Source organism: Capricornis sumatraensis, chromosome 22 (genome assembly GCF_032405125.1).
Source record: "Capricornis sumatraensis isolate serow.1 chromosome 22, serow.2, whole genome shotgun sequence".
Taxonomy (NCBI): Eukaryota; Metazoa; Chordata; class Mammalia; order Artiodactyla; family Bovidae; genus Capricornis; species Capricornis sumatraensis.
In genome coordinates, this window is record NC_091090.1 from 15,812,593 (window position 1) to 15,955,860 (window position 143,268).

The window sequence follows — 143,268 nt, forward strand, 5'->3', positions numbered from 1 at the left end:
GCAGAGCAGTTCTCCTGGGTTCCCTTACCCTACTGCTCTCCACCCGGTGCCCTTTCCCAATAAAATCTCTTGCTTTGTCAGCACATGTGTCTCCTCGGACAATTCATTTCCGAGTGTTAGACAAGAGCCCAGTTTTGGGCCCTGGAAGGGATCCCCCTTCCTACAACACTTTGGCCACCTGATGTGAAGAACTGACTCATTGGAAGAGACCCTGATGCTGGGAAAGATTGAAGGCAGGAAGAGAAGGGGACAACAGAGGATGAGGTGGTTGGATGGCATCACCGATTTGATGGACATGCATTTGCGCAAGCTCCAGGAGTTGGTAATGGACAGGGAAGCCTGACATGCTGCAGTCCGTGGGGTCACAGAGTTGACCACGACTGACTGAACAGGCTCTAGGGTGCCTGGGCTCAGTAGTCGTGGCACAGAATGCTGGCTCAGTAATTGTGGCACATGGGCTTAGCTGCTCCACAACATGTGGGATCTTCTTGGACTAGGACTCAAGCCTGTGTCCCCGATATTGGTAGATGGATTCTTAACCACTGGACCACCAGGGAAATCCCAGAGCTGGCATTCTAATGTGGGAGGCAATAAACATCTTTAGAAAATCAATATAATGGAAAGCAATAAGGGAGACAAATAAAGCAAGGGAGAGAGTCTGGGAACACCTTGTGGTATTGCACTTTGGGGAGTATGTGGGAATGAGGAAAGGCCTTGGCGAGAAGGTAACACATAAGCAAATATGTAAAGGAGGTGAGAGGGTGAGCCAGACAGATATACGGCAAAAGAAAGTTCTAGATAGGAAGAATGACACAGGCATAGGCCCTGGGGGTGGAAGGTAGTCTGGAAGGTTGGAGGGAAAGAGGTCAGATGCCTAAAGCAGAGGGAGAGAAGGGAGAACAGTGGAAAGGTCAGGGAGTTGAGCCTTGAGGGCTATTGGCTGTGGGCTTGGCTATGACACCCCAGGTGGTGCAGTGGTAAAAAAATTTGCCTGTCAATGCAGGAGACTTAAGATCCCTGGGTTAAGAAGATCCCCTGGAGAAGGAAAAGGCAACCCACTCCAGTATTCTTGCCTGGAGAATCCCAGGGACAGAGGAGCCTGGTGAGCTACATTCCATGGGGTAGCAGAGCTGGGCATGACTGAGCCCAGCACAGGAGCAGCAGAGACATACACTGGATATATCCCTAATGTAGACCAGACAAAGGTGGCCCTTGAAAAGAGTGGGGAAACTGAGGCTAGACTCATGGACATTCAGCCGGCTTTCTTTCCAATTTGCCCTATAGCAATCAGAAGGGTCAGCTGGGACAATATAGGGGGCTGGGACTGTGGTAGTGGCTTGCTGAGCCCTGAGATGGGTGGAAAACTGCAGGGTGGGTGTATGTGTAACCCTGAAGGGCGGGGCCTGACAGAGGAGGCTGGACAGGCTGGGGCTCCTTGGAATCTGGTAAAGGAGGAAAGAGGACCCTCTACTCTCCCACAAGCACTTCCTACGCACTCCGAGCATCCTGCTTCCTATTCAGGAAAGATTAGTGGAGGGCCTACTCTGTGGTGGGAACTGTGCTACCTTGTGGGGACACAGAGACACAGAAGCCAAGATCCTGTCCCCCTTGGTTTTATAAGGACTAAAGCCTCTGGCGAGATTTAACAACGTCATTTGTGGGACTTCTCTGGTGGTCCAGAGGTTAAGAATCTGCATGTCGGTGCAGGGTATATGGGTTTGATTCCTGGTCCAGGAAGATCCCACATGCTGCAGAGCCACTAAGCCTACGTGTCACAACTACTGAGTCTGCACTCTAGAGCCCCACGCTCTGCAACAAGAGAAGCCATCGCAATGAGAAGCGCGCCCATCACAGCTAGAGAGTAGCCCCTTCTCACCGCAACTAGAGAAAGCCCGAATGCAGCAGCAAACACCAGCACAGCCAAAAAGATTTTTTTATAAGCATCATTTGTTGCATTTCCTCGCATTCCTAGCACCATGCCTATTTGTTAAAAGAAAAGAAGGAAGACAGAATCCTGGTGGGAAGAAAGAAGAAATCACACAGCTCTTTGATGCAAGGAGTGGATTTCAGTGGTTTGTTATGTAACTCTCCCAGAGTTACAGCTCTCCCAGAAAGAGGAAAAACAGGAGCTTTGTCATGGAGAAGAGGCACTGATGGTATATCTCAGATGGAGAATCACTGCTTCTTGGATGGAGGCTGGCGTGGGGTTGTTGCAGGGAGGAAGCCAATTCTGACTCCATGTTGGAAACTGTTTCTTTGACTTGCTTTTCATCGCTTTTATTTCTATAATCACACTCCGTGGCTTGCCTGGAGGACCCTGCCCCTCTGCTTGACTATAAACGAAAGTGTCTTTGTTCAGCTCTTAGAGAGATGGTTTGTCCCTCCCCGCCTGTGAATAGAAGAGATTAGCACATCCCTTCCAAAGGCTGGCCATTCCCTTAGAGATGTTTTGCAAGTCTGAAGACCCTTTCGCTTTACTTTCCCACTGCCTTTTGACTTTGGTTCCTCATTGCTTCTTTCTCTCTGATCTATAAAAGAATCTGGCATCCAGACCCCAATAAGATGGTTATTTTAAGGCACTAGCTTGCCATCTTTTCGGAGCCTGCCAGCTCCCCGTTTAAAGTCTCTTCCTTGCCTCAACACCTGTCTCAGATTCATTGGTCTATTGTGCAGCCAGCAGAGCGAGCTTGGACTTGGTAAACAGGAGGACACCGGCAGAGTAGTTCAGGCTGGGAAGTGATCATGGGAGAAAGGTCATCGGGACAGGCAGGGCAGCTGGCTGCTTGGAAACAATCTGTCCTTTCTCCACTTGGAAACCTCCAGGCTGCTCATGTTTCTCCATGCGCTGCTGCTGAGGGCCCTTTGGGCCTCAAGAAAGGCCCATAGCTGTTTGGAGATAAAAGAGAGCCTGATCTGGAGTGTGAGGCCCCACCTGCCGGCCGTGTGCTCGCCCTCCGGGCGCCTGGGAAGGCGCCGCCTGGCACCGTTCCGGGGCTCAGGCCTTGCGTTGCTGGCTCCCATCTGGCGCCTCTCTGCCCAGACCCCTGCCTTGGCTCTGAGGGTGAGGGGTGGGGGGGCTGTCCTCCCCAAGAAACATGATCCCTCCCTCTGCTCCCGGCCGGCCCCCCTCTCCCAGGCGCTGGGGGCGTAGCTCAGCCTCCTGCTTGTTCCCTGTTAGGCCAGCCCCCACCCCGCTGCTGTTTCACACAAGGCTCTCCGTCATCGTTCCCAGAACGCCACCCTGGATCCCCCCTCCACCTCCAGGCCAGCCTCTGGTGACCTTGAGGGCTTCTGGAATAAAGAAGGGGCGGGGCCTGGGCCTTGCACAAGCCTGGCCCAGTCCCCGGGAACTGCCGGCTTTGAAACTAGATCGTTCGCACGCCAAAGAGCTGTTTACGGTCCCCACTGACACCTCCGGGCCACCCGCGTCAGGACTGACACGCCTGCTGACTTGCCTTTCAGGTCCCCGCGCCCTCAGACGGAGTCTCCCCCTGCGGAGGGCGGGTGGTTTGCCGCCCTGGGTCCCTCCAGGCGCCAGTCGGCTCTGGGAATAATCACATCCCGCCGACTGACAAGTTAGGAGCACTGGGAGCAGAAAGCGGCCGGGGCGCACAGAAGGGGAAATGTAGGGAGCGTCCTGGGGCAGTGAAGGGCAGAAGCAGGGCTGCCTGAGCCTGACACTCACGCTGACGGGCAGCTGGCGGCACCAAGCCCTCCCAGGAGACGGGAAGGTCAATACTGGAGGAACAGGATGGGAAATCCTGGCCGTTTGGAGGAGGGAACAGGAGAAACTGGTCTGCGAGGGAGGCGAGCTTTCCTCATTCCTCCTCCTCCAAAGCCAGGGGTTGGCGGGGAACGCCCACCCCTCCACTGGCACCAGCGGTTGGCCTCTGCCCATCACGTGACTACCCAGACAGCCCACCCCCTCACCCCGGTCTGGGCCCGGTCGGCGGGCTAGAAGACTGCAGCGGGGAAGGGGAGGCTGTGAGGGGAGGAGGGGCAAGGGCAGCGCCGCAGGAGCAGGCTTCAGCCAGCTGCCTGAATCTCCTCTGGAGCCACGTCAGCCCCCACTCCCAGGTCTGACAGTCACAGGCGACTAAGCTCTTGGCAGGTGCTGTGCTTGACTGAGGCTGCAGGCCAGGTTGGACGGCAGGGGAGTCCCAGGGATCACGGCAGCCTGTCCCCTCCCGGGCTTGGCTCACTGAGGATAAATGCTTCTCCGAAGAGTCCTCACTCGCCCCTGAAAAACCCCATCACAAACCCCTGGAGATCTCATGGGTATTTCTCTTGCTCTCTCTCTCACACACACACACACACACACACCATCCAGGTCCCAAATGTTGACATTTCCTCCCTAGCAGCCCCCAAGTGCCCTCTGATTCCCCAGGACTGCCCACGAGGAGCCCTCTGGGTGCCCCGGATCTGCACACAAAGCCGCCTCTGCATCCCAGCGCAGAGCTTTCTTGCCAGAAAGCCAGTTTGCCTGTCATGTGACTGCTCAGCCCTGCCGTTCCTGCTTGGGCACCCCTCCCTCCCTCTTTTCTGCTGTGTGGGCTACAGGGAACTAAGTTCTTCCATCTTTCTTACGGCTTGAAAGCAGAACTAAGAAGAGAAAAAAAACCATGAGGCTTATCCATGCCAAGGACCCCCAAAAGCCCTGAAATGGATGCCCCTGTACTCAGAGGGAGATGTGTTCATGACCATTGGATCAGAGTGTCCTGTGTATAAATAAAATTCTGTGTCCACTTCCCTTTAGCACCTTAGCTCAGCAAACAAAGCCTGCCAGAGCCAAGCTCCCGTGGACCCCTCCTCCCAGGTCCTGCCATTCCCCAGGCCCTAGACACCGCACTGTGCGGGACTCCCTGCTCTTTTTCCTTGTCTTGCCCTGGTCTCTCAAGTCCATATCTCTTCTGCTTTTAATGCCTTTCCCCACCTTGTCCACCTGGGGAGTATACTCATCTTTCAGGCTGCCTCTGCTGGGAGACTTCCTTGATGGCGCCCTCTGTGCTCTTCAGACTTCAGTGCCCCTGCTCTAAATGCTCACAGCTCCCTGTTCAAAGCATTTCCCACACTGTATTTCAGTAGTTAACAGGCCCAGCTTCCTCATCAAGCTATGAGTTAAGGGGCAGTTTAATCCATAACCTCTACCTCAGGGTTGACAGTGTTTAATCCATAACCTCAGCCTTAAGGCTGACACTCATAGCCTCTACCGTAGTAAATGCTCAAGATATACTTGCCAACTGAATGCATGAATTTAATGAATGGGGCAGAAGAGATCAAAGTGAACAGAGAGGAGCACCAGATCTCTAAGAAGGGAAGGGAATTCCAGCAGTGGATATTAAGGAAGATTTCCTGGAGGAAGCAAACAAGTTATTTACTGGGTGGAGACATTCCAGGCTGAAGGAACAGATTAATCAAGAGTAGGGGAGTGGGGAAGCCATGGAAGAGGTCTTCTGTCAGAAATAACATTCACTGAGCGCCTCCTCTGTACCAGGCCTTCCTCTTAAACCCTTACACCTGGTATTATCTTATTTAATAGTCACGAACAACCGCAGGAGATTGGTACTATAAATATCACCATTTCACAGATAAGGAAAGTGAAGTTTAACTACTGGCCCAAGGTGTTGAGGTTAGATTTGATGAGAGAAGCAGATCAACCAGAAGTGATCAACAGAATATGAAATTTGACTTTATACAAGGGGCCAGGTTCTTAAATCACTGATGCTGGGACTTTCCTGGTGGTCCAGTGGTTAAGACTCCATGTTCCCAATAGAGGTTACTCTGGTTTGATCCCTAGTCAGGGAACTAGATCCCATATGCCACAGCTAAGATCCGGCTCAGCCAAATAAATTTAAACAACAAAAAAAAGAATTGATGCTTCTGAGTCTAAAACCTTCATGAAAAGCAGTGGGGAAGGGAAGATGGATGTGAAGTTGGGGGGAACAAGAAGGAAGAACCAGTGAGAAAAGGCTGGGACTCTAGAGGATGAACAGGCAGCCACGCCAAGACAGCAACTTCAGGGACACAGGTGACCTCCAGGAGAAGCTGGCATCCTTTGTCCTGGGGCTAAACACACACGCGGCCCAGGACTAGACAAGCTGAAGGAGGTTCATAGAGAAGCCCCAGATCTCCATTAACACGCGTGAGCTGCAGCAGTGCTGGAGCCCTGCACCAACCACAGGAGTGAGCAAGGTTCTTGTGTCCCGTCCTGCCTCCATGGTCAGCTTACAGGAAAGGCAATCCTGGGACCATGGTTCAGCTTAGCTCAGCTGGCACAGCCCAGAGCTACCAGGTCAGGGTCCCGACCCAGATCTCATGTGTATAAGGAAGAAATGCCTGGAAAGTCAATCAGAGCCAAACCTGGAGGGTCTTGGCAGCACGCCGAAGAGTTTGGGATTTCTTCCGCGTAATCACCGTGCTGGTTTTCGAGATTGTGTGTCGAACTGGAAGCGAAGGTTGGATGAGCCCTTAGTGATGTCCTGAAGGTGTTGGGCATACTCAGGCTGGGGTGGGAGGCAAGATGAGATGCCCGTGGATCCCTGGGATAGATTCTAAATTGGGTGGTAGAGGCTGCGGGTAAATGAGAGGGCCAGAAGCTGAGCCTCGGGTGGTGCCCGCGGGCGAGAAGCAAGTCAGGTAGAAAGGCTGGCAGAATGGTACGGGCCGAGGTCAGGGAGGTGGGAGGACCAGGGAAGCAGGGTCCTGGAAAATCTGGGGGAGGCAGGGGTGTGCGGGTGTCTCGGATCCTCCTTCTTGGGCAGCTCGGATGGTGCCTGGGCCCTGTTTGGAGTTGGGCCAATTTAGTGTGACCTCCTGCCGGTGCCCTGGCCCACTCTGCGCCCCCTCCCCCCACCCCGGTGTGAAGGGCAGGTTCAGATGTTCAGTCCTTGCTCTGGAAGCCCAAGGCTCTGGCAGCTGAAGGGTGAGATAAGCCTCTGGGCTCAGGGTGTGACGTTTGTCCTTCCTGCATGCCTCCTGAGGCCCCACTGCGTGCAGGACACTGGGCTTTGCTGGGGATGGGGCCCTGCCTGTCGGGAGCCTGGAAACAGTCTGGTGGGAGGCAGAGAAGGAAACTGGGCCCTGCTGTGGAGGGGAGAGGAACGCCAAGGACGGAGGCCTCCCCAGACGTGGGAGGAATCCAGGAAGAAGTGGTATTTACATATGTTTCCCATCAAGCCCCTAAATCTAACCACGGGGACAGGAGATTCAGGGGCCAGCTCTGTAGTCAGCAGACCGTGGGAGCTGTAGGCTCAGCGACCCAGCCCAGTGGTGTGGGAAAACAGAAAGAACGAGGTGAACCTATGCATGAAAAGAGAGTTGATAGACACAACAGCCCATTGTAACATGTGGACCTTATTAAGATCCTGATTTTTTTTTTAAATGATGATCAGTTAGTCTGCTCAGGCTACCATAACAAAATACCACAGACTGAGAAGCTTAAAAACAACAGAATGTATTTCTCACAGTTCTGGAGAAACTGTTCTGTTTCTCGTGAGGATGGTTTTCCTAGCTTGAAGACGACCACTTAGTCTCAGGTGGCCTTCCCGTGGAGTGTGCAGGGGTGTGTGTGGGAGGGGAGGAGTGGGGTGGGGAGAGAGAGGGCTCCTCCCCTTCTTGAAAGGCCACCAGTCCCATCAGATTCCAGCCTCACTCTTAAGACTTCCTGTAAAATTCTGCGTGTGCTAAATCGCTTCAGTCACGTCTGACTCTGCGACCCTATGGACTGTAGCCTGCCAGGCTCCTCTGTCCTTGGGATTCTCCAGGCAAGAATGCTGGAGTGGGTTGCCATGCCCTCCTCTATGGGATCTTCCCAACCCAGGGATCGAACCCGGGTCCCCTGTGTCTCTTGCACTGGCAGGCGTATTCTTTACTGCTGAGCCACTGGGAAAGCCCTGTTTAACCTTAATTACTTGGTGAAGGCCCTATTTCCAATTTCAGCCACCCGGGAAGTTAGGGCTTCAATATGTGAATTTAGGCGGGACACAAGTCAGTTCACAGCAGGTGACATTTGTGAGGCATTGGCACTTTGCTGACTAGGCATTTGATTATATTGAGGAATTACTACAAATGGTCTCCTGGGATGGACTTCCCAGGTGGTGCTAGTGGTAAAGAACTCACCTGCCAACACAGGACACATGAGAGACCCGGGTTCAATCCCTGGGTCGGGAAGATCCCCTGGAGGAGGGCATGGCAACCCACTCCAGTATTCTTGCTCGGAGAATCCCATGGACAGAGGAGCCTGGTGGGCTAGAGTCCTTGGGTCACAAAGAGTCAGACATGACGGAAGCAACTCAGCACGCACATATCTCTTGGGATATGATAATGGTATTAGTGTTTCCTATGTATATATATGCATATACATATGCATGAAGTGAAGTGAAGTCGCTCAGTCATGTCTGACTCCTTGTGACCCAGTGGACTGTAGCCCGCCAGGCTCCTCCATCCATGGGATTCTCCAGGCAAGAACACTAGAGTGGGTTATGATTTCCCTCTCCAGGGATACGTGTGCATAACATGCATAAAATATATGTAAGTGCGTGTGCATGTAGAGTGTAATATTCCCAATGTCTATATTGTGTGTGAGTATATATATTTCCTTACTTTTTATCATAGAAGCACACAGAAATATTTGTGGGTGAAATCACCTGCTTGACTTCAGCCTGGTCTGGGAAGGGGCAGGGCGAATGTGGCTGTAGATGGAACAAGGCTGACCATGAGTTGATGGTTGCTGGGTCCGAGTTATGAGTTCATGGGCGGGGGGTGTTATATTATTCTGTCTCCTTTTGCATATGTTCCAAATTCTCCATAACAGAAAGTGAGGCGAGTTAGTGAGGTTTAGACATGAGGGGCGGAGAAGGCCATGGCACCCCACTCCAGTGCTCTTGCCTGGAAAATCCCATGGACGGAGGAGCCTGGTGGGCTGCAGTCCATGGGGTCTCGAAGAGTCGGACACGATTGAGCGACTTCACTTTTCACTTTCATGCGTTGGAGAAGGAAATGGCAACCCACTTCAGTGTTCTTGCCTGGAGAATCCCAGGGACGGGGGAGCCTGGTGGGCTGCCGTCTATGGGGTCGCACAGAGTCGGACACGACTGAAGCGACTTAGCAGCAGCAGCAGACATGAGGGGAGAAGGCATCTGCTAGAAGAAATTGCTCAGGCGAAACTCTGAGGGAGGGAAGCTCTTGGGCGTGGGAGGCCCCAGTGTTTCACAGGCGCTGGAGCGTGAAACTGCCAGGCGCTTTGGGTACCAGAATGACTGAGGCTCAGCCCCTACCCTCCAGGACAAAGACCAGTCTCAGTGGAGGGCCCTTGCTTAGGGCAAGTGAGACCAGAACCCAGTGGGAGAGCCCTGAAGGGCCTGTAAGACTTGAATAACGGGAAGAGAAGCAGAGATCATTGTTCTGGGAGGGCTGGGAGACCAAGTCGTAAAGGAGGGAGGCAGAGACAACCCAGTGGGCTGGGAGCAGGGAAGCTCGAGGATGGAGCAGCAGAAACTGGTCATCCAGGCTTCCAACCAAATCTGCTGGAATTGTAGGACGCTGACTTCTCTGCTTTAGAAATCTGACTTCTTTTTTTGTGTTTCTTACTGGGTGACTTTGGGCAAGTTACCTAACCTCTCTGATCCTCAGTTTTTTCTTCTGTAAAATGGAGGTCATAATAGGGCCCACCTCATAAGGTTGTTGTGGTGTTAAATGAGAAAATACTTGTACAGCGCTGAGAAAGAGTGTGTGTTTGTTATTATTAACATCAGAGTTTCGGGAAGGAAGTTGCCTTCCCCTGGGGCATGAAGGTGGAGACAGCAGTTATTAAAATGAGAGAAGCCCAGGGAGGGAGGAGGCAAGAACAGCACATTACTTCTCTCTGCCAGCCCCTAATAGGCTTGTGATTTATTTTTAATTAAAGAAGCTGTTTCCTTACAACAGTGAACAGGGTCAGACGCAGAGAAGTTGTGGAGAAAGGACCAAATAAAATCCCCCGGGAACCTTGTAAGAGAGAAAGTGTGGTTGGCCAGAGTGGTGAGCGTCTCAGGCCTAGAGCCCAGTTCTGGAAGCCACCTCTAGCCCCTCACTCCCCCCTTGGAGTGGCTTCTGGGACCAAGGGTCTACAGGAGTCCAAGGTCAGCGCCCATGGTGGGAGGGATGGGGCCCAAGCAGGCTCCTCCCCTGCGGGAGCCCTGGCCTTTCCCCTTCAGGGCTGTGGCTCTGGGACCACTTCCTCTTTCTTCTCTCTGAAGCAGGGAGCAGGTCTGCTGAGCCCTTGGGAGAGACGGGACTCCAAGAATGCCGGAGCCCACCTGTGACCCCAGGTGGGGGTGACTGAGTGTGCTGGCTGGAGACCCCCCGCCCTGCTTCAGGGGAGCTGAGGGCTGCCCTGGAAGCCTGCAGGATGGAGGGGGCGAGTGAGGAAACTCTGGCATCTGTATCCAGTCTGGTGACTGTGTTTGAGAATAGCAGGTATGGGGTAGTAGAGATGGGGAGGGTCATCAGGGCTGTCTGGCGTCTCCCTTGAGCTCCGCTGCCTGCCTTTGGGCCCTTGGGCCCTTGGGCAGCCCAGACCCTCTCAGTCTCCTGGCTGAGAAGCAGGCGTAAGGCCACCTTGAACCCTGACAGTGAGCAGTGTCCTTGTCCTGGACCCCACCTCCTGTCCGGACAGTGCCCACATCCTTTGATCACAGGATCCTCAGGGCCTGGAATAGTGTTTGGGGCACCAGGTCTGGGCAGGAAACAGAGTGTGTGCGTCGGTGTGTTGGGGAGAGTCCAGACGTGTGTAATTAGGTGTGTGAGTGTGAGTGGACCAGATGCCCTGTTTGGGCTGCAGAACTCCACCTACTATCCCTCCAGCAGAAATACTTATAGCTAATACTTATTAAGAGCTTACTCCCTGTGAGGAGGATAACCAAACAATATATCATTCAAACCAGGACACAACTGAAACTGAAAGAGGATGCCCTTAGATCTCTTTGGTAGGAGCGGGGGCGCCATAGGAGAGGTTGAGACCATCTCAGGCAAAGCAGACTGTGTGGTCAGCCTGTCTACGGGGCAGTGTTCTGAGTGTGTTTGCTACTTATTTCATTTAATCACCTATCAGCCTATTGGGGGTAGGTTCTATCTCTGTTCCTATATTACAGGTGAGAAAGGGGAGGCACAGAGAGGTTGGGGGGCAGTTTAAGTGTTTTAAGTTCATGGGCAAGGAGCAAAGCAGGGGCTTCCTTCTGAAAGGAACAGGCTGGAGGTCATTGCGTGTGTCTGTGTGTGACATTAACCCACTCTCCAGGCATTTCTTATGCCTGGGATTGTGTTAGAGGTTGTGACTGTTGTACGTAGGGTTTTCTGGAAATAGACTCTGGATAGAGATTTGCTTCAGGAGGTTTACTGGGGAGGGTTTGGGGTTGATGGGAGGCAGCACTGGGGCACAGGTAAAAATTGAACTGCTGTGCATTGGCCAGAGGACGTAGCCTGTTCCAGAGAGTTCTGGAGCTGGAGGTCCCTCTGGCTGTTCCAGTCAAAGGGCTAGGTCTTTGTACCTGCATATGAACTAGTGATTGGATGTGGACTTGACCTTAGATGAGGCTGCTCTCTTGCAGAGAGGGCAGTTCCCAGGGAGGGACCCAGTCAGTAGCCTCTCAGCCCCCATACCCCCAGCATCTAGGGGAAGAGTGCCTCCGTCCTGAGGGCTGTTGGTGGCACAGCACCACATCGCATGGGACCTGTACCAGACGCAGGAGCCTAAAGGAAGATCCCCGCCCAGAAGACTTTTGTCTTTGGTGCTAAGCTCATGGAAAGACCATGATGCCAGGTCACGACCAACAGATATCCTGAGAGGGGCCTAGACACTCTGCTGAGGGCACTCAGAGCAGACAAAATCTCCTGTGTGGGCTTCCTGGTGGAGGCAGCAGCATGCGGACCTAGAGGGGCCGTTCAGCTTCCTCAGCAGGTGCCCTGGCCCCGCCTCTCCCAGAGGCCTCGACCGGCATGTTCTGTTCAGCACCAAGGACAGCTCTAGGTGCCACCTTCCAGGACCACCATCCCCTGGGGTGTGCAGAGATAGCACCAACCCCACTCAACACACCAGGCATGCCCAGTGGAGACTCAGCACATGTGCTATGCCTCGGGAATATCCCTTGTAGGAGGAGGCAGCCCTTGACCACAGTGGGATCAGAGGAGGTCTTGTCAGCAGGATGAGAGTCACCCCTCACTCTCATGAGAGGGGCCAAAGCCAGCTGCCTTGCCTGGGCTTTCTTGTGAGGTCTTTCAGTGCCTTAACTGATCTGAAACTGAGGGAATGAAGAGGAAACAGAAACTGGTCTGGGCCCTGGGGGAGAAATGCAGAAGCTGAAACCAAACATAGAACAGAAAGCCTGAGATTCAGCTAACTGCATGAGCTACAGACCCAGGGACTGAGGAACCGGGCGTTGGGGTGCAAGAGCCAATGAGGAACCACGGGGGCCTGGGTCACAATCTTCTCTCTGCTACCAGCCAGTGTGTGATGTGGGGCAAGTCACATTGACTCTCTGCACCCATTTCTCCCTGACTCACATGGGGAAGGGCAGTTTAGGGCTCAGACTCAGGAGCCAGCCAGCCCGATCTGAATCCCGCCTCTGCCCCCCTCCTTCTGCAAGATCCTCTCTTTCTTTAGTTGCAGAATGAGGGTAATGAAAAACTTAGTCAGAGTCTTGAAGATTTTGTACCTGTCTGGTTCTCCGTTTCCCAGTCTGCCTTTCTTATAAGGCTGCCCACTGTCACCACAAGCCTTTCCACACCAAAGGGAATGGGGCACATCGTACGTCATTGAATATATTCCTTGCTGCTGGCCTCTGTTATTTGAAGAATTTAACTGGTCTGCAGATCCAGTACGTAGGATAAGAAAGCTACACTATGAAAGCTTGTCCCTGGAGGGAGAAGGAAACTGACCCTAGGCTGGCTTTTTATCACCAACTCGAAGGACACGAGTTTGAACAAACTCCAGGAGTTGGTGATGGACAGGGAAGCCAGACGTGCTGCAGTCCATGGGGTCGCAAAGAATTGGACATGACTGAGCGACTGAACTGAACTAAACTGAGAGGTGTGGAGGGCATAGTTCTCAGTGAAAGTTCAGTTCAATCGCTCAATCATGTCCGACTCTTTGCGACCCCATGAACCGCAGCACGCAAGGCTTCCCTGTCCATCACCAACTCCCGGACTTTACTCAAACTCATGTCCATTGAGTCGGTGATACCATTCAACCATCTCATCCTCTGTCGTCCCCTTCTCCTTCTGCCTTCAATCTTTCCCAGCATCGGGGTCTTTTCAAATGAGTCAGCTCTTTGCATCAGGTGGCCAAAGTATTGGAGTTTCAGCTTAAACATCAGTCCTTCCGATGAACATTCAGGACTGATTTCCTTTAGGATGGACTGGTTGGATCTCCTTGCAGTCCAAGGGACTCTCGAGTCTTCTCCAACACCACAGTTCAAAAGCATCAATTCTTCGGTGATCAGCTTTCTTTATAGTCCAACTCTCATATCCATACATGACTACTAGAAAAACCATAGCCTTGACTAGACGGACCTTTGTTGGCAAAGTAATGTCTCTGCTTTTTAATATGCTGTCTAGGTTGGTCATAACTTTTCTTCTAAGGAGTAAGCGTCTTTTAATTTCATGGCTGCAGTCACCATCTGCAGTGATTTTGGAGCCCACAAAAATAAAGTCTGACACTGTTTCCACTGTTTCTCAGTCTATTTTCCATGAAGTGATGGGACCAGATGCCATGATCTTCGTTTTCTGAATGTTGAGCTTTAAGTCAACTTTTTCACTCTCCTCTTTCACTTTCATCAAGAGACTCTTTAGTCCCTCTTCACTTTCTGCCATAAGGATGGTGTCATCTGCATAGCTGAGGTTACTGATATTTCTCCCAGCAATCTTGATTCCAGCTTGTGCTTCATCCAGCCCAGCGTTTCTCATGATGTACTCTGCATATAAGTTAAAAAAGCAGGGTGACAATATACAACCTTGACGTACTTTTTCCTCTTTGGAAACAGTCTGTTGTTCCATGTCCAGTTCTAACTCTTGCTTCCTGACCTCCATACAGATTTCTCAAGAGGCAGGTCAGGTGGTCTGGTATTCCCATCTCTTTCAGAATTTTCCACAGTTTATTGTGATCCACACAGTCAAAGGCTTTGACATAGTCAATAAAGCAGAAATAGATGGTTTTCTGGAACTCTCTTGCTTTTTCGATGATCCAGCAGATGTTGGCAATTTGATCTCTGGTTCCTCTGCCTTTTCTAAAACCAGCTTGAACATCTGGAAGTTCATGGTTCACATATTGTTGAAGCCTGGCTTGGAGAATTGTGAGCATTACTTTGCTAGCATGTGAGCTGAGTGCAATCGTGCGGTAGTTTGAGCATTCTTTGGCATTGCCTTTCTTTGGGATTGGAATGAAAACTGACCTTTTCCAGTCCCGTGGCCACTGCTGAGTTTTCCAAATTTGCTGGCATATTGAGTGCAGCACTTTCACAGCATCATCTTTTAGGATCCCACTGAAAAGTCCTGGCTTTATCAGCTCTACCCTCCCTTTAGAGTGTTCCATGGCTCCTACCTTCCCTCGATATATCAGTTACTAGGGTTTTAGGGGATTTCTTGCTATAGAGAGACTAAAACCTGGGGTGAGGCTCACAGGTGAGGGTGATCTGGGAGGGTACATGAAATCTTCTATGTGCAACTAAGTAAGTCAGACAGAGAAGGAGATATATTGTATGACACCCCTTACATGCAAAATCTAAAAAGAAATGATACAAATGAACTTATCTACAACACAGAAACAGATTCACAGAGAATGAATTTATCCTTGCCGGGGGGGGGGGGGGGGAAGGGCAGGGTGAAGAGAGAGTTAGGGAGTTTGGGATCAAAATGTACATACTGCTTTATTTAAGATAGATAACCAACAAAGACCTACTGTATAGCACAAGGAACTCTGCTCAATGTTATGTGGCAGCCTGGATGGGAGGGGAGTTTGGGGGAGAATGGATACATGTATATGTATGGCTGAGTCCCTTTGCTGTCTCCCTGAAATTATCACATTGTTAATCGGCTATACGCCAATACAAAACAAAAAGTTAAAAAAAAATCCTCTATGTGCAGAAGGAAGGGTTCCTCACTGCATTTTAAAAAGGGAAGTGTGTAGTTACACAGAAAACAAGACACAGTCTATGCTGACTCATTTTGAAGACTGGAGTTCCCTCCAAGAAAGGTGTCCAGAGGAGAAGTAGATGTCTCTGTCCATTCCTTCTGTGTGCCAGACACTCAGAGGCCAGTGAACATCTCCAATTTGCATTGTTGTCATTTTTCAGTGGCTAAGTCGTTTCTGACTCTTTGTGACCCCGTAGAGTGCAGCACACCAAGCTTCCCTGTCCTTCACTATCTCCCAGAGTTTGCTCAAACTCCTGTCCATTGAGTCAGTGATGCCATCCAACCATCTCATCATCTGTTGCTGCTGCTGCTGCTGCTAAGTCGCTTCAGTCGTGTCCGACTCTGTGCGACCCCATAGACGGCAGCCCACCAGGCTCCCCTGTCCCTGGGATTCTCCAGGCAAGAACACTGGAGTGGGTTGCCATTTCCTTCTTCAATGCAGGAAAGTGAAAAGCGAAAGTGAAGTTGCTCAGTCTGTCCGATTCTTAGCGACCCCATGGACTGGCTCCTCTGTCCGTGGGATTTTCCAGGCGAGACTACTGGAGTGGGCTGCCATGGCCTTCTCTGCGCATTTGCCTTGATTGCCCCGCATCCCTGCGAGGGAGGTGCAGTTCTTCTCCCTACCCTTGACTGTTCTCTTCTCCTCAGGATGACAGGAGCAGCGCCCAGAGCCCACGGCCTGGAAGCTGGTTATCAGCAGCCTGGGTGCAGGTCTCCTACATCTGCAGAGCCCTGCGAGAAGCCCACTGAGGAGGAGGCCCTGGAGTCCGGGCCCAGGACCGTCAGCAGGAGGTACCTGAGCTCCCTGAAGAACAAGCTGTCCAGCGGAGCCTGGAGGAAGTCTTACCAGCCCCTGACCTGCCCTGGCTCAGGGACACAGGTGCCGGAGGGCGGGGGGAGAAGTGGGGTACTGGGGGGCCATCCACTGATCTCCTCCCCATGCATTCTTTCCCGGCCGGAGCCAACTCCTCCCCTGGGCAGGGGTCTTCTGTGACCAGAGATCAGCTGAAAGCTAGATTCACGTCCCCCCACCGTTGATGGCCTTTGATTAAGTGCCTACTATGCAGCCTGCTGCTGACGTTATTTCTCATACCCCTCGCTGAAGGGGTATTTCTTTACTTTTGACCGTGCTGGGCTCTTGTTGCCATGCACAGGCTTTCTCTAGCTGCGGAGAAATTAGTGCTCTGCCGTGGTGCACAGGCTTCTCATCGCGGTGGCTTCTCTTGGTGTGGAGCACAGGCTCCAGGCACATGGGCTTCAGTAGTTGAGGCGCACAGGCTTAGTTGCTCCACGCGTGTGGAATCTTCCCGGATCAGGGATTGAACCTATGTCTCCTGCATTGGTGGGCGGATTCTTAACCGCCTGGGAAGTCCTGTAGGAGTCTTTAAGGCATGGAGTTGAAATTCAGACAGCTTAAGGAACTTGTCTGAGACTACTCAACTTGGGACCTGGTACCCCTCCCAGGTGTGGCCTCAGGTTACCTACTGAAGGAGACAGCTCTGCCGACTAGAAATAGAGGTCAGCGCTGATCCCTGCCCTGAGGCTGCCCTGAGGGAGGTCACCTCCCTTTGCTGGGTTTCAGTTTTCTTGTCTATGGGGTTGAAGGGTTTGGCTACAAGGATGCTCTGCCCCCTGGAGCCAGACCAGCAGGGTTCCCGCCCCAGCTCTTCGGCTCACTATGAGGCCTTGGGCAAGTCTCTGTAACCCTGCTGTGTGAACTCGTTTCCTCATTTAGAGAATGGAGATGTGATCTTAGTGGTGCATGCTATGTCTACTGGCTATCGTTCGCTATGTAACAAACTACCCCCAAAGGTAGTGGCCAAGCAGCTTACTGCTTCTGACAGTTTTGTGGGTTGATTGGAATGTTATTGGATAGTTTTTCTGTTGGTCTCACTTGGGATTGGTTTCGCTTAGCTCGGGCTGCCGTAACAAACCAGAGCAGCCTAGGTGACTTAAGGGCTTCCCCGGTAGCTCAGTTGGTAAAGAATCCACCTGTAATGCAAGAGACCCTGGTTTGATTCCTGGGTTGGGAAGATCCTCCGAAGAAGGGATAGGCTACCCACTCCAGTATTCTTGGGCTTCCTTGGTGGCTCAAATGGTAAAGAATGCATCTGCAATGTGGGAGACCCGGGTTCAATCCCTGGGTTGGGAAGATCCCCAGAGTAGGGCATGGCAACCTACTCCAGTATTCTTGCCTGGAGAGTTCCCATGGACAGAGGAGCCTGGCAGGCTATAGTGGTCACAGAGTCGGACACGACTTAGAAACTAGGCACAGCACAGTATAGGAGACTTAAAGAGCTTCCCAGGTGGTGCTGGCGGTAAAGAAACCACCTGCCAATGCAGGAGACGCAAGAGATGTGAGTTTGATCCCTAAGATCAGGAAGATCCCCTGGAGAAGGAAATGGCAACCCTTCTCCAATATTCTCGCCTGGAGAATCCCATGGACAGAGGAGCCTGGTGGGCTACAGTCCATGGGGTCACAAAGAGTCGGACATGACTGAAGCAACTTAGCACGCACAGGTGACTTAAACAACAGAAATACATTTTCCCACAGCTCTGAAGACGGGACATCAAGGTCAAGGTGCTGGCAGGGTTGGTTTCTGGCAAGGCTCCCTTCCTGGCTTGTGGATGGCCAGCTTCTCACTGCGTCCTCACGTGACCATTTCTCCTACACATGCTCTCCTGGTGTCCCTCCCTCTTATAAGGGCACCAGTCCTGACGGGTTAGGGCCCCACCCTCCACAGCAGTTAACTTAATTACTACATATAGTCACATGGGAGGTTAGGGCTTCAACATATTAACTTGGGGACACGGTTTAGTCCATAACAAGGCCTCCCACATGTCTGCAGGCAGATCTTGGCTGAGGCAAGAATGCCCTTGATAGCTCATCTCCCAAGCCTAGTACCTGGCCAGGGACAGCTGAAAGCTTGCGCATCTGGGATGCTGGCATGGCTGGGCCCCTGGCTTCCTGTCCGTGAGGTCCCAGGGCCTCTCCTCTCCCTGTGGCCTCTCCCTCAGGCCAGCTAGACCTCTGGATATGGTAGTTCCTGGCTCCCAAGGGAGCACAGGTGGGAGCTTCCAGGCCTCTTAAGGCTTAGGCACAGCCTCAGTCTGTCCCATTCTCTCAATCCCAGCACAAACCCAGATGCGCCTGCAGCATGGTGTCAGTCCTGGGAGCTACACTCACTGGGGCATCTTTGGATCCTGCTCGCATCAAAGGAGACCAAATCTCTCCTTCTCCTTCTCCAAACTTCCCTGCAGGAGCCTGAGGAGAAGAAGATTGTCCGGGAGCTGCTGGAGACCGAGCAGGCCTACGTGGCCCGCCTCCACCTGCTGGACCAGGCCAGTGGCCAGGGCGCCCCCCGCCCCACTCTTTGGCACCTGGGCGTCCTCACCCTACCCTGCTCTCCTTTCTGGCCCACCTCATAAGAGCTGAGAGTTAGGACCTCAGGTCTGATTCTAGGAAGCCTTAGTCCTTTAACTGATGACTGGAGTTTGGGCAGAAATCGGGATACAGCTCATTAGCACCACTCCTGATTCTTGGTACCTAGGCTGGTCTCCCAGGAGCAGAGACCACACCAGCTGGTCCTTCCAGGCCCCACACAGCATCCTCACCATTCTTAGCCCTTCACACTGTCTCTAGGAGCTCTAAGGCAAGAAGGTTAAATCACTGAAGTGGGATCTTGAGCCTGGCGAAGTCCAAGGTCTTGACAGATACAAGATGGGCCTGCTCCTGACATTCATCAGCTGCCAGCCTCTGGCCAAGTCCCTTAGTTTGCCCATCTGTAAAGTGGCCAGAATAATCCCTGTCTCTCTTCCCAGGGTTTTTCAAGGATGATGGGAGATTAAGGATGTGGAAGTGTTCTGGAAGCTGGGTGGGAAGGGACCCCGCAGTCCCCTGGACTGTGCTCGTCTCCCCCAGGCTGGTGTCAGGGGTGGGGGGCTCTTTCTCCGCCACACGCTCAGTGACCCAGCGGCGGCTGCAGGTCTTCTTCCAGGAGCTGCTGAAGGAGGCCCGCGGCAGCAAGGCCTTCCCTGAGGACGTGGTCAGGCTCATCTTCTCCAACATCTCCTCCATCTACCAGTTCCACTCACAGTTCTTCCTCCCAGAGCTGCAGCGGCGGCTGGACGACTGGTGAGGTCCAGCAGGAGCCCCTGAGGCCCCCCGACTGCAGCCCTGGCCAAGTCGGGGTGTGGCCTCCAGGACACTGGGTTTGGCCTGTTAGGTCTCTGCGCTTGCTACGTGGCCATGACTCGACTCCTCTGGGCTTGCTCTGTTTGCACGGTGAAGGGCTTGAATGCGTCATGTGCGTGTGTGTGTGTGTGTGTGTGTGTGTGTGTGTGTTCTGGAGAAGGGGATGGATCAGGTCCTCACTTGGCTGAGTGACTTACGAGGCAGTGGAAACCTCCAGCACTAACTGAAGATTTCCTACATGCCTTGCCTTGGGTTTCACACCTACTAACTTGCTTAGTCTTCAGATCAGCTCACTGTGTGATGATGGCCTTGTGGTTAGGCCAGAAACCCTCTCTGCTTTCAGAGATACCCACGGAAGTATTTAGTGGTGAAATTAGTATCTTGCCAAAGAAATGCCATGATGTCTGGCATGTCCTTTAAAATTTCTTGGCAAAAAAGAATCTTTCAGTTCAGTTCAGTTCAGTCCAGTCCAGTCGTTCAGTCATGTCTGACTATTTGCGACCCCATGGACTGCAGCACATCAGGCCTCCCTGTCCATCACCAACTCCCAGAGTTTACTCAAACTCATGTCCATTTAGTCCATGATGCCATCCAACCATCTCATCCTCTGTCATCCCCTTCTCCTCCCACCTTCAATCTTTCCCTACATCAGGGTCTTTTCAAATGAGTCAGCCCTTCGTATCAGGTGGCCAAAGTATGGGAGTTTCAGCTTCAGAATCTTAGTAATTATTAAATCCTGCGACGTGTCTATACTTAGGGTTAGATGCTCAGTCGTGTCTGACTCTTTGCAGCCCCATGGACTGTAGTCTACCAGACTCTTCTGTCCTTGGAATTCTCTAGGCAAGAATACTGGAGTGGGTAGCCAATCCCCTTCTCTAGGGGATCTTCCCGACCCAGGGATCGAACCCAGGTCTCTCAAACTGCAGGCAGATTCTTTACCATCTGAGCCACCAGGGAACCTGATGGATCTATAAGGGTTCATTATTCTATTCTTTTTACTTTATGATCGATCAAATTTCTTTTCAATAATTTTTTCCCCAAAAGACAACCCTGTAAGGTTGCCTACCATCATGCCCAATTTTTTCAGATGGGAAAGCTGAGCTATAGTGAGGCTAGGTGATTGGGCCAGGAACACACAGCTGGAGTAAGTGGTGTGGTTGGAAATCAGACTCAGGCAGGCCAGCTCCAGACTGCTGACGCTCTGCTGTAACAATTCCAGGGCTGAATGACCTTTTCTTACCTCTCTTAGCCTGGATTTCCTCCTCTCTAAGATGGGCCACTGACTGACTGTCCTTCCTCCCCCGCACAGGGTTGTAAGAATTAAATGAGACGAGAAGTGCAGCTTGTCTTGGGCAGTGCTGGGCATGTGGCCCTTGTTATTGTTACAGAATAAGCATCAGGTGGTTGTTGAACACCTGCTATGGGCCTGACCCTGTGCTGGCCCTTTAGGGGGCTTCTGTCCCTGGGAGAGGTCAGCATCTGCCCTCCAGGGGCTCCCAGTCTAAGGAGGTGTGAACCACACCTGTGCCAGCATGACGCCCGCCCCCCCCCCCATACCCATGCCCAGGAGTGCTGCAGAATGGCTGTGTTGCGGGGGGTGGTGGTTTGTTGGGAGCCTCGCCTCTCCTGGCCCCGTATGGAGTCAAGAGAAGAGGTCCCCAGGCCGAGGGCAGTACCTGGTGCCCCTCCGGCAGGACCACCACCCCCCGCATCGGTGATGTGATCCAAAAGCTGGCGCCCTTCCTAAAGATGTACAGTGAGTATGTCAAGAACTTCGAGCGAGCCATCGAGCTGCTGGCCACCTGGACAGACAAATCTCCACCCTTCCAGGAGGCTATCACCCGCATCCAGGTGAGGCTGGGGTGGGCGCGGGGCAGAGCCCTGCACGGCCGCCCCCAGCCTGCTGTGGCTCCGCTTCCCCAAGTGATTTGGGGCACCTTGCCGGCTCAGCGGCTTCCGCAGCACTGCCCGCTCCCCCAACCCTCAGGGGCAGCCTGACCCACCCCTTCCCCCTTTGACCCCTCCTCCTCTTCTCCCCACCTCCCTCCTCCTCTTCTCCCCACCTCCCTCCTCCTCTTCTCCCCACCTCCCTCCTCCTCTTCTCCCCACCTCCCTCCTCCTCTTCCCCCCACCTCCCTCCTCCTCTTCCCCCCACCTCCCTCCTCCTCTTCCCCCCACCTCCCTCCTCCTCTTCCCCCCACCTCCCTCCTCCTCTTCCCCCCACCTCCCTCCTCCTCTTCCCCCCACCTCCCTCCTCCTCTTCCCCCCACCTCCCTCCTCCTCTTCCCCCCACCTCCCTCCTCCTCTTCCCCCCACCTCCCTCCTCCTCTTCTCCCCACCTCCCTCCTCCTCTTCTCCCCCACCTCCCTCCTCCTCTTCCCCCCACCTCCTCCTCCTCTTCCCCCCACCTCCCTCCTCAAGAGCAGCGAGGCCTCAGCCAGCCTGACCCTGCAGCACCACATGCTGGAACCTGTGCAGAGAATCCCACGCTACGAGCTGCTGCTCAAGGAGTACGTCCAGAAGCTGCCAGGCCAGGCCCCAGACCTGGCTGATGCCCAGAGTGAGGACACCCCCGGTGAATCGGGGGGCGGGGGGCAAGGGGGCGGCACTGGGAAGGCTCAAGCCACTCCCCTAATTTATGGAGCACCAGCTGAAGATGGTTTTGATGACCGTCAACCATTAACATTGTTGTACTTCACAGACACCGTCTATCGTGTTAGTCGTTCTTTTTTCTAGACACTAAGGCCCAGAGAGATTAAGTGACTTGCTCAAAGTCACACAGCCAAAAAGAAGCAGAGCTAGGATTTGAAACCGTGACTTCACACCTGGATACGGCGGGCAGTGAAAGTCACAGAGGCCAACCACCTCGGCCCTTCTTTCAGGGACCTCTAGTCCCTCCCCCCCACGTGGGAAACGGCCCCCATCATCCAGACACTGGATGCGCCAGGCTACAGGGGAAGGGCTGCCCCTGGGGTTCTCCGGGCGGGCTCTGAGGCCAGTGGGTTAAGCCTCAGGGGCCTCCGGCCTCAGCCACCAGCCCCCTACTTTCAGGGGGTGACTCCGACCCTGCCCCCTTTTCAGAAGCCCTTGACATGATCTTCTCGGCCGCTCAGCACTCCAACGCAGCCATCACTGAAATGGTGAGCACCCCAGTCCTCCAAGAAGGAGCTGTGGGCATCCCCAGGGCCCTGTCACCTCCTCCTGCAGCTCTCAGCCCCCACCAGCCCACCCAGGTCTCTGTGTCTGCCCCTCCTCTGACCCTGCCCACGACACCCAGCCCCCTGCTGCCCTCCTCCCCACACCCCATCTCCACCCATGAGAGGCTAGCCTTCCAGAAGCAGGCAGGGTCTTGCCTGGCCTTGGCTGAGGGTGGCCCTCCCACCCCCAGGAGCGGCTGCAGGAACTGTGGGACGTGTACCAGCGCCTGGGCCTGGAGGACGATATAGTTGACCCCTCCAACACCCTGCTCCGCGAGGGCCCCGTCCTCAAGATCTCCTTCCGCCGCAGCGGCCCCATGGAGCGCTACCTTTTCTTGGTAAAGGGATGCTTGGGGGGCCCGCTCGCTCCACACTGGGGAGGGGAGTCCACAGGCATGGGCCCTCTGCCCCAGGTCCTGCCCGCCTGGCATCTACCTGGCTGGCACTGCAGGAGAGCAGGGACAAGCCTGCTTCTCTGTCCTTATGGCTCTGGCACCCTGGCCAGTTCAGTTTTAGTTCAGTTGCTCAGTCGTATCTGACTCTCTGTGACCCTATGGACTGCAGCACGTCAGGCCTCCCTGTCCATCACCAACTCCTGGACTTTACTCAAACTCATGTCCATTGAGTTGGTGATGCCATCCAAATATCTCATCCTCTGTCGTCCCCTTCTCCTCCTGCCCTCTATCTTTCCCAGCATCAGGGTCTTTGCAATGAGTCAGCTCTTCACTTCAGGTGGCCAAATATTGGAGTTTCAGCTTCAACATCAGTCCTTCCAGTGAATATTCAGGACTGATTTCCTTAGGATGAACTGGCTGGATCTCCTTGCAGTCCAAGGGACTCTCAAGAGTCTTCTCCAACACCACAGTTCAAAAGCATCAATTCTTCTGCGTTCAGCTTTTTTTATAGTCCAACTCTCACATCCACACATGAGTACTGGAAAAACCATAGCCTTGACTTGGGACCAATCACATGCTGCCCCCAAGCCTCAGGGATTTCCAGCTGAGGGGCTTCCCAGACATGTCCTAGGAAGCCACAGAGTCAGAATCTGAACTGAGTCTGTTTGGCTCCAAAACCTGTGATGTCAACCTGTACTCTAGAGAGGGCAGGCTATTGTTGCTGTTGAGTCGTTTAAGTCGTGTCCGACTGTTTTGTGACCCCATGGACTGTGTAGCCTGCCAGGCTCCTCTGTCTATGGAATTTTTCAGGCAAGAATGCAGTGGGTCTCCATGTCCTTCTCCAGGGGATCTTCCTGACCCAGTGATTGGACTTGCGTCTCCTGCATTGGCAGGCAGATTCTTTACCACTGTGCCAGCAGGGAAGCCCTAGAGGCTGCGCGTCAGGAGGGAATTAGGTTGGCTGCTAGGAAGAACAGCCCCGGTGTGCAGTGAGGAAGCCAAGGCGTCTCCTGGAGATCTGGAAACTGGTCCCACCTGGGGTGGGAGCTACAGTCTCTCACCCTTGACCCCCGTGAGAAAGGCCTCATAGGTCTCCAAAGTCTGCCCTGGTCCCCTGAAGTCCACAGGTCGGGCAGCCCCTCGGTGAGCACCCCAGCTGGAATGGGGCTAGACCGCTCCACCCTCATCACACTTGTATTGTCCTGTGAGCTGGCCCAGCACATGGCGAGAGGGGAGTGAGGGCCAGAGGGGCTCGGCCCACGCCCAGCGAAGCCTGCCCGCTTGCCTTGCCGCCCCCGCCGCTGTGCACACACGCCCGCTCATGTCTCCTGCAGTTCAACAACATGCTGCTGTACTGTGTGCCCAGGGTCATCCAGGTGGGCGCCCACTTCCAGGTCAGGACCCGCATCGATGTGGCCGGCTTGAAGGTAAGAGGGCTTCACCCCCAGGGTCGGACCAAGGGTGGGGAGCAGCAGGAAGGGCCGACCGGCAACTCAGTCCAGGAACCCAGGTGCGGCAGGTCTGGGGCAGTGTGAAGGCGGAAAAGACGAGGCTTAGATCTCTCCCATCCGGACTCCCAGCCTTCCTGTCCAGGGTCCTTCCCAGTGCCCAGCTTCACTTTGCTTTCTCTACCATCTACACCAGGGCTTTGAAAACTTTATGACTGCATGAATCCCCTGGGAGTCTTGTTAAAATAATGGATTCTGAGTCAGTAGGTCTGGTGTGGGGTCAGAGATTCTGCATTTCTGCCCAGCTCCTGGCGGATGCCAGTACTGCAACTTTGAGTAGGAAGGGTGTCCAGTGACAGCTCAGTTGCCGACTTGGATGTGTCCACATCCAGAGATGGCCACGAATGAGCAGGGACAGCAGCCTATAATAGTGCCTGAGTGGTCCCCATAGGTTAGGCCCTGCATCACTCCCATTGGACCCTCATAACAGCCCTGGGATGTAGGGGCTGTTATTATCCCCTGCATTTCTTTAGTTTTTAAAAAATCTTAAAATAATTTTATTACCTAAAAATGTAAATAATACACGTTCCAAGATCAAACTACGTAAAAAAATATATGCAACATGAATTGCACATATAGGCTCTCCGTCCCCTAGTTCCCTTTCCTAGAGGCAGCCTTTGCTCCTTGTGAGGCCTTCCAGAGTTAGTGTATTCATATGGCATCCTTACTTTTCTTTCACATAAACAGTGTTTTTCACATACACTATTCTGTGGTGGACTTTTTAAACTAGCTACTTATTCTGGAGATGATTAGAACTCAGTTTGTTTGGAGCTTCCTCATCCTTTTGCATAGATGCATAGTGTCCTGGTGTGTGGATGTACCATGATTCATTCAACCAGTCCAGTACTGATGGACGTTTAGACTGTTCTCAGTTGTCAGTGTCTGCAAATGAGACTGCAGTGAGTAACTGTGTACAGTCTGAGGATATCTGTAGTTAATCCCATTTTCAAAAATAAGGAAATAAAGTGATACATCCAGACAGTGAGATATTATTCAGTGGTAAGAAGGAGTGAGCTATAAAACCATGGAAAGACATGGAGGAAGGTTAAGTTCGTATTACTCAGTGAAAGAAGCCCATCTGAAAGGCTACATACATACATACGGGGCACGCCTACTGTCTGATTCTACATACATACATATGGTGCACGCCTACTGTCTGATTCTACATACATACGGTGCACACCTACTATCTGATTCTACATACATACATACGGTGCACGCCTACTGTCTGATTCTACATACACACATAAATATGGTGCACGCCTACTGTCTGATTCTACATACATACTACATACATGCACGCCTACTGTCTGATTCTACATACATACATACGGTGCATGCCTACTGTCTGATTCTACATACATACATACGTGCACGCCTACTGTCTGATTCCAATTCTGTGACATCCTGGAAGAGGCATTCTCTCTCTGGATGGAGACAGTGAGAGGGTCAGTGGTTACTAGGGGTTGGGGAAGGGAGGGATGAACACAGGATTTTAAGGGCGGTGAGACTGCTTTGTATGGTGCTATAATGGTTGCTGTTGGTTAGTTGCTAAGTCATGTCCAACTCGTTGAGACCCCATGGACTCCTCTGTCTATATAATGGTAGATATCAGTTATTATACATTTATCCAAACCCACAGAATGTGTACAACACCAAGAGTGAAGCGTGATGTGAACTATGAACCTTGGATAATAATGACAGTTTCCTTGATTCTAACACATGTACTGCTCTGGTGGGGAGGTGTTATTAATGGAGAGGCTGTGCATGTATGGGCACAGGGACATATGGGAAATCTCTGTACTTTCCTCTCAGGTTTGCTGTGAACCTAAACACTGATTTAAAAAAAAAAAAAGGCCCAGAAAGGTTAGGGCCTCCCTGATAGCTCAGTTGGTAAACAATCTGCCTGTAATGCAAGAGACCCCGGTTTGATTCCTGGGTCGGAAAGTTCCGCTGGAGATGGGATAGGCTACCCACTCCAGTATTCTTGGGGTTCCTTGTGGCTCAGCTGGTAAAGAGCTGGCTCAGTGGTAAAGGCTTACCCACTCCAGTATTTTGGCCTGGAGAATCCCATGGACTCTATAGTCCATTGGGTTACAAAGAGTTGGACATGACTGAGTGACTTTCACTTTCTCTTTCAGAAAGATTAAGTAACTTGCTTGGGGGGGTCACACAGCAAATCCTTGTTTGGATGATCAAGCCCAGATATAACAGAGTCCAGAGCCTCTGTATCTAACCAGCATACTATACTGTCTCCTATTAAGGCTTCAACCCAGAGGGATAAAGCATAGGGTGGAACTGCAGGCATAGTGGAGGAAATGGGAAGAAAACCCTCTTGGCCACCCCTCTCTGATGGCTCCTAAGTCCCGGTGGCCGGGGCTGGAAGAAACAGAGGTCAGATCTGGCCCATCTTAGTACCTTTCCATCTCCCCTTTCCCTCTCCTTACCCCACATGACATCTCCCAGGATTTGCCCCAGGAGGCAGCACAATTCTGACCCTGAAGACCTCCTGAGCTCTCAGAGCCCCTGCAGGAGTGCCTTGCCCCTGCTCCTGACTTGGATTGCCTGGCATTTGGGGCTGAAACAAGGGCTGGGGTGGGATGCAGCCTGAGGGTGATGAGAGCTGATGGCTGGACATGGGCAGCTTCTGGGGGCTCCCAGCCCACCCCCATGCCTCAGCAGACTGAGGTCTTTTGGGAACACAGCCCCCTACTCTGTCTCATCCAGCTTCTCTTACTGAATGTGGCCAGAATGTCCCAGAGGCCAGAGCGGGCATGCGCTTGTACGTCTGGGAGCCGTGGTGGGTGAGACTGAGAAATTGAGAAATTGAGACTAGAGAAATTGGAGACTGGCAGCCCTGTCTTAGGACTGGCAGAGACCCAGGCATAGAAAAAGAGAGGCAAAGATTGACAGAAAAGCCAAGAAATATAGAGACCAAAACAGAGTCGTTAAGAGGAAATCCATAAATATGTTCCCTAGAGTGTCTGACGCTCAGGATGTGTGCGCCGGGTTCCTGGCGTCTGCCAGTCTCGGCGAACACAATCACTGCAGGGCGTGTCTGGTGCGCTGGTGGTCACACAGCGCCCTCTCCTGGATGGCGCGGGCCTGGCGGGTGCAGAGCTGTCCACCCAGCCGGGTTTGTACAGGAATCATTTTCTGAGTCCGAGGTTTGGAGGCAGGGCTGGTCTTTGACCACTATGATAGCTCCCACTAGCCCATACCCCCCTGGCCTCTCTCCTTCCTGAGTGTCAGGGAGCCCTGGATCTCAGCAGCTGATTTCCACCCCCCAGGGTCTCAGTTCAGCTCAGTCACTCAGTCGTGTCCAACTCTTTGCGACCCCATGGACTGCAGCACGCCAGGCCTCCCTGTCCATCACCAACTCCCGGAGTTTACTCAGACCCATGTCCATTGAGTCGGTGATGCCATCCAACCATCTCATCCTCTGTCGTCCCCTTCTCCTCCTGGCCTGCCTGGGTCCTATCTTTGCGCCATTCTGCACAGGGCCAGCCTGGGAAGAAGGAAGGGGTGTGGGCTCTTGGGTACTCATGGACCCAAGACAACTGCATCTCCATGGACAGCTGTGCAGGTTGGGCACTGCACGAGCACCCCCCAGCTGAAACGAGCGCTCTGCGGACAGTTCTCATTGTCCGGCAGATGGCAGTCAAGTCTCGGGTTCAACAAACCAGACTCTTGACTATTACATCAGTTTGCCAACAGATGTCAGTAAAGTGTTTTGAGGAAGAGGTGTCTTTTTCTAATTAGCACAAAGGCGCTGCATGGGCTGGCAGGGACCTGACTGCCAAGTCTGGTGGTTGAGCCTGGGCACAGCCCAGCTCGGGGAACTGTCCTTCAGAAACCTACATCCTGCACCCCTGCAGAGGTGGTCCCTCAGGTCAGGGATCTCCCCAGTTCCCCTTTACTATGAAAAGCGTCATGTTTCTTCCCAGCTCTGGCCTCCAAGCCTTAGATTTCTCCCTTCTTGTCCCTCTCCCTCCCCCAGTCAGTCATGGAGTCTTGCCAGATTCCTGATATAGACCCTTTGAGCCTCCGCATTGTCAAGGGTATCAAGAGCAGGTCTCATCCAGCCCCTTCTAGAGGCAACGGACAGGTTCTGTGGGCCCAGTGAGTAGACCAGGCCTCACATGAGCAAGTCATGCTCTTGCAGGAGTGGTGGGCGGCCTGAAAGTGTGCCAAGGCCTGCTCACCTTGTGGCAGGGAGCTGCAGAGGGGCCAAGTGTCAGGTGGGTTCACGTTCCTCCATGCTAGGCCCCTGGGCTCCAGGTCTGTGTCTTCAACTTCCTTTCATGACCCTGTCTTCACACAGCCTGGGAGACATCTGTGTTTACCGGGCTCTGGGGTAGAGTAGAAAGAGACGTGCTTCTACCTTACCCGTGAGGACCGAAACCCTGAGTCTGAATCTTCATTCTGCTCTTTAGATGCTCTGTGACCCCAAGCAGGTCTCTTGTCCTCTCTAATCTCCATTTCCTCATCTCCCAAATGAGGGTGATAATATCTGCCTCTCAAGATTGCTGTAAAGATTTTCGTTCACATGTTTATTATGGACACTTTTAAGGGGAGAAAATGGTACCTCATATATTCATCACCTGGTTATGATGACTGTCAACTCAAAACTGGTTTCTTCAGCAACCCCCCTTCTAGTCCCCTTTTCCAATGGATTATTTAAGAGCAAATCTCAGACACATAATCATTTCACCTATAAATACTTCAGTATGTCTTTGTAAGAGACAGGAATTCTTTTTTTTTTAAAGATATTTTATTTTATTTTTTGGCCATTCCATGCTGCATGTGGGATATTAGTTCCCCAGCCGAGGATCAAACCCTTTCCTGCAGTGGAAACTCAGACTGTACAGCCAGTGAAGGCCCAAGGACTCTTTTCTCTTTTTTTTGCCCTAAAAGATGCCAACAGTACCATGATTACATCTAACAAATTAATGATACTTATTTAATAACAGAGAGATCCCTTGGTTCTCCTTGGCTGGGTCGTAATTGCCTTCTCACAGCTGATCTGTGTGAATCATTTCTGATATGCTTCTTACATGCCCTTTTATCTATCATACTTCCCTCTCCTACTTTTCTCTCATTTATTAATTGAAAATCAGATCGTTTCTCTGGCAGAGTCGCTCTCAGTCTGGATTCTGCTGACCACACCCCAGTGGTGTCATTCACTGTGTCCCATGGGCCCCCATATTCCCCAGAAACTGGTAGATGACCACGGGTTCAGCTGTGCCAGAGGACTGCGGCCGGTGCCAGGCAGTGCCCTCAGGGACACGTGGTGCCGTTAAGTGTTAGAACTGATCAGTGGGTTCAGCAGTTGTGCCCATTAAATGAGAACACGTGTGGGTGCTCAGCGAGGCGCTCTGTGACCGGCAGCCTTCACAGCGGCCTCGGAATCTGCGGAGTTCTGGGATGAGGGTGGTGGGGGACAGGAGGTGGGGATCTGTCCGATCTGTCAAGCTGTTGATCAATTCCTTCATTCGCGATATGGGGCAGAGGGTCTCATCCTAGGCCCTATGTCTGCTATTGGAAAAGCCATGTCCCCAAACCCAGCGTGTGAGCCAGTTTCCATCTTGGTGACCCTTTTGTCGGGAGTCCCCGCCTCACCCTGGGCAGGCTTATCTGCTGAAGTTCCAGGAGCCCCAGGTCCCGTCTGCTCTGTTGATCGAGGCCAGCTCGGGGCGCCTTTGCTGGGCTAGACGGAACGGGGAGCCACTGAACAAGCTCCCCATCCTTGTCTCTCTGTTTGAATTGCCCCTGGGGCACGATCCTCCTCCCTCCCCACCACAGTGCCTGGGGGGACGGGCGGGAGCCTGAGCCATCTCTCCCTCCCGTTGGAGCAGGTGCGGGAGCTGACTGACGCAGAGTTCCCCCACTCCTTCCTGGTGTCCGGGAAGCAGCGAACCCTGGAGCTGCGAGCCCGGTAGGCAGGGGCGGGTCGGTGGGGAGGGGAGAGACGGGAAAGCTGGGAGGGGCCGCTCCCCTCAACACCTGTGTTCTCTTTCTGAGCAGGTCCCAGGAGGAAATGATCTCCTGGTTGCAGGTATCAGAACAAAAGCTCCAGGGCCCCGAGGGTTGTGACTGTGGGGGAGGGAGGGGTGCTGAGTGTGTGCGTGTGTGTGCGTGTGTGTGCATGTGTGTGTGGACGTGTGAGCACACATGCACCCACCTGCTCTTCCTCAGCTCTGTAGTAGTTGTGGGTGTCAGATGGCTTCAGATCTTGCCACTGAATGGCCTGGGACAAGTCAGTTATCATCTCTGAGCCTCAGTTTTCACATCTGTTCTATGTTCAGTTGCTCAGTTGTGTCTGACTCTGTGCAACCCCATGGGCTGCTGCACACCAGGCCTCCCTGTCCCTCACTATCTCCTGTAGTTTGCCCAAGCTCATGTCCATTGAATTGGTGATGCCATCCCACCATCTCACCTTCTGTCGCCCTATTCTCCTTCTGCCTTCAATCTTTCCCAGCATCAGGGTTTTTTCCAATGAGTTGGCTCTTCGCATCAGGTGGCCAAATAGTTTCTCCTCCCTTTAATCAGACACTGTACGCTTGAAATGTTGTGCCAACACCCAATAGGCTTTTAGCAGTGCTTGTTGAATGTGTGGATGGATTCACAGATGAGCAAACCCCTTCTGCCTCCCCCTCAACCACCTCCTTTTGCCCTGCACCCCCTACCCCTACCCCGCACCAGGCCTGCCAAGACGCCATTGACCAAATTGAGAAACGGAATGAAACCTTCAAGGCTGCAGTCCAGAGCCCTGAGGGAGACCCCCAGCAGCAGGAGGTAAATTCAGGCTCTGCATTTCTACCCCCCGACCCCGCTTGGAACTGCCAGCTTCACATAGGAATGACTCCCTCTCTTGGCTCTACCTAGGTAGCTTGGAGGGTGGGGGCATGTCACCCATCACGAATAATTCGGATGGATCAGGGGAAGCCCCACACCCCAGCATCACCCTACTCATAGAAACTCAGTGCCAAAGACTCCCTCATTAGCAAGAAAGTCCTTTGGGAGCCTCTTTGTGCAGCTGCTCCCAGAAAGGATTTCAGGGCCATAACTCTGGCTGTGGGGGGTGGGGGGTGTGTGTGTGTGGGTGGGTGTGTGTGCAGGTTGGGGTTTTGAAACTGCCTGAAAAACACTAGACCTAGGGCAAGTGGAAGGCAGGTGGGGTGGCAGTTACAGAGAGTGTCTGTGACTATTTCAGCTCTGAGCTCTGAACCGTGGCCTGCTGGGTGTCTTTGCTGAGTCCCTTGACCTCTCTGGGCCTCAGTTTCCTCACTTGTAATGCAGGACCTGGAGAGATTGACCTCCCCCAAGTGTGGTCTTTATCCGTTCGGTCCCCTTCGTGTGGGAGCCACTGGGAAGCACAGCCCGCAGACTCTCTGCCACAAGTCGGTGGGCAGAGGGCCCAGGGCCCCGGGGAGTGGGCAGGGGGGTCCTGAGGTGCCCACCCCGCTGCCCCACAGCTGCAGTCCATGGAGCTGGGCCTCCGGGCGCCCCAGTGGGTGCGGGACAAGATGGTGACCATGTGCATGCGCTGCCAGGAGCCCTTCAACGCCCTGACGCGTCGCCGCCACCACTGCCGGGCCTGTGGCTACGTGAGTACCCCCCGGCCCCCATCTGTCAGCCCGGGCCCTGCCCACCCTGCCCGCTTCAGCCAGTGCAGAAGCGCTGGGCGCTAACCCGGCCAGACATGTGCGTTACCTCGTTCGGACCTCACGTGTCCACATGTGAAGCAGGTCTCCCCCAACCCCTAATCCCCTTTCCCCAACCTGAGGCCCGGGCCGGTTAAAGCCACCAGCTCAAGACATTCCCCAGAGCCGACCCTATTCATTCCCCTGCTTCCTTACCACCGTTTCCCAAGACCCCAGGGCCCAGGACCAGGGAACAGCCTCTAGTGTCAGACCCTTCAGCCCCTTGCAGGCCTTGAACCCACCTCCTCATCAGCCCCAGGCCTGCTACACACACCCTCCCCCGCCCCCGCCCCGCTCTGTCCGCTCTTCTTGACCGACCTCAGCTAACTGTCCCCTCCTCTTCTTGGTGGATCCTCAGCACTCACTGCAGCACCTACTCATTCTGGGGCTAACTCTGCCTGCCACGTTCAGGCCTGTTTCCTCACCTGTACAATGGGAATCAATAACACCTGGGCGGTAGTGAGACCTCAGCAAAGGAAGGTTCACGCCTTCCCTCTCCTTGGCCTCCTTTCCTTCCCCTTCCTCCGTCATGGGGGCAGCACCACTGAGAGGCGCAGCCGCCAGCTGATGGAGGAAGGAGCCAGGCCACTCCTTCGTCTTATCGGCTCAGGCCCAGTTATCAGAGGCAGATCTTGCTTTGCTTTTTAAGCACCTGCTGCACTTGAGCTGTTCTCTGTTGACATTACAACCCTCTCCATTCACTCCGCAAACACAGGCAGCCCTTTAATGACCTCAGTCTTTAATGACCTTGCGGGGGGTGGGGGGGGAAACAGGAGGAGACCAGCTGGGCAGGTTGGGGCCAGTCAGGGAGGTGTCCCCAAAATGTGTTAAACTGCAATGAGAACAAAAGTGAATTTCCAGGACTGGGACACACCTGTGTTCAGATGTGCGTTCCATCCCAGAGCCAAACAGACAGGATCTGGGGATGAACTTCCCTTCTCCGTGAGTCACATCAGGAAATGAGAGTCGAGTCCACTCGCACTTGTAACTTTGTAAGTCGTTTCTAAAAAACTATTTACAACAGTTAAGAAATACAGAGAGGCCCAAAGAACAGTACAGCGACACCTGTGTACCTGCCTTCCGGGTATGAGGAAGAAATAAAGTATTCTGAGAACTGAATAGATGATCCTTGATCGAAGCCTGGATGGGAAAAGACAGAACCAGATACAGACGTCATTGCTGGGACCATTGAGCGATATTTGCTTATGAACCATTTGTAGTTAATAAGACTGTATTGATGTTAAATTTCCTGAGTGTGATCATGATGTTGTGGGTAGGGAGAAGAATGTCCTTGTTCTTAGGAGCTACAAGCTACATATTTAAGAGTGACAAGACACACAATGACTGTAACTTAAATGGTTCAGAAGGAAATATAGATCGAGGGAGAGAGACAGAAAGGGAGAGAGTGAAGTGAAGTGAAAAGTGAAGTTGCTCAGTCGTGTCCAACTCTTCGCGACCCCCTGGACTGCAGCCTACCAGGCTCCTCCGTCCATGGGATTTTCAAGGCAAGAGTACTGGAGTGGGGTGCCATTGCCTTCTCCAAAAGAGAGAGAGGGAGACATCAAACGTGGCAATACATGTTCACAATCCCTGAATTTGGTGGTGGGGGTATCACTGTATTATTCTTTCAACTTGTCTTCAGGTTTGAAAGTTTTGAAAATAAGAAGTTGGTAGAGGAGAGAGAAGAAAATAAAAAGTTTCTAATAATGTTTTAAAAAATTAAATCTCAAAAAAAAAAAATCAAGTTAAATATTCCCAAGGCTGAAGCCCTGTGTGTAAGGGCTTTGTGAGACACCCTTGGCCCAATTCTGGGGTTTCTTGTGCCCGTGCAAACCTTTGTACTCTGTGAGTCATCCTTTCGGTGGTTGGGTGCCCAGTTTCTGCCTCCCCGCCTGCCAGACGGGAATCCTGGTGAGGGTGGGGCAAGCCCAGGCCCTCTCCTACCGGTTCCTCCCAGGCCACGTGCTGTGCTGAGCACACAGGCCGGCTCCCTGATGAGTTACCCTTTCTCCTAGGCTCGCTCTCTTGCCCCCATTTCCAGTCCCACTTCCTGGACTCCCTGTGACACCCTAGTCTTCCTGGAAGTTGCATCCTGCCATGCCTGTGTTTCTCCCCAAGTTTTCTCATGCCCCTTTCACCCGGTCACCCCAGCCTGCTCTGCTGCAGGCTTCTTGCAGCCATGGTGGGCTGGGGGACAGCCCCCCTCCACAGACTACACGCGGCAGATCTTCCTGGCGAAAACTGCCAGCCCACCATTTTTGTATCAGAACATGCTTGACTCTAAGATTGAGTGGATTGCAAAACCTGGATGACTTAACGCTCAACCATAGGACTGTAAAGGCACGTTCTGAGTGAGGAGGGCTGGCTGCTACCTGTGAGCAGTGTGGCCCTTGCCAAGTCACTGCTCCCTCATTGCAAAGTGAGGGTAAAAGTCCCAAGGCTGGTTCCTTGCTGGGGCCACAGGAAGGCAGGTGAGATGGCGGAAGGGAAAGAGAGAGAGTATTCAGAGAAGTGATGAGATGCAAGGGGTGAGTGCCAGTCAAGCCCCCGGGATCAGGAGCTGCCCCCACAAAGGGGACCATGCAGGGAGAGAGGCTGAGCTCCTTCAGAGGGGCCCACATCTCAAGCCCCCCAGCTGGGGGCCCTGGAGCCTGACACCAACCCTCCCAGGCGGCAGACAGGACAGGGGAGGCCCCACTCTGTCTCCACCTCTCTCCTGAAGCCTGTTCTTTCTTTGGTCCCTGGTGGCTCTCGCGTCCCCAGCTCCTGGGCCAAGGCAGGAACCGCGTCCAAGCCCCTCCCTGCCCGTCCTCCCAGGTGGTGTGTGCCAGGTGCTCGGACTACAGGGCGGAGCTTAAGTACGATGCCAACAGGCCCAACCGGGTCTGCCTCGACTGTTACACCTTCCTCACCGGACACGTGCTCCCTGAGGAAAAGGAGGACAAGAGACGGGGCATCCTGGAGGTGAGGGTGGCTGCCTCTGCTCGGCAGACGTGTGCAGGGCCTCCCAAGTGCAGGCGCTGTCCTTGGCACTGAAGAACTAGCCCGCTGTGGTCATGCCCGCCCACCTTCTCTCTGAGCATGGACACCCCCGCTAACATCCCCTACCCCTGCCGAATAAAACAGAGCTGGGCCTGTCACCCAGTGGAAGCAGCTTCTGGCTCCAGGCTGCTACCTGAGCTCCCTGCCCCTCCCCTGCCTCCCCATCCAGTGGTTCCCACAACCCCCCGGAGCACTCCTGTTCACATCCCCATGCCCCAGCCGTCCCAGGAGGTGAAGAGAGCTGGTGCTGCTGATTCCATTTTGCAGATGCAGAGATTGAGGCTCAGGGTCCCACTGCAGGGAAGAGGCAGACTGAGACTCCATTCTAGTTGGAAGGGACTTCAGGGACCGGCTGGTTCTATCCCAGGGAGAGCCAGACCCAGAGAAGTGACTCACCCAAGGTCACACGGCGACTTAGGAGCCAGCTCTCTGATCTGTGCTATGGGTAGTCACTGCTGCCTTTGGGGCTGCCCAGGCTGCTCCCTCCTCTGGGGCACTAGCTGTATTCAGCTTGGTGCTCCACATACAGTGGTACCCAGCCCAGCCACTGGTTACCACCACCGCTTTCTGCACGCCCCCCTCTCATTAAAGCCAGGCTGACATCCCACTGTCCTTGGGAGGTGGGAGAAGACCCCAGCCTATTCCACCTGAATTCAGCTCCCAAGTTCAAGTTGATCCTTTCCGCCATATCTGTCCGCTTTCCGACCCTCCCCCATTCTTTTAGGCCCAGACCCTGCCCACACCTTCCCTGACTGCTGGTCCGCACAGCCTGCTCCTGGAAGAGGGAATGGTCTCTGCCCCTTTGCAGGCTCCCTTTCTGCTCCCTGGGGGCTACTTGCAGGGGATATGCCCTCCCAGCCCCTGCCCCAAGCTCAGGCTGGCCAGCCGTGTGACTACAAGTCCCTGATGGGACCTCTCAGAGCCTCGGGGACAAATAGCCTCTCCTTTTGTGGGGTTGCCAGTAAGGTTTAGAAAGAGTGCTTTCTGATGGCCAACACTGGGTAGTGGGAGCTGTGCTCCCTGACGGTCCCTCTCTCTGGTTTCAGAAAGGAGCCGTGGCGGGGTCCGAGCAGAGCCTGATATGCAGCTTTCTGCAGCTTCTGGGGGACAAATGGGGCAAGAGTGGGTCCCGGGGCTGGTGTGTCATCCCCCGGGACGACCCCCTCGTGCTCTACGTTTATGCTGCCCCTCAGGTAACGCCACTCCCTGCCCCTCCTCGTGGTATGTGTGTCTGTCAGCAGGGGGGGTGAGGGTGAGTCCTGCTGGCCCCATAAGTCAGATGGGGAAACCGAGGCTCGGTGAGGCCCTGGTTCCCTCGAGTCACAGGGTTAGCAGCTTTTAGAGCTGGGCCCAGACTCCAAGCCATGACAGTTTTGCCTCAGGGGGATGACCAGTCTTCTTCTTTGAGGCCCCTCCTGCCAGCCCACCCCACTGCGTGGGTGTTTGGCGGGGCAAGAGGCGGGCGTGTGGCTGGAACCCTGAGGCAGCAACCACAGCTCCCCCTCCCTCCCTTCCACCCCAGGACATGCGGGCCCACACCTCCATCCCCCTGCTGGGCTACCAGGTGACCGCTGGGCCCCAGGCGGACCCCCGGGTCTTCCAGCTGCAGCAGTCAGGCCAGCTCTACACCTTCAAAGCCGAAAGCGAGGAGCTGAAGGGCCGCTGGGTGAAGGCCATGGAGCGGGCGGCCAGCGGCTGGAGCCCTGGGGGGCCCAGTGACAAGGACCTGTCTGACTGAGCCACGTGCCAGCCCCTCTCATCCGCAGAGCCCGATGCCTGCCCGCGGGCTGAGGCTGCGGCTGACCCGCTACCCCCAGCTGAGCTTTCAAAGAATCATCTTCAGTATTCTGCGTTCAGCCCGTGTGTCTGGATTTGAGATTCAGAAAACATGGGTCCGTTCCTCTGGGGAGGGGGTGAAGAAGTATATCTCGGCTTACCCAGGGCAGAGGGGGTTCCTGGGATGGGGGACTTTCAGCTCTAAAGCTAGGAAAGTCCCAGGTAACCCATGACTGTTGGTCACCAAGGTGATTCTCAATCCGGGCTGTGCATGAACTGACAGAAAAATAAAGATAAAAATAAGTTAAAAATTAAAAAAATACCAGTGCTGGTATCCTTCACGAAAGATTTCTGATTTGACTGGTCTGGGATGGGGAGGCACATGAATGTTTTAGGAGTTCCCCCAAGAGTCCGATGTGCAGCCTGGGTTACCTGGATAAAGGAGAAAGCAAGCGAACTGCCAAGTGCCCATCATGAGAGTAATAATGCTAATGAATATCAAACATCTACTGAGGCAGGTACCGTTCTCGTTTTATGTGGATTATCTCGCTTTACTCTCAGGATTTATAATCCCCATTTTCCAGATGAGGACACTGACTCTTAGAGAGGGTTAGTCATTGCTCAAGGTCTCCCCAGCTGCTGGATGTAGGAACCAGGTTTTAACACAGTGCATTAAGTTGGAAGCTCCATCCATCAGGTAGCAGAGCAGTTGGCTGAGCAGAGAAGGGGGGGAAAGAGTGAAGAAAATAGGGGGAGACAGCAATAGGAGCTGGAGGGGAAGTCGGGAGCATCTCCCACCCTCCAGAGGGTGGGGTAGGCTGCTTTTTCATAAGAGACCACCGGGGGGTGGCAGTGACCAGCAGCCCGCATCCAGGCCCCCCCACCCCCCCCCCCCCCCACCCCGGTCCCTGACACGCGTAGCAGACAAGTCACACAGCTTTGCCCAGCAGTCTGCTCCTGCCTCCCTCTGCAATCTGATGCCCCCTCCCTTCTGTAGGGTATTTTCAAATTTTCTTGGTTGAGTCACACGGCACGTGGGATCTTAGTTCCCCAACCAAGACTCAAACTCACAGCCCCTGTTGTGGAAGCATGGAATCTTAACTCCTGGACTACCAGGGAAGTCCCTTTAGGGTATTTTTTAAAGCCCAAGAAAACCTACTTGGCACCGTCTCTCTGGGGACCAGCCTGGCCTGGCTGTAAGTTTATTCCTTCATTCAACAAGTATTTGTTGAGCATCTTTTTGGGCCAAATGCAGTTCCTATACCAGGGTACAGCAATGAAGGAGACAAAATTTCTGCCTTCATGGAGTTTATGTTCTTATTCAACAAAGTAAGTACATATTAATAAAATGTAGAACATATTAGATGTAACGAGTGACAAACCATCCAGACTTGCCTAGTTTTGAAACTGAAAACCTTAAGTCTCAGGAAAGCCCTCAGTTCCAGGCAAACCAGGATGGTTGGTCATTCTGGTAGGACAACAAAAGGAGTAGGAAAAAGAGCGGGGGGACTGGGGGGTGTGGGTGTCCGTTTTTAAAGGAAAATCAAGGAAGGCTTCACTGAGAAGTCAGTGTCTGAAAAACAAGCTCAAGGGAAGGAGAAAGGGAGAGCAGCCCACAGGTAGCAGGTGTGGGGGGAGCGTTCCAGGCAGAGGGAGCAGCCAGTGCAAAGGTCCTGCGGTGGGAGCCTGCCTGGTGCGTGCAAAGAACAGCGAGGAGGTCAGTGTGGCCCGAGCGGAGTGGGCAGGAAGGAGATCAGGGCAGAAGACGCCAGGCCATCACTAAACTGAGTGTGGGGTCAGGGCTGAATGAGATGAGGAGTCTTGAGGGGAATCTGATTTGTTTGAACGGACTCTGTCCTGCTGCTTGCTGATATAGACTGAAAGGGATGAAGGCAGAAGCAGGTGAGAGGCAGTCACAGCTGTATCAGTGAGAGGGGAGGTGGCTTATATTAGGGCTGGAGCAGTAAAAGTGGTGAGAAGGGATCGAATTCTGGGTTTATTTTGAAGGTAGAGTGGAAACCCCCCTACACAGTGACTACGGCGGGAGAGAGAGGGAACCAGAGGTGACTCTACGGCCTCTGACCTGGCCACTAACTGAGATGAGGAGGCCTCGGGAGGGGCAGGTTGGGACGTGCACGAGTTAGAGCTGAGGTGACTGCTCACAGCCTCGGCCAGCAGTCAGGTATCTGAGCCCAGGCACTGGGTCTGAGAGCAGTCATCCACAGATGGGATTTAAAGAGTGTGTGAAACAGAAGGAAGGGGTGTTAGCACCCTGACGTCCTGACTGCACACACATTCTAACCTTCACCTGCAGTGACAATTCTGAGAATTTACCCCAAAGAGGCAGATCAGTGAGAAAACACTCATCCAAGTCATGTATGGTGGTCCCCCAAACTGGAAACTATGTAAATATCCATCCAGAGGAGACTCAGCAAAAAAACTTATGCCCATGGAGAGGGAACTAGCAAAGTGCTGTGTCCACACAGTGGAGAACCGTGCGGCTCTTCAGTGAAGCTTCCGTCTTAACAAGCTCACCTGGGAAGATGCCCGTGAGGTATAAATGGACGATAGCTACAGAAGGATCTAACATTTTAAAACACTCACTGTATGTCAGGCAATGAGTTAAGGCCTTGGTGGAGATTATTGCACTTAATTCTTTTTTTTTTAAATTATTTATTTTTTATCTGGATTTTTAAAATAAATTTATTTCTAGCTGTCCCTGGGTCTTCACTGCACGCACTTTCTCTAGTTGCAGAGGGTGGTCTCTGCTCTTGGGTTGTGATGTGCAGGCTTCTCACCGCGGTGGCTTCTCTAGGTGTGGGCTCAGAGCACAGGCTCTAGGTGTGGGCTCAGTTCTTGTAGCGTGCAGGCTTTGTGGCCACGCGGCATGTGGGATCTTCCCGGACCAGGGATCAAACCTGTGTCCCCTGCATTGTCAGGCGGATTCCTGTCCATTGTGCCACCAGGGAAGTCCTGCAGCTTCTATTGTGAAGGTAGTTTCATGAGTATATAAAAGGCCTTTGAACATATTTGCTGTAAAAATGTCAAAGGTAATAGTAGTTCATTAAGTGGAAGGAAAGTTAAGGTGTCAATCGCTCAGTCGTGTCTGACTCTTTGTGACCGCACGGATTGTAGCCCACTAGGTTCCTCTATCCATGGGATTTCCCGGGCAAGGATACTGGAGTGGGTTGCCATTTCCTTCTCCAATTAAAAAGTTATTATTATTACTTCTTGGCTCGGCTGGGTCTTCCTTGCTGTGTGCGTCCTCTCTCCAGTTTTGGCGAGTGAGGACTATTCTTCATCTCGGTGCTCGGGATTCTCTTTGCACGAGGTGGCTTCTCTTGTTGCCGACCACTGGCTCTAGGACACATGGGCTCAGCAGCTGAGGCAAGGCTCAATAGTTGCGGTGCGTGGCTTTAGTTGTTCCTCAGATGTGGGATCTTCCTGGATCAGGGATCAAACCAATGTCCATGCAATGGCAGGCAGATTCTTCTCCAGTGTACCACTATGGAAGTCCCACTTAATTCTTAGTAACATTAGAAGTAGATACTATATCCAAATCCTCATTTTACAGATGAGGAAACTGAAGCGTCAGTGGTTGAGCAGAACTTGCTTGTGGTCACATAACAGTGGGTGGAAGCGGCAACTTTCCAAATCACTGGCGGTGGAATGTTCCGGTCCTGCTTGGGTGAAGATATTTCACATCTGCCCCGACTGAAGGGTACACAACGCACTTTACAAGTGATTGTTCTGCTGTCTTCTTTAGCTGCATCTGTGGTGTTTGAATTTTTTTTTTCAACATGAGATATTATTCCATAATCACAAGAACGAAAGTGACTTTCCTGTGTTAAGGGGAAAATAAACGGAGGCCCAAAAGAAGACTCACCCACCCTGCCCTCCTCTCTGGGAGGGTACCTGATCTGCCACCGCTTGGGGTTACTTGGCAGAAATGCCAGAACCCAGAGGCTGTGTGCCCTGCTGTATGCTCCAGTGGCCCCCACAGCCACTAGGAAGTGCAAGCTGGAAGTACCTGGCAGGAATGGAGTCACTTATGATTCCATGAATGAGTGTGAAGATGTGAAAATGTGCAGTGACCAGGCAGTAGAAGAGAGCTGGGACTGGCAGAACTCAGAGTCCCACCACAGCTCATCTCCTGAGAGCTCAGAGAGGCCCTTATGACGCAGGGGGAGCCCCTGACCTTCCCGGGCTGACCTCACTCTGGCTTCCCTCACCCGTTGACCCTGTTTGTCCCAGGCTCACGGGCTGTGTCAGGTAGGGATGACTCTAAGGGATTCGGATTTTCACCTTGAAGCTCCCTGCTTCTAAAAGGATGGAGGCTTGCCTAGCAGCCTGGTGGCTCAAAGTACCCATGTGCCCTGATCGTGGAAGAGGATCTAGGGTGGAAGGGGAGGGAAGGCTGGCAGAGGCCAGGACAGGGGCATCTCTGGGGGGCCTCGGGGGCCCCAAGTCAATGGAAGACGTTGTCTCTCCCCGCCTTCCCTCCTGGGGAATCCTCCTTCCTCCGGCACCCGGGGCTGACTCCAGGACTCTGGGAACGGCATCCACTCATTCATTCACTCATTGCTTCTCACATTCATTATTGCTCAACTTACTGAGTGTTTACACTACAGTGAGCCCTTGGCACACGTCATTTCATTCATTCAGGAACAGCCTTTTGGCATCAGTTCAGCTGTCCACATTTTACAGATGAGGACGGTGAAACCAGTCAAGGCTCAATAACTTGTCCACGGTCACCCAGCCTGTAAGTAATGAACTCAGACTCAAAGTCTCCTCCTAGCCAACACTGGGGGGCAGTATGCCCCCTGGTTAGTGGGTCCAGGCCTCCACACAGCTCTGCCACTTATTGGCTTTGTTGTCTTGGGTGAGACTTCATTACTCTGGGCTGGGTAAAGCGGGGGTGACCATAATCCTACCTCCCTGGGGAGCTCGGGGGAGTCAGCTGAATGACTATGTGTCCAACACTCAGAGCAGTGGTGGCCACAAGTGCTTATCACAGATTTCACCGTGTCACACTGCGCTGTCTGCTTCTACATGCTGCAATGCACATATTTATGGAGAATCTGGGAATACAAAGTTGAATAATTTGTAATCCCTGCTCTTAGGGAGCTCAGTGTCCAGGTCATTTAAATTACCTGGGAAGCTTTTGAAAAACTCCCAGTGCCCAGCCTGCACCCCGAGGCTGTTAAATGAGAATCCCCTGATTCAGACTGGGCTGTGACATCAGCCTTTTAAAGTTCATCAGTGGTTCTGAAGAAGAGTCCCTTCAGAAAGGGCAGGACCAGTTCTTGAGCTCGGGAGCCCTGACTCTGGTCCCCAAGGGTTTCCAGCAATGGTGAATCTGAGTGGGGTGTGTGGGAAGTGGCCTTACTATGGCACTATGTGAGTTAGGATATATTGAGCTGTAATTTGCGTACAGTAAAACCCACCCTGTATAAAATAGTTCCAAGAGTTTTGGCAAAAGGTACAGTCATGAAATCATTATCGCAATCAAGACTTATTAATAGGACAGGGACTTCCCTGACAGTTCAGTAGTTAAGATGCCACGATTCCAACGCAGGGAGTGTGGGTTCAATCCCTGGTGGGGGAACTAAGATCGCTCTTGCCACACGACATGGCCTTTAAAACAATGACATAGAACAACCCTGTCTCCCTGAGAAGGTTCCCTGTGCTGCGCCTTTGTAGCCATCCCCTGCCCTCACCCCCTGGCCCCTGGCAACCACTGCTCCGTCCCCTGACCTATGGCTTTGTCTTTTCCAGAAAGTCATCTGGATGGAGTCACACAGTATGGAGACTTTTGAGTCTGGCTTCTTTTACTCGGCCTCATGCATCTGAGACTCACCCACATTGTTCATGGACCAGGACTTTGTTCCCTTCCACTGCTGAGTAGAATCCCCCGTGTGGATATACACGGGTTTGTTTACCTTTACCAGCTGAAGGAAGTTGGGTTATTTTCAGTTTGGGGCAATTATGAATAGTGTTGCTATGAACTATAAACATTCGTGTTCTTTTTTTGTGACCATACATTTTCATTTCTCTAGGGTAAATACCTAGAATTGGATCACGGGGTCATATGGTAAGCGTATGATTAACTCTCAGAAACTGCCAAGCTGGGACTCCCCTTGTGGTCCAGCGATTAAGAATCCACCTGCCAATGCAGGGGACCCAGGTTCGAGCCCTGCTCTGGGAAGATTCCACACGCTGCAGGGCAGCTGAGCAGCAACTACTGAAGCCTGGGTGCCTGGGGCCTGTGCGCTGCAACAGGGGATGCCACGGCAATGAGGAGCCCTGCACTGCAATGAAGAAGAGCCTCCGAACGCCGCAGCGAGAGAAAGCCCACACACAGCAGCAAAGACCCAGCGCGGCCAAAAATCTAACCAATTTTAAAATATAGTTTTAAAAAGGAGTATAGAAAAGAAGAAAAAAGAAGCTGCCAAGCTGCCTTCCTGTACCATTTTGCACTCCCATCATCAACAGCAAGACCTCCATTGCTCACATCTTCACCAGTTCTTGGCACAGTCAGGGTTTTTGTTTTTGCTTGTTTATAATTTTAATCATTCTGGTGAGTGTGTAGTATTTACAACTCTTTTTTTTTTAAGTTTACGAATGTATCAAAAACACCATGTTGTACATCCTTAATCTATGCAATTTGTTGTCAATTATACCTCAATAAAGCTGGTGGAAGTTTATAAATGTAATGAAATAAGGGCCTGTAATAATTAATAATTTTTAAACATAATAATTTTAAGTGTCTATTATGTGCCAGACAGTATCCGAATTCTTCCAAAGTCCTAGGGGCAGCTGGTATGTTGGGAAGGGCACCATGACAGTATAAAAGGCTCAGATCCCAGCTCTGTGGTGGGTTTGCTGTGGGACTTTGGGCACATCACTCTCTGAGCTTCCAAATTATTTATGTAAATAGGTTGAGCAATGCCCCTTCCTTGCAGGTTTGGTGTGAAAACCAAAGATGATGCAGGGAAAGCTCCTGGTCCACAGAAGGAGTTCAATAGCTGGAAGTTGTGATTAACTATGCTCTTTGTGTAGGCGCCCCAGGTGGCAGAGCGGCAAAGAATCCACCTGTCCGTGTTTGATCCCTGGGCCGGGAAGATCCCCTAGAGGAAGAAATGGCAACCCACTCCAGTATTCCTGCTGGGAAAATCCCATGAACAGAGGAGCCTAGCGGGCTACAGTTCATGGGGTGGAAAAGAGTCAGACACAGCTGAGTAAACATGCCCGCTCAGCAGCCACATTCCTGGGAGAACGTGTTCCATTGGCAAGTCTAGCTACTTCTGCCTTCAGCGTTAGCGTTAGTCGCTCAGTCGTGTCCAGCTCTTTTCGACCCCGTGGACTGTAGCCCACCAGGCTCCTCTGTCCATGGGATTTTCCCAGCAAGAATACTGGAATGCGTTGCTGTTTCCTCCCCCAGGGGTTCTTCCCGACCCAGGGATCGAACCTGCGTCTGTTGCGTCTCCAGCATTGGCAGGCGGGCTCTTCACCACTAGCGCCACCTGCGAAGCGCCTTGGTGGTCGTGCTCCAAACATCAGACATAGGAATTCTCTCCCACCTGAAGCTCCAATCCAGGGGCCTGGTCCCAACCCTCCAGAGGTGGCGTCACGGTTAGAATCCCTGTTCTGCCTCCCTCCTACAGTCCACCAGGCCCTTTGTGATCTGGGCCCTGGCCACCTCTCAGAGCTCATTTATGCATCTCTGTATCCCAGAGCTTAGTATCTAGTAAGGGCCCAAGAAATACCTTCTGGCCTGGATTCACTAGCGCTCTCAGGTCACCAGCATGGTTTATTTAGCCATTTAGAGGTGAGATTCCTCTTCCACCGAGGTGAGTGGAGGTCGGAGAGGTGCCATGGGTGGGTGCGAGGTCGTGTGGCACGTCCACCGACTCTCCTAGGGCCCAGGACAAGGTCTCCTAACCCTGACCGTGGCCTCCCACCTTTGCCTTTTCTTCCTGGCTGCCTGTCCCTCCCCCATGACTGGACCCCAAGGCCCCACTTCTTCATGCAATCAGCCAGGGTGGGAGTGTTCCCACCATGGAAATGGGCAAATCAGTCCCTTCTTACTCCTCACCTCTCAACAAAGATCTGGTTGCTACTCTTTGCCAGCACACCGCTGTCCACAGGGTCTGGCATCCTGAAGTAGCTGAACGAAGCCACCTTGCTCACCTGCCCAAGCCTCAAGGTGGCCCAGATGCCATCTCTTCTCTCCTCTGGCCTCACGCTCTGTCCTGGGCCAGTTGCTAGCTGGCCTCAGCGTCTGCAAACAATGAGCTTCTGCAAGTCGAAGGCCAAGGTAGAGGTGAGGGCACCTAGCTGCTGGTGCTCCTGGCCTGACCCCGGCCTCCACCTGGTCTCGCCCTTCCTGTTCTTACTGCCTGAGTCAATGACACGCTGGAGCCATTTGTCACTGTCATGCTGGAGCCAGTTCTGCCTCTGATTTTTTTCTCCTCACCCTCTTCTCTCCGTGATTCTCTTATTTCTCATTGTTGGCGCTTTAATTGTGTCTCTCTTTATCTCTGGGAACAAAAACAAGGGATCGATTTTAATGAACACTTATTATATGCTTTCAGGGTGCCAGTGCATTTAATCTGCAAACCTGCTCCATTGTACAGACGGGAATAGGGAGGTGCAGATTCAGCATTTCACCCCAAATCACACTGCCCGTAAGTGGGGGAAGCCGGAACTGACTCCGGATGCTCTGTGACCTTTCTGGGAAGCGGCAGTGATCACATTGGACTTAGAATTGTAAAACACGGGTTTGAGTTCTAACTCTGTTGCCTCCATGTGACTTCGCTCTCTGGGCCTTGGCTTCCTTCCTCCTTCATAAAACAGGGTGACAAACATGTGCCCTGTCCATTCATAGAGCTGTTTCGGGGTCAAATGAAATAATGGGTGTCAAAGGACTTTGAAAATGTCAGCGTGCTGAGCGTGTGAGTGGATTATTCATATGTGGTTTTGTTTTCCAGTTTTTATTTTCTCTCTTGCCTCTCAGAAGCGGTCTTTGTCTGCCTTGGTTGTGACAGTGCGTATAGGGCCCAGACACAGAGGCGCTCGGTTAATAACCTTTTCCTCTGTTCTCTGCTGGGATCCTGTCCCTCAGGCCTTTCGGGGAGACTCATCACCTTTCCCTCTCTCACAATCATCAAGCCCAGACTCAGAGGGTAGGGAGTGTACCACGGCAGGATTCCAATGCTCAGATCAAGACCACCACCAGGGTAAGTCCACAAACACATCTCAGACATTATCACGGAAGCCAACTGGAATTTACGCTTCACTTTATAGAAACTGGCTGAAGTAAATTTTCAGAAACATATTTTTGTGGAGCAAGGCAAGGTCTGACTTTATCTTTTGGCAGCCTGCCTGGTTTGGCTTTATTTTTCTTCTTAAAAAATTATTTTGGGGACTTCCCTGGTGGTCCAGTGGTTAAGACTCTGTGCCTCCATTGCTGGGGGCATGGGTTCGACCTTTGGTTGGAGAACTAAGATCCCACGTGCCATGTCATGTGCCCTGCCAAAAAAACACAAAGTAAAAAATTATTTGTAATGTATATATTTTTTTCACTGATAGACATCACTTTCTTGAAAGTATAGCATAATAAAGTACATTTGATTTTAAGTGTACAGATTGACAGCTTTTCGTGTGTGTTCATCCACATAGCCACCACTCACATCTAGAACCAGAATATTTCCAGCACCCTGGAGAACTCCCTTGTGTCCCCTCCCAGGTGATATCTGCTCCCACAGTTTTGGTTTAATTTTTGTACAAAATTCAAAAGGAACAAGGATAAATCTAAAAATCTTCCTCCCACCCTGCTCTCACACACCCATTTTTTTTCTCCTAAGAGTCAATATTACTGAGAAACCAGTTTCTATAAGAAACTATAGATATTTCCAAAGAAAGCAGATACACACACATTATATTATGTTTTATGTTTTGTTGTATAGATTCTCCCCCTTTTTACAATAAACATATCTTTTTTCACTAAAGTTGCAATTGTTGTACACCTTGTTTCTTTGAAACACTAAAATCATTTTAATAACCAGCAAATTAATATCTTTACCAAAATGCTTCCCCTTACAAAAAATCTAAACTATGATTACTAAATAATTCTATTCTCAGTCTTACAGCCCTCTGAGGGTCCTTAGGCAACAAGTCCAGCTACTACATCAAAAAGTATGATTCAGTTAGGAAAATGTGATTCATGTTAACTTCCTGGTCCAACCAATAAACCATTTTGTGAGATCCTATCTTATTGGTATTATCTTTTCCTTTTATAGCTCTTATTAAATAACATTATGGGTTTATATTCTCAGTAACTCCTGAGTTCTAAAGGACAGGAAAAAAAAAAAAAAAGACTAAAATTTGGAGCAGAAATCCTGGAATTTCTCAATGGTCCGAATTACTGGAGTTTATTGGGCTGGGGCGAATGAAAGGGTGAATGAAAGACGCGTACTGTACTTTCAGATGTATTAAGCAGTTTTCTTGGGAAATTGGTCAAGAAGAATCCACTGGAGGTGTATGAACTTTCCCAGCGGGGAGGCAGACCAGACCCTGCCAGAGGACAGCTGACGGGGTGGGGCTGTGAGTTCCAGGAAGCAGAGTGGAGGCCAGGCTGAGCGGGAAGGCTGGCAGGTAACCTGAATCAAAGTCCACACACGCATCAGCAAGGCCAGAGGGCATAAACAGGGCCCCAGACCAGAGACACAGCGTATGTTCAGGCAGATCTTAGGAGCTGGACTGGCTGAGAAGGGAGTGAAGAGCAAGCTGGGAGGCAGCAGGCTGTTGCCAAGAGTGAGACCAAAGTTCGAAGATCTCTGGGTACATGTGTGGGGCGTGCTGACCCAGTGTATGAACTTTGTGCACCATCCCTAGGGAGTGTTGTTACAATAATGGCCCCCCAGAGAATTCCCCCCACCTCTGTGTTCATGCCTCTTTGCAACTGGACTTCGCTGCTTCTGCTACCACAAGATGGAATCTCTTTCACCTCTTCTCTTTTTTTTTTTTTTTTGGCTTTCAGAATCTTAATTCCCCAACCAGGGATTGAAACTGGGCTCCTTACAATGAACGTGTAGAGTCCTAATCACTGGATGGAATTTCCAATTTCACCTCCTCTTGAGTCTAGGTTGACCTGGTGACTTGCTTCAGCCAGCAAGACAGGGCAGCAGTGATGTTCTGATATCTTTGTGGAGACGTCCATGTGGACAGGCACTGAGGCACCCTGCCTACAGGTGGCACTAACTGGCCAGCTATACAAGTGAGTAACCTTAGAAATGATCCTCCAGTCCCAGCGGAGTCATCTGATGACTTTGGCCTCAGTCAACACCTGACTAAAGCCTCGTGGGAGACCCCAAGTGCGAGGTGCCCAACTGAGTCCTTCACAAATTTCTGACTGAGAGAAACCATAAGAGAAAATAAATTTTTGTTGTAGTTTTATGTCAGTATATTTGGGGGGTAATTTGTTATATAGTCATATATAATTAGTAAACAGTCTATATGTCCATCAATAGGGAATTATTTAAATATATTACAGTCCATACATATGATGGCAGCCATGCTGCTGCTCAAAACAGTGAGGAAGTCCTTCATGTTCTGATAGGGGACAGCCCTCCAAGAGGGCTCAAGTGAGAAATGCAAAGTGCAAAATAGTATATAGAGGATACTACTATTTGTGAAAAAAGATTATCATATACATATATGTATATGTACAGAGGGCTTCCCTCGTGGCTCAGACAGTAAAGAATCTGCCTGCAATGCAGGAGACCTGGGTTTGATACATATGCATGTTATTTTATGTGCGTGTCTACACATAAACACATACTACATACATGTGTATGTGTGTGTGCATATATATATGTGTGTGTGTAAAATATCTCTGGAAAGAACATAAGACATTGGTAACAGCAATTGCCTCTGAGTAGGGGAACTGGTTGACCTCGGAACAGGATATACCTTTTAAATCTGGATATAATACTATATCCTTGTGAGTATACTATCTATTTAAAAATAAAGTTGAAATTTTTAAACAGTGCTCTCTCTTTGACTCAGAAGTTTCACCTCTTGGAATTTATTCATAGTAGATAATCATGGCAAAGATTTAACCATGAAGATGTTGTTGCAGCTTCATTCAATATCATGAAAATGGTCAAATAACCCAATTATTCAACAATAGGAAATTTGTTCAGTAGCTTATGGCGTGTATCTGCCACCATAGAAAATAGCATTTTAGAAAACAGTTCAGTGCCTAGTGAGGTGATCATGATATAGTAATGGATAAGAAGTAATGAAATGGCGCAGCTTACTCTTATCTTTAAATTCAGCTATATAAATGTAGATGAAGATGGAGATTAATAAGACACATCAATAGATACAGAGAGATACAGAAACCCAAATGTTAACGGTGATTATCTCTGGGAGGCCCGATTGCTGATTATTGTTAATTTTTCCTTGTGTTTTGTCTGTTTTTAATGATAAACACGTACTACTTATGTAAAAGGGCTTCCCAGGTGGCTCAGTGGTAAAGAATCCACCTGCCAAGCAGGAGACTTGGGTTCATTCCTTCCCTGGGTTGGGGAGATACCCTGGAGAAAGAAATGGCAACTACTCCTGTATTCTTGCCTGGGAAATCCCACCGACAGAGGAGCCTGGCCGGCTACAGTCCATGGGGGTGACAAAGGCTCAGATATGACTTAGCAATTAAAAAACAACTTTTGTGAAAACACAAGCACTTAGAGTTCATCTCTTTTTTAAAGAGACTCTTGAATGATCCTATAAATAGCAGCTCACGGTAGAGAGTTTGAAACTTTGTTTTTAAAGACCACATCTGTTCAAGCACAATGATTACCAGACCTTTATCACAGAGCAGGGAGCTGCTCACCCCATTCTAAGTCCCAGCATTTTGGTTGCAGCACTGACCCCTCCCAGTCCACTGGCCAGTGGGGGCCACATCCAGAAGCTGCATCCCCAAACTACCAGAATCATAACTGGGTAGGCTTGTAAAAAACAACAACAAAACAACTGGGTAGGCAGGGGAGGCCCCAGAATGTCTAAGGAAAGCTGGTCATCTCTGAGGAGTGGTCTTGGGACCAGTCTCCAACCTGCATTTCCAAAGCCAGCACACTGTCTTCACTTCCAATTTCAGTTAAAAATCAGCGAGCGTTGTTGGCTGAATTGTGTCCTCCCCCAAACTTGTATGTTGAAGTTCCAATCCCCAGTTCCTCAGATTGGTTGTGTTTGGATATTGGGTCTGTAAAGAGATAATTAGTGTAAAATGGGGACTTCCCAGGTGGTGCTAGTGGTAAAGAACGCACCTGCCAAAGCAGGAGACACAAGAGATGGACGGGAGTTCGATTCCTGGTTTGGGAAGATCCCCTGGAGGAGGAAATGGCAATCCACTCCAGCATTCTTGCCTGGAAAATTCCACAGGCAGAGGAGCCTGGTGGGCTACAGTCCAGGGGGCCTCAAGGAATCGGACACGACTGAGCAACTGAGCAAATACCAGATAAAATGAAGTCAGCAGGTGAGCCCTACTCTTATATGACTGGTGTCCTTATCAGAAGGAAAGATTAGAAAGAGAGAGAAAGCCCCTTGTCTAGGGAATTCCCTGGCAGTCCAGTGGTTCGGACTCCATGCTCTCACTGCTGAGGGCGCCGGTTCAATTCCTGGTTGGGGAACTGAGATCCTGAAAGCTGTGGAGCGGTCAAAAAAACAAAAAGCCAAAAGAAAGAAAGGAGATTAGGACCTAGGCAGGGGGAAGGCCACAAAAGACAAAGAGGGAAAGAGGGACCTTAAAACAAATCAACCCTGCTGACACTTTGATTTCAGATGTCTAACCTCCAGGATTGTAAGAAAATTAATTTCTGTTGTTGAAACCTCTGCAGCAGGAGTCCTGTGCTTCAGCAGCCTGAACAAACTATAATTCATCAGTTTTCCTAAAGATATACTTTTACACAAGACTGAGAAAACGTGCATTGTCCACAGCGAAGACTGTTACCTTCTGGTGGTGGCTCTGAGAGATGGAGCTGATGGTGACCAGGGGACCTCGAGTAACCCCAGCCCTTAATTGTCACTACTGCAGGCTACATGTGAGCATCCCTGGCCTTTCAGGCACACAAATGTCAGGAAGTAATCCCAGTGCTCATTTCCCCTGAGAAGCACCCAGGGCTTGCCCAGGATGTGACCTCCAGTTCCCTGCCAAGACTGTAGCCCTACTGGTAAATGCCGCCTGGCCCCAAGGCCCCTGCTGGGTCTCAGTTTCAAAGCCCTGGGCATCTTACTCTCGGAGGGTACATCACTGGCAGACTCTTGAGAGTCCCTTGGACAGCAAGGAGATCAAACCACTCCATCCTAAAGGAAATCAGCCCTGAATATTCATTGGAAGGACTGATGCTGAAGCTGAAACTCCAATACTTTGGCCACCTGATACGAAGAACTGACTCATTGGAAAAGACCCCGATGCTGGGAAGGATTAAGGGCTGGAGGAGAAAGGGGCGACAGAGGATGAGATGGTTAGATAGCTCTACTGGCTGAATAGATATGAATTTGAGCAAATTCTGGGAGATAGTGAAGGGCAGGGAAGCCTGGAGTGCTGCAGTCCAAGGAGTCGCAAGGAGTCGGACACAACTGAGCGACTGAAAAAGAACAGCATCCCTAAATGTATTCAAATGGACCCAGGTGCCACAGCGCATATAATTTACGTAAAGTACAGGAGCTGAGTTACAATTGCGTAGTTAATATTTTGTAGACGTTTAGCCATTTCATCCTTACAATATACTTTTTTTCTAATTTGGGAGCCAGCAATGATCCCAGCTGTGGCCCAGGTGTTGCCATGAGTGTTTGAAAAGCTGGGTGGGCTGACCCCAGAGGATCCCTCCAGCCACCCAGGCCCCAGTCTCCTTGGGTGCTGTAGCACAGGAGGGACAGCTCTTTTCCCAGCAGAGCTGTCTCTTCCTTGTCTCTAAACCAGTTCTTTGGCTACTTCCCACCTCTTCTTGCTTCTAGCAGATTTTCAACGAGGCCAGAAACCAAGGGCTAGGAGGTCCTTGGGGTTTCCAAGGTGCTGCCAGTGTTAAAAAAATAATAAACAAAAAAACCTTGCGTGCTAACGCAGAAGATGTAAGAGACACTGGTTCAGTCCCCGATTTGGGTTACAATCCATGGGGTCGCAAAGAGTCAGGCTCGACTGAGCAACTAACACACACTTTCACCTCAGATAAACAAAACTTTTTTTTTTTCTTTAGTATCAGGGCATCCCAAATGTTGTAGTTGATCTGAAACTCAAATGTAAGTGGGTGTCCTGCATTTTTATTTGCCGAACTGCTCACCCTCTGAGTGCCCCCTTCCGTTTGGGTCCGGCCCCTCCGCCCTGCAGCTGTGAGTTTTCTTGACACCTCAACAGCATGAGTCACACAGTTGTGGACTTCTAGGCAAATGTTTTTGAGCAGAACAGCATCATGGTTTGGGGGAATCCCCACACTGTCCCCATAACGCATGTGTTGGCAAAGCAGAAACCCTAACATGATGCCTGTAAGAGGAAAATAGAAGAGGCAACAGGAGTGTGTGATGTCCTGGGGAGACCCCCAGCCGTGGCTGTGCTGCAAAGCCGGCGGTAACTAGATCGCTGGCTCGTCACCACTCAGAGCTTGCTTTGAGGATCGGCGATACTGGAGATCACACCTTCCCAGCCAGCTCCTTTGAGGGCCTGATAGTCTTTCTTCCCCACCTTTCTGAGAAGCAGTCTACTGGGAAGAACGTGCTTGCTGGGTGGGTGAATGGGCAGGTTGCTTGACTTCAGGAGTCTTCGTCATGGGATTGCCCCCTGGGGTGGGGGTTACAGGAGGATATTCATGTAAAATGCTAGCATATGCTAAGTGCTTAGCCTCAATGGTGGCTCTTGTTTATAATCACATCAGGACTTCTGCTTTGCCACCAAGCCAAACCTTCTTAAAAAACGGCAGGCTCTCAGTTCTTGGGGCTCCCACAGTGTGTCCTCAAAGAAGTTTGAAGGTCTTCCGTGGCCCAGCATCAGCAAAAAGCTGGAGTCATCTGTTGGGTCTTGGTCTGGGTCAGATGTTGGGTCGCCCAGCAGAGCCCCTAGGAAGCAGGGCTCTGAGGATGTCGGCTGGGAGGGCTGAGGAAATAAATTTCCACCTGGCGGGTCCCCGAGGGAGGGCAGGCCACATTCTGTGCACGCGCGCCCCGTGTTGGTGGGGGCAGGGAGGGGCACAGGGGGCATGTGCCCTGAGGGGGAAGAAAGGAGGGGGGTATGGGAAAGGGCCTGCAAAACCCGGGTCCGGTTTTCCTCTTCTGGAATGTCCACCTGTGGACCTGCGATGGGAAAGCCCCTGACGTGGGACCTCTCTTCCCTTAACACCTGGCTCTGCACTGAGGGGTTGGGACACTCCGGCTTCTTAGAAAGAAACTGAAAGCCCTTAGGAGAAACTCCCCCACTTCCCCTTCCTGAAGAGGAACTTGGAGTTGCCCTAACAGGAAAGTCTTGGTGGGGTTTCTCGGAAGCTGCCGCCGCTGCTCTACTGAAGAAAACCGCAGGCCCGGGGCCAGGGGCCCGGCCGGTGGACAGCCGGCCATTGACAAAGCCGTGGCCCAGCTGAACTGGGAGGCCGCCAAGGTTTTCTCTTCAGCTCCACCTGACACCTTCTCTCTGGGGAGTCCTCGCGCTGCTCGCCTCAGCCGCCCCGGGGTCCCCTTCTGGCCGCCCTCCGGCCCTCTACCCTAGACCCCTGCTCGTGTCAGAGCGCCAGCGTCGCCTACTGTAAATGTGCTCTCCACACGGCACGATGCAGCCTTCCAGCTACCATCCGTGCAGAGAGGCACCGGCCGTCTAGTACGGGGAGCTGGGGGTCCTGAGGGGGCACAGGGAGTTATGTTGTAGAAGAGCTCTCACCCTCTGAGCTGTCTCAGGCGGCCTGGTGAGTGGAAAATGGGCATCTTCTGGGCACAGAGGGCTGCCTGCCTCACAGTGGCTGCTGTTTGCTTCATTTCTAGAGTGGACACAAGCTTCTCTCTGGAGACTGGGGTGGAGGTGCGCCTCTCTCCTTCGCAGACACATCCGAGGACTGCTGCTGCAGAAAGAAGGGGCAGTACCCAGGGACAAACCGCATGCAAGGCGCCCAGCCCTAGGAGGGACTGAGAGACCCTCAGGGGCTATGCTTTGGTACAGACGTGTCAATAGCTATGGCACCGGAATCTGGCCCGGCCATTCCCCTGCTGAAAGCTTTCCATGGCTCCCCACTGCCTACAGGGACGAAGTCCAGACCCTGTGGCCCGTGTGTAAGGCCCTCTGCCCAGGGTCTCAACTCTCCCCTCCAGCGCCTCCTCTGTGCTTTGCTCTATTTGACCTCTGCCTCCTTCACCCAGCCATCTCCCGCTCACAGGCTTTGACCCAGCAGGGGCTGAATCTCTTGGGCAAGTTGTCCCTGCCCCCAACTCCAGTCTAGATGGGTTAGGGGCTGCCTCTGCGACCTCACTGGGAGCATCTCTCCTGGGACCCTTACCTACATCGCCTAGTTACTGCCTGGTCTCTTGATCATCACCCAGCCAGGGGTAGAAACTGTGGGCTTGGCATATCCGAGAGAACGTTTGGTAAAGGAAGAAATGAGTACATGAGTGAATTCAGTGCTATCTGCCAGGCGGTGTGGCAGAGAGCCCCACATGCCCACAGGCCCAGACATCCACGTGTGGATGTGTCCGCCCCCATGCAGTGGGAGGAGACACGTGCTTGCTTGTCATGGTGTCCCTGTTGAGTGTGTGTGTGCGTGCGTGTGGGTCCCTGCATTAATCAGCCGTGTGCATGCGTGTGTGTGGGTCCCTGCATTAATCAGCCAGCATTGCGGCTGGTGTCCTTCTGGCCAGCAGGTGGCGCTGCGCCCCTCCACGGCATCCTGTGTCCATCCTGACTGCCACTGGCTGTCATCACCGGAGGGAGCCTGCCTCCCTCATCCTACAGGGGGCCAGGCCCGCAGGGTCTCCTGGGGAATCAGTCTTGACCTTCCGATTGAGCAGCCAGGGCTCTGATGCCACAGTGTGCGAACTCCGGTTCAACCCATATCCGTGGCACGATGAACGCCCAGCGCCAACCTGGACCCCCACAGGAGAGCCTGAAGTCCAGGCAGCTGTGGAGCACAAAGGTTGAAATAAAAGTATGTGCTCAAAAAAAAAAAATAAAATATGGTCTCAGAGTTCCAGCTCTTAAGTGGAAATCATGGCAATGTATAAGATGACATAATTGAGGTAAACCAAGGACCGCGGCAGGGCTGTATCATACTCTCAAACTGTAGCCCTGGAGGGCTTGTTAAAACATGGATTCCTGGGCTTCACCTTCCAGATTCTCAGATTCAGAGGGTCTGGGGCCTGTGAATCTGTATTTCTAACAAGTTCCTGGGTGGGTGCTGATGCCACTGGTATGGGGACCCCATTTTGAGAACCCCTGGGTACATACTGAGGGGAGACACAAGGTTATAAACGCAGCAGGCTTCTGGTGAGACGTGATGGAGGCAGAGGTGACGAAGGGGCAAACTCCAGGCACTACAGGGCCAAGGAGAGGGGACAGATCCCCGTGGCCTGGGCAGTGGGAAGGGGAGTGGACCCGGCTGTGCTCACTCCCACCACCGTTCTCAGCTCTGCCCCTGGGCAGTCGCGCTGGAGGAAGTGAGCCCAGCGGCCGGCTGTCCAGTTGGCGGGGCACCAGGCTTGCTCCACTCCACGTGGCTGCTGCCTTTCCCCGAAAGGGATGGGTCAGTTGGTTCTCTGCTCCGGGCCTGGCCTCTGCTGTGCTTCCTCAGCTTCTGGGAACTCGCATTTCCTTTCTGTTTCTTTTTTTTAATACTGCTTTCAAATCCAATTATCCTGAAGGCAAAGCATGTCCATCTTCGAGCATCCATACAAAGCAGAAAAGTGTAAAGAAGAAAGCGAAGTTTCTTCTTCAGTGGAAGTTCCAGTCACTCAGAGGTAGTCGCCGTCTACTTCCTTCCTTGTACAGGTGTCTCCTGCACAGTATTCTATCCGCTTGATACTGTAGCATGAGTGTTGTCCTTTGACGTGAACGTCCTTAGGAAACATGAATTTAAGGGCAGCACAAGTGCACAGGTGAAGCTCTTGATGCAGTAACCGTGACCAGCGTTTCAGGTGACTTCTCCAGGGGAACCTTCCAGAAAGGGACTCGCTGGGTCAAAGGGCATGAAAATTTTAAGACTCTTGATACATATGAACCATGTGCTCCCCAAAAACATTGCGCAGGTTGGTGGCCCGGCCCAGGGTGGGAGGGGAATGATAGCTGCTGGGCCCAATTCACAATGTTTGAAATGAAATGAGGAGGCCCATGCGGCCACACGGTGGGATGGAAGAAGGGCCTGGCACTGTCCAGCCTCCACAGCTGCCTGGGCAGTGCCATGCCCCATGCCATGCTTCCGGTGGAGGGTGTGGCACCTCTGATGGGGCCTGGCCTGGGCAGAGATGCCCTCCTGTCCTGGAGCCAGAGTGGGACTACTTTCAGAACATCAGAAATGACCACTTCTGGGACTTCCTTGGTGGTCCAGTAGTTAAGACTGTGCTCCCAGTGTGGAGAAGGCAATGGCACCCCACTCCAGTGCTCTTGCCTGGAAAGTCCCATGGACGGAGGAGCCTGGTGGGCTGCAGTCCATGGGGTCGCTAAGAGTCAGACACGACTGAGCAACTTCACTTTCTCTTTTCACCTTCATGCATTGGAGAAGGAAATGGCAACCCACTCCAGTGTTCTTGCCTGGAGAATCCCAGGGACAGAGAGCCTGGTGGGCTGCCGTCTATGGGGTCACACAGAGTCGGACACGACTGAAGCGACTTAGCAGCAGCCGCAGCAGCAGCTCCCAGTGTGTGGGGCCCGGGTTCAGTCACTGGTCAGGGAACTAGATCCCACATGCCGCACAGCTTGACCTAAAAACAAATGACCACTTCTTCCCACCTCGCCACCACCAACCTGGCCCATCTCCGCCAGGATGGTCTCGGTAGCCCCGCATTGTCTCCCTGTCCCCATCCGTCCCTGCCGCGTTAGTCTGTCTCCATAGCAGCCAGAGAGATCCTTTTCAAACCTAAGTCAAGTTTGGGTCATTCTTTAGCTCAGAACCCTCCAGTGGCTCCCATCTCACTCAGGGTTAAAAGCAAAGAGCTCACTGTGACCTCCAAGGCCTTTAGGATCTGTCCCTCCCCTACTCCCATCAGCTCTCTGGCCTCGCTTCCCACCACTCCCTCCCTTACCTGCTCAGCTGCCCGATGCTCCTCAGAACAGCCCAGCATGCTCCTGCCACAGGGCCTTTGCACTGCCGTTCCCTCTGCCTCAGCTAGCCACACTTCCTCAGCCATGCACAGGCCTCCTCTGCTCAAATGTCATTTCAGAGACAACCACAGGCAAATATGCCCTATTCTGGAAAGCCCCTCCCTGGCCACCGTGTTGGTCCCCTCATGCTGTGTGGCGCTCCTCAGGGCACCGCTCACTTGCCTGACCGTCTGCCTTCCTGCCAAAGCGAGGCCTCTACGAGGACGGTCCTCTTTGCCCATTTTGTTTTGTCTGGTTTTCTATGAACCTGTTGAATGGACAACTTTTTTTTTTTAAGTGGGAAGACATGGGAAATTCCCCCAACCAGGGACTGAACCCATGCTCTCTGCACTGGAAGCATGGAATCTTAACCCCCAGACCACCGGAGAAATCCTGAATGGACAACTGACAGAAAGATTTCAGCAGCTGGGTACGTGTGTGGTTTCTCCCCTTGATTGTACCTTGCCCCTTTTAAGTCGCCAGCTTGTGGACAGCGCCCGGTCCACACCAAGCGCCCGTACAGTGCTTATGTACAGATAAACATAAGGGAGGAGAACTTGAGGTGGGGCACAGGAGACCCTGCTCCGAGACTGGAAAACTTGGACTTGAGATGAGCCCCTGCCACTCGTAATCACACAGGCCTTGGGCAAGTCCCCTCACCTCTTTGAACCTTGGTTTTGTCATCCATAAAATGGGTATGATGATACCTGTGCTGCCAGCATCACAGGGCTGTGGCGAGGATTAGATGACAAATGTAGGTCAGCAAAGCCCAAGGACAGCCCTGCTCAAGCTGCAGCTCCTCTCTGAAGCTCTGCCCAACACCCCTCACCCCACCAGCCACTCCCTGCTCTGAGTGCCTGCAGAGCCCTGCATAGGGATGTGGGTGCCTGAGAGCTGTGCTGCTGTATTTACTAAGACTGTGCACCCTTGAGACAGGGCCAGGCCTCACCGACTCTGCATCCACCGGCAGGGCACTCTGCCTGGCAGCTGGGCAGTGCCCCTTGGACATCTGATGACTGGCCAACAAATATATTCATTGAACGCAATAGACAAGTTACTGTGATATGAATAAATAAGGGTGGGGATTTCAGACCCAGACAGAGGGCTGGGGTGAGGCCACCCAGCTAGGGGCTCTCTGGGTTCTGGGCAGAGGGCCCGCAGGGACACCAAGTGCCCTGACTGAAGAGGAAACGTGGGAGGGAACCAGACTCGGTGCCACTGGGAGACGGCCTCGTCAGCATCCTCCCCAGAGATCCACCACGTCGAGAGCATCTTCTGGGCTTCAGGGCAGAGGCCTGGCTACCCACCTGCATTCCTTGCTCTGGGTACCCAGGATCTCATGCTGGCCTTGCGGGCCACCCATGGGCTAGAAGGCTTTGCCCCACTCTGCAGATGAAGAAACCAAGGCTCACGGAACTCAGTGCCCCGACCTGGGGCAGGGAGTCATCTCACCTGGGTTCAGGCAGGCACCCTGGTGGAATTCAGTCAGGCAGACCATGCCACACTATTCAGTTGGGTTTTAAAAGCCCCATTGATCCTATGCCCCTACTCAATAAACTCTGGCTGCCCATTGGGGGGGTCCTGGGGTTTTCCAGGCCCTACTGCCTTCCCTCTCAGACTGGATGACCCAGACAGACTTAGCTGACAAATAGGCCCTACCCGGGAGGGGCGTGGGATGCAGCGAGCGAAACTCCTTTTAGGAAGGAAATCTCAAAGCCAAAGTTGAGAAACCAGTGTCTCGCCAAGGCCTGGAGGGTTTGGGGGGGGAGCCCAGGTGAGCCGACTCAGTCCTCAGGAATGGGTGGGGTCTCGAGGTCTGGGGCGGGGGGGCACTTCCTCCCACCCCAGCCCAGAGTCTTGTTCAATCCTTATTGAGGCGCTTCCTGGCGACAGGTAGTGACCTGCCGGCTAGCTGTGTGGGAAGCAGCTTGGCGTGGCCCTCACCATCTCATTAGCCGTGATTCACCCAGGACTCACCTGCTGTCAGGGACCTGTCCCACTGCCCGCCAGAACCAGCCTGGCCGGCACCCTTGGAGAAGCCCAGACCCCATTCCTGCAGCAGTCCAGCCTCCACGGCAGCCGGGGCCAAGTGTACCTGGCACACAGACACTACTCACAATTCATTGGTTCAACCAACAAATATTTACTTATTTGCACACCTACTGTGTGCCAGGCACTGTTCCTAGTGCTGGGGACGCCGAGTGAACCAGGCAGACCCAAATCCTTGCCCTCCTGGAGCTCACTTCTCGTGGGAAAAGACAGACAGTAAACAAATAAGTGAATCATACGAGCTCTTGAAGATGATGAGTCCTGCGGAGAAAAAGGAGGGCAGGGCATGATACGAGTTGCAATTTTAAATAGTGTATCAGGATGTACTACTGCTCTGAGAGGTGGTATCTGAACAAAATCTGATATAGATGAAGATGTACAAACAAGGAAGCGGAAAGGTGTACTAGAAACAGCAAGTGCAAAGGGCGGGGGGCAGGGATGCAGGGTGGGGGCCGTGTTTGAGGACCGGCAAGGAGACGGGGGTAGCCGAAACAGAGCTGGCAAAGAGGAGACAGTGGAAGACGGGGTTCACGGCTGGGGGGGCAGGTCACCCAGTCTGTGCAGGGTCTTTTGTAAGAACTTTGGCTTTTACTCAGCTGAATTCTGTTAAAAATTCTCCAAAATCCCCCCTTCCCCCCACTACTTTGAGCCCAAGATAAGTTTTCCAGGCTTTTGCCTGGCTCAAGAGGCCAGAGAGCAAGGGTCACAGTTATTTTCACCAGGGAGGGTCTGGAAGGAGTTTGCTGATGAGGATGCGGGAAGAGGAAGATGCCTGTCTGAGAACCAAGTACCTACTGCAGAGAGACACTGTGGGGAGAGGAGGAGAAGGCAGCAGAGGCTGAAAAGGAAGGACGTTGGCAGTTGGAGACAGCCTTGCCCAGCCACTCCAAGCCGAACCCTCTAGACGCACCTGGGACACACCCCACTGATACTCTGCTCCAAACTCTCTGCCAGCTCTGGCCCACTGGACCTGCTGTTCCCTCTGCTTGGGAATCCTCACTGTTCTTTGCCTGGTGAATTCCCACTCAACCTCCACGAAGGAGTCGCTGAGTCCTCAGAGCAGGTGCCCCTCCCACCAGCCCAGCACTTCACTCCCACCCCTGGAAGCATTTTCACACTGAGTCATACCTGCCCACTGAGGAGTCTCACTTCTCCGTGAGACCATGGCTGCGGAACACACTGGGGGTTGCTCACCTTTCCATCCTCTGAGCCGGGTGCAGAGTAGGTGCTGAAACAGCTAAATGAGTGAGGAATCGCTTGCTAGGATTTGGATCTCTCCAGGGTTTTGGAACAGCGACAAGACCAGATTCACATTTTAAGAAGATGACTGTCTCAGTGTCTGTGTCTGGGCGTGTGGAGGGGTGGGGGGAAGATTGGAGGATGGTGACAGCTAAGAGGCTACTGCAGCAGTCCAAGCAGGGGCAAGAGAGAGGCAAGGAAGGACAGAACCAGGGTGCCAGCTGCTGGGAGTGAGAGGGGGAGCAGCTTTTAGAAGGGGCATCAACACTGGCCCTGGGGGCGATGAGGAAGAGGGAGCAGAGGGTGGGGTCCCACTCTCCCTCTTGTGTTTGGTGTCCCTCCTTCTGTCCCGCCGGTGGATAGACAGAAACCACTTCTCAGACACAATACAGCGTGGCGGTTAGGAGCCCAGGTTTTGAAGCCTGAATCTGGGTTCATATCCCATTTCCACCACATAGTCGCTCTGTGGCATCAGGCAGGTTTACCCAGCTTCTCTGTTCCTCGGTAAGGCTGTAAGGCAAGGATGACAACCGAGAGTCGGCTACTGCATTTCATTGATTCTGACATTCCCGTTTTAACATTTCTGAGCGCCAAGTGAATCTTAAAATCAACGGCATGTCATGGATTAATTGGCAGTACTCTTCAGTGGTACATCATACATGGCATATCTGAAGACTGATGGAGCCTCAGTTCTGATGAACCACAAAAATTACACAGAGAGACCAGTACCTGGCGTGCCATAAGGGCTGACTGTTAGCTATTATTACTGTCATTATTTGCTTTGGGGAGTACTGTTCGTCATACAAGGTAACAGATGCTGCATCAGAATAAAGAGACAAATATAATCTGGAGCTAAAAGAGAAAAGGCGCTAATTCACAAATAGCTTCATAGGTGAAAGAAATCTTAGTAATTTCCCCTCCAGAAAAACACCCAAAGCGTAATGTTTCCTCTGAAAGATCCCACAGAATTCTGCCAAAGTTCCAGAGAGAACTTCAGAAATTCCTCCTTTACAATGGGAGACCAGAACTCCTGGCTCCCTGACCGGCAGGGGGAACCAGGGCCTGTCCCCAGATGACTTTGGGGGTGTTCCCTGTGTCCTTTCGAATTTTCCTGAGTCACCATTACTCACTGCCCACAATCAGGGCTCTGCCACCTTCTGACCAGCAGGCCGATGCCCCGGGATGAAGGGGCACCCTCAGACAGAAGTGTGATTGTGGAATGCTCAGCACGGGCCGTCACCCGCGCCCGGCTCAGAAGAGCAGGGTGACCCTCGCCGCCGTCTTATTTTTGGCCTCTTGAGTTGTGTTCCTGCCTACTGACTTGGCAAATCCTGGGCGACTCGCCTTGTTTTCTCTCCTCACTTAAATACATGTCTGGAAAAAGCCTCCGCCCCCACAGACCCTGCTGTGTGTGGAAATGGTGACAGGCCCCGAGGAGGAGGAGGAGGAGACACTGGGCGGCTGGTTCGCGGAGCCTCCCCCTCAATGAGGCGGGGAAAGCGGGCAGAAGAGTTGGCCCAGACCAGCGCCCTGAGGCCCGGCTGCTCAGGTCAGCAAGGTTCCCAGGACGGTCCCGCGTCCCTTCGGGCTCAGCCAGGGCCCCCACCCACCCCAGCTCTTATCCTCTCCTGCTCTGTCTGTGACAGCAAGAGACCATTTCAGCCCCCTTCCCCCGTGTGAGGCTCAGTCAAAAGTCCCCGGTGACAGGGACTGGTTTGCACCTGGGGTTGGGAAGCAGTGGGCATGAAAACTCAGCAATCTGACCACAGGCAGGCAATGTGCACGCACTAGACGGCGAGGGGGTGCTGGGTGGACGCAGCTCTGCAGCCCGTAGCCGGGCCAGCTCTCAGCAAGGACAAAGGTGGCCGGGACACTCTACCAGGGGGGATGAGGGACTGAGCAGTCAGCAGTGGGTCCGCTGGGAGACCTGCCCCTTTAAACAGGACAACTGTCCTTGCTCCTGGCCCCCGGACATCAGGTCAGCATTCTTCCAGTGTCACAGTCTGACGGCATCTTCATTCCAGAACATGCAATCTCCTGCAGATCTTTCCAATCACGAGTTCCACTGAGTCTCTTCTCTGGGCTGGAGTAACCACCAGGATGGTTTCAAAGCCTCAGGACACCCCATCCCACCCCTCCCATTTGCACGGGGAGGATGGCACTGACAAAGGATGTTGTTGAATAAAGGCACTGTGTGAAACCTGGGGAGACAGGCATTGTCATTCCTATTTATCATCCCCATTTTACAGATGAGCAGGGTGAGGCCCTGGGAGGTTAACAGTCTTGCCTGGGTTCCCACAGTTAGCAAGTAGCAGGTCTGGGCTTTTAACCAAGCTCTATCAGTTCCCAAGAGCCTTCATCCTTGACCTCTGTATCACACTGTGTGCTTAGGTGCTTGACCAACCCCCTGGCACAAAGGGTGGTGTTGGGGTGGGGGGCTTAATAAACAGTAGCTACTGTGACAAATATTACTCATCTCATAATAACTCACTGAGATCCTTTCTTTTCCCATTTTACAGATGAAACTGAGGCTCAGAGAGGCTTCATAACTTGCTCAAGACCACACAGAATGTGGTGGAGCCAGGATGAGTTTGAACCCCAGGCTCCTCTGATTTCACAAGCCACGGTCTAGCCAGTGCACTCACTGTCTCTTGGGGGAGGACCAGCATCCTTGCTTAGCTGCGCCCCTCATAGACTGAGGTTCTCTCTCTGCAGGAAACCGTGGCTGGAATCTCCTCTTGGTCATCTCCCTCTCCTGGGCATCACTTGGGTTTCTGATGTAGCTTCCCAAGTGCGGGCACCTCTTTGATCTGTGCAGCTCCCCATATAAGCTACCTCTCTACTTGTCTCTGTAGCTCAAGGCCCTGCCCCTGAAGCTCATCAGATAGAGCCAGAAAGCCCTGGCTTTGAACTTCTCAACAAGAATTTCTCCACTAAAGGGAATCTCGGGAGACATGTCAGGAGCAAGATAACAGTGGTGAGAGGTCACTGAGAAGGATGACAAGGGCCGCAGAAAGGGATCTGGCCCCCGGGAGGGTCACTTGTTTCCTTGATGGCATCTTTGGAGCCAAAACAAACACAGGCGTAGACTCAGCCAGCCTTTGCAGCGTGTGTGTGCACACACACACCCCACCCCCCTGCCCCAGTCACAGGCTATGGTGGACAGCTCTCAGTAGGTTGAAAGTACTGGCATTCCTGCCCCACTTGGCTTGCTTCTCCAAGAGAAACCACACTCCTTTCACCAAGCGCTGGGTCAATCCTGCCATCAGACTCATTTGCAGAATTGCTGGACTGATGAGAAGAAATGATAATAATTTTGCAAAGAGAGACCCTGTTTACTTCAGACCCATGGCTGATGGCTACTTCACAAAAAACAAACAAACAAACAAACAAAAAAATATATATATAATAGCAGGTGTTGGCAAGGATGTGGAGAAATTGGAAGCATTGTATACCACTGTTGGGATTTTGAAATGATACATCTGTGGAAAGCAGTATGTAACTTCCTCAAAAAATAAAATTACTTTATGACCCAGCAATCCTGCTTTGGGTGTATACACATCCAAAAGAATTGAATGCAGGGTCTCAAAGAGATATTTGCACACCCTTGTTCATTGTAGTGTTGTCCACAATTCCACCAAGGGGTGGAAGCCACGCAATGTCCCTTGAGGAAAAATGGGTAAACAAAACGTGGTATATACTTACCACGGAATATTATTCAGCTTTCAAAAGGTAGGAACTCCTGTCACATGCCACAAGGATGACACTCAAAGACATTATGAGAAATAAAATAAACCAGACACCAAAGGACAAAAAGTCCGTTATTCCACTTATGGGAGGCATTTACGGTGGTCAAGTTCATAGAAACAGAAAGTTGAAGGGTGATGACTAGGCACAAGGCGAAGGGGAAAATGCGGAGTTGTTGTTTAATAGGTATGGAGTTTCAGTTTTGCAAGGTTAAAAAGGTCTAGAAATTGCACACACAGCAATGTGAATATACTTATCCCTACTGAACTGTAGGATTAAAAATGGTTACGATGATATGTGCCTTTTTACAATAATTAAAAACAAACTTTAAAAGGAAGGGATGGAATTCCTCAGCAGTCCAGTGGTTAGGATTCCACGCGTTCACGGTTCAGTCCCTGGTCGGGGAACTGAGATTCCACAAACTTCGCAGCGCAGCCAAATAAACCAACAAATAAGAGGAGGGGGGACCTTGTTGATTTCCTCCCTTCGGAGGGATTTGTAACATTGACCAAGATAAGCACTTTATGCATATCGTTTTCTTTCGCTCTCATCACAACTTAACTGGGGTAGACATCACTATTGCTTGTTTACAGACTGGGAAATTGATGCCCAGTGAAAGAAACTGACTCACCCACAGTCTCAGGGAACTCAGGGAGGGCAGGAGCCCCCGTCTGCAGTCAGACTTGTCTTCCTCCAAATTGGGGGTCTTGCCCTTGCCCTCATCTCCCTGCCTATTCTCCTTATTCGAGCTCCCAGTCATTGACAGAAAGAAAGCAAACTTCTAACATTTAGCGTTCCATTGTCCCAAACTGAGCCCAAGGACCTAGGTGAGGAGCCCGACGCATCTTCTTAATCCGCCTGGCAAGTCACATCTTGACTTGCCAGGTGGATTAAGCTGAGTGCTAGGCACACGTAGTTAGTGGGGGAAAAAAACCTTGAAAACTAGTGGATTTTGTTAAACTTCTCCAAGGACCAGATAAAGGGACAAAGAACACGCGGAGCCGTTAGTGAGAGACCGTTAGCGCGAAACCTAGCGGACAGTCGTTAGCACAAGTGACCATTAGTTCATGACCATTAGCATGGCGGTTAGGGGTCCTGCTCAGTCGGTGGTCAGCCTCAAGGTGGTCCTCTGGGCAGAGAGTGCAGTAAAAGGTGGACGGTGACCTCCCCAGGGCCCTCCAGGCCCTCCGTCCTCAGGCTGGCTGGCGAGCCAGGGGGCCTGGGCACAGGCTGCGGGCTGTGTCCTGCTGAGCTCCGGGGCCCTCGCCATGGCTGCCCACTGGCCCGGCCCAGGTCTTGAAGCAGCAGTGAGCCTTTCTTCTCACCCGCAGCACGAGGCTGCGTGGAGCAGAGAAACGTCCAGAGCTGTGGCCACATCCAGTGTCACTCGCGGTGAGTCACTCTAGCTTGCTTGGGCTGGGAGTTCTCTCCACTCGCTTCCCTTGTGGGCAGTAGACCACTTTGGGCCCCTTCTCTTCTGGAAGCTGGGCCACTCGGTGTGGAGGTCTCTGTCTGCGAGTGAAAGTGGAATTGCAGACTACACTTCCTGATTGTCTGTGCGGCCTGTAGTATCTGTTATTTGTGTTTTTGAGTGCATCATTTGGGAGTAAGCTTTTTAAAATAAAAATTTTTTCATGTTTATTTATTTGACTGTGTTGGGTCTTAGTTGCAGCATGCAGGATCTTCCTTGGAGCATGAAGGATCTCTCCACCGGCTCTCTAGTTGTGGCTCTTGGGCTCAGTAGTTGCAGGCTTAGTTGCCCTGCACCATGTGGGATCCTGGTTCCCTAACCAAGGATCAAATCCACATCCCCTGCATTGAAAGGTGGATTCTTAACCATGGGACCATCAGGGAAGTCCCTGGGGTGAGCTTGTGACCCCACAGGTTTGTGCTTCTGTCTGTGGGACTCTGCTAGTTATCTGTATGTTGTATGTGTGTGGATCAGTACTTGCACTGGCTAGCTGAGACATCTTGGGTGAAAAATGGAGCTTGAGCTCACGTGTACTGACACCAGGTATCCTTCCCTATTTGTGTCAGTTTTCACCTGTGGTGGAGTGCTGGTTGGAAATGTGATCCTTCGAGACACTTTTTGTGCATTTGTTTGGTTGATATTTGATGACACCTGCCATGATAATCAGACCTCTTTCCATCTGATAGTTCTTCTAGGGTGTATTTTGCAAAACTAGATGTTTAGTATGATCCTAGAGAGAGAAAGGTTGTTTTTTTCTTAATGGAGACAGAAGGTGTTTGTTTTTTTTTAATGTGGCTCATTTTTTTTTTAAGGTCTTTATTGAATTTGTTACAATATTGCTTCAGTTTTATGTTTTGGTTTTTCAGCAGTGAGGCTGGGATCTCAGCTCCCCAACCAGGGATTGAACCCATACCCTCTCCACTGGAAAGTGATGTCCCAACCACTGGACCACCAGGGGAGTCCCCAGGAAGATTTGTTGAAATACTGCCTGGTTGCTATATTCTTTAGACTCTGGAGGAAAATTAGTTAAGATGAAACTCCTTCGAAATTCCAAAACTGGTTCTTTTCGCATATGCAGTTAGAGAAAGCTGGCTTGATGGAATACTTTTTTCAGAATTCTGACCCTGAGAAACTAGAAATATTTCTAGGAGAAATCTTGAAATTAGCTAAGTAAATTTAACTTATTTCAACTGTTACTTTTGGTTTTGCATTTGCCAGGTGAGTGGCCAGGACACATGCGGTCATGATTCCCCTTTCCATTTGCGTGTTGTTTGTTGTCTGAAAAGAAGGATACTTGTTTGAAAAAGTTGACAAAATTGTTAGAATTCACCTTTTTCTTTTTTGTCCTGCAGGAATTAGATTCCGTTCTTTGCGTGTATGTCTGCATTTGTCTTATCTGCGAGTGTGCTGGCTATGGGAAACTCAAATGTGTTTCCTGAGTGCAGCCCCTTGAGGTCCTTTCTTCAAACTGGACCACTTTCAGTTGCAATATTGCTGAGTTAACTTGTAAATGAGCTCTATTTGATTGACTTAAAAGTACGCACTTACAAATTAAAGGCTTCCTAATATTTACAAAATGGGCCAAAATGAATTTCAGGCCCTCATGATTCTGGAAATATTCAGTACTGAATTGATATCTGCTTTTGGAGGTGGCTTAATCTTGTTGGTTTGTTAAATGTAATACTTCTGCTGTACCTAGGTATCAGTTCAGTCGCTCAGTCGTGTCTGACTCTTGGACTGCAACACGCCGGGCTTCCCTGTCCATCACCAACTCCCGAGCTTACACAGACTCATGTCCAACGAGTAGGTGATACTATCCAACCATCTCATCTTCTGTCTCTGCCTTCTCCTCCTGCCCTCAATCTTTCCGAGCATCAGGGTCTTTTCAAATGAGTCAGCTCTTCCCATCAGGTGGCCAAAGTATTGGAGTTTCAGCTTTAGCATCAGTTCTTCCAATAAATATTCAGGACTGATTTCCTTTAGGATTGACTGGTTGGATTTCCTTGCTGTCCAAGGACTTTCAAGAGTCTTCTCCAACACCACAGTTCAAAAGCATCAATTCTTTGGCACTCAGATTTCTTTATAGTTCAACTCTCACATCCATATGTGACTACTGGAAAAACCATAGCTTTGACTAGATGGACTTTTGTCAGCAAAGTAATGTCTCTGCTTTATAATATGCTATCTAGGGTGGTCATAGCTTTTCTTCCAAGGAGCAAGTGTCTTTTAATTTCATAGCTGCAGTCACCATCTGCAATGATTTTAAAGCTCAAGAAAATAAAGTCTGTCACTGTTTCCATTGTTTCCTAATCTATTTGCCATGAAGTGATGGGACTGGATGACATGACCTTAGTGTTTTGAATGATGAGTTTTAAGCCAGTTTTTTCACTCTCCTCTTTCACCTTCATCAAGAGGCTCTTTAGTTCCTCTTTGCTTTCTGCTGTAAGGGTGGCATCATCTGCATATCTGAAGGTATTGATATTTCTCCCGGCAGTCTTGTATATTAGAGATCAACTCAGACTTTATATGTGTTGCAAATTAGTCAGCAAGGAAAAATAACTTGATATGATAAAACTTTATATCCACCTAAAATAGCCTGTCCAGATTTTGGTAACTTGAAACTGAACTAAGTTAAATGGCAGGAATTCAGTGACTATCTGGGTCATTTCAGATAGAATAAGGGAATTCCCTGACAGTCCAGTGGTTAGGACTCTGCTTTTCCAGGGCAGGGAGCACAAGTTTGATCTCTGCTCAAAAAACTAAAATCCTTCATGTTGCATGGCACAGCCAAAAAAAAAGAAAAAAAATAATCAAATAGGATAAAATATTGGAACATTGGTTGCTAGGCAAATCTAAGTTTACCTACCTTTGCATTTTGAGGAAAGAAAAACTAAGGCATAAGTTTCCAAGCAGAAAATGCTGGTCTGACAAACAGTTATTTATATGTTTTGAGTTTTAAAAGGAGTTTTATGTATGCTCAGGCTGAGATTAGATTAAATTTAGGCAAATGGATTTTGTTATTATAACTAGGTAGTACAAGGCTAGGTTTGGTTCCTGTCTGCTAAGAGAACAAGTTACTTAGGATGCTACATTTGATAACAGATTATATGAACTTCCTTACCTTTAAGTAGTCTGTATTTGCTTTTGAGATCTCTTCTCGCTTTGGATAAGAAATAAATATTGTCTTACAGTGACCTATGATCTTATTTGACCAAGTATTCTGAAACTTTTTGACAACTGTTCCAAATATCAATTTTTAATTATATTTCCAGCTAACTTTGGGATGCTTTAGAGGACCCCTGAGACATCTCAGAGAGGAATATTTAACTTGTATTATTTGGTATGTTGAATTACATAGGGAAGCATTATCAAATGAGTGATAAGTCTCAGATTATACACCATGGATAAATTCTACTATAGATATTCTAGAAATTACATAAAGTTTCTCAAATACGGATATGTCATTGTATAATCTATCAGCCATAATTCTGGTTAAATCACAGGTACTTGATTAAGCTTTTTTGTCAACACACTGTGATCTTTAATTTGCCTTTTTAAGTCTTTGTGCGTGTGTGCTTGCTAAGTTGCTTTGGTCGTATCCAACTCTGTGCATACCTATGGACTCTAGCCTGCCAGGCTCCTCTGTCCATGGGATTCTCCAGGCAGGAATTACTGCAGAGGGTTGCCATTCCCTTCTCCAGGGTTTCTTCCCAACCCACAGATGGAACCCATGTCTGTTAGCCTCCTGCATTGGCAGGTGGTTTCTTTACCACCTGGGAAGCCCTTTTAAGTCTTTAATAGACAGTCTGATGCTTTGCAAAAATACTTCATCTTTAAGAAGTTTCATAGGAAAGACTTTTTGTCAAGTACAGGTCTCTAATAAATTTCAGACTATACCAGTGAACTGGGTGAGAAATTTAAATTCCTAATGGAAAACCTAATGGATTCATAAAACATTGACAAAAGGATTGGTTACTGAGTAAACTGTTGAATATGGTTATAATGTTTATGGGTTTTGTCTGGCGTGTCACTGATTTTGATCTATGTTCTCCAGATATAGGAAAGCCCTTCCCCTCAAGTTACCCATGACTTACAACAATTTGGTAAATTATAGCTCTGTGAGTAAAATGAAAATATTTTTCTTTTCTCTCTGGCTGGTCCCTCCAGAAACTGGAGACTCCTGGGTTTTGAGCAGGTTTATCAGGTGAATTGGAGAGATTGTTTCCCAGCATGTGCAGGAATCTTAATTTTTGGGGAGCAAGAATTCCACTAAGACATGCCTTTGGCATGCATTTCCTGGCCTTAAGAGCTTTGGGGCATTGTCTGAGACTCCTGAGGTGTTCCACTGAAACCACTTTGGAGGGGTGTAGCGATCAATTGACCAGGCTTACTTTACAAGCAAATTAGTCTTTATTTGGCGTATATGTGGAGAACACGTCCTGCTTTAACTCTCTTGCTAAAAGCACATGCTTGTGTTACAGTTGGGAATAAGTGACAAAATGTATGACATACAAAATGTTTCCCCATTAGCATAGCTCTGAGCCTGTCCACAATATCTGATCAGTTTCCCCCAATGTGAATATCTAGGCAAATATCAATATAAAGGAGGCCTAGCACCATGGGACATGATCTAGGCCCTTCTCTGGGCAAGCAGCTAAGTCACCCCAACATCAAGGGACATGTTTTGGTCTGTTGAAGAATTTGCAATTGAAAATGGAGATGACAGGGAATTCCCTGGTAGTCCAGTGGTTAGGACTTGACCCTTTCAGTGCCAGGGTCCAGATTTAATCCCTAGTGGGAGAACTAAAGTCCCACAAGCCATATGGCATGGCAAAAAAAAAAAAAAAAAGATATAGGGAAATGATGGGAAAATCTGCATGTATTTTGAGGTATGGAAAGTCATTCTGGCTGATACATGATCTAACTTGAACTTTACTGACCAGAGCAGCCTATTTATGGTCTTTCAGACATGCATTGTACATCTGCCTTGGCCATAGGGGAGGGGAGTACATTTGAAAGTCAAAAATGGAATAGCTGTGGTTCAAACATCCAAGGTAAAGCTGGGGGGCCATAGTGGGTATGATTTTAGACTCATGCCCATATTGCTGAGAACTTGAATTTCCCGAGTTATGTCATGCTTGGGATGCTACCAACTATTCTCAAAGCAGTACCTGCTGGCAGATGGGAGGTGCCACCTTATGACCTCAAGATCTCCTCTGGTAACATTAGCAGAAAAAGGAGACATGTGTAGTGGCCAACAGCTCCTTTTATGTATGCCTTAATACCACATGGGAGGCTAAAATCACTCCAAAATCACCACGGATGGTTACTGCAGCCATGAAATTAAAAGACGTATGTCCCTTAAAAGAAAAGCTATAACAAACCTAGACAGTATATTAAAAAGCAGAGACATTACTTTGCCAACAAAGGTCTGTGCAGTTAAAACTATGGTTTTTCCAGTAGTCACGTAGGGATGTGCCAAGTTGGACCATAGAGAAGGTTGAGCTCTGAAGAATTGATGCTTTCAAATTGGAATGCTGTAGAAGACTCTTGAGGGTCCCCTGGACTGCAAGGACATCAAACCAGTCTATCCTAGAGGAAATCAAGCCTGAATATTCCTTGGAAGGACTGATGTTGAAACTGAAGCCCCAATACTTTGGGCACCTGATATAAAGATTCAACTCATGGGAAAATACCCTGATGCTGGGAAAGATCGAAGGCAGGAGAAGGAGGCAACAGAGAATGAGATGGTTAGATAGCATCACCAACTCAATGGACATGAGTCTGAGCAAGTTCTGGGAAATAGAGAAAGACAGGGAAGCCTGGCATGCTGCAGTCCATGGGGTTGCAAAGAGTCGAATACGACTTAGTGACTAAACAATAAGAGGTTTAAAACCTCCTTAGATAAAAGTATTATACAAGGATCAGGACTTAGAACTCAGGAATATTTCCAACTAGGTATCCATTCCCCAAATCAAGGTAAGACAGCACCCCATTTCAGTAGAAAGTAGCCAGAGCAGTCATCATCCCATTTCTTGAAAGACTTGTGGAAGGATGAAACAGGATTGGAGGTTGAAACTGAGTCTCCCTAAAACCAAGTTCCTCTTCTAAGTTTACGATTAACCTCTCTATCCAAAACATTATACTCATGTGTTCTCTTCAAGATTGAGGAATATCAAAGAAAAAGGGGGAATTGTAACAGGGGTGGGGCAGGTGCATGACTGCTGGCACGGGGCCGTTAGTGCAAGACCCTTAGTGTGAGACTGTCAGCGAGGTGGTTAGAGGTCCCGCTGCAGCAACAGGCAGCCTCACAGCGGTGCTCACAGCAGAGAAAGAGGTGAGGTAACATCTTCATAGAAAGTACCATGTAAGGACTTCCCCGGTGGTCCGGTGGTTAAGAATCTGTCTGCCAATGCAGGCTACACATGTTCAATCCCTGGTCCGGGAAGATTCCACATGCTTCTTGGGGTCACTGTGCCCATGCACCACGACTACTGAGCCCGTGGGCCCTAGGGCCTGTGCTCTGCAACAATAGAGTAGCCCCTACTCACCACAGCTGGAGAAAGCCTGCACTCAGCAGTGAAGACCCAGCACAGCCAAAAATAAATAAATAAATAGTAAAAATATAAAAATAAAGTGTTTTTTTTTAATACCATTTAAACACTTTCGGCTCACAAAGCGTTTTCACATACATTAAGGTATTTGCTCCTGATGGAATCCCTGGATAAAAGAGATCATTATCATTTGCATTTCAGACAGGGAAGCACAACTCAGAGAGATGTGTTCAAAGTCCCCCAGCTGGGATTACAATCATTGGAGGCACGACTGGACATGTGTCTCAGGCCCCCACATCCTGCAATGCTTTTGCAGGTGGCCTCATGAGTTAGAGCCAGGCTCCCCGTCTTGCTCAGCCTTCTCTGTCGGTCTTGTGCTATGCTCACCTGCTGACCGAGACGGTGAGCCTTGATCTCCAAGGCCAAATAAATTGCAGACAGTCCTTGTGAAGGCCAGAGATGCCTTTCTTGAGACTGCAGTTTTAGCATCGAATACCCAGCCAAGTATTGTAACCATGTGCCAGTGAGTGAAATGCTGGGGCATTCCCAGGCCCAGGAAAAGGCTGGTCAGAGGGGCTGGGCTGGAGTCCAGCTAAGCAGGGAGGCCTGGCAGCTGGCATAGGGCAGGGAGGCACAGACAGGGTCAGGCTTAGGGCTGTAGCTAAGGCCGTGACGTTGATATGAGCCAACATGGTCTGCTGCCCAGGGGTCAGAGCCTTGCTCAGAGGGGCCAGAGTAGGCAGAGGGGAGGAAAACAAGGACCTATCTCCCACCCCCCAACCCTGCCCCACCCCTGCCAAGGGTGGGCAGCTGCGAGCCTGAGGATGCTGGCCCTAGAGTGAGTGAGGGTGGTCGCAGCCTGCAGGTGGGAGCAGCAGGATGCCCACCCAGTGGCCAACCACATCTGTTCGGTCCTTTCATTATGACATTTTTTTCCTCTGATTACTAAAGTATCTTGTGTTCACAATAAAAAAGAAATTGAAGGCTACCAAAAAAAAAAAAAAAACCCACGTAAGCACAAAATAAAAAGCACCCATAATGCTCTCTCTCTCTTTTAACTGTATAAAGGACAAAAGGTAAAAAGTAAAGGCCCTCATCTACCTGCTCCTCACTGTCCCCTCCCCCACACACCCAGGGGTCATCACTGATGGCAGGCTGATAATGTTTGTTAAGGCTCCTTCTCTTCTTCTCTTTCTTTTGGAGAGAAGCGGGTAGTGATTTTCCCAAGAAGTGAAACAAAACCTTAGTCACTGTTTTGACCGACAACATAAACATTTGATTCTAATTCCTTTGAAATATGTTGGTGACAAGGACCTCTTTCTGGGAAGTATCCTGGCTCGGTCCACCCTGGACACCTGCACCCCCTGCTCACCTCTGGCGGCCTCTGCCACCTCCCTGTGAGGAAAATCAGGAAAGAAGGCCTCTGGGGGCAGATTTCAAGGCAACTAGGAGTCTTGCTGCCTCCAAACATTTCTCTATTAAGTCACTGATGGTCGAAATTCCACCATTAGGACGTTATACCTTTAACAGAAAGCTTCATTTTCCCTGAAAATACAACTCCCTCATGAGAACTGCGAATCCGTTAAGAGTATGGAATACAAAATGAGTTTTAAATTTCTTTCCTGAGGACAGAGTTTTGCTTTTGTTTTTAGTTTTAAAGATATTAACATTTCTTCCCCACCCTCCCCTTGATAATAAAAGTCACACTTTTGTTGTGGAAAATGTGCAAAAAGAGAAAAGCATAAATGGGAAAACAAAACAAAATTTGCTCTCGAATATCACACAGAGATAACAAAGCTAACATTTTTATATAAAAATCTTCTGCTCTTTTAAAACTTTATTTTTGGGTGCACTGCATGGCTTGTGGGGTTTAGTTCCCCAAGCAGGGATCGAACCCACTTCCCTTGCAGTGGAAGCATGGAGTCCTAACCACTGGGCTGCCAGGGTCTTTTTTCTATGGATTCATACATGTGTAGATAAACGTACCCACACACATTCCCACACACACATACAAATAATTCCAGATGGGCACTTTCTGTTAATATTACACCACGTCATTAAGTTTTTTGATACTGTAATTTAACATATACAGGCACACTGTCATATAAATATACCCAAATAGGGAACTAGTTCCCCCACTGCTAGACAATAAACTGGGGCTAATTTTTTCTCTACGTTGTCCAACACCGCAGTGACCATTCTTGCATAGAAATGCTGCAGGCAGTTTTTAATCATGGGATTAGGGAGCACACAGACATGCCCGTGTCTGGGGGCAAAAAGCCGTTGAGAAGAGTGTCGTCCACTGAAAACCTGTAGAAGGTGGAGATCGAGGACACCACAACCTTTCACAGGCTGCACGGTGTGTGTCCTGAGGCTGGCCCTCCCTGAGGGGCCCACGAGATATGGGCAGGAAGGTGCTGTTTGCTGGCCGGATTAACAGCCTCAGTGCTGTGCTCTCGCCATAAAAATAGCTCGCATTCTGTGATGGACAGTCTGCGTTACCCTCTCTGAGGGCAAGCCGCGCCCGCGGCCCCCACAGGCCCTACCTGGCACCGCTGGGGTATAGCAGCCCACACCCCAGCCACAGCAGTCCAGGCCAAGTTTCGGCCTGACACAAAGGCAGTCCTTCACAGGGTGGATGTGCAGGACGGCCAGATCAGAGGGCCCCGCCAGCATTAGAACTGCCCAGTGGGGACAGTCTCTATTGGACAGTGGCTCGCCCAGCCAGCTTGCTCACCAGGATGCTTGGAAACCAGCCCAACATTAAGTAGTCAGAAGGTGAGGGTTCTGCGGGGAGAAGGGAGTGGGCAGGGACCAGGACACAGAAACGGGGAGGGAGCAGAGGACATGAGGCAGAGAGAGTTCATAATCAGGTTTGGCACACAGGCATCCACGGACTCCAGGATGAGGACTCAGTTGTCCCCGAGGGCTGCTCTCTGTCTGGTGAGACCCCTCCTGGGCTACCACGCAGCCTGACCATCAAGGTGGAGGTAACCAGAGTCGGTCTGTGTCCTCTGCAGGCTGCAGAAGTCTTACCCCACACATATGGGTGGTATTCTACAGCTTACAGGACGCTTCCCTAGGCTTTCTCATGTCACAGCTGTGGGAGGGAGAGTAGCTTATTCCCATTTGATAGATGAGGAAACTGATATTCAGAGAGGATCTGAGTCTGCTGGCAGGTTAGGGAGCTCAGAGCGAGCTTTGCTGACTCCATATCCACGCTGTTCTCACCACACCAAGTGGCCTCCTGTTCCCTCCCCAGGGATGGCCTCACTATGTGGCTGTACTGTGGTCACGAGTCCTGTCTCTGAAGGCGAACTAGCCTGAGTTGATTTCGTGTGTTTCAGTTCGTCTATTCAACTCATTCTAATGCATGAGGACTGGGTTTGCAGGTTTTCTTGTCCATAGTGCTCAGTACTTGTAAGGATACAGTAGGTGCTCAATAAGTGCTGATGGTTCCAAACACAGTTTTTCAAAATGCAGAGGCCCACATCCCACCTCAGAGTACAAAACAGGACTCTGGGCAGCTCTAAAAGTTCCCCTGGAAGTCTGATCACATTCCAGGTTAATAATCAGGTATAGAGGATGTTTAATCAGCCCCCTTAACTCTCAGAAAAACAACCACGACCCAGGTAATAGGCAAAAATATGTAAGTGAGCAACCAAACTGAATCTCATAAATGTTATGCACAAAAGGTGAAACATATTTATCTTAAAAAAAACCTGCTCTAGCCTCACTCTGCACCTCCAGACCCTTACTTTACACGTTCTTCTAACAAGGCTGGTCACTTGGTTTCTCAGCCCACGGTTTATTGGAAGCACGCACAGAAATAGCTGTGGGAAACAAAGCTGTCGCAAACATCAGTAATTCTAATAGTGGTCGTGAGTGATCGAGAAAGGTCAACTTACATACAGCAGGAAGATGTACAATCCATTTTAGAAAGATCTTCTAAAGAGAATCGGTTTTGATGTTTAAAGGGTAGGGTTTCAGTTACCCTGAAAACTGACCACGTGCCAGAAAGGAGCCTAACCCTCCCCTCTCCTGTTGCCAGTCCTGCCTGTAGTGATTGTGTCATCATACCGCATTGACAGGGACTAGCTCTCCAAGTTGTACGTAGTGTAGTAGCCAACAGCGTGAACTCTGGAGACAGGCTCACTGGGTTCAAATTCTGACTCTGCAACTTATGAGCTGTGTGGCCTTAGGTAAATTACCTAATCCCTCCCTTCTTGTTTCCTCATCCGTCAAATGAGGATAATTATAGCACCCACCCCCAGATCAGATACATAGAGAATTCTTCTACAATGGGAGCAATAACAGCAGCGATTGAATCTCTTTTTTAAAATCAATTCATTTATTATTTACTTATTTATTTGGCCGCGTTGGGTCTCGGCTGCAGCACGCGGGATCTTTGCTGCGTCATGCGGATTTTTCGTTGTGGCACGCGGGCTCTCTAGTCGCAGTTCGTGGGCTTAGGTGCCCTGTGGCATGTGGAATCTTAGTTCCCCGACCAGGGATCGAACTTGAGCCCCCTGCTTTGCAAGGCAGATCCTTAAGCACTGGACCACCAGGGAGTCCCTGCTGGGATTGCATATTATTCAACTCTGTGTCCCCACCTCTCCCTTAGCCCCTTACTCTTCAAAGTGGGATTCGACAGCAACTGGGAGCTGGACAGGAATGTAGACTATCGCACTCAGACCTACTCGGAGTCAGCATCTTAAGATTTTGTGTGCACGTCAGAGTATGAGAAGCCCTGGATGAATACTGTCGGATGAGTGAAACTAGGCATTAGTATATACCGAAATCCCAGGAGACAGAAAGACAGAAACAGGGACCAGAGGCGGGGGTGGGGGTGGGGGACTAGCTCCCAAGGAAACGAGGAACTAGACGCAAAGGAGAAAGCGTGGGCAGCCCCTCTGCCAGGTGGATGACCTTGGGTCTCAGTACCCTCATGCGGGACATGCAGGACCGCCCGCCTAACAGGGCTCTGACCAGGATGAGACGGATACATAGGTAAAGCGCCTGCGCACAGCAGGTTGTCATTACTGCAGGCTCAGGGCTCCTCACCCAAAGCCCTGGGGCCAGACGCCTGTGGGTTTTCGGAGCTTTCCAGATTTCAGAAAGGTCACATGACACGGGTGCTGATGCTTCAGAACAAGATCTATGAACGGTAAGAGACATAATAAAGACTTTAAACAGCCTCACACCAGGGCAGACCAGCTTCGTAGCCAAATCAGTTTATATCAAACCTTTTTTTTTTTTTTAAGGTCTGATTTTCAGAGCTTTTGGATTCCAGAATTGTAGACAGGGGAGTGTGAGCCGGAATGACCAAGGAGGGGGCAGCCCTGAGCCAGGCTCAGAGGGGCATGCAGAAGGGCTGAGTGGCCGTTTAATGCGGCGGCGAGCCCACAGGCAGAAGGAGAGGGCAGAAAGCAAGACTTCAGAGGTCTTGGAGACAAGAAGGACTCTGACACATGGATGGTAGGAAGTCACCAAGGTTAGGGCCTGAACAGGAGTGTGACTTAATCAAAGACAGCAACAAGTTGGTCAGGCTTACAAGCAGATAGGAACAGGGCATCTGGCTCCGGGGAGCCTGCCAGCACAGAAGGAAGAGTGAGCTCACCGCTGCTCCCCATCCACCACGCTCTCCCAACCACCCAAAAACACAGAGGAGAAGTTTTCATGATTCCATCACACTGTCAGGGCAGCCTGTAGGGTCTTATCAATTACTTAGGCACAAGTGAAATGATCACCATATGAACAAAAAGTAAAGATAATAAGAGCTCCAGTGTGTCGCTTGCCACGAACCTATTGTCTCCAGCTCTTACAGTAGCTCTCTAAGATATTAGTTATTGCTCCATTCTACAGAGGAGAACACTGAGGCTCAGGTAGCCCTAGAAAGTCCAGGGTCACATGGTTGGTTCATCTAACACCAGTGCCTGAGTGCCTTCTACTACACCACATGCTCACAGGATGACTGAGGCCAAGGCAAGAAAGGGACCAGCTGGGAGGCTGAAATCTGGGAGAGAGGGCAGTTCCTACAGCCTCAGAGATCTTTGATGTAGACTTGGGCTCTGCCTTCCCCCTTTCTGAATCCTTATTTATGCCTTCGATGTATCTCTTGTAAACCCCAGAGAGTCAGGCTCTGTCCTCTATCCACTCTGACCACCTTTATCTTTTAACAGGAACATTTCATCCATTTGTATTTAATGTAATTGTAAATGTGTGTTCAAATGTGTGTGCTCAGTCATTCAGTCCTATCCGACTCTTTTCCACCCTGTGAACTGTAGCCTGCCAGTCCATAGGACAGTCCCCTGTCCATGGGATTCTCCAGGCAAGAATACTGGAGAGGGCTGCCATTTCCTCCTCTAGGGGATCTTCCCAACCCAGGGATCAAACGCACATGTCCTGTGTCTCCAGCATTGGCAGGTGGATTCTTTACCACTGTGCCACCTTGCAAGGCCCAGTTGTGAATATATTTAGGATTAAATCTACTTTCTATTGGTTCCATCAGTCCTATATTCTTTTTCCCCTCTTTATATATATTGCCATTGAATGCTTCCTTCTATTATTTTGGAAGTTATTCCACTTTCTCAGTTTGGCCCTCCTTTCAATATTTCAAGGGTTATGTGATATATGCATATTTTGTATCATTAGTCCAATAGCTTGAGATGATCTTATAAAAATAAGACAGGACTTGGACAGGCCTGGGTTAGAACCCTGGCTTTAGAACTTTTTAACTGTGTGCTCCTTTCCAGCTGCTTTTCCGTAAATCTCAGTTTGTGAAATACGGGTTGATGGAACTCATCATTCAGCTTATTGTGTCACCTCAGAGAGCTGAGGGGTGCCAAGTGCCCTTCCCAGGGCTTGGCACAGAGAAAGGGCTTGCTGTTCCACTCTCCACTCTGGACTTTGCCTCTTGGCATCCCGGAAGGACTGGCCCCGGATGGAGGCTGCTCAAGAGCCTGGTTGCACAGCTGGGCTTGACCGTAGAAAGCCTTCCCGGAAGGAATCTCTCTGGAATAAGATGTTCCCAGGGTGCAGTCAGTCTGCAGCCTCATCAGTGGACAGCACAACCTCAGTCTGGGAAGCGGGAGGCTGTTGGGAAATTCTGCTGAAACAGGGCGGGGAATGGGTTGCACTGATCAGTGTCCCAGGGGAGCCCACGGAATGGAGGGGGGGCTCCCCAACACTGTGTGTGTCTCTAATCTGGCCAGGGAAGCGAGAGGCTAACCATCAAGCACCAGCTTCCCCTCCTGGGAGGCAGGTGTGTCCTCTCGGAAAGCAGAGCCATGACTCACCAGACTGCCACGGCTTGTTATAAATATCCCCCGAGACACCTAACTCCCTCGGCCCTATTCTATATTAGCACAAGTGTCGCTCCATAATTCCATAATTAATTAGGTTTCCTAGGCACCTCGAGACTGGGAGAGGGTGTCTCAATCTGTGGACACAAATATTAAGAACTACAATGGCAGGTCCCCTGCCCACACTGTGAATAAAAAAATAAGTCTTCTTTTTCTATCGTATCTATTTCCTTATTGACCAGTTAGCACTGGGTGAATTTTGAGAAGTGAGGGCGGCCAAATGTCACCTGCACAAATAATTATTTTTTGTTGTTGTTTTTTGGCAGTACTGCATGGCTTGTGGAATCTTCGTTCCCCAACCAGGCGTTGAACCCAGGCCCTAGGCAGTGAGAGCACAGAGCCCTAAGCAGTGGGCCACGAGGGAATTCCCTGAAATAATTCTAAAATGTTCCAGTTGGATCCAGTAACCCAAACCAACCTCCCTCTCATTTACTTAACCCCTTTGGGGAAACTGAGGCCCAGAGAGGAAAATGAGCACCCAGATCTGGAAACAAGAGGAGGAGGAGCTGGGTGGGAACTCAGGGCTCCTCTCTGGATTCAACCCGCACAAGAACCCAGAACACGGAGGGGCAAGAGTGTGGGTCCCTGTCTCTCTCTCTGCTTCCTTGAACTACACGTGGAGATGGACACAGTCTTGATGACATGATTAGAAATCGGATTTTAGTGGCTTCCCTGGTGGTCCAGTGGTTAAGAATCTGCTTTGCAATGCAAGGGACACCGGTTCGATCCCTGGTCTGGGAAGATCACACATGCTGTCGAGCAATGAAACTCGTGGGCCACAACTACTAAGCCTGAGCTCTAGAAACCACCACAGTGAGAAGCCCTAAGACCACAGCAAAGAGCAGTCCCTGCTCTCTGCAACTAGAGAAAGCCCGAGTGCATCAACAAAGACCACCGCAGCCAAAAAAAAAATTAACCAAATAAATCTTTTTAAAAATTGGGTTCTACCTTTAGACACTCTAGGTAAAATCCAATATAATAACAAAGACACTATTTACGAAATACCTACTATGTGCTAGACACCGGGTCTTCGTACATTATCGTTTTACTTATTTAAATCTGAGTTGTCCAGCATTGAAGTCACTAGCCATACGTGGCTATTGAGCATTTGAAAAGTGGCTAGTGCAATTAAGGAACTAAATGTTTAATTTAACTCAGGTTTAATTCAGTTATCAGAAAACGTTCAAGTATGTTTGGAGCAACTTTGGTATATGAATGAACTGTTTCAACCATATGTTTTGTGGAAGTCTTACTACACAGCAAGCAAAAAAAATTGTCTCTAAATTGAAATGTGCTATAAGATCCACACTGATTTCAAAGACTTACTATTTTTAAAATATCAACTATCTCATTCATAATGTCTTTTATATTGATTAATGCTGCTATGACAATGTTTTGGATAAGCTGGCTTAAAATACATTATTAAAATTAACTTTACCTGTCTTTTTAATTTTTTCATTTGAATTTTTATTGACTGATTGAGTTTTGGTCTTGACGTGAGGCTTGTGGGATCTTAGTTCTCCAACCAGTGACTGAATCCAGATCCCCTGGAAGCGAGGGGTCCTAACCACTGTACCACCAGAGAATTCCCTTACCTGTTTTTTTTTTTTTTTTAATGTACCTTGAAGAAAGTGTAAAATTACATTTGATTGAGAAAACTAGTACAATCTGAATAAAGCTGATGTGCCATTGTTAATTTCTTAGTTTTGGCAAATGTACCATGGTTATGCAAGATGCTGACCTTAGGAGAAGCTGGGTGAAGAGTTTACTGGAACTCCCTGTATAATTTTTGCAAGTTTCCTATAAATCTAAAATGCTTCCAAAATGAAAGTGTAAAATACCCTCGCCCATTACATGTGTGTTGACGTTATATTTCTACTGGATAAATATACAATAGAATTATATTTCTATCACAGAGCTTAAAACATTTCTCAGGGCTTCTCCGGTGACTCAGTGGTAAAGAATCCGCCTGCAAATGTGGAAGACATGGGTTCAACCCCTGATCTGGGAAGATCCCACATGCTGTGGAACAACTGAGCCCCATGCACCACAGCTACTGAGCCCCATGCACCACAGCTACTGAGCCTGCGCTCTGGAGCCCGGGAGCTGCAACTACTGAGCCCACGCGCCGTGGAGCCTGAGCTCCGCAGCGAGAGGAGCGACCACAGTGAGAAGCCCACTCACAGCAACTAGAGAAAACCCTGAGCTGCAAAGAAAACCCAGCACAGCCAAAAATAAATAAATAAAGGAAATTTAAGACAAACAAACAGTTCTCTAAGAGATATCATCTCGCAGCTGAAAAAAACAGTACTCAGAGGGGTTAGTCAGCAGCATCTGGGACTGTGTCTGTGGGGTTTGAAGCCCTTGAACTTTCTGCTGTACTCCTTGTCTTCCACTCCTACAACTGGCACCCACTAGGGCTTTCTGAGGATTCCTCTGAGGGTGTTCGTGCGGGCATGTGGACCCGCAGGTCAGCCACTCTCCGCGGTGGGCAGGGGCTGGTGGGTGAGAAGCAGGAGAATTTGGGGGTTACTGGTGCGAAGGGGCTGTCCAGGTGGGAGCCAAGGTCCGGGGCCCTAGGACAAAGGGGACAAGTGACAACTGAGGTGACAGGCCTTCTGTTTCATTGACTGGCTGTTTTCTTTGATCGCTGCCTCGTTTTGGAAAGGACATCAGGCGTATCTACCTCTGTCTCAAGGAAAGAACCCGCAAGGTTGCTCAAGACTCGGCTGAGCCGACCCCAAAGGGGCAAATAATGGCACACAGGGGCAGAGCCGGGTCTGGGTGTGTCCCGGACAAGGCGATGGGGATGCTGTTTCCATCTTGTCTCCTTGCACCTCCCTCCTTTCTCATATGGTCCTGATGTAGAAGACCCTGCCTCCGGACCTGCAACCCCAGGGCTCAGCCACCCAGGGCTTAGGCAGTCCCCATTCCTATCCATTTCTGCTTTGCAATGGGGTCTGAAGCTGCCCTGGCAAGCTCCCCGGGGAACCCAGCCCCAGGCCGCCCAAGGGCAAGAGCACCCGGCCTGGATTAGAGCCCCCGCCTCTCAGTCTGGGAGGTCACAGGGGCCCCCTGGCTCTACCACCAGGGAGGGAGCTTCTCTGCCGGGCGGGGGCGGGGCGGGGCGCGGGCCCCCCAGCCCGCAGTGTACTGTACTGTCCGCGGCCAGCCGCCCACCACCTTCCCACGTCCAGATGCGCTCCGGGCGGCCCTGTCCTGACGTGCCCCTTCCCCTCTGCTGCCCTGACGCGCACTCCGCCGCGCGGCGGCCAGATGTGCGGGCTTTGGTGCTGGCGGCTCCTAATGAGGTCCAGATGTTTGGCCTGGCCTGGGCCGGCGGCTGCGGCGGCTACCAAAGGCGAGGGAGGCCCTGGGAGGGAGGAGCCTGGCTGCAGCTGGACGCGCGGTGCTGGGGGAGGAATGCGCCGGGAAGAATCCCCGCTGGAATGCGAGCTCGGGCGGCTCTGCCTAAATAAGGACCTGGCCTCGCCGCAGCCGCCAGCCAAGCGGGACGCTCAGCTCCTGCAGGTGGGGCAGCGCCCTGCACGGGCCTTCAGCCGTCACTCCCTCTTCTAAACAATTTTTTTTTTCTTTTGTAACTCATTATAAAAACTATACACAGCAAAGAAAGGCAGTTTAGAAAACCCAAATCAATGAACAAATGAAGATTGAAATCACCGATAATCTTGCCACCCCAACCACCCTTGCCTTTCTGGGATGTGTCCTGCTAGACTTTTTCCAAATACAGATAGACCATTGGTTGGTTTGTGAGTTTGAATTGTCCTGCAGAAACTCTCAGAACCCGCATTTTTCAGCCAGCTCTTCCCATTCGCATCTCCTGTAACCAGTGTTCCCCAAACGGGTCCCACAGAGCACCGAAGCCATTTTGCTTTTCATAGGTGTGTCTTTCCCTGACTGTCTGGGACGCACTGGCTCACGCCAGCTTAAATGGGCTTCTTTCCTGGAGGACTTCTCAGAGTCTTTAATTTACTAATGTGTATTCTGAATCATCAGGAGGAGACTGGCGGTTCCTAGACATATTTCACTGTGAAGTCCCTTGAGGGATCCTCCTGGGGCTCGGGTCTGTGGAGCCTCAGGTAGGAAGTGCTGTTCTCTGACATTCTTCGTCACGGCTGCACGGAAGCCAGCTTTGTGAGGACTCCCTCATTTATCCCAGCATCCGTCACGGGGTGGACATTATGGTTGCTGTCAACTTAACTGCTATTACAAATAACTCCGTGATGACCGTCTTCATACTTTCCCACTTGGTTGTACAGAAACATTCCAAAAAGCAGGACTGTTTCCCATGGGAAAGACCATTTCTAACTCTCAGGTTCTGGGGCACTGGTGGCTCTTGCCCCAGCCTCTCATCCAGTCCTTATATGGTGGGGAAGGGTTTTACCCCACTCCCACAACAGCAAGCATCTGAGAGGGTGAGGGTGGGATCTGCAAATCTTTATTTATATTTATTTAAAATATTTATTTATTTGGCTGCCCTGGATCTTATTTGTGGCATGCAGGATCTAGTTCCCTCCCTAGGGATTAAACCCAGGCTTCCTGCATTGGGAGCACAGAGTCTTAGCCACCGGACCACCAGGGAATTCCCTGCAAATCTTTAGCTTAATCAGTTCTCGAGCACTTGTAGGCATTGAGCCTTGGGGGCTATAGTGAAAAATAACTTCTCTTGGGCTATTATCAACATCTGTTAACAAGCAACTATTTTCCAAAGAACTATTGCAACCAGAGAGTAAAACCACATTGAGGGGTGCAGAGAACCCATTAGTGGGTCACCCATGAGGCCATACAGCCCCGTAGCACCCCTGGGTGCCTCGCAGGTAGAATGGCAACCCCTAACATGCTGCTACTTCAGGTGCTGAGTGCGGGTTGCCTGTGAGATCGGGAACAGCGCACACATTGTGAGCATAGTTCAGACCTCTGTAAGCCTTGCCACTGATGTCTTCCTCCATACTATTCCCTTTGATCCTCACAACATCCGGTAAAGGAGGGAGCAGTAGGCCACTGGTCCAAGGTCGCACAGCTAAGTGGTGGGGAAAATGGGACTTCCCTGGTGGCCCAGTGGTTACAACTCTGAGCTTCCACTGTAGGGGGCACAGATTCAGTCCCCGGCCAGGGAACTAAGATCCCCCATGCCATGTGGCACAGCAAAAAAAAAAAAAGGGGGGGGGATATTGGAAAGGAACTAAAATGCCAGCAACACCACTCCACACCTCTGAGAAACACATCACCTTAGTGGCTGCAGGTTGCTGTCAGCAAAGAAAGCCTTCCTTCCTTTCGATTGGTCTTTATCAACACGGGACCTAGGAGGGTAGGGTGGGAGAAAGTCCAAAAGGTTTAGAGCCTGAAGTCTGTATTGTGAGGTCACTCCTGGGGTGTGTGTGTGTGTGTGTGTGTGTGTGTGTGTGTGTGTGTGTGTGTGTTTCCTTTAGTGGTGGAGAGGGGTGGAATGGGAACCCATCAGAGAGATACAGTCTAGCTCCCACAGGCTTACAGACAGGGAGAAGTGCTTATTCCTGTTTGCATCCTCAGCCCTGGACAGAAAGTAAATGTTCCATGTAGGCTCCTAAACTCAAGACATAACCCCCAACCCCAGGGAGAAACTCTCCTGGGCTCAGACCCACACAGTATACACAGGGGCCGGGAGCGACCCATGTATATTTTCTTCTTGGCTCCCCTCACACTCATCCCTAACTCCAACCCTAAATTCTCCTCCTTCCCCCTCCTTCTCCACACCTCAGCCTCTCTGTGCATGTTTGCCGCCTGTCACCACCTCATCTGATCGTCACTGAGAGTCTGTCATCAGAGACAGTCTGTTAGACAGCCAGGTCCAAGCAGAGGAGCTCTAATTAAGCACCACTTTGACCCTCAAGGGCACCCTCTAACTAAGCTCTAAGCTTATTTGTGTAGACTTCTTTTGAAAATCTAAGCAAAGAGAGAGATCTCAGAAAAATGCCCAAGACACATGCTTCTTCAACGTCGGAAGCTCATGTGTGGACCCGCCAACAGCCCTAACCAAGAAACTCTGCTCCTGACGGACCGGCTTGGTGCACACTTCCAGAGGGCTGGGCGGGGGAGGGGGTGGGAGGGGGGACTGCTTTCTGTAACCTTCTATCAGCCCTGGATCCGGGTGCTTGCCTCCCACAGAGCCGATGGCTCATCGGGAACTAACAGGTTCACTATTCTTTTTTTCGGTTCAAAAACCCCAAACCTCTGAAAGCGTTTTATCTTAAGTCATTTGACTGCAAAGCCTAACCCGAGGTGAACTTCTTTGGCTGCAAAACCAACCTCAACTGAGGGGGAGTGGGGGGGTGCTATTTACAGCCTTTATTTACACTACTTAGTGTGTGAATATTCAAAGACTTTTCTCAGAAATGTTTGTATGTTTACCCAGTGCTGCCCTAGACCCTGCTGGGGGCATTTTATAATATATACAGTGTAAGTGATCTCATCAAGCCACCTTTCTAAACTATGAAAAATCCTGCATTTCCAAAACCTATTAGGCCCCAGTGGTCTTAAGCAAAGGATTGTGGATCTGTATTCATTAAATTTTCCTTAAAAAGTTCATGGCCTTATGAGTGAAAGGAGCCAGACATGGGCCATATGTACTATATGACCCCATTTGTATGAAGTTCAGGAACAGACTAGGACTTCCCTGGTGGTGCAGTAGATAGGAATCCGCCTGCCAATATGGGAGACATGCGTTTCCATCCCTGGTCTGGGAAGATTCCACGTGCCGAGCAGCAACCAAGCCCTAGAGCCACAACTACGGAGGTTGCGTGCTGCTACTACTAAAGCCCGTGTGCCTGGAGCCCGTGCTCTGAAACCAAGAGTATCCCCTGCTCGCTGCAACTCAAGAAAGCCCGAGCGCAGCACCGAAGCCCCAGTGCAGCCCCCAATAATGCATAAATAAAGAACGGGCTAAACTGACAGCTGTAGAAATCAGAATAGAAATTACCTCTGGGAAGGGGAATTGACTAGGAGGAAGCGTGAGAGAACTCTCTAGGGTATTGGAAATGTTCTGAGTCTTGTTCTGGGTGGAGGCTACACAGGTACATACATATGCAGAAATTCACCAAGCTCTACATTAAAGATGAGCGCTTTTTGCTGTAAGTCTGTTACACCTCAAAATAAAAGTAAAACTTAAATCTATGGGAATATATTATCTCAAATTAAGCAATAAGAAGCTGCTTGCCTTGGCACCCCATCTCGCCCTGTGATGTGTTTGAACTTTCCAACAAAGCTTAAATTAAAATCATCTTAATATATGTTTGGCTTGTCTTAATCCCAAGAAATGAGTTTAACAAAAAAGTCAAATCGAGTGAACATTTTTTTTTTTTTGAGCTCTTGATTTGCCCTCAAAAAGAATCCATCCTCCTAAAGGGTATCTTTGCTTTGAAAGTGCCACAGGAAAACACTCAGGACCTGGCCCCCTTCCGCTAGAACCTTCCACTCACATCACCCCAAGAAGGATGTCTCCCGGCCCTGCCGCCTCTGGGACGAACACACCAGCCAGGCCAGGCGGTGAGCACGAATGCAGGCATCCTACCCAGTGTACTGCCAGTCAGAACTTGCACCCAGCCAGCCATATCCTGTAATTGCCTCTGATTAGCTGGAATTTGGAATCTGTATCTAAGAACAGAAGGGCATCGGGGACTCCTTGATTAAACAAGTGAGATAACCGTATATTGCTAAGAGGAACAGAGATCTTTCCCCTCACTCTCACATTGCTCAACATCTGACTGCTCACGGCCTTGTCCTTTGACACTCACTCCCACAACATCCCCACCTCCGCCTTCCCTCCCACTTCCTATCTGGGCCCCGGAGCTCAGCCCACCGGGGCCTCTTCTCTTTGCTACTCCACTCGTGACCCAGTTCAGCCCACACGCCAGCCTTCCCATCTGTAGCCAGAGGGCACTGGGCTCAGGGCCACGGGCGGTCCTCAGCTGCTTCAGATCCTTTTGGGAACCAGTCAGGATATAAACAAACATCAACCTACTTGGGCTTTTCCCTCATCTTTCTAGAGCAGAGTCCGTGCTGAAGGAAGTATTCTCTGCTACGTGGGCCAGAGTGGTAGCCACTAGCTGCGTGTGACTATTGAATGCCTCTTGTGCTTGACTTAGGAAGTTTGACTTAGGAACTGAGTTTTTTAAAATTTTTTTGAAATTTAAATACAACATGTGACAGGTAGCTACCATACTGGTCAGTGCAGCTCTAAAGAGGAGGGAGGGTTTGGGGGCCTACCATTCCTTTGACCTCACCTAGTAGCCTGGAATCTCAGGAAGTGTTCTACTCTTTGAAAATACCCAGGCCTTGTCTCCCCAGCTCTCAGGTCTGTCTTCTCCCAAAATAACTGGGAGCATTTGTGGAACCCGTACAATGCACTGGGTGTTTTGCAAATGTAAACCAGATATAATGAGTCACCTCAAGTCCTAGAACAGTGTTCAAAAGAAGCTCAGAGGGGCTTCCTCGGCGGTTCAAGGGTTAAGACTCTGCGCTCCCAATGTAGGGGCCCCGGGTTCCATCCCTGGTCGGGGAACTAAGATCTTGCATGCTACACAGTATGGCCCCTCAAATTTTTTAAATTAAATTAAAAAAATAAAATTTGTTTTAAAAGAAGCTCAGAATTCCAAGACAGCTTGAAAATTAACACAATAGGTCTTTTCTGAAAACCTCCCGAGGAAGCACACGCACCATGGGGAAAGTATATTTACGAAACAGGGGGACTTCTTATCTCCCTAAGTGTCACTCCTTAGCCCATCTCCTCTGCCTCTCTCTTCCCACAGCCCCAAACCAGGAATGGTTCTGTGGGTCTCTTCTTCCTCCCTCCCCCTTCATTCTTACTTAGCGATAAACGGCTTAGTCATGTCTTTGCGACCCCATGGACTGTAGTCCGCCAGGTTCCTCTGTCCACGGGGTTCTTCAGGCAAGAATACTGGAGTGGGTAGCCATTGCCTCATCGGGGGGATCTTTCCGAACCAGGGATCGAACGCAGGTCTCCTTCATTGCAGTCAGATTCTTTACCATCTGAGTCACCAGGGAAGCCCCATTTTTACTTTTTTAAAGAAATTTGACCCACTCTGGGCTTTGCCCTTTCCCACTTCCTCTGAAATAGCATGCCAACAGGCCAGCCTTCTTCCTTGGAAGGACAAGACAAAAGTGGCAGACTCTTCACATGGACCTTTTTTCTTTTTATCCCTGCCCCACAAGGTTACATTGTCCCCAGATTACAGATGAGGAAACTGAGGCACAGAACAGTTAAGAGCACATTCCTCTGACTCTGAATGTAGGAACTGCAATACAAGCCCAGAGCTATGACAGTCCTGGACAATAAGGGGGTGTCTTTCTGCTCGAGACTTGCCCATCAAGAGGGCTACACTCTGTCCCCACTCTCACCATAAACCCACCACTAGTGGCTGGCTTGCAAACCCATCTGCATTAACTTGATATGCCAGCTGTAGAGTCCCTGGGTTAACTCACCCCCAGGAAAGTGTTCATTTTAACCAGGAGGCAAGGGTTTGACTCCAAGGAGTGACTCAGTGAGGATCTCAAGTCCCAGTTTCTCAGCTGGACTTCAGAGCTCACTAGGGCATGCTGACCTCCTCTCCTGTCTCGTCCCAGTTCTGACCAGGCCAACCTCCACTCCAGCTCATCCCAGCTCTGCTGTCTCTCCAGCTCATGGGCCAGGCTTTCCCCACCACTGAACAGCCTGCTACTCCACTTTATTTTTAAATCATGGTAAAATAAGGACTTCCCTGGTGATCCAGTTGTTAAGACTTTGAGCTTCCACTGCACAGAGTGTGGGTTTGGTCCCTGGTTGGGGAACTAAGATTCCACATGTCTCACTGCACGGCCAAAAAGGAGAAAGAAAACAAATAACAAGAAGAAAGGTGGAAAAATAAACGTAACATAAAATTTACTATTTTAACCACTTCCAGATATACAGTTCTGTAGCATTCAGTACTGGAGAAGGCAATGGCACCCCACTCCAGTACTCTTGCCTGGAAAATCCCATGGACGGAGGAGCCTGGTGGGCTGCTGTCTATGGGGTTGCACAGAGTCGGACACAACTGAAGCGACTTAGCAGCAGCAGCAGCATTCAGTCCATTCATATTGTTGTGCAACCATCAATCTCCAGAACTCTCATATTCTCAACTTGAATGGTACCTATTAGACAATAACTCCTTATTCCTCTCTCCTCAGCCCCTACCAACCAACCATTTTACTTTCTATCTCTATGAATTTGACTGCTCTACAGACCCCGTATAAGTAGAACCATGCAAGGTCTTCCTCTTGTGTCTGGCTTACGTCACTTAGCATGTCTTTAAGGTTTATCCATGTTGCACCATCAGAACTTCTTTTTATGACTTAATAATATTCCACTATAGGTTTAGGTCATCTTTTCCTTATCCATTCATCTGTCAGGAGACACTTGGGCTCCTCCCACCTTTTGGGTACTGATTCACCCTTTTGGTGGGTAATTTTTGGCTATGAACTTGGACGTACATACATCTGTTAGACTCCCTGCTTTCAAGTCGTTCAGGTATATGCCCAAAAGTGGGATTGTTAGATTTTATGATAATTCGACATTTGATTTTTGAGTAGTCGCCATTCTATTTTATGCTGCTCCACTTTTACTCTCATGCCACGCTCCTCTAACAGCTCCTCCATTCGCCAGCATATTAGCCACCCCACTTAGAAATGTAGGGCTACCCTCATCACTTCCCACCCAAAGAGTGTAGGTCAGTCTGGAGAAACTCAGTGGTGGTATGTCATGAGGCTGGTTTTGACCTGGCCCATTTCAGTGTTCATATTAGAAAGTCTGATAAAGGTGTGTACGTGCTAAGTCGCTTCAGTTGTGTCCAACTCTTTGTGACCTTATGGACTGTAGCCCACCAGGCTCCTCTGTCCATGGGATTCTCCAGGCAAGAATACTGGAGTGGGTTGCCATGCCCTCCTCCAGGGGATCTTCCCGAGCCAGGGATTGAACCCACATCTCTTATGTCTCCTGCATTGGCAGGTGGGTTCTTTATCACTAGTGCCTCCTGTCAGATAATTAGATACAGAGATGTTACAAAGGTGAGAAGTCTGACATACACAGAATGAAGATTTTAAAATACTGTAACGGGCAGGGTGATGGAGCTATAACTGAAAACCCCAGCTGGGCGTCGAACACACAATCTGCCAACTAAAACTGTTCACCTGGCCTCAGGGCTTAATGAAGCTCAGGTTCTTTATGCCTCAGTGCAGAAGGAATTCAGTGAAAGTCAAAGTGATACATAAGAAGTCGATTTATTTAGAGAGCTACACATTCCATAGGCAGAACAGAGTCTGTCTCAAAAGCCGAGGGTGGCTCTTGGAGATGCACACTCTACAGAGAGAGTGTGAGCCATCTCAGAAGGTGAGAAGCCCTGAAATATGGGGTGGTTCATTTTCATGGGCTGGGTAATATCATATGATAATGAGTAGAAGGGTTATTCCAATTATTTTGGGGAAGGGGCAGGTATTTCTAGGAACTGGACCACTGCTCAGTTTTTGGTCTTTTACAGCCCATGTGGGAAGTGTTCTGGCACCTGGGGGTGTGTGATTTAGCTAATGTATTACAATGGGTGTATGATGCTCAAGGTCTACTGAAAGTCGAATCTTCTGCCATCTTGAACCCAGTCTGTTCTAGCCAGTTTTTGCCCTATCTTCAGTGACTGTTTTCAGTCTTTTAAAGGTTGTGCCCTGCCCCCTTCCCTTCCATCTCAAAGCTATAAAATTAGCTTCTCTTCACTGAGTGCCCTAATGGACCAAGTACTAAGTTCATTTCCTTTAGAGGTGTCGTTTGATTGTCACACCTCTACGAGATCACAAATATTGACTCACTTTACAAATAAGGACACTGAGTCTCAGAGAAGCTCAGTAACATATCCACCCTGAGCATCTAGTCAAAGGAATCTGACCCCAAAGTTCATATTATACTTTCCACTGTTCCATGCCATCTCTTGTTCCATTAGAAAAAACAAATGAACATCAAATGGGGTAATTGACACAATTCACATTAAAACTGGAGGAGACCATATGTAAAATAGATAGCCAATGGGAATTTGCTGTATGGCTCAGGAAACTCAAATGGGGGCTCTGTGTCAACCTAGAGGGGTAGGATGGGGAGAGAGATGGGAGGGAGTTTCCAAAGGGAGAGGACATATGTATGGCTGATTCATGTTGAGACTTGACAGAAACAGCAACGTTCTGTAAAGCAATTATCCTTCAATAAAAAATAAATTAATTTTAAAGAATTGGAGGAGGGTTGGCATGTCAGCATTGACGATGTCAGTGTCCTATAAGTTTTGCTGAACTTAAAGGACAGTGATAGCACTCCTAAAACTCACATATGGACTTCCCTGGTGGTCCAGCAGTTAATGGACCACTGGATTAACTGGATTAACTGGACCACTGGTTAACCGCTGGTCAATGCAGGGAACACAGGTTCGATCCCTGGTCCAGGAAGATTCCACATGCCGAGGGGCAACAAAGGCTGTGGACCACAGCCACTGAGGCCGTGCTCTACAGCCCGAGAGCCACAGCTACTGAGTCTGAGTGGTGCAACTTCTGAAGCCTGTGAGCCCTAGAGCCCACGCTCTGCACTGAGAGAAGCCCTCTGCAATGAAAAAACTAAGCGCCAAAACTAGAGAGCAGCCCCTGCTCGCTGCACCTAGAGAGAGCCCACACCCAGCAACGAAGACCTAGTGCAGCCATAAACAAAAAAAGTTTGGGAAAAAAAAACCCACCTCCCATAAACTTGGGTTTCACTAACAGAATATAGTAACAAAATCAAAGGAGCTAGCTGCCCTACTGTGCACCACACCAATCAGTGTCAATGAGAGGATGTAGCCAATTCCAGACACTGATTTTCAGTTGCACTACAAGGCTCATGGGATCTTAGTTTCTCAGCCAGGGACTGAACCAGGTCACTGCAGTGAAAGCATCAAGTCCAAACCACTGGACCACCAGGAGACTCCTTAGGCTTTTTTTTTTTTTAAACAGCGTCTCGAGGTATCATTGAATTACAATAAACTGCACATGTTTAAAATATACAATCTGATAATTTTGACGGGTGTATAAGCCATCACTAGAATCAAGTAAACATAACCATCACTACTCAGAGTTTCCTTGTGCCCTTCATAATCCTTCCTCTTGCTCCTCCCCACCTCCACATCCCTGAGCAACCACTAAGGTGCTTTCTGTCACTATCAGTTTGCACTTTTTTAGAATTTTAAATAAATGAAATCACCTAGCACTAACTCTTGTTATTTTTCATCCAGCTTATTTTACTCAGTATAATTATTCTGAGATTCATCAATGTTGTTAAATATGTCAATCTATTTGCTTTTTAATTTAGTCTTTTTGCTGAGTAGTAGTCTATCCCACAGACAGAGGAGCCTGGTGGGCTACAGTCCAAAGGCTCACAAAAAGTTAGACACCACTCGGCAACTAAGCTCTCACTCTATCAAAGGTTTCCCTGCTGGCTCAGTGGTAAAGAACCTGCCTGCCAAAGCAAGAGACTCGGGTTTGATCCCTGGATCGGGAAGATCTCCTGAAGAAGAAAATGGCTACCCACTCCAGTATTCTTGCCTGGGAAATCCCATGGATAGAGGAGCCTGGAGGGCTATAGTCCATGGGGTCGCAAAAGAGTTGGACACATTTAGTGACTAAATAACAACCACAAATTCTAATAAGTGTGTAGTGATCACACATCATTTTTTTAAGGGTTATATTATAAGCCAAAAAACGTATGGATGAAATTACTAGAAGGAGAAGGGTCTGGAAACAGGACCCACAGAGAAAGTGAGTGGTTTGGAGAAAGATCTTAAATATATCTGGAAGAAGAATTAAATTTCTGTGTTGTATGATTAACAGAAGAAACGTACTTTGCTTCTGATACAGTCTCTCAAAGGCCGAAAGTACTTTTCAGGAAGTGAGATCTCTGTCACTAGAGGTATTCAAGCAGCAGAATGTGGAGGGTTTCCCTATCAGGGATGATCAGTTCAATTTCATTCACATTCACTGAGCACCTACTCTGTTGGAACACAGGGTGAGAGAATACAAAAGGAAATGTTATCATGCCCTTCCCTTAATAATATCACGTGATTCGAGTTCTGGCGAAGGTACGTGTCAGGATGATGGGAGAAGGAGGTAGAGCTCCCCAGAGCAGGCTGCACTGACCTGAGTCTCAGAAGTGGAGTAGGATTCCGTGAAAGAATTTCTAAGCTAGGACTGAATAATCTCCCAGATTCTAAGACTCTAAAATTAAGCTACATTAAAACAAAACAAAAGTGTTCAAAGTACATCAGTGGGGCATGGCAACATAAACTAAGGTTCAAGTGATAAAAGAGCCTGCCTGCCAATATAGGAGAAGTAAGAGACATAGGTTTGATCCCTGGATCGGGAAGATCCCCTGGAGGAGGGTATGGCAACCCATTCCAGTATTCCTGCCTGGAGAATCCCCATGGACAGAGGAGCCTGGTGGGCTTACAATTCATAGGGTCGAAAAGAGTTGGACATGACTGAAGTGACTTAGCACGTATCCTTAGAGTAGAATAATATTCAGCTGAAATATAATCTGGATGTTCTTTACATGTTGATATAGAATGAGCTCCAAAATATATTAAGTACGAGAATTCACTGGTGGTCTAGTGGTTAGGATTCAGCATTTTCAATGCCTTGGCCCAGATTCAGTCCCTGATTGGGGAACTGAGATCCTGCAAGCCAGATGAAGTGGCCAAAATTCTTTTAAAAGATTAAAAAAATTTTTTTTAATATATTGGGACTTCCTTGGTAATCCATTGGTTAAGACTCCATGCTTCCAAGGCAGGGCACAAGGGGAACTAAGATCCCTCACGCTATGTGGTGAGGCCAAAAAATAAAAATAAATACATAATTTTTTAAAGATAAGTTTAGAAAGCAAGGTCTAGGCACTATCATCACCTACCATTTGAATTTTTAAAAAAAGGATCTTATGATTAAGAACAACACACACACACATGCACAAGCGGGCACATGAGCTTTTATTGCATAATATCTCATATCTCTAGACTAGTAACAGAGGTTACCTTTGAGGGGAAGTGGCTGGGACGTAAGTGTGGGAAAGAAACTGTGTCTGCCATACCTTTCTGCACCTTAGAATTTTAACTATGTAAATGAATTGTCTTGTAAAAATGAAGTTAAAACCAAAATCATTAAAGGCAACTACCTATTTCAGCGTGTTTTCCTAGAGGGCCTTCCTTAGCCTTTTGCTGTGTCCACTGCCCCTCACCCCCGCCTCTGCCACTGAACAGATCTAAGGGGGTATCTGCCTCTCAGAGGAGGTCTCCCCAGGGAGCTTCTACTTCCTTCTCTCCTTCCTGCCTCCTTAGGACATGCAGCATCTAGAACAAGGCTTCCCAAACACTCACATGCCAGCTTGGTATCTTGTAACACTCTACATTCGGATTCAGCATCCTAGGGTGGGTCCTGAGATGCTACCTTTCCAACCAGCTCCTAAGTGAGGTCAGGACTTCTAGTCACAGACCCAAGTTAAGTAGGGAGGGCCTGGAGCTCTGCTGTCCATGGTGAGGCTCATGGGTTAAGCATTAACAGGGCTTGAGAAACTGCCCTGCTCAGAGAAGAGGAAGGGATGTGGAGGTGAGGATTCTGACGGAGAGCAAGGGACGTCCACCCCAGGGACTTGGCCCAGACCTCTCAGCACTGCCAAGAGAGTGGAGCCACTGACCAGAGTCCCTGGTTTCCATCCCCACCTACCGGAGCCTTGGCAGGAGCACAGACTGACTCCCCCAGCTGTTTCCACTGCAGGGAGCCCCAGACAGCGGGTGGGGACAAAGTGGCACCCCTGAGGGGACTGGAAGGCAGATGCGCTGGGCTATGGCACTGTACGCGGTACCAGGCCAGCTGGCCTTGACTTCAGAGAAACGGTTCTCTTATTTCTGATGGGCTTGCGGTGGCTACAGGCCACCCCTGTCTCTCACAGCCTCCCTGAAAATTCAGAAGTCAAACCAAACCTCCTTACAGAAAATGAAACCAGACAGCGTTTGGCACCTTCTTTTTCCCTGGGCGAAAAGCAGACGTCTTGGATCCAGGAGTGGAGGGACCACCTGCTCTGGCAGAATGCGGAAGGCCCACTCCCCCGATGGGAACTGACCTGCGAACCTGGAAGTCAAGCTGCTAAACGCCCCCTATCCCCGCCCCCCGCCGCCCGCTGCACCCCCTGCCCCAGGGGATAGGGTAGCTTTCCAGGCCACACACGAGGGTTTCCCTGATGAAGCGTTTTTCTGTATGACAAAACCCTACTCTTGGCCAGTGCCAGACAGAAACAAGTGTGATGTGAGTTCTGGAGGGAGACCAAAGGGCACGTCCATCCCTTCAGGGCCAACACCCTGCCACGGCCAGAGCAGCCCCCGCCCAAAACCAGTGACCGCTGGAGGAATGCCAGGTGAGGTGCCCCTCCCCTACAGCTTCCCCCGCTCACCTGTGACCGTGCCTGAAATTGCAACAGGCACATTCATTCTTTGGGGATGAGAAATTACATCTCTTAAAATGGTCCCACCCACGGGAGAGGTAATACATTAAGCTGTTATCAGTCACCTACACTTCAGTGTGAATTAGTTGAACAGTCCTGGAATATTACACCTGAAATGGGGGCCTAGACCAACCCTTCCTTTAAAAAAAAATTATTTATTTATTTTAATTGGAGGCTAGTTACAATATTGTGCTGGTTTTTGCCATACATCGACATGAATCAGCCACGGGCGTAAGTGTTTCCTCCCCGCTCCTGAACCCCTCTCCCACCTCCCTCCCCATCCCATCCCTTTGGGTTGTCCCAGTGCACCGGCTTTAGTGCCCTATTTCATGCATCAAACTTGGACTGGTCATCTATTTCACATATGGTAATATATATGTTTGGAGAAGGAAATGGCAACGCACTCCAGTGTTCTTGCCTGGAGAATCCTATGGACAGAGGAGCCTACACTCCATGGGGTCGCAACTTAGCGACTTAGCGACTAACCACCAATATACATGCTTCAATGCTATTCTCTCAAATCATTCCACCCTCAAGGAAAACTGAAGCCCAGAGCAGAGGCGACTGCCTCAGGGTCAGACAGCAAGCTGGTGGCCGAGGGGGAAGGTTTGCAAACAGGTGACTGGGGTGATGCAGAAAGCCCCAGTACAATCAAAGGGAGCAGGGGACATCCTCAGGTTTTCATTCTACAGACTAACTCAAGAGTTGTACCAAGTTTCTCCCCTAGAACAGGTTGGGGGCACAGGCAGAAGCAGCTCCCCACCCCGCCCCACCCTTGAGCATGTCTTTGAAGTCTTCAACTTCATTCAGATACAACATTCTACTCCAATACATTCCAGTCTGTTTTCACATAAATACAATAGTGAGATTTATTTAGTGAGACGCCACTTTCCACTTCCCAGAGAGGCTGAGATCAAAGTTTGTGTTTCTGGGGAGTGGACTTCGGTGGTTGTTTTTGGTTTTTTTGGTTTTTGGCCTCAACCCATGACTTGAGGGATTTTACTTTCCAGACTAGGGATCGAACCGTTACCCGTGACAGTGAAAGCACGAAGTCCTAACCACTGGACAGGAAATCCCCTGTGTGCTCTTGTATGCCCTTTGTACCTCTTTGAATTTTTTGCATCTTGCAAATATTCACAAGTCAGAAATTAATAAGATTTACACTTTAAAATGTGGGTGCATTGGGGTGTGAGGAAACAGGCTCTCTTGTTCTGATGGGAAGGAATGCAAACAGAAACATCTGTGTGTTGCACAGTTGTGATATTTATCCAAAAGCTAAATATGCACACTTTTTACCCAACAATGTCTGGTCTGGGGATCTAGCCCACACCTGGGGGGAATGATCCTCAAGTGTATCCACAGCTACATTATTTGTGCTGACCGTAAGAACCTGCCCTGAGCTTCGGACCATCTTTGAAGAACTTTTCAGCTCTAAACAAATCCCAAGAGCTAGATTTCTGCTCATGATCTTCTGGCACCACCTCAGGATATAATTAGTAAAATAATAACAACAGCTGATGCCTATGAGGGCTTGATTCGCGCCTGGCTTGGCATAGTCTCAACTCCTTCAGTTCTCACAACCACCTCAAGAACTAGCTGCTGGTCTTATCAGCCACCTGTGAGGAATGAGGACGGCAGGGCAGGTAAGTGCCAACCTTGCCCAAACTCAGCACATGGCAGAGAGAGGACTCGAACCAGGGCCCAGGCACTGAACCTCTGCCCTCGACTGCCTGTCTGTATGACAGTGCACGTACAGGGATGCAACTTCTACGTGCTAAGCCACCGGGCCAGTCACTTCACAGTGTTTTTACGAGGTCATCTCCATAGTTCTGTGTTGAGGGCAGGAGATAGAGGCTGGGGCGGGGGTTGGGGGAGCGTCACTGAGGGAACTGAAGGTAAAAACAGAAGACACTGCCCCTGCCCTTAAGAAGCTGACAGTATGTGTGAGAAGATGACAACAGTCCTTATGATGTGTTTGTGCAACACATCAGCTTTCGAAGCCCTTTCATTATCTCATTTAATCTTCTTGTCAATCTTGCCAAATAATTTCTATGATCTCTGCCCCAGGATGAGGAAACCAAAGCTCTGCAAGTCACATGGGCTGCCCCCAAGATCAGCCAGCCAGCCAGGGGAGGGGCTGGAACCTGACCTCAGGTCTCATGACTCCCAGTCTGTTAAAGGGGAAATGACATGCGGTCTTGACAGCCCAGCTCAGGGGTTTCCAACTTGCTCCAACACGAGGACTCCTTTTTCCCATCAGAAATTATTGTGATCCTGCATATGAAGGAAGTTGTTATTCTGGGCTTTAGTCAACTGGGGGAAACTCATAGAAGGAAAACGACCAAAGCTTCACTACAAACTTGAAAAGGAGCAGCACATTTATATCCCAGACATTGCTTATACAGTCAGCAGAGAATATTTGGAGCACAAATAGGGACTTCCAGCAATAATCCTGCAGCTCATAGGCAGGTAATAACTTGCTGAGACCATACTGCCACAGCAGGTCAGAGGAGGACACATGTCCGTAGTCCATCTTCTCTACCAGGGTATGGGAGAAAAAAGCCCCCAAATTCTATGGGGTTGGCAGAGAGTAGAGTGGAGGAGTCATTGGGAGCAAAGGAACTTGGTTGCAGGAGGCAAGCCTGTGGGAAGCCCAAAGGGTTTGTGGATGGATATGTATTTCTGTTGGAACCAAGGGTTGGTTCCAGATGCCAAGGACCATTTGAGCAACTGGGATTAAGAAGTAGATCAGAAGTAGAGAGAGTGGTCCAGAGGGACGCTGATGCCAATCTGAACCCCCTATCTGGTGTTTTTGGGGTCAGATGTGTTTTGTAATGCAGGGCTTTTGGTTTCAACTTTAGAAAAGCAACATGGCGGTCTGTAGTATATACTTTGCAATGCCTCTAGTAGGATGTGGGCTGCATTCTCTATTCAAATACATTGATGTTTCTGTAATAAAGTGTATGGATAATGGATCATTATACTAGGTGCAATTGCACTTCCCTTTCTGCAAATGCAAATGATACTAGGTGCAACTAAAGAAAGACTTCACTTTGCACTGGTTCAGGACAGGTTTTGTTGCCACATGTGTTTCCTTTTCAGAGCTTTTTAAGGTTTTGGAGCTGTAGATAAGGGATTGGGACTTAGATTCCATTTTTGGCCAGCTTGCTACATGCTAGGCAGTAGTTCTAAACTGATCTACATGCATTATCTCATTTAATCTTACGTCAGCACTGAGGTTTTATCATCAATTAACAGTCAAGAATAGCGAGGTTCCGAGATGTTGAGTGACTTACTCAAAGTCACTCAGCCAGTCAGCTGCAGGGCTTGGGACCGGATCCCAAGTCCCTGTGACTCCAAAGCCAGGGGTACCCCCGATCCAGTCCTGAGGAGGAAAAGCCCATTCTGCCAACCTCACAATTCTGTGTAGGTTGCCACTCTTTAGCACTGCAATTAACCACCAAGAAACAAAGGGAACAACCAAAGTCCAAGACTGTGGCAGTGAGTTCTCACCCGTCGCCGAGTGGCCATCCCTGCACTACCCCATTCTCCGATGCACCTAGGTCCCACCTGAGCAGAACAGCAGAAGAGGCATGAGCCACTCCGTGCCCTGTCCTGTGTAGAAGGCCACCATGCCTAGTGATCACTTACTCCCCTTTCCAGAATTCATTCAGGGCAGTACGGCACAACAGTTACACTCACTGTTAGAGCAGAGAGCCCTAGGTGCACAGACTGGCCCTGCAGCTCACCAGCGTGCAAACTTCTAAGACATTAAACCTCTCTAGGCTTTAGTTTCCTCACCTGCAAAATGGGGGTAATAATAGCACTTGCTTTGGATTGTAAGGATTAAGTGAATGAGCATAGGTCAAGTACTGTACTGAAGACAGGGCTGTCCTGGAGAGAGCACTTGGTATTATTCCTATGGAAAAGCTCTTTCTGTCCTCAACCAGTCACTCTCTTCTCTACCTTGCACACTTGCCTATCTGGACTCTTCTATCACTTTTTTTCCTGTTTATTTGCCAATATATCTGTTTCTTACTATTACATTGTGAACACCTTAAGAAAAGGATTTATGCCTTATTAAATTTCCAGCACACAGCACAGTGCTTGGCACATCATAGTTACTCACTGTGTGCTGAATGAATGAACAAATGAAGGAAGGAAGGGAGGAAGGAAAAGGCCTCTGTCTGCAAAAGCTTATAATTTTGCTATGGTGAAGTCATCAAAGTGAAAAGAAACCATATGATTCTCACCTTCTATAGACATATCATAAAATCCTTCATCCTGCATACCTGTGCAAAAATCACATTAATTGCAGTCTCAGCCTCCATGGAGCTGAGTCTGTGCTGGGCAATGGGATGTGCCCATGTGAAAAAGAGCTGCAGAGCAAGGTTGTGGTATTGCCAGCCAAGGGACAGACAGGCAGTGCTGCCGGGAGTCCAGAGCAGGGAGAGGGCAGAACAATATGGGATGAGTCACAAATGTGCTTGTCATCCTTGCTCATGGTAAAATGAGATTGTTGGGTAACAACAGGAACAATGTCACAAGGCAGGATGAGCCAAGCGCATGCCTCTGAGTGGTGGGCACAGCCTTTGGTGTGGGGTTCAGAGGGGAGAAGAAAGAAAGCAGGCTTTTTGCTGGTGGTAGGGCAGGCTGGCTGAGACAACAGGATCTGAGTCCAAAGTCATGGCATCTCCAGAGATCATCCTGTCTTGGAACACCCAGTGTTCAGACCTGGCTTCCACGTTCACTGTGCTGATCTGTGCTGCACTGGACTTTGAGCTCTCCTAGGTCTGGGCTTCTGATAGCTTTTTATTATTGTACTAGTAACATCATTCCATTGTTTGAAAAAAGAAGAAGAGGAAGAAACTAAGAAGAGAACCAGAGAGAAAAAATAGCCTATAATCTCTTCTCCCCCAGAAAAATCACTCAATATTTTGGTGCCCACCCACCCTTAACCCACACTTCCACGCACCTACTCATCCATCAGTCCAACCATCTGTATCAGAGATCTTAGTTGCAAACCACAGAATCTACTTTAATAGAAAAGGAACTTACTTAAAAAGATTAGGAGGCTTACAGAATCCAGAAGGGATGATTGGTACAAAGGTCCAGTATTCAGAGATGACAGCCAGACCACCCAGAGGTACTCTTCCAGCAAAGCTACCATAGCAGCTGTCAATCAGCATGAATTCTATAACTTGCCTCACCTCACTCCCATCAGGTGGGTGGATCCCCAAGCATCTCCTCTGTTACTCTAAAGGTGAGGTGCCTCCCCCGCCCCCTTTTCTGGGTCCCTGCTTCCTCAGTTGCTCTCTTCCAAATCAGTCTCATATTGTTGCATCTGATTGGTGGAATGTAGGTCACACACCTGTATCTTAGCTGCAAGGGAGTCTAAGAAAGCACATTTCTGGCCTTTACTTTGAGAAGTGGGACTTATGATCTGGGGAAAACCAACAAACGTAGGGAAAATGGGCTTCCCTGGTGGCTCAGCAGTAAAAAATCTGCCTGCAATGTAGGAGACTTGCAGGAGACATGGGTTCGATCCCTGAGTCAGGAAGATCCCCTGGAGAAGGAAATGGCAATCCACTCCAGTATTCCTGCCTAGGAAATCCCATGGACAGAGGAGCCTGGTGGGCTACAATTCATGGGGTTGCAAAGAGTCAGACAGAACTGAGTGATTAATCAACAATCTCAAGTATTCTCTGAAAGCAATCTAAAACAGTTACTGCAAAGGTAACCTTAGAGGCCTCTCAGGATGATAAAGATCACTTGCAGTTAAATTTAAAGGGATTTGTTAAAATCTGTCTTGCAGAATTACATGGATTCTGCCTTTTAGACGCTTATGTGCAGGACGACTGCTCAGTCCTGTCCAACTCTTTGCGACCCCATGAACTGGACTGTAACCCGCCAGACTCCTCTGTCCATGGGATTCTCCAGGCAAGGATACTGGAGTGGGTTGGGTAGCCATGCCCTCCTCCAGGGGATCTTCCCAACCCAGGGATTGATCCCAGGTCTCCCACACTGCAGGTGAATTCTTTCCTATCTGAGCCACCAGGGAAGCCCCCTTAGAAATTTATACCATAGTTTAATTGATAAAAGGCAAGAAGCACACTTAAGTGACAAGAAGGTCTCTTAGTGACAAATGAGATAGGAAAGTCACTGCTCCCAGGTTCAGAATGGCATATCAGCATAGGACGGGTCAGATGAGGGAAGCCTGCTGAGAATGGGTGTGTTGAAGGACCAAGTAGCTAAGGTACAGGCCTTGGCAGCAGCAGCGAACCCGTATCCTCGGTGACTGCTTCACAGCAGGTCGGATCACCATCCTGAATTCCGAGAGCATCAGGCACCCCTCTTCATCATGGCTGGATCACACTCTGGCGATTCTCTGATCTACGCCTACATCCTCCACTCCACGGAGAGCCTGCCATTGTGCCCCAGAAAGGCTCTGGGTGGGCAGGGGCTGGCGAGGACCAGGTCAGGGCGTGGCAGCTGGGAGGGTGAGGCTGAGACCTGTCATCACAAAGACAGTCTGCAGCCTCCCCCCGCCCCCCACCCTCAACCCCCACCCGTTTCCCCCAGGGAGGAGCAGCTGATGTGTTTCTGGAGTGTTCCAATCCAATTAGCGCCCTCCCCTAGCTCCAAGGAGAGGCCCAAGCCACCACTCCCTTCCCTGAGGTAGAGCCTCAGTGGGGAGGGGGTGCCGCGGAGGTCTGAACACCCAGACCCAGCTCCTCCCGGCAGCGCGGCTGGCTGGCCTCTAGACAGGCTGCTATGACAGCGCCCGTTTCTAGGCGACTGTTCTGGGGAATGGTCTGTTTTGGCAACCGGAGGGCCCCTGGGTAAGGGGAGCTTCCCACCCCGCCTCCCCACACCCCCCCCCCCCAACGGCGCCGCCTTATTTGCATGGCAACCACCTCCCCGGCCGGAGCTGCGCTGCTCTGCGGCTGTCCGGCGACCTGGCGGCTCCAGCCCCTGCCCTGCACCCAGCCAGCCCCGGGCCCCAGGCCCGCCAGCCACCGCCTTATTGTCCCAGTCCTACCTCCCCGGGATGTGGAGGCTGCCCGCTGGGCAAGGGCATTTCCGGAAAGGCGAGTGCCCTAGGGAAGTGGGGAAAGGATGCTTAGGGACAAAACACGGGAATGGGGGAGGGGGAATGAAATATAATCTTTTTCAAACGAGTCCAAGTCACATGGCTTGGAGGCATCAAAACGCATACTGGATAACAAGGTTGGCTCACACGATGTTTGTTTAGGTGACCTCTCAGCTCAGCCCTAGGAGGTACTCAGAATATGTCTTTTGGATCATTAAATTCCAAGTGTATGTGTGAATTTGGAAGTGGGTAGGTCTGAAAAACAATATTTCTTACCGAAAACAATCAGGCAGTGATATTCTTAGAAAATATTTTCAAATAGTTGCAAGAGGGACTTGGTGACATAGGATTATCAGATGATGAATTTCTTGGAAGAAACAGAAAGAGGAAATAAATAGATAGGCTGATAACTCGTGGAGGCTCCCTCTGTCCTGCGTAGGCCCACCCCACCCCACCACACCCACCAGCTTGAGTCCATGATGCCAACTGAGATGCCAGGCTCTGAACACGCAGACTGACATTAACTGCCCAAGGACACATGCCCTGGACTGGAACCTGAGAAGGGGGTTGGGCAGGGGCAGGTCACCCCAGCTGAGCGATCACATTCCCTGGCAGCTGTCCAAGGGGCAGCTTCAGCTGCACCTGTTTGTGGGGTGATTTGCTTTTATCAGTATTGACACAGCAGCGGGGCCAGGGAATAGCATAGTAATAAATAAATGAGAGCAAGAGGAGAAAAAAAAAAAAAAGGCTGGAGCCACCCAGGCGAGGCAAAAATGCTGAGGTCTTTTTTTGCTTGTTGTATGTCAGCATGTTCAATCCAGTTTCCCCACCCCTGAAATCTCTGAGGATCATGGTGTAGGCTTGGCATGGGAGCTCTGGGTCTTAAAGAGATAGAATTGCAGAGTCGGAAGCACTTTAAGATCCTTTTGTGCCAGGCATCCCTGCCCAATGGGTCTCAAGGTTACTCTGTATCCTCACCTGCCTCTTATGGTTTGTCACGGACCTCAGCAGGGAGTTCCTTCCTGCCTCTGCCAAGTTTCGGCATCAGGGACACAATGATTAAAGCATAGGTTTTGGAGTTGGTCAAACCTAGGATCAAATCCTGGCTCTGCCTAGCTGTGTGATTTTGGATGTGTTAACTAATCACTCTGGGCCTCTGATCCGCCCCAGAAATAGAAAATGGTAATAAATAAGTAAAATAGTACTATCTATTGTTGCAAGGATGCAAAAGACCTAGAATAATTGCTCTGTATATGTTCACTTGGTCACTGTTATTACTCACATCACCTCGAGTTTCTTGCAAGGCTTTGGAGAAAATACATCACCATCACCACCCCCCATGCCAAACAAACAAACAAACCCTAGGGGAATTGATCTGTTCCAGAAACTGGAGAAGGGGAGCAAGCAAGAGACTGACATGCTCTTTGCCCCCCAAACAGGGTCAAACATGGCCTCTTGGTTTCTCAGGCTTGTTTCCAGGCTTCAGGGGACTGCAGGCTGACTTTCATTCTAGTTCAGTACAGTAAGTGGAATGCAAAGAATCCTGGTCATCAGAAGCCACCTGACCAAGCCTAGAGATAAACTGCATTGGCAGAAATTACTAGCCATGCATAACTACCAGGTTTCAGAGAGGAGGTAGGTTCTCTGGGTGAGACATAGTGTAGCTGCTAAGAAGATGGGTTCAGCTGTCAGATCACCGGACTCTGACACCAGCCCCGACATCTGCTAGTCATGCGCCCATACCAAGTTATTTAACCTCCACAAGCCTGGCTTTCCTTATCTGTAAAATGGTCATAATAATACCCCATAAACTTGTTGTGAGTTTATGTATGAAAAGCATGTAGTGAGTGCCTGACATGGAGAAAGTGCTTAATCATGTTAGCACTCGCCATCCTTGCTAAGAGATGAAAGAAACCAGGGACTATGTCATATTCATTGCTGAATATCCAGATCCTCAAACAAAGCTTGGCATTTGGCAGGTACACTAATGCTTGATGAATAAATGACTAACAAGGCCCTTGGCCCCAAGAAGTTGAATCTTCCCAGGAAATAGAAGACATAAACTGCCTATGCTACTCACAGTAGGAGTCAGCAGAGGGTTAAAAGCCATCCTGCCAGTCCCCAGGCCCCAGAGGCAGACAGTCCCTTTGATCCCTCAGTTTCATCTATCCAGGATGCTTTCAAGAGAGGAAAACAGGAAGTATCCCTGATAGCCCAGCTTGCTCTGTTGTTGTTTTTTTTTAAATTTTATTTTAATGAATGGGGGGGTTGCAGTGGGAGGAGAATGGTCCTTTGGGTCACATTTTGCCAGGAAATCAGTCTCCTTCCTTTCAAATGCTGGAGCTTCCAAAGGGGCAGATAAATAGTGGTATGCTTGATACAGAGAGATAGATGTGATCCAAAAATGGCAGGGCTGACAGGTTAGGGTCCTTAGTGACTCAGTCCATGCAGCCCTTTGTATATTCACTCACTCACTGTTGACTAAGTGCTTTGGGCTGGACCCTGAAATTACGGCTCAGTATCAAGTGTCCACGACTTGACCAAAAGGACAAAGGACAGTGAGCTCAGAGAAGATGGACGGAACACAGAAAAGTGGGGCTATTCCAAAGGAGAGAGAGAGCAGCTGGTATAAGAAAGCAGTCATAGGAATGAAAATGGAGGAGAACACAATGAAACACCCAGAGAAGAGTAAGTACATGGGAAAAAGAAAAGAGAACTGCTTCTAAGCATTTGAAGCCAGGGTAGTCGAGTCCTCGTAACAGGAGAACTGTACACAGAGTGCGTGCAGGAGAAGCCCGCGACCTCCAGGGACACACAGCTGACAGGCATGAACAGAGGCAGGAAGCAGAATAACAGTTTAAGACAACAGATCTGACTCTGACCAGGCCAGCCCCCAAAAGAGAGCATTTGCTAACCCTTTGTGTTAAACTTACATTTGCCCAGGATGGACACGAGAGAATGTTCTAGGAAAGTGTAATGGTTCTATGTCATGATAGAGGTGTAGCTTGCATGGGCAGATCGATTTCTCAGTGTTATACAGTTAAGAGTTCTGCACGTCCATGTTTATAAGTTTCACCTGAAAAAAAAAGAACTCTACAAAATATCTGTCAAGTGGGCAGAGCGTGAAGGTAGAGAGGCAACAAGAAAGATGATCATCTAAGGGGGGCAGAGGGTACCTGTGGGTTCACAATACTGTTCTGTTGATGTTGAAATTGTTTTAGGAACTTTCATGACAAAAAAAAGTTTTTAAAAAATTGTTCACTGCTGTCCTCAAGCAAGTCCCTTTCAGATTCTCAGAAAAGCAGATGAGACATTACCTATTATAAGTCCAGTCTAATGAATCTAGCCTTTCTGTTATATACGAGGAAATTGAGGTGCGCCTTGAACAAGTCAGATATAGTCAGATATCAGATTCTCAGATAGCCTGGGGCAGAGCTGAGGCTGGAATCTCAGGCAGGAGCAGTGCCCTTTGACCTTTTCAACTCTCACCCACTGGTAGGGAGTCAGCTGGAATTTACTCATTAGCTTGGGTTGCCTTTCCAACCTGCAGTCCCAAGTCTTGAAGGGCAGGGAGGCTGAATGGCCTGGGGGGATTCCAGACTCCCAACCACTTTCTCCTGCACTGTTTTCCTTCTGTGGGTAATCCTGAGCTCACAGAGATTCAATTAGGTCCCTTTCTGCCACTTCCAAATGAAGCAAAGGAAACCCACATGATTAAGGACTCCCAGTAACCCAGGGTGATACAGGAGCTAACAGAGGCGTTGCCTCAGGGCAGCCCATCCTCCTCTCCTACCTTGGTTGCCCTTTATCTGTAAGAAGATTTCGGGTTCTGTTATCTTACAGGGTTGTAGGGAGGATCTCAAGAGGTGCTGGTAGGGAAAACACTTTGAAAAGTTAAAAGAGCTGTACAAATGGAGCATTATCAAAGAGAGAGCTCGCAGAAGAGGAGGCAGGGAAGCACAGAGGCTTCTCCAAGGTTCTTAACTGCCTTTAGGTTGTGCCTTAGGGGAAAAGACTTTTCGGGGAGGGGAAAAAAGAGGTTCTATAGCCTTCTCTTTTCCATTTAAAAACATAATTGTATTTCTTTTTGTCTGCGGTGGGTCTTCGTGGCTTTGCGAGAGCTAGCTGCTCTCAGTTGCGGGGTGCGGGCTTCTTATGGCGGTGGCTTCTCTTCTTGCTGAGCACAGGCTCTAGGGCAGGCAGGCTCAGGAGTTGCGGCTTGAGGGCCCTAGAGCCCTGGCTCAGTAGGTGTGGTGCACACACTTAGTTGCTCCATAGCATGTGAAATCTTCCCGGACCTGGAATTGAACCCACATCCCCTGTATTGGCAGGCAGATTCTTAACCACCCCGCCACCAGGAAAGTCCTCTAGCACTTCTGGCTGCTTGCCCTGTGCCAGGCAGTGTGTTCTGCTCTTGCTGTAACATCGCATTTCTTCCTTTGACTCTGGTATTATTGTTCTGCCCATTTTGCACATGGAGAAAAGAGACCCAGAGATTCTCAAACAACTTGCCCAAGATCATACAGCTGCTGAAGGCAGAGCTGGGGCTCAAAGAGGTCATCCCGTCCTGGGAGGGAAGGCCACCCCTCCCTCTGGGGGAGGGGAGGGACTGCAGAGACTCCCTGGCACAGGGGTGTCCGAGTCACCGTCAGGAGACCTGGACTCAAGTCTCAATTCAGCCGCTTATTAACCGTGTGACCTGGGCCGAGTCCTGTGGCCTCTTCAGCAGCAGTGCGGTGATAATAAACCCTGCCCCACCTCCCTCATGGGAACACATGAGGATTCTGTGAAATCACTGATACTGCAGGTGCTTGGAGACAGCGGCAAAGAGAGACTGAAATGAAGAGTTCCTGATCGTCTCTGCGGAGAAGCAGCCCTGGCTTATGACGTGCTGACATCCACCTCCTTGTCCCCTCGGCTTGCCCTCCACCCCTGAGAGGCAGAAGCCTAAGCTGGGGCCAGGGTGTCTCCTTGGATATGGCTTTGGTGGGAAGGGGGATAAGAGGCCTCAGACTGTGCCAGTTTAAGGATTTCCTGAACAAACACGTTAGAGGGTAGCGTTGGCTTAGGATTCTCCCCTAGGCCCGAATTGCAGCAGGGCTCCTTTCTCCTCCTGTTTGTCGTAAAACAAACAGGCTTTCAGCTACTTGGGCAGGATTTAACTAGCAATCAACCCTAGAGATAAGTGGATCACGCTCAGCAAGCTCACATGGGAGTAATTTGTACCCAAGAGCAGCTCATAATTTATATTTTTGAGTCCACAGCCAGGGAGCTATCTTTTATTGGCTAGAGACATAGTCATCCCATACTGTACACCCCTTCTGTCCAAGAAGGAAATAACAGGAAAACAGAGACTGTCCAGAATCAAATCACAGCTAAATGTGTACAGAGCTTATTCTTATAAGCCTGTAAACATCTGTAGGTAGGATCTCTCTTTCAATGCATATGTTCTATATATCCCCGCCCCACCATCCCCCGACATACCTGCAGCACTTAGCTCAAAAAGCACAGAGAGTGTTTGTGAAATGAATGGAATTAGGGGAAAGAGAATGTAGTGGTTTTACAAGTTTCCTGGAAGTCAAGAAAATAAAAACAAGTTTCCTGGAAGTCAAGGCAAGGCTGGTGTGGCCCTTCCAGGTGACCAGCAGGTTTGTGCCTCCCGCACCCTGCCCGGCCCATAACCTCACTGCCCCCTCCTCAGGCTGTGCTTAACTCTAAGCTGAGAGGGACCATATTTCCAAACCCCAAATTAGGAAACAAGGCTTGAAGGACTATTTGAAACCAGAAATCTATATTCCAGAAGGATATATGCCCTTCTGTTTGCCCTGGGATTGATAGTATTTGCCTGCATTTAAATATTTATATATATATACACACACACACACATATATATATATATATATATATATGGCTGTATCATGTCTTAGTTGCAGCATGTGGGATCTAGTTCCCTGACCAGGGATTGAACCCAGACCCCCTGAACTGGGAGCTCGGAGTCTTAGCCACTGGGCTGCAAGGGAAGTCCCATATCTGCCTGCATTTGGGCAGATTTTTCTCAACCCAGTTTGCCAGCTTATAGCTTCCTTCCTGGCAGTGATTACCACTGACTCCAACATACATGTAGGGAAGTCCCATGAACTCATCAATAGATCTTCAGATTATCTCACCCCTGTGGCCTGTTGGTCCTACTTGAAGCTTGCCTGTTTCTCTGTTTCCCTCTCAGCGTCCTTCCTGGGATCTATCAGACTAACGGAGTGAGTGACAGAGTGCGGTCAGGATTCCACCCGAGGGGAGAGCCCTAAGGGGCTGGGTGGGGCAGGGGAGCCTTGGTTTCTACCCAGTGGTATGTCCGTCCGTGGTGGGTCTCTCCTCTGGGTTTCCTCTGTGAAAGCGGATGGTGGGAGGTACAGACTCACAGTCTTAATGACCTTTTGCAATTCAAGCAATCGGTGAGCTGTGGGTTGTGAGCACTTGCCCACAACCCCTGCTTTCTCTCCTGCAGTTTGGGGATAAGCTGTTGTTGGCTCCTATCTAAGGCAAACACCTGCACTGGCCGCTGATCCGTCCCCTCCCTCCTCCAGCAAGGCTTCCTCCTCTCTTCTGCATCATCTGTTTTTCCCTCTTTGCTGAATCATTTGCCATCAGCATATACATATACATTAATATTCTGTAGTCTCTCCCATCCAGAGAAAAAAAGAAGTCTCTCTTGACCCTACTTCTCTTCCAGCTCCTCTCTCAAAACCATTTCGATCACTGCACAACTCCACCTAAACTGTTGCCTGTTCAAGTCACCAGTTCCCTCCGCTGTGGTTAAACCGAATGATCATGACTCCTTCATCTCAACCACTCAGCAAGAATCAGCTGACCCTTCATTCTTCCTTGAAACACTTTTATTCTTTTGGCTTCCATGATACTACATTCTCTTGATTATTCCTCAGGGTCTCCTTTGCTGGGACCTCCTTATCTCCTTCATCTAGAAATGTTGGAGGGTCCTGGAGCTCAGTCCCTGGATCTGTTCCCAGTCTTCATTAATCCATTGGTGATCTCATTCAGTCTTACGGTGTTAAATGCCGCTTGTCTTCTCCCAGGATCTCCTAGAAGCAGAACCTTAATAAAAGGTTTGCATGCATGTAGTTTATATGGGAATGAAATTCCAGAGAGCAGAAATGAGGGACAGACTAAGAGAAACAGAGAAGAAACAGAAATAAATTCAAGGATGCATTACTGAGCTGAGCATCACTGTGGGAGACTGATGGAGATTCAGAACCCTCTATCAAGGATGAAGAGGGATCTTCATTTATCCACCAGCTTCCATGCACCACTGGTTAAGGGCAGCCCAAGGATCATCGCCTTTCCCATAATTCTGGTTGGACATGTGGCAGTGCTGAGTGAATTCCCACTGTTGTCCTACAGCCAGCCTTGGGCAGGAAGCTAGAGGTACACGGAGCAGGCAAGAGTTCATACCCATTGCAAATCTGGCCAACAGCAGCTGCACAACATCGGCTGGAGGGAGAGGTGGGACCGACAGGATTTAAAGGCATGCCTAAGGTGGCACCAGTGGTAAAGAACCCGCTTGCCAATGCAGGAGACGTAAGAGATGTGGGTTTGATCCCTGGGTTGGGAAAATCCCCAGAGGAGGAAATGGCAACCCACTCCAGTATTCTTGCCTGGAAAACCCCATGGACAGAGAAGCCTGGAGGGCTACATACAGTCCATGAGGTCACAAAGAGTCGGACACAACTAGGCACACGCTCGCAAGAGGTGTCTGATACGTCCTCTATACCTTGATGACTACCACATGTTTATATCTCCAGCCAGAGCCTCCTCCTCAAACTCCAGACTCACATAGCCACTGCCCACTCCATATTTCCTCTTGGGGGGGTCTCCTCAAAACCTGCCTCTCTCATAGTCTTCCCCTTGCCTTCAGTGGCCACTCCATCCTTCGGGAGTTCCTTCTTCCCACGACAGAGACCTTGCAGACCTCCTTGAATCGGCAACACGTATAATCCTCCAATGAATTATGTGGGCTTTACTTTCAAAATATATCCAAAATCTAACCACCTCTGACCACAGCTCCTCACCAAGCCACAGCCTCCCCACCCCCGCCCAATCTGGATTGCAGCAATTACCTCCCCATTGGCCTCCTGCTCATTCACTTATCTTATTACAGTCAATTCTCCACCAACAGCTAGTGAGCCTTTTAAAATGCAAGTCAGATAATGTCACTCCTCGGCATTTCCTTTCCCCCTTCCCTGCTTTCTATTTCTCCACCACACTTAACCACTATCTGACATCATATACCCTTCACATATTTATTTTGTCTGTTGTCTCCGTCTGCTAGAATGAAAGCAGAGATTTTGTCTGTTTAACCCCTGGTGCCTAGAGGCCTGCCTGGTGTGTAGGGGGAGCTCAATAATTATTTCTTAGCTAAAGAACATCTAGATGGAGGCCCTGCTCTTGACAGATGAGGAAACCGTAGCCCAGAGTTATGACTGTGCTGATGGCAGTGACAGGCCTTCTGAATGCCTCTGCTGCTGTCCCGAAAGATTGTCTCCACTCTCAGCCACACTCAGTTCAGTCCAGTTCAGTTCAGTCGCTCAGTCGTGTCCGACTCTTTGCGACCCCATGAATCGCAGCACGCCAGGCCTCCCTGTCCATCACCATCTCCCGGAGTTCACTCAGACTCACGTCCATCGAGTCGGTGATGCCATCCAGCCATCTCATCCTCTGTCGTCCCCTTCTCTTCCTGCCCCCAATCCCTCCCAGCATCAGAGTCTTTTCCAATGAGTCAACTCTTTGCATGAGGTGGCCAAAGTACTGGAGTTTCAGCTTTAGCATCAGTCCTTCCAAAGAAATCCCAGGACTGATCTCCTTTAGGATGGACTGGTTGGATCTCCTTGCAGTCCAAGGGACTCTCAAGAGTCTTCTCCAACACCACAGTTCAAAAGTATCAATTCTTCGGCACTCAGCTTTCTTCACAGTCCAACTCTCACATCCATACATGACCACAGGAAAAACCATAGCCTTGACTAGACGGAACTTTGTTGGCAAAGTAATGTCTCTGCTTTTGCATATGCTATGTAGGTTGGTCATAACTTTCTTTCCAAGGGGTAAGCGTCTTTTAATTTCATGGCTGCAATCACCATCTGCAGTGATTCTGGAGAGCAAAGAAATAAAGTCTGACACTGTTTCTACTGTTTCTCCATCTATTTCCCATGAAGTGATGGGACCAGATGCCATGATCTTTGTTTTCTGAATGTTGAGCTTTAAGCCAACGTTTTCACTCTCCTCTTTCACTTTCATCAAGAGGCTCTTTAGTTCTTCTTCACTTTCTGCCATAAGGGTGGTGTCATCTGCATATCTGAGGTTATTGATATTTCTCCTGGCAATCTTGATTCCAGCTTGTGCTTCTTCCAGCCCAGCGTTTCTCATGATGTACTCTGGATAGAAGTTAAATAAGCAGGGTGACAATATACAGCCTTGATGTACTCCTTTTCCTATTTGGAACCAGTCTGTTGTTCCATGTCCAGTTCTAACTGTTGCTTCCTGACCTGCATACAGGATTCTCAGGAGGCAGGTCAGGTGGTCTGGGATTCCCATCTCTTTCTGAATTTTCCACAGTTTATTGTGATCCACACAGTCAAAGGCTTTGGCATAGTCAATAAAGCAGAAATAGACGTTTTTCTGGAACTCTCTTGCTTTTTTGATAATCCAGCGGATGTTGGCAATTTGATCTCTGGTTCCTCTGCCTTTTCTAAAACTAGCTTGAACATCTGGAAGTTCATGGTTCACGTATTGCTGAAGCCTGGCTTGGAGAATTTTGAGCAATACTTTACTAGCGTGTGAGATGAGTGCAATTGTGCGGTAGTTTGAGCATTCTTTGGCATTGCCTTTCTTTGGGATTGGAATGAAAACTGACCTTTTCCAGTCCTGTGGCCACTGCTGAGTTTTCCAAATTTGCTGGCATATTGAGTGTAGCACTTTCACAGCACCATCTTTCAGGATTTGAAACAGCTCAACTGGAATCCCATCACCTCCACTAGCTTTGTTCATAGTGATGCTTTCTAAGGCCCCCTTGACTTCACATTCCAGGATGTCTGGCTCTAGGTGAGTGATAACACCACCGTGATTATCTTGGTTGTGAAGATCTTTTTTGTACAGTTCTTCTGTGTATTCTTGCCACTTCTTCTTAATATCTTCTGCTTCTGTTAGGTCCATGCCATTTCTGTCCTTTATCGAGCCTATCTTTGCATGAAATGTTCTCTTGGTATCTCTAATTTTCTTGAAGAGATCTCTAGTCTTTCCCATTCTGTTGTTTTCCTCTATTTCTTTGCATTGATCACTGAGGAAGGCTTTCTTATCTCTCCTTGCTATTCTTTGGAACTCTGTTTTCAGATGCTTATATGTTTCCTTTTCTCCTTGCTTTTCGCTTCTCTTCTTTTCACAGCTATTTGTAAGTCCTCCCCAGACAGCCATTTTGCTTTTTTGCATTTCTTTTCCATGGGGATGGTCTTGATCCCTGTCTCCTGTACAATGTCACAAACCTCTGTCCATAGTTCATCAGGCACTCTATCTATCATAATTGTTAGTTATTATTATGGATGTTGGCCGTCTATCAAGTCGGCATAGTAGTTTGTAGTCAGCCTCAGACGCACCTCCATGAAATCACTAGAGAACGATTCCGAGGAAATGGAAGCTTAAGTCATTTATGATCACATAGTATACAGGGAGCAAGCAACAAGTGAGGGAACTTGAGGTGAGGGAGGGTCTCTAGGATGTTCTGAGGAAGTGTGACACTGAGATCCCTGAAGGAGAAAGTGAGTATTTCAGATGTGGGAGCAGCAAGAGTGAGGAAAGATTACTAACCCCTTACATATGCCATTTTCCCACTCCTTATCTCTGTAGAGTAGACAGTGAGAGTGGGATGGCTTTGGGTTTGACCTGAAGTGGGGGGTGGTGAGTTCTATTTAGTCATGCTCTAGCTGTGTGACTTGGGCAAGTTATTTAGGCTCTCTGAACCTTAGTTTTCTTAACTACAAAATGAGGACGATGATACCACAATGAGTTATGAGGATTATATGAAATAAATGAGGGACTTCCCTGGCGGTCCAGTGGTTAAAGCTTTGGGCTTCCACTGCAGGGGGCACAGGTTTGATTCCTTGTCGGGAAACTAAGATGCTGCGTGCCTCTTGGCCAAAATTAAAAAAAAAACATCTTATACTGAATAAAATTAAAAAGAACATATCAACAAAATAAGTAAGTTTAAAAAAATAACATGAAAAAGTGCTTGAGGCCGGTGACACAGTCCAGCAGTAAGTAGGGCCAGGGTCATTGCTATGATTCTTTGACTAGGTCATAGGAAGATGGCTGGGCCAGTCAGCAGGAAGCTGCGAGGGTACAGAGGGTTGTCCTGGGGAATAGCAAAATGCAGGGGCTGGATAACAGAGGACAATAAATGCCAGGCTGAGACTAACACAATACTGTAAATCAACTGTATCTCAATAAACAAAAATAAAAATCATCACCAAGCTGAAATTAGTAAAGGACCTTGACCAGGGAACACAGAGAACACCCTGTGTTATCTCCCTGTGAAGGGAGATAATCCGGCAGCCAGAAGACCAGCGGGAAGGAGCAGCCTGCCACCTCCCCTCAGCCGCTGTGCGTCACCGCGATTTCCTCGCACCGTTGCAGAGACCTGCATCTGCTCTCCTGTCACCCTAAAGGGCCTCGGGGGTATGTCCTCCCTACCCTCAAAACTTGGCCCAAGGCCTGGCACATAGTAGGGCTCCATCATGTTCTAGTTGGAAGACCCTGGAGAGATGCTCTGGCACTAATTCAAATGCATGGTGGGAAAAGTCCAGGTGGGCACAGAGGCAGTGAGGACTTGGAGAGTCACATCATAGGCAACCTGGAGGGAGAATCAGCAACTGCTGCAGTTCTTTTAAGGTAAAAGTCAAGAAGACAAATGACCCAGGGGAAGAGGGAAAATACGGGTCTGAGTCCCAAGTCTGCTCCCAGCTCCAGGTCCTTGGGTAATTTTTAACCATTTTGTGGGCAAATGTGGTATGCATGTCAGGGATGGGGGCAGATAGTACACAAGGTAACAGTTGTTGAATGCCTGCTGAGCATCTAAAACCTTTGAATCCAGACTCTAAGAAACAGAGAACAAACTGGTGTTTGGTTGCCAGAGGGGAGGTGGATGGAAGGCTGAGTTACATAGGTGAAAGAGATTAAGAGGTACAAACTTCCAGTTATAAATAAGTAAGTCACAGGAATGTAATGGACAGCATAAGGAATATAGTCAATAATACTGTAATAACTTTGAATGATGACAGATGGTATCTAGACCTTTCATGGTGATCATTTTGTAATGTATAAAAATATTGAATCACTATGTTGTACAGAGGGAAAAAATAAAGCTCTGAACCTAGGCTTTATCGCTGAATAGCTGGTTGAACCTGGATATGTCACTTGACCTCTCTGAAGCTGTTTTATCTAGAAAATGGAGACTTAAAAAGAGATAATAGGAACTTCCTTGGTGGTCCAGTGGTTAATTCCAATGCAGGGAACGTGGGTTTCATTCCTGGCCTGGGAACCAAGATCCCAAAGGCCACAGGGCAACTAAGCCCATGTGCCATAACTAAGACCCAAAGCAACTGAAGATATATAAATATCAAAATTAATTTTTTTTTGGAAAAGAGATGCTAATGCCTGCTTTCCTTCCAATGTTGTTGAAAGGATCAGCTTATGGATATTCAAATAATTTGGAAACTGTCATATATTTTTAAAAGTTGAAGAAGTGTTAATAATATACTTGTGATTAATTTCTTGATCCTATTCAACTCTTCATTGGAAAGGCTGATGCTGAAGCTGAAGCTCCAATACTTCGGCCATCTGATGTGAAGGACTGACTTCTTAGAAAAGACCCTGATGCTGGGAAAAATTGAAGGCAGGAGGAGAAGGGTACAAAAGAGGATGAGATGGTTGGATGGCATCACCGACTCGACGGACATGAGTTTGAGCAAGCTCTGGAAGTTGGTGATGGACAGGGAAGCCTGGCATTCTGCAGATCATGGGGTGGCAAAGAGTCGGACTGAGCAACTGAACTGAACTAATTCAACTCTTCATTAAAAATTATGAGGGGATTGACTTTGAAGGCTCAATATAAGTCATTTCACAAAAACGTATAAGTTTTGTTTTGCTTTCTCTGTAAAAAGGGGAAATTACATTTTCCTGCTTTAAATGAAAGTGAAGGGTGAGTCGCTGGTCTGCAACTTCTGGGTGATGAGAAGTAGCAAGAAACCACGAAGCTGGAGCCAGTCAACCTTCAGTCCTTCCACCCGCAGGTGGGGGTCCCACCTGCTCAGAGCTCTCCCTCTGATGCTTTAGGGAGTTACCACAAAGTGCCAGCTCCTCATCCAGGGTCTGAAACATTGCCTATCTGAATATTAAATTATAAATTACCAAGAAATGGGGACTAGAGTAGAGATGAGAAAGACATTCTTTTGAAGGACTCAGTGGCTTACAAGACTAGGTTGAAGGTATTTTGGCATCCATTAAAACTGCAAACACCCAGGCCCCACCCCAGACCTACTAAATCCAAATCTGCATTTAACAAGATTTAACAATTTAACAGGATTTTTGCGCAGGTTGTTGATTGTAAATCATCCCTTAAAGGAAAGGGCAAGGGAAGGCAGCTTAACAAAGGTTTAAGTTGACAGTGTACACCTGAGCTCTATCAGGGCTTAAGAAAGGGAGTGTTGGCCAGCAGACTTGGAATATTAAGGCCCACAGGCAAGGTCATCCCTACTGTGGATGAGTGAGTTTGGATAGCCAGCCTGGTGCCCTTAAGCTTTCAAGTCATCTGATCATTCCTTGCAGAAAAATTGGTGTTCCCCAAATATTACTCCATTTACCACCTGGCTTCTGCTTGGACATAACATGCCGGACACATTGACGCAAAGGTTCAGATGTAGCTGATAGACATTTTCCTCTTTGTAAGCTAAACTGGCATTCTCATTTTATATACTAATCAAATGAAATCAGATCAGGCCCACTTTTGGACAATGATAAATCAACCAGGGTGACAATTAGACAGCCTGATCCTGAGACCTGCCTGCCAGCAGGCCTCTTTGAACTAACCATCCCTCATCTCCATCCCTCCTCTGTCTTTGAATTTCTAGCTGTATTACTTAGTAATCTGCAACTAAAGCCCCCGCACCACAAGTACTGAAGCCCGCACACCCTAGAGCTTGTGCTCTGCAACAAGACAACACAGCGCTTCTCTCTCCATGCACCGAAACGAAGAGTAGCTCCTGCTCCCTGCAACTAGAGAAAGCCCGAGAAGACCCAGTGCAAGCAAATACAAATAAATTAAAAAAAAATTTTTTTTAAAGAAAGGAAACCATGGTTTCTTGTCTGGGGAGTAGTTCACTGAGATTTTGATACTGAAGAAACAGGAAGCATATTAAATAAGGGAATCAGTTCAGTTCACTTCAGTTGCTCAGTCGTGTCCGACTCTTTGCGACCCCATGAATCGCAGCACGCCAGGCCTCCCTGTCCATCACCATCTCCCGGAGTTCACTCAGACTCACATCCATCTAGTCGGTGATGCCATCCAGCCATCTCATCCTCTGTCGTCCCCTTCTCCTCCTGCCCCCAATCCCTCCCAGCATCAGAGTCTTTTCCAATGAGTCAACTCTTCACATGAGGTGGCCAAAGTATTGGAGTTTCAGCTTTAGCATCAGTCCTTCCAAAGAACACCCAGGATTGATCTCCTTTAGAATGGACTAGTTGGATCTCCTTGCAGTCCAAGGGACTCTCAAGAGTCTTCTCCAACACCACAGTTCAAATTAAGTATGGTATATGTATATATACCATATATGGGCTCCAAAATCACTGTGGATGGTGACTGCAGCCATGAAATTAAAAGACGCTTGCTCCTTCAAGGAAAGCTATAACATACCTAGACAGCGTATTAAAAAGGAGAGAGATCATTTTGCCAACAAAGGTTCATATAGTCAAAGCTATGATTTTTCCAGTAGTTACAGATGGGTGTGAGTTGGACCATAAAGTAGGCTGAATGATGCTTTCAAAAGAATTGATGCTTTCAAATTGCAGTGCTGGAGGACTCTTGAGAGAGTCCCTTGGACTGCAAGGAGATCAAACAGGTTTGTCCTAAAGGAAATCAACCCTGAATATTCACTGGAAGGACTGCTGCTGAAGCTGAAGCTCCAAAACTTTGTCTACCTGATGCCAAGAGCTCTTTGGAAAAGACCCTGATGTTGGGAAAGACTGAAGGCCAAAGAAGAAAGGGGCAGCAGAGGAAAAGATGATTAGATAGCATGACTGACTCAATGGACAAGAATCTGAGCAGACTCTGGGAGGACAGAGGAGCCTGGCGTGCTCCTGTTCATGAGGTCGCAGGGTCAGACACAACTTAGCAACTGAACAACACAGCAATATATATCTACTCAACACACTGCTATGAAGCTATAGTCCACACAGATTATGTGTAGGAATCTGGAAAGTACTAATAATATATATTCCCTGACAGTCTCAGCAGGAAAACTGACACACCCAAAACTGGAAAATTTGAAGAGAGTTGAATGAAGGGGTATTTACAAAAGCTTGGGCAGCACTGGAAAAGCAGAGGGAGCTGTGTCTACTTCCAGGCTTGACCTGAAGGGGTAAGTGGGGCCCACTGGAACGTGGAGAAGGTTCACAGACAGGACCTGTGCCTTTGATAGAGGGACTCAGCTAGACAGCAGGGGTCTGGAAGGGAGTGAGGCAGAGAGGAAACCAGTCAGAAGCCAGAGGAGGGCAAAGGAGCACACAAGAGCCTTCTAGGGACACAGAGCAGGGTGAAGGCTACTGGGAGAAAATCTGCAGCGGCAAACAAAAGATATCCAGCACCACGAATTCACTGGGGGAAGAAAACCATGACGCAAAATTGTAGGCGTACTATGGAGAGTTAAGTATATATTATATATAGTATATACGGGCTTCCCCAGTGGCCCAGATCATAAAGCATCTGCCTGTAATACAGAGACCTGCATTTGATCCCTGGGTTGAGAAGATCCCCTGGAGAAAGGAACAGCAGCTACCCACTCCAGAATTCTTGCCATGGAGAATTCCATGGACAGAGGAGCCTGGCGGGTTGCAAAGAGTTGGACACAACTGAGCAACTAACACACACAGACACAGACACACATACACAGTATATATATTAGAAATAAGTTCAAAGGGAAACCCACCCCAATCATTATTGTATGGGGTTTGGGGGAGCGGGGAGGGGGGATTTTGGTGAGACTAGTTGACTTTCAATTACTGAAAACACAATCAATCAATGAAGCAAGCTGAAAAAACCTATGGGGCAGGAGGTGGGGCAGCGGAACCCCGGTTATTCCAATGCAGTCTCTTGAGGAGCTTCTGGTATCCTTCCAGTCGCTTCATTTCACAAAAAGGACAAGTGACTTGTTCAAAGTCACAAAGCGAGTGAGTGAACAAGCTTGGAGGAAATCTGGATCTTGCCTTCACCTCTCCATCCAACCCCGACGCCCCCTGCTGCCACCACGCCCCTCACCCACCCCCTATCTTCACCCCCCCGACACACCTCCCACCTCCCTATCCTCACCCCCGCCTTTTTCTCTCCTGCTGCAAATCTAGGAGCCACCGCGATGCGAAGCCGCTAAGCAGCCTCACACCCTTAATCTCACTGTCTCTGAATGGTAAATCCTGCAGGACAGCTCATTCCATTCAAACCCTTCACACTCTGGCTTTGAGGAGCTGGGTGGTCTCTTCCGCCGACGCGGGGGCTGCCTGCCCTTCCTTCCACTTAGCATTCCCCCAGGAGTCGAGGACTTCCCGGGACCCAGGCATTCACCTCCAAAACAATATCCAGATACAGCAAAGCCCTCCCAACCCCCTTCCAGAGCCAGACCGTAAAATAAAGCCGCGTGGGCCTTGCACCCCTGGACGGCATCCTTTGTCTGGGTTGGAACCAGCCTGAAAAGATGAAAGGGGTTTCCACTCTGACCTCTTCACCCCTTGTTATCTTGTGCCAACTCCCTTTAGACTCTCGGAGGCCGACAGCAGCATTTTCCCATGGTCGCCGGGGTTAACAACGTCTCAGCCGCCAGCCGAGAGCGGCATGTGAGGAATGTACCTGCCTAAGGGGCGATTATTTTCATCAAGGACAGGCTGAAATGGATAATGAGGTCAAAAACAAACGCCATCTCTTTCTCAAAGGACTCTCTAAAGAGAGGCTATTAGATATAGTCCATTAGTTGGGGGGTGGGGGGTGGAGGAAGAGAACTACTTTTTAAGACTGCTGCTGGAAGAGAGATGGAGGCATTTTGCCAAGTTTAGATTCTTCTCCAAGTCGGTAGGGGGCTAAGTTTAGACTCAGATGCAAGCTTGTATGTGAGTTTCTTTCAGGTGCAGGCAACAAGTGGACTCAAAGAAAAGATTTGCAAGAGAATGTATTGTAGCCATGCAAATGGGGTCCACGGTAAAATTTTTTTTAAAAGGAAGAAACAAAACAACAAATATCTAAGAATCAAATTTGGAAAATTGATTTTATTTTTTAAATGTTTCAGAATCAGAATTTATTTATAAAATTGTTTCTCCTGTGTTAGCATCTTTATAAATTAATGTCCCTTTTCGGCTCATTATCACCATCACCATAACTCAGGCACTAATTTCCCATCCCTCAGCCCCAGATTTTACTATCCCTTCTCCAATGGAATCTCCACTGCTAAACCGGTTCCCTTCCAATTTATCAGGCATCCAATACAGGTTTATCTTCTTAAACTGAGTGTATCCAAGCTCCACTCAAAAACTTTCACTGCTCACCAAGTTGGGCTGTGAAGAGGTGTATGCTAGCTGAGTGCCTGGGCACAGCAGGCACCCTCTCCCTCCCCTTTTTCTTCACATCACCGCAAGATGAAATTCCAACTACCTAAATGGCATTTAAAGCTCTCCAAAATCTGAACCTACCTAACATCCATCTGTAGGCCTCCCCATTGAACCCTCCCCCCACATACATATTTAAAAGACCACTTTCCTATAATAACCACAGCTTTGCCAACGTGGTCTTAAGGCATACGCCTAGAGCAGTAGCAGGGGCACAATAGACTCTTAATGCTGTTTTGGTTCTTCTTTGAGTTTCAATTTCTCATGGAAAAAAGTAACAAATGAAATTTCAGGCTTATTTTGGTTTAAGCAGAAATGACTTGCTGGAACACTGTGGAGAGATAGGTCAAGGCCAAACGGGTGACCTCCCAGTGTAACAGAGGACTGAACCGGGCCTTCCCAGGATAGGCCTTCCCCCGCCTCCTCTGCTTTCAGTTCAGTCACTCTGTCCTGTCCCACTCTTTGGGACTCCATGAACTGCAGCAAGTCAGGCTTCCCTGTCCATCACCAACTCCCGAAGCTTGCTCAAACTCATGTCCACTGAGTTGGTGATGTCATCCAACCATCTCATTCTCTGCCGTCCCCTTCTCCTCCTGCCTTCAATCTACTCTCTGAAGTACCTAGATAACAGTCATTGATGCACATTCCCTGAGTTGTTTTACAGATGTGAAAACCCCCCACCAAATGGAACATGTTAAGTTCTTGATAACCAGGAGCATATACATAGCCCCAGGCCTCCTGGAGCCTAAGGACTGATAATGTTAACCCCTGTGATACCACCCTGTTACTTCATCATCAGCCAATCAGAGAACTGTGCACAAGCTGATCACATACCCTTCGACCCACTCCTGGCTCACCTGGCTTTTAAAAATGCTTTGCCAAAATCCTTCAGGGAACTAAGAGCTTTGTTGGGCTTGGGCCATACTCCCTGCAATAAACTTTCTCTGCCCCAAACTCTATTTTGGCTTGTTTGGCCTTGCTGTGTGTTGGGCACACACCAAGAGTGCCCCTTTGGACAGGTGGTGGCCTGGATGTGCATGTAGACTTAAGAAAAAAGTGTTAGTTGCTCAGTCGTGTCTGACTCTTTGCAACCCCATGGACTGTAACCCACCAGGCTCCTCTGTCCATGGAATTCTCCAGGCAAGAATACTGAGTGGGTTGCCATTCCCTTCTCCTGGGAATCTTCCCGACCCAGGGATTGAATCATGGTCTCCTGCCTTGCAGACAGTTTCTTTACCGATTGAGCCACCAGGGATAAGAAAAAAGTGCCCCCTCAATCACAGATGCTTCCTAACCTGGGTTAGTTCCCTTGTAGAGAGAACTCTAAACCTGTTTTCTCACCTGTAATAATGGTGTGAAGAGGAACTAAAAAGCCTCTTGATGAAAGTGAAAGAGGAGAGTGAAAAAGTTGGCTTAAAGCTCAACATTCAGAAAACAAAGATCATGGCATCTGGTCCCATCACTTCATGGGAAATAGATGGAGAAACAGTAGAAACAGTATCAGACTTTATTTTTGGGGGCTCCAAAATCACTGCAGATGGTGACTGCAGCCATGAAATTAAAAGACGCTTACTCCTTGGAAGAAAAGTTATGACCAACCTAGACAGTATATTCAAAAGCAGAGACATTACTTTGCTGACTAAGGTCCGTCTAGTCAAGGCTATGGTTTTTCCTGTGGTCATGTATGGATGTGAGAGTTGGACTGTGAAGAAGGCTGAGCGCCGAAGAATTGATGCGTTTGAACTGTGGTGTTGGAGAAGACTCTTGAGAGTCCCTTGGACTGCAAGGAGATCCAACCAGTCCATTCTGAAGGAGATCAACTGTGGGATTTCTTTCTAAGGAATGATGCTAAAGCTGAAGCTCCAGTACTTTGGCCACCTTATGCAAAGAGTTGACTCATTGGAGAAGACTCTGATGCTGGGAGAGATTGGGGGCAGGAAGAGAAGGGGACGACCCAGGATGAGATGGCTGGATGACATCACGGACTCGATAGACGTGAGTCTGAGTGAATTCCGGGAGATGGTGATGGACAGGGAGGCCTGGCGTGCTGCGATTGATGGGGTCGCAAAGAGTCGGACATGACTGAGTGACTGAACTGAACTGAACTGAATAATGGTGTGAATAATACCTACCTCTTAGAGTTCTTGTATTAAAAAAGAATTGAATTAGCCTCCAGTTTAAAAATAAATTAATTTTAAAAAAAAAAGAAAAGAATCGAGGAAGGCACTATGCAGACTGCCTGGCACACAGTCAGTTCTATACATGTTAGCTTTGCTGATGGGGATGAGATAGGCTGACACCTGCAAAAGCTGTTCTTTGCATAAAAAGACTATGTGGCTCTCTGTGGAACCTGCTCCAACCCCCTGAGCCAGGTGTGCTCACACCAGCCTTTGCACTTTGCTCCAGCTCCTCTCTGGGTCTGGAATGTACTGTCCTCTCCTCATATCTAAGGATTTGGCTCAGAGGACAGCTTCCTTGAGCAGCCCCCACCCCCACTCCCACGCCCCCAAGCCGAGCAAAGGCTATTCCTCCATTAAGAGACCACAGTGCTTTGATGGTATTTCTCACGTTGTATAGTACTGCTCGTGTACATGGTAGCCTCCAGTTAGAATGTTAACTTCTTGATTATCAGTTTTGGAATTCTCAGTGGCCAATGCAGTCCCAGATCTAACCTGCCCATGAGGGTGCTTAGTAGGTGTTTAGGGGAGGAATGAACAAAGAATGTAGAAAGGAATGGCTTGTCCCTGAGGGCACCAGCATAGTTCACACCCAAACCTCCCCACCGAGCTTCTCAACCCTCAGACTCTTGCCAACACTTGTTTGAGAAGAATCACCACTCCTGGAGGATCCCTGGAGCCTACCAGGGTATTATTGCATTTTCAGCTGCTGAGTCCACGCCACCTCATGTGACCTGCTGCTCAGCTGGAGAGGCCACAGGAACATGACTCATCGAGGTCAGAAGATAGTTTTAATACCCAAACTACAGAATTCAGTTATACATGAGTGCCCCAACTGCCACTCTAGGAAACTTTTACAAAATCAATTCGTGTGATGTAATTTATCAACGATAACGACTCGGTGGGCTTCCATTCTCTTTAGCTCCTAGAAAGATCAGAGGAACAAAATGATAACTGTTTACTCGGATTTTTGTCACAAAAAGATATGAAGGATCCTCACTCTTGTCTACTCTGAGTCCCAATCCCAGCTATTCATTGTGAGACAACGGGTCAAATTCAAGGGTACATACAGTCTGTGGTTTTGATATAGGACAAAGATTACGTCTTTACAAGAATAAAGCCAATAACTTTAATCTCTTTAATTAATTAATTTGACTGTGCCGGGTCTTAAGTTTTGGCAAGCAGGATCTTTAGCTATGAGATGTGGGATCTATTTCCCCGACCAGGAGTCAAACCCTGGCCCCTGCATTGAGAGCAGAGTCTTAGCCACTGAACCACCAGGGAAGTCCCACCAATGACCTTAGTCTTGTTAGTACCTATCATATCCAGGTGAACTTAGAGGCCACAGTCAGAGCCTCAGGGCAGCCAGAGAGGCAATGTTAGGGGGTGTGGGGTGGGCCATGTGGGAGGGGTAATATAAGAAATGAAGCTCTAGTCAGACTTGAGTCACTTTAGAGATTCACCACTTACTAGCTACTGGAATGTTCAAGTAGGGAAATCTGTGAACCTTGATTTTATCAACAACATAATGAGATAACCTAAATCAGAGGATGGAGGGAATGGGATTAAATGTGAAGTATGGAGTCCTTTGCTCAGTGAGTGATGCCTCATGAAAGGCAGTAGAAAAGCTACAGACACATGAGCTGGAGTAACACTGGTCCAGTAAATTAGCAGAAATCAGAGAATATGTATGTCTGCGGGTTGGAAAGGGAGGGTGGCTGCTGGAGGACGAATGCTGGTCTCCAGACAAGGGCAAGGGGAGGGACTGAAGGGAGAGGTGGTATTAGAGGTGATGAGATCACCTGGCCCAAAGTCATTTAACCATTCCCACCTTCCTAGCATGCATCCTGCCTTGTTTAGGACCCTGCTCCGCTAGGATCCCCCAGGGAGCCTGGGAGAGTCACCCAATTATGGTTTAACATTTTAAGATCTGGAGGAAATCTTGAACATCAAATCCCACTGTGTCGTTTCATCAGTGAAGGAACTGGGGCCCAGAGAAAGATTAATTTGCCCAAGGACATGGTTCTTAGTCCTGTCCCTGCCCCTAACGAGATGTGAAGCTACGGGCAAGTCACTTTCCCTCTCTGAGCTTAGTTTCCTCTTCTGTAAAATGGTGGCTTGCAGTATTTAGATTTCTAAGTTCCCTTCAACTCCGATCTTTGCTGTATTAAAATAATGATTCCCCTCTATCACTCTGAAATTTTAGAGGCCAGATTACTCACTGCCCGCCCCCCCCCCATACACCCACACATACATACCCCATCTCACACACATGAGTCAAGCAAAAAACGTGCTTGGAGAACACTTGAACTCACTTAATTTTAACCCAGTGCTCGTTTTTGGCAGGGGTAAGGACAAGAGATCGGGCACACGGAAGAAACTGCCAGAGGAGGCCGGTAGCTCCCAGGCGCCTGCTTGGTGTGGCCAGTCCCTGCAGGGCCCCTAGGAGCTGGCAGCGCGACAGGATAAATCAGGCCAGCGATCGCACCTTACATGGCCGTCCCCAAGGCTGCCCGGAATCCCTGGGATTACGCAGACTTGTGGAAGATTTGGAGCAAGTGCACAATCACCTGCCGCCCCCACAAGTGTGCCCGGGCTTCTGCAACCCCCGTCTTGTGACCGAGGAATTTTTAAATGGAAGCTCTGAGCTCACGGAGAAGAAAATGTCTCCCTGATGTCACACAGTTGCTGCCAATTCATCAGCGCAAGCTAAAGGTCAGAGAGAGGGAAGCCACGGCTCCAGGGTCCCTCGGCTGCTCCCTCGGCTGGGGCTTCCCTTCCAGCAGGCTTGCCGCCAGCCACCCGGGGCCAGCCCCGGGGAAGCCAAGTCGAGGGCTGTTTGCATTTCCAGGACACGCACAGAGGCAGTGCTGACTCCACTCGCAGCTTCTGCACTTCCTTTCTCAGACATTAACCACTTCGTCCTCCCAGCCCTCTCCTGCCACCAGGCTTCTCTGTAGACAGTTTACCTCGTAACATCAATACAATGCTGTCCGGAGGATCTTTCCCCGGGATGACTGCAGGGGTAAAACCAAATTGCACAGAGGTTCTTTTGGTATTTCAGCAACTAAACTCAGTGGTCAAAGAGCAGAGGCGAGTCCCACGGTGACAACCTTGGCTCCACTGCTTCCTGGCAGTGTGATATTTCCAAGTTATTTAACCTCCTGGAGCCATCTTCCTGACCTAGAAGATGAGGATCATAAGAATGATTACCTCATGGTATTTGAGGATTCACTATGAAGCATGGGTACAGACCCTGGAGTGTAGTGAATGCTCAATAAATGTCAGCTTGGAACCAACCCTCACAGCTTTAACTGGACACATAATTTCCTTATTTGTCCAGTGGGGATAGGCTGATGTGTGATTGACAGAGTCGCTGTGAGGATTCAGTGAGAACGAAGAGAAAGCAACTAACACAGCACCTAGCACGGGACAAATAAATGGTGACTACTGGGACTATTGTCTCCATCAATCAAAGTGTGATCTATAGGGAAGGCTCAGCGTATTCATTAATACAACACCTTCTCAGAGCCTGACACAGTCCTTGGGTTCCCAACAATTCATACTTCAGGGTTAAAAGATGAGACATATGTGATCAAACACATATGTGATCACCTAACGTGTATGTGATCAAACACGGACTAAACATTTTTTAAAAAAATGAGTTTTCCCTCTTTGGAGGACCATTTTTTATTCCAGCCAAAGTTTCTAGGGAGAAGAGAGAGATGAAAAGGAAAAGTTACCATGGGTAAGAGAGAAGGATTAACTGGGTGACGGCAAGGAGACAGCCGATGGAAAATGAAGTGACGCAGGAGGAGGAGGCTGAAATAACTGAGTAATCAGATAGCAGTGGATTTCTCTAGAGTTGGGAGGGACCACAGGCTAGCTGTCTGCTTCAGCTGTAAGGGACAGATCTGAAAAGACAATGGCAACCACTGCCATGGCCTGCTCAGCGAGGCTCACTGTCCCCCCCAGTCCCACCCGCTGCTCTCTGTGGGTCTCCCTCTGGGCCCCCTTCAGTGCCCCCCAGCCTCCTGCATCAGTGATTGACTGAAGGCTGTCCCCTAGATCAGTCGGCTGTCGACCCTGCCTCTCCCTCTCCGTTGGTAGCCCCCATCCTCACCTCTCCTGACACAGGGAAGTGCTAGATGAACTGCAATAAAGGTAAACATGTGCTTTGCTTCCGGGCTCCTCTCTCAGTGTCCCAAACAGGTGCACTCAAACAGGAAACACTTCCTTCCCCGCTTAGCCCTCCTCAGCCTCTTCCCATCAGTTTTTCCTCTTTCCCTTAAGACAGATGTGTTCAAGGCTCTTGGTTTTCTCCCTCCATGGGACATTAATATTTAAATTACAGTATCTGGAGATCCAACAGAAATATATTCTGTCAACATTTTTTCCCCTTCATTTTATAGCAAAGCTTTAATCCTTTCTTTAAAAAAAAAATTTTATTGATTGATTTTTTTGGCTGCGCTTGCTGGGGGTTCTTTGCTGCCTGCAAACTTTCTCTAGTTGCAGCGAGCAGGTACTCTCTCTTGTTGCAGACCCTGGGCTCTAGGGCACTGTCACGAGCTTCAGCAGTTGTGGCTCAGGGGCTTAGCTGCTCGGCAGTATGCGAGATCTTTCTGGATTAGGGATGGAACTCATGTCCCCTGCACTGGCGGATTCATAAACCACTGGACCACCAGGAATGGAACTCGTGACACCTGCACTGGCAGATCCTTAACCTCTGGACCTCCAGGGAAGTCGTTGTAAACACTGCTTGAATCTATAATCAATTACCAGGCACTGGGAGTTCCCTGGCAGACCAGTGGTTAGGACTCGGTATACTTCCACCGCAGGGGGCACAGGTTCAATCCCTGGTCCAGGAAACGAGATCCTGCATGCCATGCAGCACAATCCTCCCCCTTCCCCACGCAGAAAAAAAAACATCACCAGGCACTATTCTAGGTTCTTCTGCTTCACAACTACCTCGTTACACTGGGTTGAGGCATCAGCTTTCAGAAGCTTCCGATGAGAAACCTGGGAAAATCACCGTGCCTGAGCCTCCCCACCCTCCTGCCCTTCACATCCAGGCAATGACCAAGGCTGTGAGGTCATGTGTCTCCCCTATCCACCGGGCACGGCACCTCAGGCCTTCCTCGTCTATCACCCTCTCTGTTCACGGACGCCCCTGCCTCCGGCCTTCCCTTGTGTTCTGCTTGGCCTCCTCACCTTCCTCAGAAGCCCTCCTCCTCACCTTAACCCTCCTCAGCTGCAAACCCTTCAGTGATTTCCCCCTACATTCCATTCCAGGGCTCCCTAACCCTGCCTCCGCTCTCTGGAGTGGAGAGAGTCCTAGAGCCCTGCCTTACCCATGACAGGGGTTTCAGGGAGGGACGGAGAAGGAGGGTGATGTCAGGGTACCAGTCTAACCAGAGGGGCTGTGTACACAGGAGGGCTGGTGCAATGTGGCTGGGGCGAAAATCTGAATCATAGTCAATGAGGGCAGCCAAATTCCTATCTGGGAAATCAGAGCAGCCTGAAGGGTGAGGCCACGCTGTAAACAGAATGAGTAATGAGGTCAGAAGCTGGTGGGGACCAGAGTCATGTCTAGATGCAGTTCAAGGAAACGGAAATGGTAGGGCCCTGGAACTGTGAAGGGAGTTGTTAGAAGGTGCTGGAGACGTGCTGCGTTGCCCTACACGGGGATGTGAGGGGTGGGGCAGCCCTTGAACTCTCCCTTCCTTCTGGCTTTGCTCTTTGACTTTGCATGCGTGGAAGGCCCTGTCTTCCCTGCTGCCTGGTCTCACACCCTTCACATGCCCCCAGCACTGCCGAAGGACTTGTCCTAGGTTGCAAGCTGATGGTTGTAGAAAAAGAGCTCCCACCTAATAGGGGATGTGCTCCGGAGGCAAGCGTCAACTCCTGCTCATTAAGTGGCAGACTGCTTCACATCTCCGTGTGTCGGATTCCTCATCTGTAAAGTAAGGATAATAATAACACTTTATAATAGCGTTATATAATAATAACACTACTATGAGGATTAGCCGAGTAAATGTTTATAAAAAGCTTACAAGAGTGCTTGGCACATAGTAAATGCTGTATAAGTGTTTGTTAAATAAAAATAAGGTGCCCAGATGGTAAATAAGGCCAGTACTCAAAGTCAGTTCTAATTTTAACATTCAAGCCCTTAGATCCTCCACCACTAAGGTCAACAGCAGGTTACGATGGACTAAGCTGACTATAGGACTTTCGAAAATTAATTCTCATTTCAACTAACAATAGAAAAACACGCTGCTGGCTTATTAAACTTGGGCACAAAGGAACTATCTCTTGAGTGACTACCCTTACCTGTTCTTAGGAAACCACTAAGAAATCCAGAACGACCAGTTCAGGTAATAGCACCCATCCCCAATTTAATACACCTTGCAAAAATGAAAAAAAAAGTTAGACTTAGAAAATGACTGTGGACATCAGAAAGGAACAGCACGGATTAGGGAAGCTCAGTCACGGCTGCAGCTCGTGTTGGAGAGGTTGCTGAGAGGAGAAAATGCAAAGAAAAGGAAACAGTATTATATTTCTTTTTTTTATTAAATAGCTGAGGGCAAGGTGTTTGGAAAGGAGAGGGAAAATGTGAGTGTATGTATGGTTTGTAAAATGATATTTTTAAAGTGCATTCAGTGTAGTTATAGTTGAAGTCAAGTGAAAAGTCGCTCAGTCCTGTCCGACTCTTTGCGACCCCATGGACTATATACGGTCCGCGGAATTCTCCAGGCCAGAATACTGGAGTCAGTGGCCTCTCCCTTCTCCCTCTCCCAACCCAAAGCTGCATTCAAAGAAGAGTGCAAAAGTCCACTCCAGCTATCAACCAGAAATCTTTATTAACTGAGCCTCTCAGGCGACTACAGTATTGGCACTAATAGATGTTTGAAAACGATGACCCTGATAGACTGAAAAATCCCAAACAGCTCTCTAAAACAAGAAGAAAAAGATTAAATGAAGCTTGGTATGGTTTGTGACAGGCATATTTTATTGTATTCTAATGTTTCCAAAACAAGCAATATTTTTGTCATCTAGGTATGTGGTGATTTATATGCCATCTAATAACTTTCTACCCATCATCTTATTAAAACAATACATTGCCTGTTGATGGTATCGGGGTTTAAGAAGCATTCCTTTCTCTAAACGCACTTTCTTTCCATGTTCCCACCCCCTACCCTTTATGCCTGTCTCTACCACAGCAGGATTTTGTTTTCGGTCCAGACTTGACCCGATGGTCATCTACTATTTTTACTCTTCCCTAAAAAAATGAAAGGTGTCTCTGGCCTTAGGAACCACTTACCCTCACTTGCATAACTTTCATACTCAGGGTGGAGGTTCTGAAGTGGGTGCTCGCTCATAACAGACAAGAAAGGGCAGCGCCTGGGTGGAATTTTTAAAAATAGACTCCTCTCTTGGGAGGTAGGGTCCTCGGAGAGTAGGGCCACGACAGCTGAGTGGTGTGGAGCACGTGGCTTGATACAAACAGAAACAGTCCTGCTGGGACCACCCCGGGGACTCCCCGACAGAGGAGAACTCACAAGGTGCCCGCGGGTCCCCAGATTCCCTCACCTGCTTTTTCTAATTACCATCCCATTCCTTTCGCTCCCCTTCTCAGCCCACAGCTCAAGGCTCTGCATACCACAGGGGTCAGACACAAATAAAATCCATACATAGACTCCATTCTGGGGTCACACAATCTGGTTAACAGCTCAGACTGAAGATGGCCCCAGCTCCCACCTCCCTTTCCCCACCACAAAAATCTCTGCTTGTAAACACCAGTCACTTAGTAACACCCTCAATCCGTCGCCTCTCAGCTATTATTCATCACCGACTAACCTTAAACCAACTTCTCTCTTCACAGGCCTCCCCCTAGAAGAGAGGAAATTCCACAGCTCTGATGTGATGTGAAATATGATCTGCACGCCCAGCACTCTTTCTTTCTCACTCTCCCCGGCCAGTTCCCAAACTGGGTTTCCCTGGTCCCACTCCCCCCTCCCCCGCTTTCCCTCTCCATTTTACACGCCGTAACCTGATAGGCTGAAAACTCAGCTTCTTTCATCTTCCATTTCCCACATCCTGAAAGTCTGTGGAGAAGGAGCCCACCCAGATAAAGGAATCCCAAGTATGTGCACCCCTCCCCCTTTAACTCCATTCACAAAGCAGATTACTAATGGCCGGGAGGCTCCAGGGAGGCCCTACCCCCCTCCCCACTCCCGGCCTCCAAAGAGTTTACTCAATCCACGCCCTCAACTCCTCGCGGGCGCAAAAACCCAAGTCCACAGGTCCAGAACCCAAAATTAACTTTTCCCTGGCCTCTGCCCCTAAGGAAAGCTTTCAGACTTCACTCTGAGGAGGGGCTGCGAAGGCTAGGAGATCCTGTCTACCACTATTCTGTGCCCTCTTAGGCATTTCTAGATAAGAGGGCTCAGCAAAATGTGTCATTGGGTCAGGGGGGAGAGATAAATATGTAACATGTGATGTTTCAAGGAGACAAGTGTGTGTCTTTGGGAAAGATCCCAGAGCGTTCTAACCCAGAGACATTCCTTTCTGACAGAAACCATTCCGAGGCCAGAGAAAAGATGCTTTATTTGGGGAATTCCCTGGCAGTCCACTGGTTAGGACTTCAGGACTCTGCTTCCCCTGCAAAGGACTGGGGCTCCGATTCTATCTCGAGTCCTGGTCAGGAGAACTAGGATCATGCATGCCAAGCAGTGTGATCAAAAAAAAAAAAAAAAGCTTTATTTGAGGTGATAGGCAAAGAATGGGTGAATGTGAATGGTAGGTGGGTATGTCTGTGGAGGGAGGTGGTTCTGGTAATATTTTTGCTAATAAGTTTCTTGAGTTGAAATATCCTATTGTAGCTCCTCACTACCTGGAAATTAACAATTACAAATCATGTCCCCTGGGTCAGTTATTGAGTTGACTCCTCCAGAGTTCTATCACTGATAGGGAAAAGAGGGAGGGGCAGATTCTTTGACTTCCACCTCAAAGGTTAGGAAATTCCCCACAAGCATCCCCTTTTTATCCATCCTTTAGGGAGGGTGTGAAAGCTCTTTTGAATCTGTACCAGCTCTGGGATAATCAGTTCCCTAAATTTACTAATCAATGTGTGAAACATGATTTTCTGTATCAAGGAGTGCTCACCAGTCCTGATATCAGGGAGTATATTTAACAGTTTATTAGTCCATACAGTCTTTGCAGTTCGCAGGAGAGTTAGCTAACTTGCTCGATGCACTAGCACTGGACCAGAACTATGCTAATGGCTGGGTCCATTGTGAGTACATTGAGTCAGGTATTCAATAGATCTCTGCTTGCCCAGGAAGTCTCCTGGAATCCCAAGAAGACCTGGTAGGTACAGTGAGGATGATAAGAAATAACCGACTATCGCAGAACAGCCACATGGTAGCTCCTCAGACCATCCCTACGGTGCCGAGGAGAAATCTGTACCATGGTTCAGCTCCAGGACTGGCTCACATTGGTAGTCTGCATGTAAGAGCAGCCTGCTCCCCATACCCAACTGGTAGCAGGCTCCTACACGGGCTCACCCTTCCAAGACAACAGCAACACAAAAAGATGCGTCGACAGTTTCCTTGTCTATAAAATGCTAATCCTTGCTGATCAAGGGCTTCCCTCGTGGCTCAGATAGTAAAGAATCTGCCTGCCAGGGTTTGATTCCTGGGTTGGGAAGATGCCCTGGAGAAGGGAATAACAACCCACTCCAGTATTCCTGCCTAGAGAATCCTATGGACAGAGGAGCCTGACGGGCTACAGTCCATGGAGTCACAAAGAGTCGGACACGACTGAGCAACAAACACTTTCACTTGCTGATCAAAGTGTGGTCCTTACCTGGAGCTAGTTAGAAATGTAGGATTTCAGGCCCCATCCTTGAAACCCGCCGCATTTGAACAGAATCCCCAGGTGATCTCTGTGCACAATATAAGTTGAGATGCTCTGGTCTAGACTCAGGATCTCTAAGGTCCTCTTTCTAGTTCTGATCCCATCAAGTGGTTCCCAAGGAAGGTTTTCTTCTCTGAGAAATGATTTCCCTTCTTGTTTATGTCTCCCCTCCAGGCACTTACTGCCTCCTCTGCCAAGAAACTCGAGTTTCAGTTGTTCAGCAGCTCAGTCGTGTCTGAATCTTTGAGACCCCATGGATGCAGCATGCCAGGCCTCCCTGTCCTTCACTATCTCTTGGAGTATGCTTGAACTCATGAGATTTGCTTGAGGAGCTTTTTTAAAATGCAGATTCCTGAACCCCGTGAAATCAAGAAATGCTCTGAGTAGGACTGCAGTGGAGCCAGAAGTTCTGTATTTCAGCCAGCTTCCTCCCAGTAGTTCTACAGTTAATAGTCCCTGGATATTTAAATATTTAAAATTTTCATTATGGAGACTTTTAAACACGTAAACAATAGACTGAAGAGTAATAATGCCCAGGAAGTTTCAATACCAGCCTCAACAAAGATCAACTCCAGGTTGACTTTGTTTCATTCAGTTTATGTTTGAAAAACTTTGGCATCTAATTGCCCCCCTCTTCTCTGTTCCCTTCGCTTAGCTGCTTCCAGTCTTTTAAGGCTCCGTTTATTCTTCTTAAGGGCAAGACTTATGTCATATTGTCTTTGAATCTCCAGTACCTAACACCGGGCCTGGTACATGCAGGCACTCAGTAAATGCTTACAGTAATACATGAAAAAGAATTTTAAAGTAAAACATAAGCTGGATGGTTTAAACTGGAGATTATCTGATCTCTCATTTTTTCAATTCTTCTCCCGTGATTCCTTTTTCAGTTAGAGAAATGACGGCATCCAAATGCATCCTACCAAGTGAAAGAATCAGGAAAAAGTTTCCACAAGTGCTGGTTCACCTCACTTTCCTTCTGATCTCAACACTTTAAAAAAGATTTTGTGTGTGTGTTAAGAGAGAAAGTAGGGAAATACCTCTGGGGAATGAGGAGATTGTCTCATGGCCTTTATTTTACTCTTTAACCTAGTAATAAATCTCTTAAAGCTCCTGTGGTATTCAGAAGATCCTGGACACGGGGAGGTCTTCCCACAGTTGTGAAAGGAATTGGTTTTACTAAGTGGATGGAGCGCCCATATCCAAAGGCAGAGTCCTTGTTTTCACCTATTTGCTAATTATAAAGGCTAGAGCTGAGAACTCAAAGGGGTGAGCTGAAGACCAGGAGGGAGACAGGACCAGACTGAGGCGAGAACTCTGCAGCTCCCCAAACTCAGCACAACAATCAGGGGATGAAGCGGTAATTAGGTCTGATTATCATGCAAGGCAGCCCGGGTTAAATTGGAATGTAGCTGGAGAGACGAAAGGCTGGATGGGGAGTTTGCTATGCTGGAGACAGGCTTTGATGTCTGCAGAGAAGGTTGTGTTTCATTCAGCCATCCAACCAACCAAAAAAATGTTTCAGGAGCAACATGAAACCTTCTAAAATGCAGCATACGGCAAGCTGGAGAGGAGAATGAGTGGCTGGGTGCGGGTTCTTGCATTGTGTGTGTGTGTATGTGTGTGTGTGTGTGTGTGTACTTACATGCCACTTTTCTCAGATTTACCTCTACAGCTTCTTGAATCTGTCAGAAGACAGGAAAAAGTGAGAAGGAGCCTCCACTCCGACTGTTAACTCACCGCCCTTGGCTTTGCAAGTTCTTAGGACAAGGGGAGAATATATCAGGCTGTCACAAGACAGCCTTTCTACCTGCTGTGGGGAAAAAGCAAAGGAAATAGAGGTAAATGATTCTCTGCATCCTGGAGAGACCCATAACTATGCTAAGAGATGCAGACGGAGTCATCTGAGGCTGCCAGCTACCACAGCTTTTATACCAACTGATGTAGGAAGAAGAAGAAAATGAGCCAAGAAAGTAGGTTGTCTCCCAGAGAAACACAAAATAGGTAGCAAGTTGGATTTTTACACCTTTCGCTCTTTGATTGCTTCAAACCCAGACCTGTGAAGACCAAGGAATTCCTTCTGTGTCCTTACCTCACCTCACCTTTTAGAGGTGTCCCCTGTTCTAAGACATTGTTTTTGTATCTCAGCTAACTTGTTTCAGCGAGGTGCCATCCCCAAACCAACCAACAACTTTCGTTTCATGCAAGGGACTTTTGATGTAACTTGGTACTAAATCACCGGCAGGCAAACAGGTTTGCAGGCAGATGTCATCATGTTATTGTTAAACTTACAGGGTGCTCACCATAGGAAGTAAGATGTGCAGTCTTAATTCTGCATTAAGAAAATCCATGAAAATACAAAAACCTTACCTGGGAAATGAAATGCAATTTCTATCTCACAGAGATTACCAAAATAAGACCCACAATACCATCCAGACACATGGTTCAGTATTTCTTTTCAAAAGGGATAAAGTAACTTGTTGATCAAGTTATCTCAAAAGGATTAATAAAGGATTTTTTTTTGTTTTTTTTTTTTTTAGCATATCCAACACATCACTTCTTGGGTTCCTGTCAAGCTTTTCCTCTATATCTGTAATGGACCATCCACAGACTGCTATTTTTGCTGTGATTTCTTCTGTTGTTCAGTTTACCCTTAAGACCTGTATAAAATAATAATGACATGTCTTTACCATAAAGTAAAGAGTCCATGAAATAACTACAGATGCCACCTTCCCATATTGTATCTTTCTCTACTGATATTGGTACTATACTTCAGGAATTGTGTAAGTGAAGAATGATGCTTTGATGTAACAGGCTGTTCCTTTTTGTCTTCAGTTTTGTTTGATTTAGGAGAAACTCTGCTTAATCCCTTCTATAAAATTCCCTGAAGTTACTCTTGCAGTGTGCAGTATGGGTTTAGGATAAATAAATTGCACAATATTGAAAATACCCTTTCATGAAGCTATTGTATTTTGTATAATATTTGAAAATGAACTGTGGAATTTAGTTTTTACTCAGCATTTAGAAAAAATAGAGGGGAGAAGGAGGGGGGGAAAAGAGTCTTAACAGCCGTGTATTTTTTTTAAATAATAAGAAAATAGCATTCCCCAGAATTTCCAGTAAAACCCATAAGATTTAAGCAGTTCATCCTTAAAGTATGTGTGGGATGCTGGGAGCTCCCTAGCTTTTCCAGGCAACCCCACCCCCCAAAAAAACTCCCCACAAGAAAACAAAAGCAGATGGGCTGCATCTGAACGAATGAAACTCCCTAGAGGCCAGAGCTCTCTGCTCTAAATGCTAATAGAGTGAGTAATCAGAAACCTACATTTGGTAAATTATTTATCTTATCTCTGGAACTCAGCAAAGCATCGAAGGCAGCAACTTCTGTAGAAAGATGTTGTTGGTCAAGCGCTCCAGCTGGAATTTGTACTTTTACTAGAAAAGGGAAAAGTTCAGAGACAAGAGCGGCTCGTGAAGCATTTTTTTTTTAAATGACCACGGGCAAAGCCAAGGAAAACTGACTTCACAGTTCTGTGGAACAGGTCTGGTTCATGTTTTGTCTAGTGGGCCTTACGTTCCATCTGTATTAGGGTAATGGCAAAGGAAACCAATAGATAATAAAGTTCCCTGAAGAACTGAGAATATGTTCCTGCACTCCTCATCTCCACTCTCCCCTGGCAAAGGGCAGCCAGCCAGAGTGACCGGAAGCCGGAAGCCGAGGTTCTGAAACCCAAGCTTCCCGCATCCAAATTGCCAGGAGGGCTTGTTAAAACCCCAAAGTGCTAGGTCTCAACCCCCAAATTTCTCACTGTGTAGGCTTGCTGGGGTGAGGCCTGGTGATGTGCGTTTCTGCATTTTGAACAAGTGCCCAGATGCTGCTGTTGTTGGTTCAAGGACCACACTTGGAGACCCACTGGCGTGGAGGGTGGGGTCTTTCTGGAATTTGGTTTGACTTCTGTAGAATTTAAGCATCCTCCCTTGGGATGAGGTATGGCGAATTACAGGTTTAAGAGCTGTGACTGGGATTCTGAAGGTGGGATTACCCTAGAAATGAATCTTAGCACAGTCACTTATTTTACAAAACATATTTACTGGCTAAGTCAATTCCATCCATGGTTAACATTACAGTTAAGAGTGCATACACTTGCTTTGCATCCCTCACAGTCTCAAGTACTTCTGAGTTCAGTAGAATTAACCAAATTAAAAAGTAAACATTTCTGGGAATTCCCTGGCAGTGTAATCAATAGGACTCCTTGCTTTCAATGCCAAGGGTTCAATCCTTGGTCAGGAACTAAGATTCCACAAGCCGAGTGTGGCTCGGCCAAAATAAAAAGGAAGTAAAGGTTTTGTTTGAATAAATATGCTTGTATAATTCACATTCCTATTTATAAACACATTAAAAAGTCTGTGTTGTCTCTACCCAACTTTATTAGTTCTTCCACATCGTAAACTCAATTTTGACAGGTAAAATTGTGAAATGAAAGAAACCCAAATGACACCTTTCCCTTTGTTTCTTTTCTTCAGATGACAAATATATTTGCAGCACACACTGTATCCATGAGTAGTACGCAGACACAAACACATAAATATAGACAGGGCCTTGAATCTAACGAGAGATGAGAAAAGTGAAAGGGAAGTCGCTCAGTCGTGTCCGACTCTTCGAGACCCCATGGACTGCAGCCCACCAGGCTCCTCCGTCCATGGGATTTTCCAGGCAAGAGTGCTGGAGTGGGGTGCCTCCCCACCAGATGTGGTGGCCAGGCAATGCTTTTACAAAAAGTGGCACTTTCGTTGGATCTGTTCAAAATCCTTTCATGGCTTCCTATCATCCTTCTGATAAAATCGATATTCGACCGAATGGCATACACAGCTCTTTAAATATACATATAACATATAAAACTTTATTTTATATGTATATAAACTTTTATTTTTTTAATTTTAGTTCGGGTTGCACTGAGTCTTCCCTGTTGCATGGGCTTGTCTCTAGTTGCAGAGAATGGGGGCTACTCTCTAGTTGCTGTGCCCAGGCTTCTCACTGAGATGCCTTCTGTTGTTGCACAGCACAGCCTCTAGATGCACGGGCTTCAGTAGTTGCGGTTCTCCGGCTCTAGCACACAGGCTCAGTAGTTGTGGAGCACTGGTTGTTACTCTCTGGCGTGTGGGATCTTCCCGGTTCAGGGATCGAACCCGCATCTGCTGCATTGGCAGGCAGGTTCTTTACCTATGAGCCACCACGGAAGCCCTACACAGCTCTTTATAATCACCTGTGTTTACCTGTCCAGTTGGATTTTTTTCCATTCCTTTTTCACCACAGGGGCCATACTCAGCAGCAAGGTAAGAGGCTGTCTGTGATCATGTGAATTTCAAATGTGACTGTAATTGACTGTAATCCTCTACCGAGCACCCTTCTCTTTTCTCAAACAGGGGCAGACTACAGATCTCTCTGGAAGGGAGTATTGTGAGGGGCAGCTGGAAAGCGACTGCGTTATGATCTGTTGGGCTTTACTTCAGTGAGCAGTCAATTGTGTACATAATGCTTCACTGTCCTTACTTTGTGTGATTTTTGTGGCGGGACAGATCGAACCGAAAAGCAATGATTTTTCTTAACCTCACAGAAGTGCAAACTTTCCCTCAATTTTTTGCTTACAAATTTTTGGACCCTGCTTACTACCATAGGATGTATTTTTCCTGTCCATGCAAATGCGTGCCTCTGAGTGTTGACATATGCTGTTCCTTCTTGCTGAAATTTGAATTTCCCCATCCTGTCCTTTGACTGGTTGACTCTTTTCTTCCTGTTTATGTTTCAAGACCCTCGTCAGTTGCTACCTCCTCTCGAAAGCCTTCCTTGACCCTGAAGTTCAGATTTAGAAGGTGTCATCACTTTCTTTGCATACGTTGTCTTTACTGTGGTCACTGTTGGGCAAGTGTTGAACCGTGTGAGGTGCTCATCAAATGCTTGTGAAGAAAGAGGCCAGTAATGTATAAGCAAAGAGAGATGGGAAAATACAAGTCTCGTTCTGGGGACAAATTCTATCCTGCCCTGATCCACCCCTCACTAATGTGGACAAGAAAGACATGCAGTTATAAGCAGAAGACCTCAGAATAGCGGAGCCTTAGTTTCCTCATCTCTAAAACTGGGATAATGTCAGTATTTGCCTCATGGTGGGGTCCCAGGGAAAGTGTCTATAAGGCACTTAGCACTGGTCTTGGCACATAGAAAGTGAAGGCTAGCGATTATTTGCTATATTAGATTAATTCCACAGTTTTATCTGGGGGCGGGGGGGAGAGTTGTCATTTGGCTTACCAAGATGATCTTTCCTAGGCACCTGAGTAAATGACTGGGATCAAATCTATTATCCAAATTTAGACCCCAAGTCTCTGAAAGACATAGGGTGGCACTTTGGAGCTTTCTTGTGTTACTGATGAGTCTAACAGTTGAGCAGATGAGCAGTATGAAGTGAGATCTCCTGGGACTGAGACTACCCCAGGGACAGGGGAGGGGAAGTAGTGCAGTTTCCATATCAGAAGGGCTTCTTGCAGAGAAGTAGCTTTGTTTTGAGTTCTCCAAGAGTGCAGATTAAGATCAAAAGAAGGCAAATTAAAGTTACAAAAAAACAGATTTTAATTTAACATTTAAAAGCTTCCAAATAAGTATAGTTGTATGGAACCAGCTGGCTCTTGAGGCAGCAAACTCCTTTTTAGTAGCAGTAATCAGGGTCTAGATAATCAAGAATGATGTATCTAGGATCTCAGCTTTAAGATTCTTGATTCTGAAATATGGAAGGCTTTTAAGCTTCTTTATTTTCTTGGGCTCCAAAATCACTGTGGATGGTGACGGCAGCCAGGAAATTAAAAGATGCTTGCTCCTTGGAAGAAAAGCTATGACCAATCTCGACAGCATATTAAGAAGCAGAGACATCGCTTTGCTGACAAAGGTCCATATAGTCAAAGCTATGGTTTTTCCAGTAGTCATGTATTAATGTGAGAGCTGGACCATAAAGAAGGCTGAGCACCGAAGAATTGATGCTTTTGAATTGTGGTGTTGGAGAAGACTCTTGAGAGTCCCTTGGACAGCAAGGAGATCAAACCAGTCAACCCTAAAGAAAATCAACCCTGAATACTCATTGGAAGGATGAATGCTGAGGCTGAAGGTCCAAAACTCTGGTCACCTGATGTGAAGAGGCAATTCATTTGAAAAGACCCTGAAGTTGGGAAAGATTGAGGGCAGGAGGAAAAGGGGATGACAGAGGATAAGAGGGTTGGATGGCATCACCGACTCAATGGACATGAGTTGGAACAAACTCTGGGAGATGGTGAAGGACAAGGAAGCCTGGCATACTATAGTCCATGGGGTCACAGAGTCGGACACGACTGAGGGACTGAACAACAGTTAAGGTTCTACTGCAACCAAGAACTTGGGAGTTCAAAGACTTGGCTTCAAATCCCAGATTTACTCTGAGATAGCCACCTAACCTATCTTTGCTTCAGTGTCTTTATCTGGAATGGGGATAGCAACCCAATTTTCCTCAATATCAGAGGGTTAAATCTTTCAAAATATATAACTACTTTAGCACAGTTAATATAGTTAACACCTGGTAAAATGTAGCTCTTTTTATTATCAGGTTCAACATTTTCTCATGGGTGTGCTCATGTAAATTCTTATCAATGTCTAGGAACTTTTTCACCTATGAAGCTTAATGATATGTTACCATTCCCTTCTCAGTGTTTCCACATCTGAGCTCACTCATTTTGGTTAATCTAGGTACCACTCAGCCATCCCCAGAGATTAGGCAGAGGAGAGTCTACACCTAAGCCCAGGAAATGTATGTCTTCTGGATAAGTTCCAGAGTAAATGCCCTTTTCCTTTAAGTGACATAAATAGTCCAGCCACTGTTTCCAAGCTTGGTTAAGAAGAGGAACGGACCTGTTTCCTCTCGTGTCCCCTGAGTGCTGATAACTGGATGCCAAGGAGTTGGCCAGATCATGTGGGATAGGCAGCTGTCTACATGGTGTAATTTGAGGGGTTTGAGGAAATCCCCCTGCTTAAAATATCTTCCTCCAATGGCCAGGACACATGCCTGAAATGTATTACTTATTCTTCAAAGTAAGGTAATGCTGAAATGCAATTGTTATCCAGGAGGGGACTCACACTCAGTCATTATCATTCACTAGCACCTCAGTATAAATCAGTTTATCAGATTCCTTGGTTGAATAGAGCCCCAAAGATAAGCAGGCAAAAGACAAATAGGTCTTAATGAGGGAAACTGATCCCAAAGCCTCAGAAGTAAGAGGCACTGGGCTCTTCCACTGGAGGCCTACACGCCGCCGCTGGGGCCGCCGCCATGTCTCTAGTAATTCCTGAGAAGTTTCAGCACATCTTGCAAGTACTCAACACCAACATCGATGGGCGGCGGAAAATTGCCTTTGCCATCACTGCAATTAAGGGTGTGGGACGAAGATACACTCATGTGGTGTTGAGGAAAGCGGACATTGACCTCACCAAGAGGGCAGGAGAGCTCACTGAGGACGAGGTGGAACGTGTGATCACCATTATGCAGAATCCACGCCAATACAAGATCCCAGACTGGTTCTTAAACAGACAGAAGGACGTGAAGGACGGAAAACACAGCCAGGTCCTGGCCAACGGTCTAGACAACAAACTCCGCGAAGACCTGGAGCGCCTGAAGAAGATTCGGGCCCACAGGGGGCTGCGCCACTTCTGGGGACTCCGTGTTCAAGGCCAGCACGCCAAGACCACAGGCCGCCGTGGTCGCACTGTGGGTGTGTCCAAGAAGAAATAATGTGTGGGTGCTGTGTGAATAAATAGTTTATACAGTTAAAAAAAAAAAAAGTAAGAGGCACTGGGCCACTCAGGTGAGAGGGCCTGTGAAGACGGTCAGAATGGTTTAGGGGAAGCAGGAATTTGCATATTACTACAATTGTAGACATTAAAAAAAATAACACTTGTTTCCTCTTTGGGCTTATATTCTTAGGTTGTTTCCCCAAAGAGGAATTCCCAGATTAAAATTAAAGTTTTGATTCCATGACACCAAAATGCTACAGAGCCACCAGTTCAGCGTAAATGTTCTTGGGTTGAATTATCTTTATGTAATTTGTACAACTGTCCTTGCAGAAGGCCACTTATTCTTTTATTCAACCATAAGTTTTTGAGCTTATAGTAAGTTCCAGGTGTCATATTAGGCTCTGGGAATACCAGACAAAAATCAGCAATTCCTACTTTCATACATTCTAATTATTAATCAGTTTGAGACAATTCAACTATTCTTGGATTTTATCTTTCTGTTGTATTCATGACATTTTTATTCTTTTATTCCCCTTGACTCAATACATTTCTGCTGAAAAATAATCTGTCATTTCATCCAGACTTAAGAAGTCACATAGTACTATGTTTATTGAACTGATTCAAGCATTCCAGTAAAATTTTGCTGTAATTCCATCTTCCAGAAAAGGCCAGCATGAATAATTTGGTTAATTATCATTTTTAAGTCACTAGATACCGAGTGCCTATGATATACTTGCCAATTATTGAGTTATGTCTAGGAGGGAGCTATTATTAGGTCCAAATTACAGACAAGGAAACTGAGTCTTTAGAGGTCAAGATTACACAACTTCCAAGTGACTGAGTCAGGATTTAAACCCACCTCTGTCTGACTCCAAAACTCATGTTCATATTAAGCATGAGAGAGTAATTTCTTAAACAAACACTTTAATGGTTAACATCTAAAGATGGTTATAGAGTCATCTATAAATAATATTGTCTTGTCATAGGCTTGGATGGAAGTTCTGGATTCCAGTGTTTTTTGTAGAAGCTTTTTAACAAATCGTATTCACTGTGC

At 49.0% G+C, this 143,268-nt stretch overlaps 2 protein-coding genes across 2 annotated transcripts; both read left to right on the forward strand.

Moving 5' to 3' along the window:
• Window positions 1-10,251: 10,251 nt before the first annotated feature.
• FGD2 (FYVE, RhoGEF and PH domain containing 2) lies at window positions 10,252-37,231 on the forward strand. Its single transcript, XM_068994308.1, has 16 exons — window positions 10,252-10,455; window positions 15,811-16,042; window positions 18,424-18,504; window positions 19,149-19,297; window positions 21,052-21,208; window positions 21,779-21,917; window positions 22,439-22,497; window positions 22,746-22,892; window positions 24,284-24,376; window positions 30,316-30,395; window positions 30,485-30,515; window positions 31,163-31,255; window positions 31,936-32,067; window positions 34,981-35,127; window positions 36,252-36,398; window positions 36,728-37,231. Exons 1-16 carry the CDS (start codon window positions 10,388-10,390, stop codon window positions 36,941-36,943), a joined length of 1,971 nt encoding a protein of 656 aa, XP_068850409.1. The 5' UTR covers window positions 10,252-10,387; the 3' UTR covers window positions 36,944-37,231.
• A 104,503-nt stretch (window positions 37,232-141,734) lies between these two features.
• LOC138069475 (small ribosomal subunit protein uS13-like) lies at window positions 141,735-142,239 on the forward strand. The gene has a single exon (XM_068960790.1). It carries the CDS (start codon window positions 141,754-141,756, stop codon window positions 142,210-142,212), a length of 459 nt encoding a protein of 152 aa, XP_068816891.1. The 5' UTR covers window positions 141,735-141,753; the 3' UTR covers window positions 142,213-142,239.
• The last annotated feature ends 1,029 nt before the right edge of the window (window positions 142,240-143,268 follow it).

Excerpts from the sequence above, each read along its gene's own strand:
- FGD2 (XM_068994308.1), top strand. The coding sequence starts at position 10,388 with ATGGAGGGGGCGAGTGAGGAAACTCTGGCATCTGTATCCAGTCTGGTG. Across the intron at positions 10,456-15,810 it reads ACTGTGTTTGAGAATAGCAG|GATGACAGGAGCAGCGCCCA; the intron begins GTATGGGGTAGT and ends TCTTCTCCTCAG. Across the intron at positions 22,498-22,745 it reads ACGCAGCCATCACTGAAATG|GAGCGGCTGCAGGAACTGTG; the intron begins GTGAGCACCCCA and ends TCCCACCCCCAG.
- LOC138069475 (XM_068960790.1), top strand. The coding sequence starts at position 141,754 with ATGTCTCTAGTAATTCCTGAGAAGTTTCAGCACATCTTGCAAGTACTC.